The 120,947-nt window shown below is 39.8% G+C and overlaps 1 protein-coding gene across 4 annotated transcripts; it reads right to left on the bottom strand.

Moving 5' to 3' along the window:
- Positions 1-11,492: 11,492 nt before the first annotated feature.
- Positions 11,493-83,733, bottom strand: uxs1 (UDP-glucuronate decarboxylase 1). Of its 4 annotated transcripts, none has more exons than XM_060826660.1 (15): positions 83,609-83,733; positions 71,546-71,573; positions 62,256-62,304; positions 58,165-58,208; positions 57,374-57,434; positions 43,459-43,639; positions 40,470-40,574; positions 36,627-36,686; positions 32,747-32,868; positions 30,559-30,678; positions 25,701-25,744; positions 21,448-21,508; positions 19,753-19,810; positions 17,730-17,833; positions 11,495-12,341 (listed from the first exon to the last, which is right to left on the bottom strand). In XM_060826660.1, the coding sequence occupies exons 1-15, from the start codon at positions 83,700-83,702 to the stop codon at positions 12,210-12,212; spliced, it is 1,263 nt and encodes a 420-aa protein (XP_060682643.1). In that variant the 5' UTR covers positions 83,703-83,733; the 3' UTR covers positions 11,495-12,209. The 4 variants fall into 4 exon arrangements, with proteins under 4 accessions (XP_060682644.1, XP_060682643.1, XP_060682647.1 ...); XM_060826664.1 differs by lacking the exon at positions 83,609-83,733 and adding an exon at positions 72,977-72,995; XM_060826663.1 differs by lacking the exon at positions 83,609-83,733 and adding an exon at positions 72,445-72,470.
- Between the last annotated feature and the right edge of the window lie 37,214 nt (positions 83,734-120,947).

A 120,947-nucleotide genomic window follows, 5' to 3' on the forward strand; every position in this document is an offset into this window, starting at 1 on the left:
AAACAGACCCTTCAGTCTAACTCATCCATGTTGACCAGGTACCCTAAATTAATCTAGTCCCATTTGCCAGCATTTGGCCCAAAATCTCTCTAAACCCCTTACATTAGTACATCCATCCAGATGCCTTTTAAATGTTGTAAATGTACCAGCCTCCACCATTTCTTTTGGCGGTTCATTTGATAAATGCACCACCCTCTCAGTGAAAAAGTTTCCCCTTGCATCCCTTTTAAATGTTTCCCCTCCCACCTTAAACCTATGCCCTTTAGTTTTAGACTCCCCTATCCTGGGGAAAAGATCTTGACTATGCATCCTAAACGTGCATCTCATGATTTTGTACACCTCAGTAAGGTCACCTTTCAGTCTCTGACACTCCAGAGACATTAGCCCCAGCATATTCAGACTCTCCCCATGGCACAGACCCGCCAACCTGGCAATATACTTGTAAATCTTTCTGAACCTTTTCAAGTTTAACAACATCCTTCACTTAGCAAGGATTGAAAACAGTACTCTAAAAGTGGCCTAACCAATGTCCTGTACAGCTGCAACATGACCTTGCAACTCCTATACACAATGTACTGACCAATAAAGGTAAGTGTGCTAAATGTCTTCTTCACTAACATGTCTACCTGCGACTCAACTTTCAAGTATCTATGAACCTATACTCTAAGTTCCCTTTGTTTAGCAACATTCCCCAGGACCTTACCATTAAGTGTATAAGTCCTGCCCTAATTTGCACAATCAAAATGTAGCATCTCACATTTATTTAGATTCAACTCCACCTGCCACTCCTCAGCTCATCAGCCCATCTGAGGTAACATTCTTCACTGTCCATTACAACTCCAATTTTGGTGTCATCTGCAAACTTACTGGCCATACCTTCCATATTCACATCCAAATCATTTATATAAATAACAAAAAGCAGTAGATCCAGCACCAAACTGTGAGGCAACCACTGGTCACAGGCCTCCAGTCCAAAAAGCAACATTCTACCACCACCCTCTGTCTCCTACCTTCTAGCCAATTTTGTATTCAAATGGATAGTTCTCACTGTATTTCATATGATCTAACCTTGTTAACCAGTCTCCCAAGGGGAATCTTTCAAATACCTCACTGAAGTCCATATAGATAATGTCCAAGGCTCTGCCTTCATCAATCCCCTTTGTCACTTCTTCAAAAAACTCGATCAAGTTAGCGAGACATGATTTCCCACGCACAAAGCCATGTTGACTATCCCTCAACAGTCTTGCCTTTCCAAAAACTTGTAAATCCTGTCCCTCAGGATCTCCTCCAACAACTTGCCCATCACCGATGTCAGGCTCGCCAGTCCATAGTTCCCTGACTTTTCCTTACCACCTTTCTTAAATAGTGGCATCATGTTAGCCACCTCCAATCTTCCAGCAACTCACCTGTGGCTATCGATGATCCAAATATCTCAGCAAAGGGCCCAGCAATCACTTCCCTAGCTTCCCACAGAGTTTTAGGGTACACCTGATCCCGTCCCGGGTATTTATCCATTTTTATGTGCTTTAAGACATTCAGCATTTTACATCCTTTGTAAAATGGACACTTCTCAAGATGTCACTACTTATTTCCCCGTGTTCTCAAGATTCAATATCCTTCTCCACATTAAACACTGATGCAAAATATTCATTTAGTATCTCACCTTCTCCTGCATCTCACACATTGGCAATCTTGCTGATCTTTAAGGGGCCCTAATCTCTCCCTAGTTACTCTTATGTCCTTAATTTATTTGTAGAAACCCTTTGGATCTCCTTAACCCCATTTGCCAAAGCTACATCATGTCCTATCGCATAACCCCTACTACTCATATAGTCCTTTAGGGATTCACTCGATCCATAGCTGACATATACTTGCTTAATTTTCTTGACCAGAAGCTCATTTCTCTAGTCATCCAGCATTCCCAAATCTACCCATCTTGCCCTTCACCCTATCAGGGACACATTGTCCCTGGACTCTTGTTAACTCATTTTTGAAGGCTTCCCACTTTCCAGCTGTCCCATTAACCATGAGTATCTGCCCAATATCTTGAAGTGGAACTATACTGCTACTCCTTCACTCTCACTGGATCAAAATCTTGGAGCTCCCACCCTTACAGCTCTGTGGGTGTCTCTTCTGCCAACAGCATCATGACTCACAACCTTCAGCCCTCACAGCAGTTCAAGAAGACAACACACCACCACCTTCTCAATTAGGTATGGACAATATGTGTTGGGTTATCCACTGATGCCAAGATCCTGTGAACAAATAATTAACAACAAAACTGGTATAAAGTGGCTTAGCCAGTTGCTTATGACCAGACCAAAATTAAGTAAATTGCCTCTGTTTCAAACAGTATGCATAGAATTCAAATATGCTCTGAGATTGAGGGTTGGGAGAAATAAAAGTTTTTAGAGACGTTAGTACAGAAATTCACTACAGATAGTACAAATTATGCAATTGTAATTATACAATGGGGAAAAAATAATCATCAATCATTTGTTAAAAAAGCTTTGGCAATTGTCAGCCTATGAATATTTATCTATAAATAAAATTCTTGTGAATACCACACATCATTAAGTAGCATAATTTGTGTCTCAAAGTACATACCTCACCATGCAAAACTGTGAGTGGGCATCCTTTTGCAAGTTCACAAATGAAAGTTAATGTAAATTTACACTCTTCATCCACATTGTTGCTGTCCTTGTGGTTACACTAATTAAATTCGTCCAAGGTTCAAGTTTAGAGGTTAAATCCTCTAAGCAGCACACACATTTCCAAAGTGGAAGAGATTTCAACTGGATATAACCAATATAACTGCATGCCAGTAGAAATTAACAGTGTCATAGAAGAGCAGATCCACATTGGATCAAAGGAACAGATTACAGCCTGTGACAGAAAATCAATGATTTCCCACTTTCTTCTGTATTATGTTGCTCCTTAGCCTGAACTTCCCTACATCATCTCTATCTACCTTCAACTACTCAGAGAAAGGAAATAACTAAAGCACTTTGACGCACTTGCAGAGCAAGAAACAGTCTGCAAAGAAACCAATGCAGAATTAGAAAGAAGATAACTACAAATGAAGAGATGGGGTAAAGAAATTCATATTTATAAATGAACAATTAAAAAAGAGACAGACACTAAGGTTTGGCCACACAAAGATTGTATGCATTGTTTGGTTATTTACAACCATTGATTCACATACTACCTATGACTATACCCTTAAAACATATTATAACCAATGGATCCACTACTTCTTCTGGCAGTGCCTTTAAGACTCTTGGACATAAGCCATCAGGCCCTGGGGATCTCTTTGCTTTCAATCCAAATAGTTTCCTCCATAGTGATGATGATTGCTCTTAGTTTCTGCCTTCTAAGACCTCTGCATCACATGTTACTATTGGGATTACTGGTGCCTTCCACCATGAAAACTGAAGCAAAATATATGGATTCTACCATTTTGGTGCTTCCCACTATTTACTCTCAGTCTCATCCTCCAAGGGAACAACATTCACTTCAGCTATTCTGTTCCCTTTAATGTTCATGTAGAAGCTTTTGCTATCCATTTTACATTTTAGTGAGTTGCATGGAGTTTTAAAAAGTGTATGATAAAACAGCAAACCATAGACTTATTATTAAAATCTAAATCATGGGATTACAGAACTTGTATCTGCATGCACTCAGCATGGGGTAAGGGGCAGAAAGTGAGAATTATTTTTCAGACCGGAAATATTCAGTGCTGCTTTTCCAGGATCATTTTGGGACATTGCTGGTTTTGATATCCCTCAATGACCTGAACTTGGATATACAATTCAAAAGTCTTCAATATTAAGCAAACAGATGGAAGTGAGGGCTGACAAGCCTCCAGGTCCAAATGGACTTCATCCTACGAATGAAGATCTCTTAAAAGTGGTTGCTAATGAGGTTGTGGAGACACTAATAATTTTCTAAAATTTCTTAGATTCTAAAAAGGTTTCATCGTAACGGAAAGTGGCAAATATAACTATTCAAGAAGGGAAGTCGGTCGGAAAACAGGAACCAAAGACCAGTTAGCTTGAAGTCAGTTGTCAGGTATAGCTGAGGTTCCAACACTGATTTCTATGGCACTCACTACTATCTCCTCTTTTCCATGATCTCTGTTTCTTGTTCATGAACCAAGCCTCTTGCCATTCCAATAAATTATCTCCACCTTCATGAACCCCTATCCTACCTATTAACCTATTGTGTGATACCCTTTTGAACTTACATCCCACTTCAGACATTTATTTCCCCTTTGGGTATCATACTCATACCATTTTCCAACTCAAGAAATATTTACAATAGAAGTCCCCATTTTGTAAAATCTGGTGACTGATCAATCAGGTTTCAGCATTTTCCTCAATATCTGATGGGAGGTTAACTGGCCCACAGTTCGTCATTTTCACATGCCTTATTTGAATAGTGGTGTTAATTTGTTAAAGCTCAGTCTGCTGGAATCATCATGAAGTTTTGTGTGTTCTGGAAAATCATAACCCCCAGTCCATCCAGCCACCTTTTTGGAACCTGATGGTGTCAGTAATCATATTTTGGGGCACTGGCAGGTTTTGGTGTCCCACTGGAATTAATAACCTTAAAGTTTATTAGGTATTTGATGACCCTCCGACTCTGAAACATGTGTATCTTCTCCTATGAATTGATACAAAACATTGGTTCAACAGGCCATTTGCTCATTCCCAATTATAATTATTTTCCCACATCACTGAAGGGACCACTTACTTGAGCCAGTTTTAATTTTTTATATACTTAAAATGTCTGGTATTTTATTTTTGCATTAATTGCTAGCTTCTTTTCATATTTTTCCTTTCCTCTTTTTGGCAATTTTTTGGTGAACCTCAGGCTTGTTACTAGTTTTTGCAATATCATAAGCATTTTTTTTAGTTTAATATCCTCCTCAGCTTCCGTGGATGGGTGTTGTTACTATTTTTTTTTAAAATGGAATGCAAATTTTCATTTTAAAAATGTTTTCCAATATTTGCTTACCACCAGTGGATTTTACAAATTGAACATATACAGTTTATGAAGGAGAATTTTTTTTTTCAGTTTTAGTTTTGCATTTGGGACTGGAGAACACTGTTTTCAAACACCTCCGAAGGGTGCACTAAAACCCAAGAATAGCCATTACATCAATGGAAATAGAAAATCTCGAACTTCAACCTTATAAACAGCATGGTCTGGAACCTGGAGTGCAAGCAAAAAAGCATGGATGGCATTAGGTTAATCAAGAGTGTAAATTTAGATGTAGGGAAACTCCTTCAGCAATGGCTTGAGATGAAAACATCAATTCTAAGCAAGAAAAAGCAAGGAATCCCCATTTGAAATCTTAGTCTGTGGCAAGGTAGTGATGTTCAACAAGGATGCTGCTTCTGCCAATTAAAGTTTCAATTTCAAAAGGGACTTGGCGATGAATTCACAGTTCTTTCTCCTAACTGTTTTTAACTTCATTTTTGGTGCTGCGACTGAATCAAGAATCATTACACTACAGAAGGAGAGCATTTGTCTCATTGATGAAATTATTCAGTTAATTGATGAAAAGATCAGGCGCAGCAGTGATGCTCTCCATGGTTATGCAGTCTGCCTGCTTTCCACCATAAAACACAAAGTCTTTGATAAAATACTGCTGCATTTGCAACCATTAAACAAGGATTTTGGAGAGGAAAAACATCACTGCAGGACTTAATTCCTGTATCGCCTAAGCTCTGGGAGGGCATATATATTCCCCTCCTCCAGTTCATAACAAAAAGGACATTGTATCCTTCATTGTACTGGCTTCACTCAGATTATTTACGATTGCTGACACAAACACATCAAAACTTGCTCTTTGGCTTACATCAGTGCCAGCAAAGGCTAAACTCAAATGCTGTGAGATGAGGAGACACTACCGGTGTACATTTCTAGTTATAGAGATATACAGCATGGAAACAAACCCTTCGGTCCAACTCCAATTCCATGCCGACCAGATATCCCAGCCCAATCTAGTCTCACCTGCCAGCACCCGGCCCGTATTCCTCCAAACCCATTCTATTTGTATCCAGATGCCTTTTAAGTGTTGCAGTTGTACCAGCCTCCACCACTTCCTCTGGCAGCTCATTCCATACACATACCACCCTCTGCGTAAAAAAGTTGCCCCTTAGGTCTCTCTTATATCTTACCTCTCTCACCCTAAACCTATGCCCTCTAGTTCTGGACTCCATCACCCCAGAGACTTTGTCTATTTATCCTATCCATGCTCCTCATGATTTTATTAACCTCTATAAAAAGGTCACCCCTCAGCCGCCGATGCTTCAGGGAAAACAGCCCTAGCCTATTCAACCTTTCCCCATATCTCAAATCCAATAGGAAGGAGACCAGAATTGCATGCAATATTCCAAAAGTGTGCTAACCAATGTCCTGTAAAGCTGCAATATGACCTCCGAACTCCTCTACTCCATACTCTGACCAATAAAGGAAAGCATACCAAATGCTTTCTTCACTACCCAATCTACCTGAGACTCTACTTTCAAGGAGCTACGAACCTGAACTCCAAGGTCTTTGTTCAGCAACATCCCAAGGACCTTACCATTAAGTTTATAAGTCCTGCTAAGATTTGTTTTCCCAAAAAAATGCAGTACCTTACATTTATCTAAATTAAACTCCATCTGCCACTCTTCAGCCCATTGGCCCATCTGATCAAAATCCCATTGCAAACTCTGAGGTAACCTTCGCTGTCCACTACACCTCTAATTTTGGTGTCATCTGAAAACATGCTAACTATACCTCTTATATTCACATTGAAATCATTTACATAAAAATGACAAAAAGTAGTGGACCCAGCACTGATCCTTGTGGAACTCCACTAATCACAGGCCTCCAGTCTGAAAAAAAAACCCTCCTCCACCGCGTTCTGTCTTCTACCTTTCAGCCAGTTCTGTATTGAAATGGCTAGTTCTCCCTGTAGTCCATGAGATCTAACCTTGCTAACCAGTCTCCTATGGGGAACCATGTTGAACACCTTACTAAAATCCATACAAATCGCGCCTATTGCTCTGCTTTCATTAATCCTCTTTGTTACTTCTTCAAAAAAAAACTCATTCAGGTTTGAGAGATATGATTCCCCACACAAAACGGAGAAAGTGAGGTCTGCAGATGCTGGAGATCAGAGCTGAAAATGTGTTGCTGGAAAAGCACAGCAGGTCAGGCTTATGCCCGAAATGTCGAAACTCCTGTTCCTTGGATGCTGCCTGACCTGCTGTGCTTTTCCAGTAAAGCATTTTCAGCTCCCCACACAAAAAGCCATGTTGACTATCCCTAATCAGCCCTTTCCTTTCCAAATGCATGTACATCCTTTCCCTCAGGATTCCTTCCAATAATGTGCCCACCACTTATGCCAGGCTCACCGGTCTATAGTTCCCTAGCTTGTCCTTACTATTAGATTAGATTCCTTACAGTGTGGAAACAGGCTCTTCGGCCCAACAAGTCCACACCGACCCTCCGAAAAGCAACCCATCCAAACTTATTCCGTTACACCCAACGTTACAGGCAATTTAGCATGGCCGATTCACCTAACCTTCACATCTTTGGTCTGTGGAAGGAAACCGGAGCACCCAGAAGAAACCCATGTAGACATTGGGTAAACTCCACACAGACAGTTGCCTGAGACAGGAATTGAACACAGTACCCTGATGCTGTGAGGCAGCAATGCTAACCAATCTTTAAACAGTGGCACCACATTAGCCAACCTCCAGTCTTCTGACACCTCACCTGTGACTATCGATGATACGAATAGCTCAGCAAGGGGCCCAGCAACGCTTCCCTAGCTTCCCACAGAGTGCTGAGGTACACCTACTCAGGTCCTGGGGATTTATCCACTGTGTTTCAAGACATCCAACACTTCCTGCTCTATAACATGGACATGTTTAAAGATGTCATCATCTATTTTCCTACATTCTTGATCTTCCATGTCCTTTTCCACAGTTAACACATGCAAAATACTTATTTTGTATCTTCCCCATGTCCTGCGGCTCCACACAAAGGCTGCCTTGCTGATCTTTGAGGAGCCCTATTCTCTCCCTAGTTACCATTTTGTCTTTAATGTATTTGTATAAGTCCTTTGGATTCTTCTTAACCCTCTTTGCCAAAGTTAACTCAAGTTCACTTTTTGCCCTCCCTATTTCCTCTAAGTATACTCCTACTGCCTTTATACTCTTAAGGATTCACTCTGTCTATACCTGACATATGCTTCCTTCTTTTTCTTAACCAAACCCTAAATATCTCTTGTCATCCATCATTCCCTTTCTAGTTTTGTTAATTTAAAAAAAAGGTGGCATCAATGTAAACAGGGATCCCTAATGCTGCTTGGAGGAAATTCTGCCTCAGTATTGATGAATAAGTGAATAGAATTGGGTGGAACCCACAGAACAAGTTACATACAAACGTAAGAACCAGGTACAGAAATAGACCATTCAACCTTTCAAGATTATGGCTGATCTGCTCGTGTTCTAAACTATTTCCTTCTACCCACCCCCTACCCCATAATCTTCAATGCCTTTGTCTAACAAGAATCAACCTCTATATTAAAAATATTCAATAATCCCATTGTCCATGGCAGAGTTACACAGCCCTCAAAAATAAAACCCACTCCTCTCTGTTCTAACAGGGTGAGCACTCATTTTAAAACAGCAGCCCTTAGTTCTGGCCTTGCATACAAGAGAAAACATTTTCACATCCACTTTGTTAAGAGCATTCTGGATCTTACAAACCTCAATCAAATCATTCCTCACTCTTCTATACACCAGTGAAATACATCTAGTTTATATTTTATAGTTTCCTCATAAGCAAACCCATGTATTCTAGGCATCAATGTATTAAACCTCCTCTGAACCACTTCAACACAATGACATTGTTTCTTAAATAAAGCCAAAACTGCACAAAGTGAAATGTGGTCTCACCAATGCCGTGCATAACTGAAGTACGACATCCTTAATTTTATGTTGAATGCCACTCGTAATAAAGAGCAGCATTCCATTAATGTTGTTAATCATTTGCTTTACTTGCAAACTACACTTTTGTGTAGAATACCTAGACCTCCCTGCACCACCATTGCCTCTAAGTTGGATGGCAGCTAAGCTCCATGTACGTTAATCAAGAGGGAAAGTTGCTCTACTCTTTGGAATACCACATTCAGTTTAATAATACCCTGCTCTTGTTTTTATTCTTTTGGCAAGAGTCTAAGACCACATTTTCCTAAATTACACGACATCTGCCAGATTTTTGTCCTTGCACTTAACTGATCTATACCCTTATGTCACATTCACAACATAGTTCCCTATCAATGTCATTGGCAAGTTTTACCACCATGCTATGCCCTCATTGAAGTCCTGTATATACATTATTCAAGGACTCACAGATTCCTGCAGGATCCAAGGGATCAAAAGACAGCCATATGTGCATTCGCTTACCGCTTGCCAGCCAATCTTGATAGATTATTAACCCTACCGATGGGTCTGCTCATGGCTGAAGCGGTAAAAAATGGTTCTCAGTTGACATTAAATAGCTGAGGAAGATTTTTCGCTAAAACTACAGCTTCCATAATCTGATATTTGAAGTTAAACTAAACTGATGATAACACACAAAATGGTCTTACAAAGACCATACGAAGGGTTCTGCTGAATAGAAGCAAAAATTGAGCTGCTGCTTGTATAGACAATTTGGTAAGGAACATTCTTTAAAAATACTGATAGAAGCCTCCATTTTAGGATGGACCAAAACCTGGTATTGAACTTGAAAGGAAGATAGAAGGGAAAAGTCTGACCCACCTTAGTTAAGACCCTCAGGTAATCATACGCACAGGATTACATATATTAAAAATGGAGTTAAGTATGAATGCATTAAGGGATTTAATCACAATCCAGTCAATATTCAGTCTAAGACAGAATAGATTGACTATTACAAACCAAAGGCGAGCTAAAAGCAAATATATTAAAAATGCAGGCTTTCCTTTGTTCAGTTGAGGGGTTTCTGGACTGCCAAAGGTTTTCTTTCCACTGGTGTAAAATAATAAAGTGCTTTGAGAACAAAGTGGACTTGACTGTTGAGTGATTCATTCAATCAAATCATTCTGTCCCAACAATGCTACACTGAGCTGTGCCACAGAAACCACTGTTTTTGCAAGAAAATAGTCAATAAAGGTTAGCAGCTTGGATCAAATGCACTCATGTCCAACGAATTATGCACATTTAAGGCACTTAGCTGCATTTGACAGCACAAATGACGATATGGATGTTTGGTAAGGAGGACTTTAAGTAATATTAAATACACTTTTCTCAGCATATATTTTCTGGAACAATCCTGGAAGTTCTCTCTTTAAGACAATTCACAAAATGATCTGACAAATATTCTTCCAGGCAGAAGTAACATCTGTTAGGAATTCACCAAAATAGTCTAATGTTGCATAGTAGAAACAATTTTGTAAGTTAACATGAGAACTTAAGAATCAGGGACAGGAATGGGTCACATAGCCTGTGTAGCTTGTGCTAAAGGCTGGCACCAATATTTATTAATATCAACAAAAATGATAATGTATTTAATAAAATGTTAAAACTGCAAAATAACACTAACCAGAGACAGCTGAGAAGTAAAAGTGTGTAGAAGAGGCCAAACAAGGAGATACAGAGACAATGAAGAACGAGCTGAGAAAAAGATTAGTGGTAATGAAGTAAGAGCAACAAATTCAAACATTCTCTTAATCACTTTAAGAAAAGTTGCTGCAGGCTGGAGCATATGAACACCAGGTCAATTTAGAAACTAGACAAATGTCTCAAGCATATAGCACAACATAAATCCTTACATATGTCCTGGAAATCAGTGACTCATACTTGAGTAACATCTGTGTTTATTTGATACTTTTTCCAAGTCTAAGTGTAACCTGCTTTTTTAAGCATGAAAAGTGAATGCCAGCAGGCGATTTGACCTTTGGAGGACTGAACAGCAGAGGTAGATATTGTTCCCATCAGACATTCATACAGCTGCACTTCTACTGGGGATGCCGCTCAAATGATCAGGAGTGGGCAGCCTGGCTAATTAATGTTCTTCCCCAGCTTCATCATTGCCCCCTACCCAGTAAAAAGAGATGAACTAACTCAGCACAGACAAAATAATTAAATTGAAACATCTCTGGTCCGTGCACCATAGCAGTACATCACAATATATTAATTATGTTCTGAGGGTAACATGCAGTGGCTCTAAATTTCTTAACATAGTGAACACTTTTTTTACCCTGGGGTAACTACTCTCTACTTACTAGTTGAAGCAACGAGCTGAATAGCACCAATCACTTGGTTTTTAGTTTTCATTTAAAAATTGGAAATTAGTTAACAGAGTAAAGAATGTCTGATTTTTATAACTATTTTATGTAGCTATATACATGTAACTGTACAAGACACGCATTATGAAGTATCTTAAAGATAAACTCTTTCTGTAATTTTCAATGATATAAAAATAGTCTATGATATCCCCACCAATATTTTATTAAAGTCAGCACAATTAAAACACATACCTAGTTACACACATCCCCCCGCTTCCAAGTACATACATAATGTAGCAGTGATTCAAGCAATGATTACCCTTCTCTTTTAAAAAAACCTCTTATATAACAAATAGATTCTTAGAAAAAGAAATATACTCCCTAATTTCAAAACAGCAATTTTACAACACTCTTCAGAACAAATGAGCAAAACTCTATAGCTGAAGAACAATTGACATGGCAATAACTAGGTTTCTAGTTACTGTTACTCACCTGACAACACTGATAGCCTGGTTGAAGTGTATTGTACACCGTAATAACAAAATTGAAGTAGTACCATTTGTTATAAATAATCCCATTTTCAACACTTGTTTATGTAAAATGGTTTGAAGAAATCCTTCACAGCAAAGAGTAACAGTCTCATGACAAATACAATAAATCAAAGCAAAAATACAAAACAGCCAACAAAACTCAATATTGTTATACTACTTTAAATAAAACAGATTAAAAAGTGCAAGAAAAATCTGATTTTTGTTTAGGCACATCCATCTGTATAAGCAAGCTCAAAGATCAAATTCCAGTTCAATTTTAATATAATTTCTTCGGAGTTTCTTCAAAAACCAAGTTTTCATTCAGTTCCCTGTGGTTGGAAAACTGTTCTTGGTTGAAGCCATTACGCGTGTCTGAGTCTGCTTTTCTTTGTTTTTGCAGGTTTCGGTTTGGGGATGTATTGATTATTTGCCTGATATTCTAGCTCTTTACGGAAGTAGTCAATTGTCTTGTTTAGGCCTTCTTCCAGAGGAACCTATTTAAAAATAAGAGATAAATGTAAAACAGTGAAAATGTGATTCCATGTTTATGCTTGATTATGAAGCCCATGAGCATGTTTTAAGCATACGTCATCAAAACCATATACTTGCAGCATGTTTCGTCAATGAGGAGAAATCAGAATTACAGTTCCTTTATTGAAATTAAAGGATGCAAGCACAATGTTTTTTGGGGGCAGATTTTCTAAAGGTTCACTGTTGGCATAATAGAGTTTTGCTGTTAATACTTGAAGTACATTCTCCTTATTCCTGTCTAGGTGTCAGAAACTAACCCAGAATACTTCTATTCAACATCCCACATTTTTCTCAAGCGTCAGCTGTAAAAATAAATTTTGCATCTCAACAAATGCAGGCTATAGAGGCATTCAGTGTGGTTAGGTATGTGGGGAGTTCATTTCTTGCCTTAATCTATTTATTTAATGACAGTACTTTTACACAGGTTTAAAGCCCCAGTAGTACCAGGTTAATTATCTAGCTATAGATAACCTAACCTTCTAAAGCTAGAACCGATTAATGATTTTATGTTCATTTAATATCAGTTTTCTAATAAGTGACTACATAACACCTACTTATTTCAATGATAATTCTCCAGCCCCATATAAATTATTTGTAAACCTGTTACAGTGTCTGTAAATGAATTACACCTGGGGCAGCAGTTTCAATGCCAAGACTGTTACATCAACTGGCAGCACAGAAACAGACCAGAAAGCTCATGCTGTATTTAATTCTACACAAATACCCTCCCACCCTTCTTTCTGAATTTGTCCTCAAATTTATCTAGCCTCACCCTAAATATATGTATGTTATGCAGCTTTTCTGCCGCTTATGATAGTGAGTTCCACCCAAGCCACATAGTAGGGACATGGTATTTCCTGTTAGATTTCTTAGTCATTGCCTCACATTTGTGGCCTCCAGTTCCAGTTTCCCCCAGACGTAGAAACACCTTCAGATCTACCTCATCGAAGCATTTCATTATGTTCAGGGCCTTTATCAGGCCCCTCAGTCCATGCCTTTTACGTAAGCAAGAATGCAAGAACCCTTATTCCTGATGAAGAGCTAATGCTCGAAACGTTAATTCTCCTGCTCCTCGGTTGTTGCTTTACATACAACTCTGATCTCCAGCATCTGCAGTCCTGACTTTCTCCCAAGAATCTAAGCCTGTTCAATCTTCATTTAACATAATCTCTCAGTATGCTATCATGCCAGCAGTCTTCTTTCCACCCCAATCTTTCCCAGTGTCCTTATGCCTTTCAATTCTATTCCTCTCGAAATAATTTTGAATGCCTTGTTTTCTTTGTTATGGCCTTTTCAATCTTTTTCATAGATGACTGCATCTACACCCCAATTCCTCTGTTTTGCTAACTATTTTAGACACTAATTTTCTAAGGAGCATGTGGTCTTATTCTTCTTACTGAATACACTACATTATAGCTGCTGCTCCCACGCAGTCTGCTGTCATAGAGGCATAGAGATGGACAGCACAGAAACAGACCCTTCGGTCCAACTCGTCCGTGCTGACCAGATATCCTACCCTAATATGGTCCCATTCTCAGCACTTGGCCCATATTCTTCCAAACCCTTCCTATTCATATACCCATCCAGATGCGTTTTAAATGTTGTAATTGTACCAGCCTCCCCCAATTTCTCTGGCAACTCATTCCATACAGGTACCACCCTCTGTTGAAAAAGTTGCTCCTGAGGTCCCTTAAATTTTTCCCCTCTCACCCTAAACCTATGCCCTCTAGTTCTGGACTCACCCACCCCGGGGAAAAGATGTTATCTATTTATCCTATCTATGCTCCTCATGATTTTATAAACCGCAATAAGGTCACCCCTCAGCCTCCGATTCTCCAGGGGAAACAGCCAGAGTCTATTTAGCCCCTCCCTCCTTTCTGAACCCTTTCACATTTCACAACATCCTTTTGATAGGAGGGAGACCAGAACTGCATGCAATATTCCAAAAGTGTCCTAACCAATGTCCTGTACAGCCGCAACATGACCTCCCAACTCCTATACTCAATACTCTGGCCAATAAAGGAAAACATACTAAATGCCTTTTTCGTTATCCTATCTACCTGTAACTCCATTTTCAAGGAACTACCAACCTGCACTCCAAGATCGCTATATTCTGCAATACTCCCGAGGATCTTACCATTAAGTGTGTAAGTCCTGCTCTGATTTGCTTTCCCAAAATGCAGCACCTTATGTTTATCTAAATTAAACTCCACCTGTCACTTCTCAGCCCATTGGTCCATTTGAGCAAGATCCCATTGTACTTCATTGCTGTCCACTACACTTCCAATTTTGGTGTCATCTGCAAACTTACTAATTAACTCCTATGTGCACATCCAAATCATTTATATAAATGATGAAAAGTAGTGGACCCAGCACTAATTCTTGTGGCACACCACTGATCACAGGCCTCCAGTCTGAATAGCAATGCTCCACCACCACTCTGTCTTCTACCTTCAAGCCAGTTCAATATCCAAATGGCTAGCTCTCCTGGTATTCCATGAGATCTAACCTTGCTAACCAAATCTACCATAAGGACCCTTGTCAAACGCTGTCATGATATGTTACACATTTATCTTGTTCATCATCACACATCTACTGCAGCTCAACTCAGACCACACTTGACACCTATCCGCCAATTAAATCCAAGTCAAGATGCTATTCTGCTGCCCTCCATTTTACCTTTGAGAATAGGTCTCTTATTTCAGATATGATCAAATGGTTAATTCAGTCACATTTTCCTTCTTGGATGTCTCCTTCCAAGAGTTTTTTGTTCTTCCAATTTCAAGCATCTCTTCACCTGGTCTTTTGTCAAAAATTCCTTTTACAACCACATATCTTTGCAGCAACATTTTAAAAGGTCTCTTAATTTTTCTTCAAGTGAAGCAAAAGTTGCTGTAGTTCCAGAGGACCATAGGCTGCTGTTTTAGAGACAGTAGCCTGGTGGTTAGTTTTACTTGAAAGTCTTCATGCCTCCAACAGGGTTGAGAAAGCGGAACCTTCATGGTGAGCTCACCAACATGCTTTTGGTGTCATTTTGCATTGCGCACCCAGCCAACTAAACTGGTTGATCCTATTTTGTCTTAGATCTTTACTCATTGCTGAGGCTTCTGAAACATATGGAAAGGAGGATAGAACGTATGATTTTATGAGTTATTTCCTTGTTACAAGCTCAAGGTTTCTGGTTAACATATCGTTCACCTTCTCAAAATTACTTCTATCATTCTTCTAACTTTCACATCACATCTGCCATCTTGCATTGTTACTTATCCTAAGTAGATAGCCTATCCACTTGCTTCAATGTGATGGCATCCATTTCGATCTTCACCCTAGCTTCTTCTGATGTGCATCGCTAGTACTGTTTTTGTCATTTTAGTGTTCATTCTAAACTTCTGATTTTACCTACAGGTCAAAGTTCTTGGCTTCAGTTTGTACCCCTGGCAGTCTACACTGAATGGAATAACTTTAGGAGCTATACACAGCACACAGTCATGCTCCTCACCTCACCTGAAATATTAGTTCAGACCTACCATCAAAGCTAAATTGTCTATTCCATGCCTATGCCGCAAGCCTGTCTCTTAACTTCAACCCCAATTTTGTTACATGTTCGTATCTTGGAAGTGTCTTTCTGATTCTAGAGTCAAAGTTGTTTATGTGAATAAAAACAAAAAGAACTATGAAGCTGGAAATTAAAACCATTAACACATTGCTGGAAGAGGTCAGCAGATCTGACAGTATCCATGAAGAGAAATCAGTTATCCTTTCGGGTCCAGTGACCCTTATTCAAAACTATCTGATTAATCAGCAGTAACAATTCCTAATTCTCATTTTCTGTTTTGCAGCAAGTTTGCTATTCATTCTACTTCAGTCAATGCACCTCTCATATCTATATAAAAGTAAAATACTGCGGACACTGGAAATCTAAGATAAACACAGAAAATGCAGGAGAAACTCAGGAAGTCTGGCAACATCTGTTGAGTGAGTGGAGGGTTAATGTTTCAAGTCTGATATGCCTCTTCTTCAAAATCTATGTACCCACATTGTTTATTTAGATTTAAGGTCCTAGCTTCAGTTTTAACTAAATTACTCTCAAATGAATATTAATTTCTTCCATTTCATGCTCACCCTTCCCTAAAGGTCCCATTTTACAAGGTTATTAATCAACCTTTACTCATTAAGCAATACTAGACACAGCCTGGGGTTTAGTTAGCTCAGTTGACTGGACGACTGGCTTACAATATAATCCTGGTAGGACTGTGGTGACTTTACATTTTTACCTTTTACTAAATCAACAATAGCCCAGTTGGTTCCTAAACACACTAACATAGAAAACTCACATTTGTAAATTCCATGGACTACTTCTCTATACTGCTAGTACAAATTTAGTTTTCATTCTATATTTATAGAGATGGTCACAGAGTGATGCTGAAACACAGTTGGTACTTCAGAGGCCCAAGTTGATATTTTGGTGACATGGATTAAAATCGCACTGCAAGAGCTGGTGCAATTTAACTTTAATTCATCAGCAAATTAAAGCACTTTATTTTGCACTTCAATACATCAAACTGATCCAAATACAAACAAACAGTTAAGCATGACAGACATGCTATCAACTGTACTAACTGCTCAACCATCCCATGCTTGTAAGCTTCAGAAATAAAAACGATTAGAAATGTTTTTAATATCGGTAATAATTTGTTAACTAATCCAGACTGTGCTAAGAGTTCCACTGGAAGCCAGTTTAAGATCAGCCATGCTCACAGTTTGATGCATGTGTGCATGCTAAAAATGACAGAATAAGTATTCAGGACCCTTTTACATGGGCAATAGGAATTTGTATATACATTGCACCTTTTTAAAAAAAAGGTGCAGTATGGACACAACCAAACTTTGCTGCATTCTCATAGTATTACCCTGAATAATCAGAATCTAAATGTCTGGTCTGAGAACTAAGATTAATGGTAACTGCTCTTGCTCCATATTCACACAAATGATGGCCCTCAGTTAAAGGCAATTAGTGATGGGCAACAAATGCTGGCCTTGCCAATGACCCCCACATCCCCAAAAATAAAGAATTAAAGACCCTGATGAATGCTGTGATACTTTTAATATAAGAAAGGTTAAATTCCTGATTTATATTCTGTCTAACATTGTACTGGAAGAATGCTGGAAGCGCTTTGGTCAATCCAGTTTTAAAGCTATTCTAATTCAGTGAAATATGACTTGTAATGCTTTCCTCAACCAACATATTCAAAACATATGATAGGGATAACATTTATTTTGATAGCAACTGGACATTATCCAATTTACCATTCCTTCCCATTTTAGAGATTGAGAATTTAATGTGTCCTTACCACAGGCTCCCATCCCAACATCATCTTGGCTTTTCTGATATCTGGATTTCTTCGCTGGGGATCATCTTGTGCTTCTGGAAGAGACAGGATGTCACTTTTGCTCCCTTTTGGATAGAAGAAAATAACATTGGATATTTGACTTTTGTTTTCAACAAAGGTTTCAGAAAAAGCAGCAAATAGACAACATTTAAGTTGACCACACTGATCTTCTGGCCCTGCAACAAGTTGGAAGCTGAGCTCAAAGAAGAAATACTTGACCTTTCAAATTAAACTTGCTGAGCTATGTTAAGGCAGCAAGACTAAACAAAGGTTCTCTCAAGAGACGAAGAATGCAGGCAAGGAAAGGATATTAAAAGCTGAAAGATCACGCACACTGTCCAATTTCAATAGGCTAGAGTCTAAGAGTCCTTGTGTTCATTCATTCTAAAACATCAATCTGCAACTTAAATTACAAGGAGATCCACATGATGGAAAAATTACTGAAAATAAGGTAAAGAAAGATAGAAAACACCTGGGTTCGTTCAAGCCCTGCGATATAAAGGAGGTGGCGAGAATATAATTTTATATGTTGATTTTTCAAAAAGCTTCCAAGGAAGGTATAACCAGTCAATAAAGCTGTGAAAGCAGAACCCTGCTAGACAGGAAGAAGAAATGAATAACATGGCCAGAGCACCACTGCAGCCGTTGATCCCCCAAAGCTAGTAATCCCAAAATTTCAGCTCAAGACTTTGGGATCCTGTTCTCCACTTTGACAAGTCCTGAAATACTCCATGTAATGACCCTGACAAAACTATTAAAGTTTTTATTTTATAATTCATAGGTTGAGTGAATGACAAGACTGAGTGAATGCTTCAAAACAAAAAAAAAGGCTTTCACAGAAAACCAACAGAACCAATAGTCCAAAGTCTGTGAATCCAAAGTCTATTTAAATGACCAACTGGTTTGATGTTCTGAAACAAAAAGCAAACAGTTATGTCACAGCCTAAAGTGTCACTATAAGTGCCCTTAAGCAGCCAAGTCAAAGTTCATAGTTACTTCTGATATTTGCTTGGAAATTATAGTAAAGCTTTGTTTTTTAAATAAGACAACATTGGGCGGCATGGTGGTTGTGGTTAGCACTGCTGCTTCACAACGCCAGGGACTCAGGTTTGATTCCAGCCTTGGGCGACTGTGCAAATTCCACACATTCTCCCTGTATCTGTGTGGGTTTCCTCTGGCTGCTCTGGTTTCCTCCCAGTCAAAGATGTGCATTTAGATGTCCATTCTAAATTGCCCATAGTGTTAGTGTATTAGTCAGGGGGGTATTCTTTGGAGTTTCCGTGTGGACTTGTTGGACCAAAGGGCCTGTTTCCACACTATAGGGAATCTTAAAAAATCCACAGTCTGTGCAAAAGGTCTGGTGATGTTTTCTTTCATGTCACTTTGGAGTACAGGTATTGCTTTTGCCTTATACTCCATCATAGCCATCCTTACTTTTACTTGTTAGGCCTCACGGTCTGGAATTCTTTCTCAAAATAAATGCAAAACGAAGGTGTGGAAATATTAAGACATTTTTAAACTGATCTTGGTGAATAAACTTTTGATTCACTTCCAAACATTAATCTTTGGTTTGGTAGCTACTTTTTTTCTACTAAACCTGCAACGTTCCTTTTCTTTCAAGGCAAGTGTTTGTCATCAACTACTTGCATCATTCAGCACATTCAAAATAACTATCTCAAATTCCTTCACCTAAGCTGATAACTCTCCAACCAAGGGCATAATCTCAATAAATGGCAAACCAATTGAGATTACAATGACAAATATATGAGATTAAAGTTATGAAAATTTCCAAAATCAAGATCTTTAAAAGCTCACTATATTTGAATTATAGTATGAGAGAATTGGAAGGCAGGAAATGACTTTTCAGGATTCAAAAGATGAAGTAGGTTTAATGGGGTAAATGGCTTAATCTTATCAAAGTACTTGAATCCCAAGACTGAGATCCCTTTCTTTTCCAGTTTGCCAAAGTAAAACAAAACCTTACCAACAAGGCCCCGAATCAATTTGGCAAATTCTAGAATAGTGTGCTCCTCTGGGTTGCCCTGGGAAAAGTAAATGCAGTTGGTATTAAACAAAATGAATACATTTAAAAAGTTTAGACACAACTAGTAATTTTGGTTTGTTAACTTGTTAGAGTTTTAAAATTTGATATAATTGAATTAATTTTTAATTACTGCAGTATATGCCTGAAAATGTTTAATTACACAAATATTTAAAATCTAAGTGAATTAATCTTGAATGCTGCATTATGAAGCAATGATAACATTTAGACTTTTATATACAGCAGACAAAAGCTATTCAGTTAATTGAATCTAAACTGCCTTTCCGAAAAAGTACCTAATTAGTCCCAAGTCTATTTCCTTTCGAGTTCTCTTCTTTTCAAACTTATCCTTTTAGAAACTATTATGAACTCTGCTTCTACAATTAAATGGATTTGACATTAGAAGTATTACTAACCTATGTGCTAAAGAAAATTCCTCCAACCTTTCTTTCCATTGTTTTCTCATTTATTCCATCCATTACTGTTGACTGTATCAAAATTCTTCATAATTATAAATACTTGCATTACATTTATTCATATCTACCGCAAGCTTCTCTCAATGTTTTTTAAATGTGGCAATAACCTCAGTGTGGAAACCCTTCCAAAAGTAGTACATTTAAAAGTGACTTTATACTAACTGCAAATCAATTTTTTTTAAAAAAATGTGGGTTTTCTATTTAATATTCTTACTTACTAAGCCTGTATGCATTCACAAATTACTGTACAATGCATCGACTGATTTTTATCAAATAATTTGCCCTCACTTTAAAGATTTGTGCATCCAACTACTTAGTTTCTCTGCTCATTTACTGCTTTGAAGGTTTTACTGATCAGTGCAGATTTTGTTCAATTGTGCCTTCGAAAATATATAGCATTAATTTTCTCTGCTTTAAGTTTCACCTGACTGCTATCAGCCCATGTCCTCCTGTATTGCTCAAATAATTCAACTTTGCCAGCAACAGTTAGTTCTGAAATGATTAACTTCATCCTGTATTTTGACCTTCTGAAACTTATCCACCTTTAATGTAGGATTAACTGATCCATGTTCAAATATTTTACATTTTTAAAAAACAAAATGCTGCCGCACTGACAATCCTCCAGTATTTTATTCCTACTGCATATTCAAGAATTTATGGACGACTGATCAATACTTGTACTATTTGTTCCTGACATACCTCAAGTTTCTAAGATACATGCCAGTAGGGCAAAGTGTCTTTTCACTTTGGTATCTACAACTTACTTCCCTTTACTAAAGTTCTTCCCACTTGCCCCTTTAACATCATTTCATTCGCACTACTGCATACTTCTGTGAAAAATAAGACAAATATTCATTGGGTGTCTCTGCCTGTCTCACGCTCCAGAAAGTTTTTTCTGCTCTAATTGACTTAGTGAGATAGCCACCAAGTGGACACACAGGTAATGGCAGGTCATATCCCACTCAAATCAAAGAATTATGCAACGCTATCCTTACAGCACCACCTACAGCTGCAATACTATTAGAAGACTGTTTTTAAATTACAGATTCCAGAACTCCTACTTAAGCAACTGCCCAGTTCTATCTAGGAAATAACGCCAAACAAACATTTCATTTTAAGTGAACAGTCAGAATAAAAATTACTAGGACACAAAGTTACATACCACATTCACAGGACTGCTGACATTATTATTCATTAAAACCACTAATCCATTCACAAGGTCACTGCAAGGAAAATGAAAACATTAAAATGAACATGCACTGCATTGTTGCATATGGTCTATGTTAAATGAATTTAATACAAAAGCATCATTCTTTTGAATTGTGCATTCATATAGCATTTGTCACAAACACCAGACATCTCTCAGCATTTTATCAATGAAGCACTCGAGAAAGGTGGTCGCTATATAATGTAGGGAACAATGCAAACCATATAAGCAGCAATCACTTTAAACTAGAGGTCACCCAAGAAATTCAATACTTTCTGCAATTTCTCAATTCTATGTAAGCAACTTACAACTTCTTCACAGTAAACATTTGTAAACAAAGTAGTTAAGTACTTCAAAACATAGACATTAAAAATAATTTTCATAGTAAAACAAATTTTGCTTTCATAGTTTAGTATTTCAAAAAAATGAAAATTAAGGTGAAAATTTTCAATACTATGAAAGCACTTCCATATTCAGTCTCTTTTTATTGTCTATAACAGACTAGACCACTTTACTGTTTAAAAAACATCACTATTGCTCTCCAACAGTTCCCAGTCACAGCCAAAAATACACTTAGAAATCTAGAAAACAGCAAATCTTTGGGATCACAATGAACAATGCTTTGGGGATGTGCAAATTATACATCTGTTATATACTAAACAGGGTGGAAAGATGACATTATATTTCAAAATGCATTGCGCAGGTACAACAAGTTATTATGAAATCCACTAAAAGTCATCATTTACAAAGTGAATTAAACACAAAAATAAGGGAAGTTATGTTTCAATTTTATAGGGCACTGGTGAGATCACATTTGAAATCCTATGCCAAGTATTTGTTAACTTACTTAAAGATGATTACAAATATACTGAAGCAGTTCAGAGAACCAAATTAATACCTGAAACGAAGAATTGTTTTCTTATTAAGAAAGGTTGACTAGGTTAGGCTTGTACCATTCAGAGTTTAGAAGATTAAGAGCTGGTCTGACAATATAGATGTGATGATATTTCATGTTGTATTTTTATAGGAGAATCTATAAATACTGGTGCTTGCAGTTTCTCTATTGATACTTTTATGGTCTGGTTGATTGACACTTTTATTGGCCTATATCAAAAGGAATTTTTTCTAAAAAAAAGTGGTAAATTTATAACGAATGATTGGATGTTTCAAATTTTTTTTAAAAAACAGCCTATTGTCACTATAGGTTCATTGGTCCTGTGTGGTATATAATTGGTGAATAGGCATAGTTTGGCTTTGCTTCTTGAGGGGCATGGAGTGTGAGGGGCTGTAGGGGTAGAATGCCTTACTTCTTCCATAATAACAGAGATAAATCCCTAGAACAATAAGGAGAATGTTTTTAAACAGTCATCTTTGATACCCAGCACCCCTGTTGCAATTGTACCAGCCTCCACCACTTCCTCTGACAGCTCATTCCATACCCGTACCATCCTCTGTAAAAATGTTGCCTCCTGGGTCTCTTTTATAACTTTCCCCTCTCACCCTAAACCTATGCTCTCTAGTTCTGGACTCCCCGACCCCAGGAAAAAGACTGCCTATTTACCCTATCCATGCCCCTCATGACTTTGTAAACCTCTTTAAGGTTGCTCCTCAGCCTCCAGAGAAAACAGCCCTAGACTGTTCAGCCTCTCTCTATAGCTCAAATCCTCCAAACCTGGCAACATCCTTGTAAATCTTTCCTGAACCCTTTCAAGTTTCACAACACCTTTCCGATAGGAAGGAGACCAGAACTGCACACAATATTCCAACAGTGGCCTAACTGATGTCCTGTACAGCCGCAACATGACCTCCCAACTCCTATACTCCACACTGACCAATAAAAGAAAGCATACCAAACACCTTCTTCACTATCCTATCTACCTCTGACTCCACTTTCAAGGAGCTATGAACCTGCACTTCAAGGTCTCTTTGTTCAGCAACACTCCCCAGGACCTTACCATTAAGTGTATATGTCCTGCTAATTAGAAAATGCTTGGTTTTCTCCCCAAATCAGATATTTTTTGAATTGCAGAATAACTATTTTAACTGTTTAAAAGTTCTTGAAATTTATTCTTTAAGTTAAATCGAAGGAAAACTATTATCCATAAGATATGAGCAGCTAAAGAATAAATTCCATCAGTTGCTCAAGTGAGATGTATGCATCCTGGAAAATTACATAAGCAATATGTGATCCAGATGGATAATGCTATTAATTCTGACTTTCATTAGAATTCATTGAAAAATCATCAAAACATTGATACTTCTCTTTTCAAAGATGCAGATCTGAACAGTACCAGAATCTCCTACTTTCGTTTAAGATTTCCAACATCTTTTGCACTTTGCTTTTGCATTAGAGTTGAAAATGGAAGCACCAATTTTAAATACTAGCCTCACGTGAAGCCCAAGTAATATCAGCAGTCTTTAAAACAGTAGAGCCACAGTGATAAGTAGCTAAGTTCAAACCGCCCCCTGCATAAAATAAAACCAGCAAACCCTCGTCCCTAATGCTGTTGACACCAGAGATTACAACTGGTAATGTGCTAGATTGTTAATATCACTTGTTCCTCAACTTCAGCTGAGAACCTGTGATTGCAGGAGAATTAATTGTCTGCTGCTAGTGCTCCTGAAAAACAGTAGGCTGTTGTTGAGCTAGCATTAGTATCAGGACTGAAACTCTTCCTAGAGTAAAACTAAGCTCAGGGACAACTATTTGTTCTCACATTCCTTATATTCAGCATGCATAAATGAATGGCCAAAAATATGGAAATGCAGATAAATGTTTTCACTTAATGAACCGTACATACCCACTCCCAAATCCCACTTGATTGACAGAATATTGAGGAATTATCTTGCCTTCTCTTTTTTTCCAGTTTTTATATTTTGCAATGCAATGTGTGGGATTTGTATATATATTAATATCTTTTGTTTTAGAACGAGAATTAGTGGTGTGCAGATTTCAGTCTATGGAAGGCTTTGATGGTTAACTTGGGAGGCCTTGTGAAGCCATGGTTTGTAAGGATTGTGAAGGCTAATGGGAATTTGCTCACATTGTTTTCATAAGAAAAACTCCCAAAGTAAACAGTGTAACGTATTAGCCTTCAGTTAGAAGGATTGGAATGTTGTTTTAGGACTTAGGTAAACACTTATTGCTGAAAACCCCTTTTGGTTCGAGCTTTGCAGAATTCCTGGTTGAGACTAACTATGTAAAACAGTTACTCCCGAAGAAAAAAGATAGTTTAGAACTGTTAACAAATCGGTTACCTCAGTGAATGGAGCTTAGTTTGAAATCTCCAGACCAGAAATGTTTGGTTAAAATTCTGAAGAGGTTATTTGAAGCTGAGAAAGTCTATGTTCAGTTGTATGAATGCTCAAAGATATGAAACTGATCAGGAATCCAGACCAAATCTGATATTGGGTTAAGGTAGCCTTGAAGAACTGGGTAAATAATTAGATCCAGGCAGTGGGTAGAGGGGGGAAAATGTCATGAAATTGAAATGTTTCACATGAATTGTACATAGATTTGAGTTGGAAATTGTTTGGTGGGGACAGGGGCAGAATGGGAGGTGGAAGACAGGTGGTGTTGGTGGCAGTGCAGATAAATGATTGTGTGCTCAAATTTGCAGAATTTAGCCAGGGAATTGATATATGAGTTAAATTAGGCCATAAAGATATGATAGAGAAGGGAATTCTCTCAGGTAGGAGTACTGTAAGGGATTAATGAGATTGCATTTTACCATTGCATTTCAAAATCAATAAATTTGCAATATACATATAAACAGTTTGTTTTATTTATCTTCATTTCTTTTGCATAATAAACTTGCTTTACTACTGAACCAAAGTTACTGCATTGTGTGTTTGAGATTCAGTAAACACACCTAGTTTAAACCAAGAACATAGAAATTGTCATCAAGTCAGATTGCAATCTGAGATCTGATTTTTCCACCAAAAAAATCAACTGGGATCATAACACATTTCCTCTTCCCAAATTCTTACAAGTTAATCATTTTAATCTTTGCACATTCGCCCACTCTTCCCACTGCCTGGTTCTATTTACTTGGCTCCTCAAGGCCTTCTTAACTCAATTGATCTGGATTCCTTGCCAACATCTCCATTAGAGTTTTAAATACTCACAAATAGTTCACAAAATAAATTTCAACATGACAAAAGAACATACACATAATTGCATGTATAGAAATTGTCTAGCATCTCACCTTACATATTGGAAAGACCTAGTCTGTGATCCTGAACCATAAACCTGAGAAGACAGAAAAAAAGAAAATTTAAAAATGCAACCAAAAGTTGAGAAGTACTGTGACCTTAATGTATTTTACCAGTTAATAACACTTTAGAAATTATGCTACTACACTATTATACAAAAATAACCTTGGAACAATAATAGCTAAGTACTTTACATGAAAACTTAGAGACGCAGGAAACATGTATCCCTCCTTCTCTGGAAGGGAGGAGGATGAGAGGTACTTGATTAAGAGGTCTTTAAGATCACAGATTAGATCCAGGACTCCATACACCTGGTATAGGAGTTGAGAACTAGGGAAAGCACCTTGTGTCAAAAGAAAGTGGAAAATTTAAACAAATTCTTACAAAAGGGGTGTTGGAATTGTATTCTTTCATAACAATAGCCTCTCATTTCTGATTAATCTTAATGAATGCCAAAAAGGGGATGAATATAAAAAGGAGACTGCCTGAATTGTACACTGATATGAATTATAAATTGTTTGGTGGGGATGGAGGGTAGAATGGTGGTGATGCTGGTGATAGTGCAGATAAAAGACAATGTGCTCAAATTTGCAGAATTTAACAATTTAGCTCTTCAGGTACCTGTACTGAGACCTTAAATTATCACACTTATTAATATGTCTAATGAAGGAACAGAAAATTGTCTACCAACATTTGCAGATGGCACTAGATTAGCATGAATCGCATAATAGAAACTGCCTCTCTCCACAGATACTGCCAGACCTGATGAGTTTCTCTGGTACTTTCTGCTTTTATTTTAGCTTTCCAGCATCCAAAGTATTTTACATGTCTCAAACTCAAGGTATCTTAATTTGCATGGAGCATTCTTTTGCACCATTCAACGTTGAAAAGGATCAAAATGTCCTTTCCTTTTGTACTCACCAGATTATGTATTTTGACACAGTCAGCATATTTGATGATGGCTATCAACTTGCCTTATATTATTTTCAAGATGTGAACAGCAGAGACCTAATGAAATGCATGAGCAGCATCCAGAAGGCATAGCTCTTTCAATGGAATTTCACTGTGCATATCATTAAATTCTAAATTAATTTATTTTGCCCGAAAGGATGATTTAACACACCAGTCCCACAGAGCCCACGTGAAGTGAACAGGCCAGCAATTCTAACCAGTAACATTTGGCACTTTCTTAACCATCATTTTTGAACAGAAAGGATTTGAAACAATTACCAATAAACAACTAAATTTTAAAGCAAGTTAATAAATAAACACTGAAGATAGATGGTCAAAAAGTTGATAAGTGCCAAAAAGTGTGGTGCTGGTAAAGCACAGTAGGGAAGGCAGCGAGGAGTAGGAGTGTCAACGTTTTGGCAAAAGCCCTTCATTGGGAATGAAAGTTAATAAGCTAAGCTATTTGATGTTGTTTCCCTGTATCTACAAAAATGAGCATTTCATTCATCTGCCTCAGTAATCACAGAATCCCTACAGTGTGGAAGCAGGCTATTTGGCCCATCAAGTCCACATCGATCTTCTGAAGAGTATCCCACCCAGACTGACATCCCTTATTTTACCCCTGTAACCCTGCATTTCCTATGGATAATCCACCTACCTTGAATATCCCTGGTCACTAGGAGCAATTTAGCATGACCAATTCACCTTACCGGCACAACTTTGGACTTTGAGGGGAAAATTGAAGCACCTGGAGGAAACCTACACTTGCATGGACAGAATGTGCAAACTCTACACAGACATTCGCCTGATGCTGGACTCTAATCCAGGTTCCTGATGCTGAGAGGCAACAGTGTTAACCACTGATCCACCATACCACCCAATCAGTAAGCACCATACAGCCACTTGTTTTTTCAGGTTTTCCTGTTTAAAATCTCTGTTTACACTGATAGGAATTGCAAATATAGAGTGCAAGGTCAAGCTTTGCAGAGGTCCTAAAAGTTCTAATTTTATGTGAAAGGGCCTTAAGTGAAGCATAAAATCCCAGAGGAGTTAATGTGAAAACTGAAGTTACATTCCATAAGGCATTCCTTAACAGAGAAAAAAAATTATACCTGCACCTCCCAAGTTGAAATACACTATTTTAAATTACTTCATTCCTACATTGGTAAAAAAAACTTGAAACAAATCTTAAAAATACCTATATAAAAATAAACTATTTTATTTACAGTACTTCCTGTCAACACAAGCTGCAGAACTAGGGGAGTTGCTACCTGCGATCTGAGCCAAGGACCCCTTGCACCAGATCACTTGCTGGGTTCCTCACTTGCTCTTGGCTGTATTGTGACTGCTACCTTGGGGAGCTTTTTTGGTTGTCTGTAGCATTCTTCCTTGCTGGCTGCTGTAGAGTATGCTAGGGCAACTACTTGTTGGTATCTCTCCATTTTGCTCACTGCTGTGGGGCAGAGGGCATTGCTAAGCACAGTCCTGTCCGGAATCCAGGGATTGCGGAGGATGCCAAATTCAGTCCTGCCAGTGTCCTACAGGATGAGAGAGGCTTCAGAGCTTGGTCAGCACACCATTCTTCAGGCCTGAAGAGGGAGTAGCTGCCACCCTGCAAGCTAGGGCAAGGGGGAAAATGTTGCTGTGTCTTGTGCACGGACATGTCTGGTTCTCTCTGATCCAAGTAGGTTCTGTGGGGAGTGGGGGTAAGTACTGTCACATGGGTCATGGCTTTAGCAGATGGTCTTTGGCCTGGTAGCTACAGGGGTCCCTTCTGCAGATTTCCAGCAGTGAAATGGCATCAAGAGGGGAAAGGTGATGGCAATTGGATGAGATACAGTGACGTACTATTGTAAACAGGATCATAATGATACTTACAACACAACGAGATTTCTAGCCCGAATAACACATTTACCAAACCGCACAACTTTAATTGTAGAGAATCAGCAAATCGATTGAGTTGATAGAAAAGTAGCTGCTACAGTACAAATCAGGGAAATGTGAGGTTTTTAAAATGTTTTTTAAAATATTGTTTTTCTACTGGTTTAAAGTGTGACATATTTCGTTGGGATAGAGCCCCTTTAAGAGATGTGTCACATGACCACTAGTGAGTTGCTGGTTTGTGCGCTTGTTCAGACTTGTTTCCTGCTTTTACAGAGTGCACATCTGTAGAATGAAACCACCCTGCTGGGCTACAGCAAATTTCAAGTTTGTGTGTTCTTTAGCTCTGACTGGAGTCTAATAATTATTCAGTACCGAATAGTGACAACGTATTAAATGATGGTGTTCAGATTTATTTGGCTGTCGTTGTACTTAAGGATAGGAGGTTAACATGTAGATACAGCAAGCAATTGGGAATGTACATTGGCCTTTAGTGAAACAGTGAAGAAAACTTACTGCAGTTGTAGAGAGCTTTATTGAAACTACCCCTAGAATGCAGTTGAGGTTCTGTAACTGAGAAAGGATACATTTGCCTTGGAATGAAGATTTACTAGTCAATGTTCTGGCACTCCTCACCTAATGTTTCAGAAGTTTAAGTAGTTTGTGGAAAGTTCAGGAACACATGGATGGAATGAGTTGCTTCTATCCCAAAGAGTACTTAAAAATAAATGCCTACTTAAAGAGTTTTCCCAGTGACACATGTTCTGAGAATCTGATGATAATTTTGAAAGAAAATTACATCACAATGATTTGGTTAAAACATGTCAGAGCAATTTAACAGTAATTTTTCCCCCCACTATCTGTCTAATTGAATTGTCATATTAACAGAAGACTAGCAAACAGAAGCATTACTTTCTCCATTGGCATTCCCACAATAGCTACTGAAATGTTGAAGGCATATGTAATCTGAGCAATTATTAGCAGGTCTCTCACTATTGACTGTAGCCTATTATGCTCTTGCCTCAGCATTATTCCACAGCTGACTGAGACTTGGCCTCAGCTGTGGGGATGAGTTTGCTTTGCATAGAAAACAGAATTGGGTTTAAGCTAACCATGTGCACAGTTTTTGTCTTGATCTAGCCCAGTATCCTGGGCCATCAGTGCTGTGAAACTGACATCAGCACCATGTTGGGAAATCAGAGAAAAGAGAGGGAGTGGGGAAAGTTGCCAATGACACTTACCCGCCAGGTCTGATGGTGCCTCAGTCCTGCTCCCCCAGTGCTGCACGTGAGTTGGCACCTATGCCCACAGTATCAAATTTAACTTCCCTTGTCTGGAAGGTGCAGGTGACAGAGGGCTGAAAAAGAGGTGGCCACCTAAACAGCAAGTGGGAGAAAGGTGTGTTTATTTTTGAGTGGGCAGAACTTTCAGCAAACTGGATTATTCAACATGTTATTGTGGCAGTGCAGCAAAATGGCCTTTTGTTCTGAAGGGACTTTTTAAATTGGAAAATAAATTCTAGGATTCCTTTGTTCAAAGGATTGGCCAAATAGTACTCATTTAAGTAAAATGAAAGTTTTCAGTAGATCATTCTAAGTACTCTAAATCTTGCAAGAGACCTGTTAGAATTGTATCCTGAAAGGTTCTGATTTCCCCAAAAGGATTTATTACTAATGCTCAAACATTAATCATGCATGTCTATTCCTCTTAATTACACAGCATCAATAATCTGCTCATATTGTTAGGAGTGGTCAGTAATTTAGTTTTGACAGGAGTGTTAAACCAAGTTACTAACCATCAAGCAAAAAAAAAGTTCAGATCTAATCTGAACTCAAAAAAAATCAAGAGGAAACCTAATACCTTTTATACATCTCTATACTATGGAAAATAACAGATACCTGGAAAAGAACTATAATAAAGTCATTCAAATAACACTCTAAAGTGCAAGTGCAAAGTTCAATGCATTTTTAAAATACTTTTAAATGTGCAGGATAAAAAATATTGACAACTTGTACTCACTGTCAGGCTTTCTCCCTGGAGAGCCTGCAGAATAAAGTTACTCACTACTCTGCCATCATTCATATGCATTCGAGGACCAAATGTATTGAATATTCTTGCAACTCGAACTTCTACTCCTTCCTGTAATAAACAGACATAGAAGATTATGTTCTTTGCTCTTATGTTCTGAATAATACATTGATTTTAAAAGTACAATGTATGGATTGAGCAAAATTCATTAAATCCACGTCAGCTATCAACTAATTTAGCAATGACTTCATAAGTTGGACACCAACTAACACAGCTGCTAATTGCAGAAATAACATACAAAATAGCATGAACTGCCAGAGGACATATCTGTAAAAGTCATGAAGGATCTGAAGGACACTGTATAACAATAACTAGAAAGACTATAGTCAGTGTGAAATAATTACACAATTAATCTGAAGCATGCTGAAGATTAACACTCCAATCTTCAAAGACCAATGTTAATAGCAAGGACAAACTACCAATCAGAATATTAGTAAAATTATTCAAATTTACTGCACAATCAGTAATAATATTTATGATTTCTGAAGCAAGAGTTTGACAATTCTGTTTAACTAAAAGATGGCTTTTATACAGAAAAGGACAAGGAGTTATCTCTAGTAGACAAGGAAAAGACTTCAATGCTTAAAACTTCATAGCAGCTCATTCACATCAAACATAAAAAAACCTTTATATTACCGAATAAAGTTTTTTGTCTTGCAATCATCGAAAGATTTGCAAGAACAATATTAAAAGGAAATATTTTATATGTATGAGAAGTGAGAGATAATTGGTTGACAAGCGTACTCTGAGTATAGATACTGCCATAGAGAATACATTAGTTAAATGATGACTAATCATTAACAACCAAGTTTATTTTGATTAGTCAAGGCATTGCCATGACAAATGAACTGGTGACTGGTAGTTCCATTATAGCAAGTTGAATTAACTGTAATATGTATACATATTCTGCAAACAGGGTTCTGTGAATGCTTATATATAGCTTCCAATATGCACAAATACATTACACTGAATTTGACTGCACTGTTAACTGGCTGTCAGCAAAGTCAAGATTATTTAGCAAATTATGCCCAAAAGTAGAAACACATCTGGTGTTGGACACATGCTTTGAGTTTTGCATGCACAAATACTCCAAAGTGCCTTGCCTGATGCAAACAGTTGAACAGACATGCTTTTGAATACTCCAGTCTTTGGTACACGTCATACATTCCTAGCATCACATAGACACAAAAATTCATACACATTATACATTTGAGAGAAAGGCTGTACCTTTTTTGGCTTAGTGGCAGCATCCTGTTTATGGCAAGCACAGTTTGTGCTTCTACTGCACAACAGCAGTATCAAACAGTTTCCTTGATCTGTTGCTAATAGTGTTGAGATGCCTTACTTTTCCAGGGTAATCAGAGAGAGACAAAGACTGGAAGTGGCAGTTTTAAGCGCCTTCATGAGTTGCACAATATACTGCTAAAAAAGGATCTGATCAGGGTAGCCAACACTGCACGGGATGGATTAGAGTGTGCCCTCTCAAGTTTCCATGTTGAGAAAATGGCTCAAGCCCTATTTATAAAGCAGTCAATAAGGCTAATCTTGTATCATGAACTACTGTTGGAATCCAACAAGTATGTTGTTCATGAATACATGCCTGCAACAGATAGTAGTATTATAACCATCTGGGAGATTTCTCAATGAGCACAGCAAGAAAGGGAGCGATTTTGCCTACTTCTTTTTAACAGTGAAATTTTTATAAAGTTCTAAAGTGAAGGTGAACCTATTTTCAAGAATACTTTTCAAAAGCTGTATTGTACAGCATTACATAACAAATTACAAAAATGTTTGTAGATCCTTTCCATGATTAATGTTTAGTCATTTATACTTAAATTTATGCAAAAATGCAATTAAAAATATTACAGTTAAAATAACACAGCTTTCTACATAGTATAGAGAAGTCAAAGAATGAATACTGGCACAGGTTTATATTAAGTAAGGCTAAATTCTTGCATTATATGAAAGAATGATGCTCAAGTTCTCAAAACGATGCATGCTTATTTATTTAAAATGTTATTGCTGTTAAAACATATACTGTCCAGAGGTGAAAATTTTGAAGAATATGTTTTAACCCAGTTTGTTTGTTAGCTAAATGTACCATTGAAGTATGACTAACCTGCTTCATGTAGGCATAACACATAGTTTCAGCTACTCTTTTACCCTCGTCGTAGCAGGCTCTCGGACCAATAGGATTAACATGGCCCCAGTAATCTTCACGTTGCGGGTGAACTTCTGGATCTTTAGCAATATTTAAAAAGTAACAATTAAAAATAGTACAATAAATAACCATAAAACCCTATAACAACTTTTGAAACCTCTGTTTAGCAAGCAGCTGTCCACTCGGTCCAAGGTCTTGTGAATGATACTAACACTAACAATATCAAGAAAGTGCAAGATGCTATCGTCTTTGGCAATAGAGACAATGGTAACTTTACATCTGACTTATGGCACAGGCATGTACCCAAGTAATGAAGCTATTCACAACATTCAAATTAACTTGATATAATTCAACCAGAATGCAAAATCAGTCAGCATGGTCATGCACAAAGCATAGCAATTATTATATTTATCCTGCTCCTTTCACACACAGGCACTTTGTGGTTCATTAACTTAACATAGTCTATACGGTCGTGTCAAATCACATAGTGGAAAGACATTTGTTACAAGAATGCTAGCATTATTTTCTCTGGTAATCACTAAATTTCCCTTCATATTGTGTTCTAAATGAATCTGCAATATCCCCTACACGACCTCACAATTCAATTTCATTCAAACTACATGCAGGGGACATCAGCAGAAGTAGAATAACGAAGAAGAATTCGGTTTAAACTTTGAGAATGGAAGATTAGAAGAAGCAAGCAAAGAAATTAAAAGCAAAATACTGACCGGAATGACAAAAGCCAATCATTAGCCATAGTTAGAACAAAGATAATGCCAGCAGCTGCACAGCCATCTTTGATTCAGTAGAAATTAAGAAGTATCTCTGCCCAGAACAGTGATACCCATCAGTAATCTTGCCATTCCCTTATTTGGTTAGGATTAGCTCTACAAGGATGTTAGTATAGAAAGAAGGATACACCCCTCGACTTATAGCCATTAAAGTCAAGCATCAGGGAGGAAACTAATTTAGGGCAAATCTCTATCATTCCCACTATGCTGCCAGAATTCACTTTATTTTTGGGCAGACGTCTGACGAATGGATTGCAGAGGAGGCCAAATAATGAATAGCATTGAATACATTCCTTGCTGAATCACTTAATCTGGAATGAGTATGATTTATTTTTACTGCTCTGTTCAGAGACAACCTTTCTCCTGCCATTTGCATGGTGACTCTACTGATTCATCGAGGTGTACAGCATTGAAACAGATCCTTCGGTCCAACCCATCCATGCTGACCAGATATCCCCAACCCAATCTAGTCCCACCTGCTAGCACCTGGCCCATAACTCCAAACCCTTTCTATTCATATACCCATTGAAATGCTGTTTAAATGTTGCAATTGCACCAGCCTCCACCACTTCCTCTGGCAGCTCATTCCACACAGTACCATCCTCTGAAAAAAAATTGCCCTTTACGTCTCTTTTATATCTTTCCCCTCTCACCCTAAACCTATGCCGTCTAGTTCTGGACCCCCTGACCCCAGGGAAAAAACTTGGTATACTAATCCAATCCATGCCCCTCAATTTTGTAAACCTCTAAGGTCACCCCTCAACACGCCACCCTGTTCAGCCTCTCCCTATAGCTCAATTCCTCCAACCCTGGCAACATCCTTGAAAGGGTTCAGAAAAGATTTACAAGTTTCACAACACCTTTCCGTTAGGAAGTAGACCAGAATTGCATGCAATATTCCAACAGTGGCCTAACCAATGTCCTGTACAGCCTTGGAGGAAGGTATAAGTGTCCTAATTAGCACGTTTGCGAATGACACTAAGATTGGTGGAGCAGCAGATAGTGAAGGGGACTGTTAGAGAATGAAGCAGAATATAGATAGATTGGAGAGTTGGGCAGAGAAATGGCAGATGGACTTCATTCCAGGCAAATGTGAGGTGATGCGTTTGGAAGATCCAATTAAGAGTGAACTACATATTAAATGGAAAAGTCCCTGGGGAAATTGAGTAGAGAGAGATCTGGATGTTCAGGTACATTGTTCCCTGAAGGTGGCAACACATGTCAATGGAGTGGTCAAGAATGCACCTGGCATGCTTTCCTTCATCGGATGGGATATTGGTAAAGCTGTGTCATATTAAGCATTTGGAAAAATTTTGGGAGGGGTTGTACAACAGGTCAAGCTCAGTTTTGCTCAAGTACCAGAATCTTTATTTCAATTAGCCATTAATTAGACCCATTGTAATCCTTGAGGCATATAGCTCAGTTTGACGCAAATTGTAGCCAATTCGATTTTTTTTTGGCAGCCAAGTTATTTCACAGGTAGACATCATAGGTCTAAAAGATACCTTGACTTTCTGTTACACAATGCTGGCAACATGGAGTGACAAAAAATAAATACTTGAAAAATTCTCAGACAGCTGGCATCCACCATCACATATGAATTATAAGTTGATTGCTCCGTGAATGAAAGATGACTGCAAGACTTCACAAATCCAACAATGATTTCCTGCTCACTTGAAAATTTAAACATCCTGACAAATGCCTAATGTATTGACAGAAAGCATTTGAAAAAAATGAAAATCATTTAACCTAGCAAACAAAGCTTCAGATTTTTGCAACAATGCATAGCTTGGCTACTCAGACAAATTGGTTACATAGAAGTTCAAGGTAACATTTACTTTCACAGCCATTGAAAAAGTAGTGCCAGATCAACTAAAGTTTGTTGGACTGCAGAAGATAAAAAACATCCTTGACAGAGGAGAGGGACAACCTCAGTTACGCCATGACAACTCCATCTGCATAATGTTTTACAACACCACCTTCTCATTTAGTCCCCATATGAGAACAGGAATTCTGAAAGGAATGCCCATCATGACTGCAAGAACTATACTCCACATAACAGCAAGGATGGTGACAAAACAAAGGGTTAAGTAAACGCTAGAAAATTTAAATAGAGAAAAAAAGAACCAAATGAAAGGCAACAAAAGATTAAAAACAAGGAAATCAACAACTTGCCTAAAAAGATGAAATTACATGAATGAGATTGAATCAGAATTAAGAGATGTCAGTGACAGCAGCAGTGTCTACTGGGGAAACAATATCCTCAATTCTGATTATTAGTAGGTGCAAGACCCATCAAAGAGATAGTCTACCTGTGACGTTTACTCATCCTGAACATTAATATGCAATAATGGGAAATGATCTTGTATGTAAAATAGTTCTTTTGACAATTTTCTTTTCAGTTTCCTTTGCCTTTCTAATCTAATTTTTTGACGTAATCTCAAATGACTACAGGAGTCCTAGAGGTTTCTACAGGTTCTGCAGGGTATATTTGAGCATTCATAATATATTTGACAAAAATAATAAACCTAAGATCAGAAGACCAAAATCACAACACTGTTTTAGACAAAAGTATGTCTAATTAGTAAGGAAGCTGATGTCAACAGCATTTAAGGTGAATAGAGAGGAGATGGACATGTTAATTTCAACATATCCTAAATTGGAACGCTCCAATCAATTATCTATCTTAATTCAGGTTAGGAAAAGGTAGAAGTTACAATGGAAATCTCCATTAAACAGATTTCCACTGATCAATAATTATAATGCACAAAGCAAGGTAAAATGAAGGAACTGAGAGACACTGACAAGGATACAGGTATCTTGATTTCTTTAGGATTAGTGGACAAACTCAAAATAATTTGGACTTTTCTCTTGTGGTATTCCAATAATACTGAACATCACCCATGATTCATTCAGTGAGGACAACGTTACTTGGTGAAGAAAAGCTTGGTATTGCAGAATTTAATACACATTTTACATAACCATAGCAATCTATACCTTTTAATGAAGGCAGGTAGTAAAAGAGCAAATATAAGCTTGCACCTTACCTCCATAAACCTCAGAAGTTGAGGCTAATAGGAGACGTGCACCAACACGTTTTGCTAATCCTGAAATAAAAAGAAAATAATTCTTGATTTTACATATATACGGTGAGACATTATGATCTTTCATACAAGTTTAATTTTAAACATAAATTTGTAAGTCCATTCAGAAGGAGTGACATAGTGGGCGGCACGGTGGCACAGTGGTTAGCACTGCTGCCTCACAGCGCCTGTAGACCCGGGTTCAATTCCCGACTCAGGCGACTGACTGTGTGGAGTTTGCACGTTCTCCCCGTGTCTGCGTGGGTTTCCTCCGGGTGCTCCGGTTTCCTCCCACAGTCCAAAGATGTGCGGGTCAGGTGAATTGGCCAAGCTAAATTGCCCGTAGTGTTAGGTAAGGGGTAAATGTAGGGGTATGGGTGGGTTGCGCTTCGGCGGGTCGGTGTGGACTTGTTGGGCCGAAGGGCCTGTTTCCACACTGTAAGTCTAATCTAAACATTGTCAATTGGATAGGTATATCAAGGAGTTGGCACACGCATTATGTGTTAAATGATCCATTTCTAAAGAGTCACGCGGTAGTACAGAGGTTAAGTTGTTGGAAATAAACCCATGCTGTCAAAGATTTTTGTCTTGCAGTCTTCAGGCAGCCCTGAGTTGCTCAAATATTCTTCCTGCCAGAGTGTAAAATGCTCAGATTTGGACAAGTTTAGAGAGTGTGGACAAATGCCTGACAGGTGAAGTATAATGTAAATAAAGGAGGTTATCTACTTTGGAAGCAGATGATCTGAACGGAGTTGGATTTGGAAAGGGGGAGGTGCAATGAGACCTAGGTCTCCTTGTATACTGGTCACTGAAAGTAAGCATGCGGGTGCAACAGGCACTGGAGGCAGTAAGTGGTATGCTGGCCTTCATAGCAAGAGGATTAGAGTATGGGATTAGATTAGATTAGATTCCCTACACAGTGTGGAAACAGGATCTTTGGCCCAACAAGTCTTCACCTACCCTCCAAAAAGTAACAGACCCATTTCCCTCTGATTAATGCACCTAACACTATGGACAATTTAGCATGGCCAATTCACATCTTTGGACGGTGGGAGGAAACCGGAGCCATGGGGAGAATGTGCAAACTCCACACAGACAGTCGCCCAAGGCTGGAATTGTACCCAGGTCCCTGGCGCTGTAAGGCACCAGTGCTAACCACTATGCCACCCCTGTTCATTGCAATTGCTCGCAGTCTTGGTGAGACTGCATCTGGAGTACTGTGTGCAGTTTTGGTCTCCTTATCTGAGGGAGGATGTTCTGGCTATGGTGGGAGTGATACAACAGTTTACCAGACTGATTCCTGGAATGGCAGGATTGATATATGAAGAGAAACTAGATGGTTAGGACTCTACACACTAGTATTGTCTAATAGGATTAGACAGGGATGGCGGGGGGGGGGGGGGGGGGGGGGGTAGCGAGAGAGAGAGAGAGACAGAGAGAGAGGGACAGAGAGAGAGAGACAGAGAGAGAGAGACAGAGAGAGAGAAATGTTACTGATGACCAGAGAGTTCAGGACAAGGTATCACAGTATAAGATGGCAAGTGGTACAGTGGTACTGTCCCTGCCCCGAGCCAGAAACTAGGGTTCAAGACACACCTGCTCCAGAGGTGTGTCATTAAATCAACCTGTTCAGAGATGTTAAGTAAAAACTACAGAGTAAATCATTTAGGGCTGTGATAAAGTGAATTTTTTTTTCACTCAGTGGTGAGCTTTGCCCCAGAAAGTGGTTAAGGCCAAAACACTGGATGTTTTCAAGGTGTTCAATATCATTCTTAGACTAAAGGAATCAAATAGTACAGGTAGAAAGCAGTAATGGAGTACAGAGTTGGATGATCAGCCAAGATCGAGTGGCAAAAACAAGCTCAAATGGCTGAATTGCCTACTCCTGAATCTAATTTCTATGACTCAGTAGCAAAAGACAAATGGATATGGAAGTATGTAGCCAACTACATGCTTCAGCACCCAACTGGGGACAATTTAGATGGGCCACTGGTGAGATTACACCACCCAGCTCCTTGTAGAGGCCAGATAAGTGGAGGCAGCCTCACGCTGGTAAGCTTGGGAGTTACTGCCATGACCAGGGCGTCCAAGCCCTCCGTTGTTTCCTCTCCAGACATCCCCAACAGTGCCCTTCCACCAACACACTCATTCGCTTGGCCGAACTGGTCGTCACCCTTAACAATTTCTCCTTTGAATCCTCCCACTTCTTCCAGACCAAAGGGGTAACCATGGGCACACGTATGGGCCCCAGCTATGCCTATCTCTTTGTTGGCTATGTAGAACAGTTGATCTTCCGAAATTACACCGGCACCACTCCCCACCTCTTCCTCCGCTACATTGATGACTGCATTGGCGCCACCTCGTGCTCCTGCGAGGAGGTTGAGCAATTCATCAACTTCACCAACACATTCCATCCCGACCTTAAATTAGCCTGGACCATCTCTGACACCTCCCTCCACTTCCTGGACCTTTCCATCTCCATTAATGACGACCGACTTGACACTGACATTTTTTACAAACCCACTGTCTCTCACAGCTACCTGGATTACACCTCTTCCCACCCTACCTCTTGCAAAAATGCCATCCCGTATTGCCAATTCCTCTGCCTCCGCTGTATCTGCTCCCAGCAGGACCAGTTCCACCACAGAACACACCAGATGGCTTCCTTCTTTAGAGACCGCAATTTCCCTTCCCACGTGGTTAAAGATGCCCTCCAACGCATCTCGTCCACATCCCGCCCCTCCGCCCTGAGACCCCACCCCTCCAACTGTAACAATGACAGAACGCCCCTGGTGCTCACTTTCCACCCTACAAACCTTCGCATAAACCAAATCATCCGCCGACATTTCCACCACCTCCAAAAAGGCCCCACCACCAGGGATATATTTCCCTCCCCACCCATTTCAGCCTTCCGCAAAGACCTTTCCTCCGTGACTACCTGGTCAAATCCACGCCCCCCCTACAACCCACCCTCCCATCCTGGCACCTTCCCCTGCCACTGCAGGAACTGTAAAACCTGCGGCCACACCTCCTCCCTCACCTCTATCCAAGGCCCTAAAGGAGCCTTCCACATCCAAAGTTTTACCTGCACATCCACTAATATCATTTATTGTATCCTTTGCTCCCGATGCAGTCTCCTCTACATTGGGGAGACTGGGTGCCGCCTAGCAAAGCGCTTTAGGGAACATCTCCGGGACACCCGCATCAATCAACTACACCACCCAGTGGCCCTACATTTCAACTCGTCCTCCCACTCTGCTGAGGACATGGAGGTCCTAGGCCTCCTTCACCACCAGTCGCCTGGAGGAAGAATGCTTCATCTTCTGCCTCGGAACACTTCAACCCCAGGGCATCAATGTGGACTTCAACAGTTTCCTCATTTCCCCTTCCCCCACCTCACCCTAGTTCCAAACTTCCAGCTCAGCACTGTCCCCATGACTTGTCCGGACTTGTCCTACCTGCCTATCTCCTTTTCCACCTTCCACTCCACCCTCTCCTCCCTGACCTATCACCTTCATCCCCTCCCCTACTCACCTATTGTACTCTATGCTACTTTCTCCCCATCCCCACCCTTCTCTAGCTTATCTCTCCACGCTTCAGGCTCACTGCCTATATTCCTGATGAAGGGCTTTTGCCCGAAATGTCGATTTCACTGCTCGTTGGATGCTGCCTGAACTGCTGTGCTCTCCCAGCACCACTAATCCAGAATTTGGGTGTTATTGCAGCCAACAGTTCTGTGGCCTAAAGATAGGGAATGAGCAGGAATACTTGAATAATAAAAATAATGGAAAAAACCAAATGCCATACCTAACATGTTTAATGTCCCAATAGTATTTGTCTTCAACGTCTTGATTGGGTTATACATATAATTTGGAGGAGATGCTGGTGACGCCAGGTGATAAATCTGATCCACTGTTTTCAAACAAAACAAAATGATTTATTACATTACAAACTCTTAAGTGATCGCTAATGCTACAGATAATTATAAGTAATCTACTCTCTTGTTGCATTTGATTGTGATGTTTCTGTAATCATAACCCCAATCTCTGAACTACTTGGCTAATTTACCAACTGAAAATCAAGGGCAAACACGATAGCACAAAAGCTGAAAAAATCTCAAGTACCACCTGATTGGAAATAATATCAAATAATGCTTTATAAATGAAATTAACCATTTCTTAAATATACAGGAAGCTTATTGTAACATTCTCATTTAACCAAATACATTCAATGTGGTGTAAAAATCTAAAGCTTTCAAGACTCAACACCACATTTTAGAGTTCTCTTGATTTATTTGATAAATTTAGGGTCACAAATATTTGGTAATACCATAAAGATTATTCTACCATACTGCCTTGTAGATGGTTTTACAGAAATAAATAATTTATGTACTTAGCTCCTCCATCACAAAGCACTTCACCCCAATTATTTTGGGTCTACAACAACCACTATACCATCAGAAAAACTAATACTGTACTAGCAAATATCCTAGCAAACGGACAATAAGAAAACTTTCCTTTCATGGAACCTTGAGTGAGGAATGATAACTTGGGCACGTGGAGATTTCCTTCTCTTCATATAATTTGAACCAGTGGAGCAGGGAGATGAGTGTATCAAGTTAAAGTTTTATCAGAAGAATGACCAGCTCTGCTGGTGGGAATGGGTGGAGGAGGCTAGGAACAAAATCATTCATTTACCAGAAATAACAATCACTAACATGGAAAGAGAAAATGCTGAAGAAATCTAGTAGATCTGGAAGCATCAGTGGAAAGAGAAACAATATTAACATTTTGAATGGGACATGACTATTCTTTCAAGTCTTATTGGACCAGATTGGCCAAAGGACCTTAATTCAGATAAATGCGAGATGCTGCATTTTGGGAAAGCAAATCCTAGCAGGACTTATACACTTAATTGTAAGGTCCTAGGGAGTGTTGCTGAACAAAGAGACCTTGGATTGCAGCTTCATAGCTCCTTGATAGTGGATAGCAGGTAGATTGGATAGAGAAGGCGGCGTTTGGTATGTTGTCTTTTATTGGTCAGAGTATTGAGTACAGGAGTTGGGATGTCATATTGCGGCTGTACAGGACATTGGTTAGGCCACTGTTGGAATATTGTGTACAGTTCTGATCTCCTTCCCATCGGAAAGATATTGTGAAACTTGAAAGGGTTCAGGAAAGATTTACAAGGATGTTGCCAGGGTTGGAGGATTTGAGCTATAGGCTGGGGTTGTTTTCCCTGGAGCGTCACAGGCTGAGAGGTGACCGTATAGAGGTTTATAAAATTATGAGGGGCATGGATAGGATAAATAGGCAAAGTATTTTCCCAGGGGTGGTGGAGTCCAGAACTAGAGGGCATAGGTTTAGGGTGAGAGGGGAAAGATATAAATGAGACCTAAGAGGCAACTTTTTCCACAGAGGATGATACATGTATGGAATGAGCTGCCAAAGGAAGTGGTGGAGGCTGGTACAATTGCAATATTTAAGAGGCATTTGGATGGGTATATGAATAGGAAGGGTTTGGAGGGATATGGGCTGGGTGCTGACAGGTGGGACTAGATTGGGTTGGGGATATCTGGTCGGCATGGACGGGTTGGACCGAAGTGTCTGTTTCCATGCTGTACATCTCTATATGTAGGATATACCAAATTTCAATGGAGACAAGATATGTTGTGAAAGCAACAAAAGGCAATTAATAATCCTCCAGTTTATAATATGGAAGAGGAAAAAAAAGCAAGGAAATTATGCTGTATAGACCACAAAGTTCAGCTAAAATTATGGCTATTTCTGGGCACTACACTTTGGGAAGGATGTCAAGGCTCTTGAGAGGACTTCAGTCACAAATAAACTAGAAAGCTTTGGTTGGTGGTGAAACAGATAGAGGCACTCAAAATCATGAAGTTAAAAATCACACAACACCAGGGTATAATCCATCAGGTTTAATTGGAAGCAAACTAGCTTTCGGAGCGACGCTCCTTCATCAGGTGATTGTGGAGGGATCGATCGTAACACAGAATTTATGGCAAAAATTTGCAGTGTGATGTAACTGAAATTATACATTGAAAAATTGATTGTCTGTAAATAGATCAAAATCATGAAGTGTTTGATTAGATTAGGTTAATTACTTAGTGTGGAAACAGGCCCTTCGGCCCAACAAGTCCACACCGACCCTCTGAAGAGCAACCCACCCAGACCCAATCCCCTACATTTACCCCTTCACCTAACACTACGGGCAATTTAGCATGGCCAATTCACCCAACCTGCACATTTTTTTTTGTGACTGTGGGAGGAAACCGGAGCACCCGGAGGAAACCCATGCAGACACGGGGAGAATGTGCAAACTCCACACAGACAGTTGCCCGAGGCGGGAACTGAACCCAGATCCATGGCACTGTGAGGCAGCAATGCTAACCACTGTGCCGCCATGCCACCCACAAAGTAAACAAAAAAGTCTCCTGTAGGTAAGCCAGAGTTCTGTTAGTATTAATTTTAGTGTCACAAATTTGCGATTCAAATCCTAGTCCTCAAGCACAAACACGTGGCCCCTACAAATAAAACACATTAAAGGAATACTATAGTGTCAGATGTACTGATTTTCAGTTAAGATACCAAACCGAGACCTCTTTATCCTCTTAAATTAGCAGAAAATAACCCGTGTCAGTACTTTAAGGACATGTAAGGGAGTTACCCCCTCTAATGTCCTGACCAATACCTGCCTTGAAATCTAATCATCTCGGCAGCCATTTTGTGTACAAATCCCATAAATATGGAAAGATAACGAGTTAACTATTACTTACCTTCAATATATAATGGCTCGACAACATCATGATTGATTAATTCAAAGTTTTCATGTCCAATCCAATGTTCCACATTCCTTTTCCGGCCTGTGAAAAAGTTGTCAACGACCGTTACTTCATGACCATCCATCATAAGCTTATCAGCAAGGTGAGAACCTACAAATCCAGCTCCTCCAGTTATCTGAAAACAGGAAACAGAACTAATGTGCAAATCACATTAATTCAATTTAGCCCCTCAATACCCTGCCTCCATTACATAAAAAGAAACAAGGTAGATTTATATAAATATATGCAGTATGTTCAAAGAGGAAGAGACAGCGAAAGGAAACCAATAAAAATACAGGCTCATTTCTAGGTGGGTTCATGAGCAACTGTTGGCCCTAGTGAGAAGACCATTAGACATAGGAGCAGAATTAGGCAATTCAGCTGGTCAAGTCTGTTCCACCATTCGGTCATGGCTAATAAATTTTTTAATCCCATTCTCCTGCTTTCTCCCTGTAACCCCTGATCCCCTTACTCATCAAAAACTAACTAACTGCAACTGATCTCCATCCGGTCGTATCCTTTGACAACCGTTCACATTATTCACAACTCCACCGATTTTTCTATCATCTGCGAAGTTCCTAACCCACCCATCTGGGTTTTCATCCAGGATTTCCCTGTGGAACACCACTAGCCATTGACCTCCAGCCTGAAAAACACCCTTCCACAACTACCTTCTGCCTTCTACGGGTAAGCTAATTCTGAATTCATGCACACAGGTCACTGTGGATTCCTTGCATCTTAAATCTTCTGCATGAGCCTACCAGGAGAGACCTTGTCGAAAGCCCTACTAAAATCCATGTAGACAGCTCCACTGTTCTGCCCTCATCAATTACCTTTGTCACCTCCTTGAAAAATTCAATCAAGTTAGTAAGATATGACCTGCCCTGCACAAAGCCATGCTGATTGCCCCAAATTAGGCCATGTTTTTCTAAATCCTATCCCTAAGGATTTATCCAATAGCTTCTCAACCACCGATGTGAGACTCACTGGTCTGTAGTTTCCTGGATTGTCCCCATTTTCAAGTCATTTGCAACCCTCTGACTCCAGTAATTCCTGAAAGATCACCAGCAATGCCTCCATAATCACCTCAGCTACCTCCTTCAGAACCTTAGGGTATAGTCCAATCGCTCCAAGTGATTTAGCCACCTACAGGTCTTTCAGCTTCCCAAGCATCACCTCTTCGCCAACACATTCATCTCTGCCACCTGATGCTCTTGAAATTTGGGAATGCTACTGGTACTTTGCATTATGAAGGCAGATGCAGTTCCCCCATCATTCCTTTGTTCCCCACTACTACTTTGCCAGCCTCATTTGCCAGTGGTCCAACGTTAGACTCTTGCTTCTTTCACCTTTTATATATCTAAAATAATTCTTGTAATTCCTTATATTAATAGCTAGCTTAACCTCATTTCATCAGCTTATTGATTTTTCTGGAAAGTTATCCTCTGCTGGTTTTTAAAGCATTCCGAATCCACTGGCTTCCCACTAATCTTTACCACAATGTATGTTTTTTCTTTTGTTTTTATGCTGCTCCTGATTTCTTGTTAGGTATGGTTGCCTCGTCCTTCCCTCAGTATATTTCTTCTTCCTTGGTATAAATTTATGCTGTCCACCAATAATTTACCCCCAGAAACTCCTGTCATTGCTGCTCCATCTTCCCTGCTAGGCTTCTGTTCCAATTAACTCTGGCCAAGTCCTCCCTCAAATTTGCAGCAGCCTTTACTCAATTGTGATGCTGTTACATCTGATTCAAGTTTCTCCCTCTCAAATTGCAGAGTGAATTCTATCATGTGTTGATCCCTGCACCTAGGGATTCCTTCACTTGAGCTCCCTAATCAAATCTGCCTCATTATGCAAATCCAGAATTGTCTGCTCCAGAGAGGATCTACCACAAGTTACTCCAAAGACATTCCATGAATTCCTTTACTTGGGATCTGCTACCAATCTGATTTTCCCTGTCCATCATTGCGTCAATGTTCCTCACGATTATTGTAATAGTGCCATTAGCTTAGAAGTAAAGAGTTAGGAAGAAGTACAAAGTAAAAATCGATTTACTCATAGCACTCAACCTATGTTGTGGATATGGGAGTGGCTTGTCAATCTGTACCAAGGATTTGAAAGATTCTAAGCAGAATGCTTAAAACAGTAACAAAATTCTAACATGTAAACATCTTGGAAAACAGTGACTATGTTATTATCTATTTTCAATTTGAGTGGAAAGAAACAGATTAGCATCAAACTTGATATTAGCTAACCTCTGTGGCATAATTATCAATGGCTTAGAATAATAAACATGGGGGATTAGGGATAAAGAGAGTTAAAATAATAAGCAGTAGGTAATACTTAAGAGGCGGATAGAATGCAGGCTAATTCAACTGATTAGATCTAGAAAGTAAGAAAACATCAAAATCAAAATATTCTTATTAATGACAGAAGGCTCTAAGTTGTAAAATGGTAACTCCAGTGTACCTCAAGACATTTACAATACCAAACAATAAAAAGCAGGAGCAAATAAATAGCCTCTAGTTTGAAGCAAACATTGCTGAGATGGAACTGACATTGAACCAAAGCAATCCACCCATATTAGAAGGAAACTCCATGCAAAAAGATTCTGACTGCACTTAGAGATACTCAAAATAAAGTCTGGTATAAATGTTGTATTTACATTTTTGTAAATAATATTATAAATGCTAGATCCCGTAACAATCAGTACAGTTACAATTTTGCCAGAATATCTAGACATCTTTCCCACCAGAATCCTACAGTCACGTTTGATATGCTAAAAGAAAGCAATAGATTCATCAGTAAAGACAACATTTAAACAAAAAAAATGGAAAATTTTTCACTGACTGACAAAGACAGTTGGAAAAACAGGTAGACCACTATATTTTGTGCACTCTTGGGAGAATATAACTTCCATGAAGTGTAGCTACTATGGAGCCCACTTGTGAAGGTATAGCCGAAATTAAACCCACCACGGAGGAAATTAGTGAAGTTATTAAAGATTACTTACAGTGTGGAAACAGGCCCTTCGGCCCAACAAGTCCACACCGACCCGCCGAAGCGCAACCCACCCATACCCCTACATTTACCCCTTACCTAACACTACGGGCAATTTAGCACGGCCTATTCACCTGACCCGCACATCTTTGGACTGTGGGAGGAAACCCACGCAGACACGGGGAGAACGTGCAAACTCCACACAGTCAGTCGCCTGAGTCGGGAATTGAACCTGAGTCTCAGGCGCTGTGAGGCAGCAGTGCTAACCACTGTGCCACCGTGCCGCCCACTCTTGCTTTCCCTTGGCGAAACTCAAACTGCTGCTCCGACACCACATGAACTGGTCAAGCAAAGAAAACCAGTACTTCTGCACCATCTATGTGAACTTCTCCTCGGCTGGAAGGAGGGTTCAGAGCCTCAACGTGTGAGATGCAAAGACTATGACCCTATACAGCAAAGTGTCTGAAGCATTTGTAACAATTATCAAAGTGAAGTGGGAGATGGCACAGGACAGGGTGACACTAGGCATACAGACACACAAAATGGCCGCTGAGCCATTAGTTGGCCACTTGACACATCAGGTGGCTGCCGGACCACAATGTGGAGACAGACAGCAGAGCAAATATAGACACTGCCAGGGGCCCCAGAATATCAGCACAATGCACTCACAACCTCGTTAATTAGTTTAAGGCGGGTGGGGGATAGAATACACAGGAGTAGTGTACACGGCCCGAAGCATCTGGGTCCAGTCAACACCTTTGATAGAAATGCTAACAGCTTGATACAGACTCAATACAGAGTGATAATAGCCAGGGCTGTAGTAATTGTCCTTCTCAGGACGAGCAATTAGCACTTATTACTGCAGCAATGGACTTTCACGCAGACACTGAAATGGACAATGACAGTGCTGAAATTAACAAAGGGGCTGTGCTGGAACTGACAACAACTGCACCAAAACTATTAGTGATTCGGCAGTGTATACCATAAACAAACCATGTTACAAAGACAATAACCTCATCACTGATCTATTACTAAAAAATGTATAAAAGTATCTTGACATGTACTCCTGATCGAGAGAAGACTCGCAGCTGACCACTGTGCTGTTGGTGTCTCTCTCTTTCTCTCTCTCTCTCAAGAGCTATGGTATTTCCTTGTACAATAAACTCTGTCCTTGAACCCTGACTCTGACTCAGAGGCTGGTGATTTTCCCCATAACAAAGGCATCACTCTGCTGGTCATCATGGGATAAACTGTGTACGGCTACAGATTGTTGTTTAATGTAATCCCAGTGCTAGGCTCCATGAGGAATAAGTGCTAACTTGGGAATTTCATATAAGTGGGACTGCAGCGTGGAGGGGGACCTTCAAACTTTTTCAGTCTCTACCAGCTGGTGAGTGCTCAAAGTTATCATAGTTGTAGATAGGTAATTGTTGGAGAGTTTTAAGATTTTATTCCTTTAGTCCAGGTCAGTAATCTACTACTGATGAGTTGCAAGTATTATGTTAAACATCTTAACATATTTCATATATCTTACAGACGGCAGTTATGATATTTCTAATCTAACATCTAATTAGTGAAATAAAACAGTGTGCAAATGCTTCAACAGCACACAATTGCCAGATAATGACCACCTAAAACAGAAGAGAATCTAATCAATGTTCCTCAACATTCATTGGAATTACCATTGCTGAATTTGCCACTAACAACATCCTGGGAACTACCACTGACCAGAAACTGAACTAATCATATAAATACTGTGACTAAAACAGCAGATCAGAATCCTGCAGCATATGACAGGATTCTCCCCTGTCTGTCCGACATCTTCCAAACCACTCACCACTACCATCTAAAATGGAGTTTGAACATCAGATTCAAAGAGGGCAGAGACTTCTAGGAGACAGTCACAGCCATGAGCCTATGCATTTCTGATCTGTTCTTTGGTAAGGTGTAAGAGACTGAGTGAGGCATGGACAGGGCCACTGAACGTAGCAAAGAAGGAGCCTCAGCAAATGCCCAACAGTTCTCCCAAATTTTGTGATGAGGAGGAGGGTCTGTGCAAAGTGACCAATGGCAGAGGGCCATTCAGGTGGGAGTGGGGTGGGAAGAGGAGAGACTGAGTATAAAGCAATGCACCTATAATTGGGGACACAGTAGGTTTTAGGGGTAAAAGGGCTGTGAAAACACCCAAGTTGAAGATAGCACAAGTCAGGTTGCTAGACCCAGTTGCAACCAGTAACTGTTTCGGTAAAGTTAGTAGTTAGAGGTTCAAGTGATACCAGAAATATGCTATTTGTATAACTAAACTAACTGGAAAGGTGGATGACCATAAACTATGTAATTGGATTAATGTAAGTGACTTAAACTTGCTGAAAAAGTATAACTGTAATCAAGTTTAACTAACCATGGGAATTTGTATGCCATCTTCGGATATGTGCAATTCCTCTTTCACATGATCAAAGAAATCAGTGAATAAAGAAACTAGAGTCTTGTCTGATTACTGGTGATTGAACTCCCACTTCAGGGGAAGAGGTACACTGTTCTTTAGAGCGAAGCGTATGAAGCCTGAGGGTCAGGGATTTTTCTTAACTCATTCATTCACAGAATGTGGGGTTATGATAATTTCTCTGGGCTGGGGAGGACCAGTCCAGTTGTGGATGGGCATGGATATCAGTAACAACTAAGAAAGAGATTCTGCCATGGAATATGACAGCTAAAGACTAAATACAAAATCAGAACCACAACGTTAATAACCTCTGCATTACTACCTGACTGAATTGTGAAGTGACATAGAGTAGATAGGATCAGAGATACAGACATAGCTCAGGGGTAGGCTTGAGTGATATGAGCTGAAATTAAGGGGCCCTAGCATCATTACCAGGGGATAAAAGGGACTATTGGCATGATTTCCATTTGAACCACACCTGATACCAGCATTATAAGTCATAACTATGGCTTTAGAGAGAAGTTTATGCTAAATGCTAAGGGGATAGTTTATGAGGGGAGATCAAAAAAGTTAAAAAGAGAAAGGACAAAGCGAAAGCATATGGTAGTGATATAGGTAATGATAAGTAAGCATGCAAATGCAAGAGTGTAGGAGGGAAAAACAGAATGGAAGGAGGGTCTGGGTAAAACGAGGTTTAGAAATTGAAAGACAAAAAAATGAGAAGCAACATAAAAATGTTGCATGTGGTCGCAGGCAAGCTGAATAGGGCAAAGCAGGACATGGAGTTTAACAGGAGTAACAGTGCATCAGAGAATAAGGTTCGCTTGGAAAATGAAACCATTTGAAAATTAAACTGCAGTTACTTTATCTGAATGCACATCAGATCTGCAAAATGGATTGAGCTATGTTGGATTCATTATTGCGCAATAAAGCAGGGTTAATCCGTCATTTAAACATAAAAGGTACATGGGAAATAGTGATCATGATACAATGGACATCATATTAAGTTTGAAAACAACACAGGAGTAGGAGTAGGTCATTTGGCCCTTTTGAGGTTACTCCACCGTTCAAATAAGATCATGGCTAATTCAGTTGTGTTTCAGCTCCACTTCCCTACTGGTACCCTCAACTTCATTGTCTGTCAAAAAAAGCTATCTAACTCAGCCTGACTAACTTCCACTGGGTATAAGAATTTCATGCTTTAACAAAACTTAGAAAATTGACAAAAATTGAGAAAAAATAAACTTTTATTTTCAAAAGGATCTTTCTCAGTATTAAGTTCTGACCTGTAGTTTTACTTTCCCCTACAAGAGGAAGCATCCTCTGGCATCTATCCTATCCAATCCCTTCAAGATCCTGTATGTTTCCATAAGGTTACCTCTCAATCTTCTAAGCTCTGATGTATACAGGTCTAACCTGTTCAAAACTTCTCCATAACACAAATCCTTCACCTTAAGAAAAGTCTCTGGGGGGGGATCCAAGATGGCGGCGACCCAGCAAGACTGAGTCCACAGTGCTCTACCCAAAACTTGGGGAAAGTGGGCTATCCACCCCCACCACACTCACTAAACCATTTATAATAGTTGTTAACCTTAAATAGTTACCTATTAGTACATTTAAATAGTCTAATACTAGCTGGAAAATGAGTAAAGGGAAGGGAACAGGCGGCTCTAAGAAAGCAGGGACCCCTCCCCCACCCTCTCCCTCTTCAGCTGCAACAAAGGTGTCTTCAGCTACTTCAGGAGATTTACCAATGAAGATGAGCTTTGAGGAGATGTTTGCCAGGTGGGAGGCGAAGATTGATGCTTTTATCGATGAGTCTCGGCAGAGCAGAGAAGCACTATCAGCCGAGCTGCAGAAGCAGGGCAGAGACATTCAGGAATTGGAGTGCCGAGTCAGAGAGGTGGAGTCGAAGGCCGCAGCCTCAGAGACTGGGATAAAATCAACAGCTGACCACATCCGTTTTCTCGAGAATCGAGTCCAGAACCTAGAAAACCACATTGATGACCTCGAAAATCGATGTCGTAGAAAAAATATTCGATTGTTGGGCCTGCCCGAGCACGAAGAGGGAGGTCAGCTGACAGCATTCTTAGAGCATTGGCTGCCACAACTTTTAAATCTGCATAATGGATCAGGCCAGGTAAGGGTGGAATGGGCCTACCGGGTCACAGTACGTGGGCCCGGCTCAACCCAGCGCCCACGCCCGGTCCTGTTCCAGCTGCAGAGCTATAGGGAGAGGCAGATGCTCCTGGAAGCCTCAAGAAATCTGGGAAAAGATCCCCAAGCTATGACCCACAAAGGATCCAGGATCATGCTGTTCCAGGACTTCTCCCCAGCTTTGGTCCGAAAAAGGAAGGCATTCGATGAGGCGAAGAAGCGTTTAAGGGACTTAAATATCCAGTACTCCTTACGATATCCAGCGACGCTACGCCTTAGCCACGAAGGATCCATATATAACTTCGGATCACCGGAGAAGGCTAAGGAATTCTTGGACTCTCTTAAATAAACTGTAAGAGATTGTGGACGCTGGTCTGCCTTTCCCATTATTTTGGTTTACATCCCTTCATCTTTACTTATCTTTCCCCCTATGTGTGTATGTATATATATATGTTGGGGCGTTTGGTTAATGTTGATGGGGAGAGGTGGTTACCTTATTCTATTTTACTTCTGTTTTTAGGAGCGGGGTTGTTTTTCTTTCCCCTGTTATTTTGTGGTATTATGTTTAAGTATTACATGTTGAGATTGTAATCTTATAGTTATATATGGTATTAATATTCCCAAATATATTTAGATGTGGGTGTGGGTGGGGATGGGGTGTTCACTGTTAACTCTAGCTTTATATTATATTTGAATTCTCCTCATTTTATTGGGGAACACCTGGGTCAAGGGTGGGGCACTGATTGGAAGAGGGTAAGATGGACTGTGGGAGAGGAAGTGACGCTCCCTGGGAACAAGGGAGAAAATCTCCAATTCGGAATGTTTTATATTTTTTATACTTAGAAAGAGTTTTTTGTTATATTGTTTTGAGTGTATCAGAGAGTCTTTACTTTTGTAAATCTTGTATGCTCCATGCTCGGGATGTTCTAGATAGGGTTTCCCCTCCCGAGGGGTCTCGGATCTGTCCAGATGATTATGGCTGAACAGTCGGTTAAGTGGTGCACCTGGAATGTCAGGGGGAGTAATTCGCCAGTTAAAAGGAAGAAAATATTATCAAATCTTAAGAAGGAGAGAGTTGATATAGCTCTCCTACAGGAGACACACCTGTCGGATAAAGAACACTTAAAATTACGACAGGGCGGATTTGATCAGGCCTTTTTTTCCTCTTTTAATTCAAAAAGCAGGGGAGTCGTTATCCTTGTCCGGAAGAACTTCCCTTTGAAAATTCTAAATCAGATAAAAGACGAATCTGGACGATATATTTTGATTAAAGCCCTCATAAATGGAGAGGAATATGGGATCTTAAATGTGTACTGCCCCCCGGCACACCCCTTTAAATTCATAACGGAAGCTTTTTCAAAACTGATGGCCTTTGGTGCCCGTCATACAATTATAGGGGGAGACTTTAATTGTATTATGGATCCGGAAATAGACAGGATTCCCAAGAGTGCCGCTGGAGTATCTCCCAGATCTAGACAACTGGCGGACCTGAATAAAGAATTAGGATTGGTAGATGTATGGAGATGTCTCCATCCACAGGGTAGAGATTTTTCTTTCTACTCTAATCCACATAAATGTCACACAAGAATTGATATGTTTTTTGCCCCATCGATTTTTCTAAACTCTATAGCAACCTGTAAAATAGGTACTATAGCAATCTCTGACCATGCCGCTGTATACATGGAAACTAAGGTAAAGAACAATGGGACATCTGCTCGGCATTGGCGTATGGACCCCTTCCTGATAAAAGATAGCAAATTTTTAAAGTACTTCTCCCAAGAACTTAAAACTTTTTTAGAAATTAATACTGGTACGGCTAGCAATCCGTCAATGATGTGGGAGACCATCAAAGCTTATGCACGAGGTTTGATCATCTCCTATTCAGCGACCCAGAGGAAAATGAAGGGAGAGCAACAGCGTCTGCTCGAAGCTCGCCTAAAAGCAGCCGAAACAGCATACGCTGATAGACCTTCTATCACAAAATTGCAGAGGATTACAGCACTTAGGACAGCTTTAAACACCGCGCTTACTCAAACGGCTAAAAGGGAAATATTATTTGCGAAACAAAAATTATATGAATATGGCGACAAACCGGGTAGATACTTAGCATTTCTTGCAAAGAAAAAGAAAGCCCCTCAAACTATTCCAACCATCAAGGAAAGTACAGGTACCCTGACTCATGATCATAAAAAGATCAATGCGACCTTTAAAGAATTTTATTCTGAACTATATAGATCGCAGGATTGTGAAGATAGGATTAGGAGGATGCAGTCATTTTTTAAAAATTTGACCTTCCTGGGCCTGACTCCGGAACAGGTGTCGGTCCTAAATACCCCTTTAACAGTCCAAGAAATACTTGAGGCAATTAGGCAACTTCAGAGCGGAAAAGCACCGGGCCCGGATGGTTTTCAAGCTGAATTCTATAAAGAATTTACAGGAATATTGGCTGACCCACTTATGGATATGTATAATTTTGCGCATAGTCAGGTCTGTCTCCCGCCCACGCTGAAAGAAGCAAATATTTCTCTTATCCTCAAAAAAGGAAAAGACCCAGAAGATTGTACATCTTACAGACCAATATCCTTACTAAATGTAGACTTTAAAATTCTCTCAAAAATGTTAGCACTAAGACTAGAAAGGGTACTGCCATATATTATAAAGGAGGACCAGACGGGATTTATTAAGGGCCGCAGATCATCCAATAATATCAGAAGGGTCTTGAATATGATCCAAGCCTGTCATCAGGCAAAGATACCAGGAGTAGTAATTTCATTGGATGCGGAAAAGGCATTTGATAGGGTTGAATGGTCATATTTATTTTACACATTGGAAAGGTTTGGCGTTGGACAGGTGTTTACCAAATGGGTTTCAACATTGTATAATGACCCCAAAGCAGCTGTTATTACTAATGGGTTAAGATCGGATGGCTTCAGTGTGGGTAGGGGCTGCCGTCAAGGATGTCCTCTCTCACCATTGTTGTTTACACTGATAATCGAACCATTAGCAGAAGCCATCCGGACTGATCCTAATATAACGGCCCCGAGGATTGGTACAGGTAAACACAAAATTACCCTCTATGCAGATGACGTTCTCTTATTCCTCAGTAATCCTTTAATGTCAGTGCCTCGTCTAATTCAAGTTATTAATACATTTAGTGCATTCTCAGGCTATAAAATTAATTTTTCAAAATCGGAAGCCATGCCAATGGGTGGTCTGGCTATGATACCCCACTTAATGGACGGATCCCCTTTTCCCTTCCGTTGGTCCCTGGAGGGCTTCTTATATTTAGGTATTTTTATCACGCCAGTATTTGATCAGCTGTATAGGGCTAATTTTGTACAATTAATGGAAAGGATAAGGCAGGACCTCCAGCGATGGAGAGACCTTCCGATTTCCTGGCTAGGGAGAATAGCATTAATTAAAATGAATGTTCTGCCCCGTCTCTTATATCCTATGAGAATGCTCCCGCTGATGCTGCCAAGGCTAGCCCTACGTAAATTATATGGCTGGTTGGGCTCCTTTATTTGGAACCATAGACGGCCCCTTATTAAGCTGAAGAAGCTACAGCTTCCACAGGCAAGGGGAGGACTGGACTTCCCAGACTTTAGGAAATATCAGTTAAGCTCCCTACTAAGTTACATAGCTGATTGGGTTTCATCTGATCCACAATCAATTTGGCTGGATATCGAAGCCTCCCAAGTAAAATACCCACTTATTAACCTTTTATTTTCAGATAAGAGGAAAATCATTACAGACCACTGTAAAAATCCCATAATATTAAACACAATTAAGGCCTGGAATATAATGCGGCAAAATGAGGGTAACTCACATAAAACATCCCCCCATGCACCAATAGTAGGCGCATGGGGATTCCAACCGGGGATTACAGATGCCACCTTTAAACTCTGGAGATCCAGGGGCATCTCATGCTTAGGGGACCTATTTAAAGATGGGATCCTGATGTCCTTTGAGCAGCTGCGTCTGAAATTTGGAATACCTAATGGGGATCTCTTTCGATACTTCCAAGTTCGAGATTATATACAGAGGAAGACTACATTAATAGATAGTCTTTATAAATCAGACAGAGAACGTAATGTCTCACGACCAGCGGGGGCATCCTCCGTTAGTACTATATACCATTTGCTACATGATGGAGTCTCAGGAGACATGGATGACCTGCTTAAAACATGGGAGCAGGACTTGGGGCTAGAAATCTCTGAGGATATGTGGAATGACATTTGGGAAAATGCTAGAAGAATTGCTATCTGTAACAGAACTCAGGCTATCCAACTAAAGATACTTCATAGGGCCCATATAGCTCCGGCTCGACTGGCAAAATTTAAGGCAGGAGCATCTCCAATGTGTCCTAAATGCAAAATAGAGGTAGGTACTCTTGTACATTGTCTGTGGACTTGTCAGAAAATCCGCAGATACTGGACTAAAGTGGCAAATACCCTGACAGAAATTTTAGGAACGGAAATTAGGGTGGACCCTGTATCTCTCCTTTTGGGCTTTTCGAACCTCTCATCTCTGGATATGCATGGGAAGAGACTATTTTCTATTCTCTCTTTCTGTGCAAGGAAAAATATTTTGGTGAACTGGGTGGCTGAGGGCCCCCCTGGACTTTCAAATTGGCACAGATTAATTATGGAATATATCCCCCTTGACTTCCTCACAAATATGGTGCACCGAAAAACTGAATTATTTTATAAAATATGGCAGCCCTTTTTGAATTATATAAATGCAGATATTTCGGCTATCCTAACAAGGGCTTTTATTTAGTGAAGATTTCAGACCGGGCTGCTCCGGGGCCCCTTGGGAGAGGAATCCTGCGCGAATACGGGTTTTATTATATTTGATGTTTATACGTTCCGAGCATTTAAGAGACTTAGGTATACACTCTGGTTAGTTATAGGTTAGATTAGTAGAAAGTTGAGGTTTTTTTTTCTTTCTTTTTTCGTTTGTTTTTTTTTCTTTTTTTTGTTTTCTTTCTTTCTCTTTTCTTTGTTAAATTATGACTATTGTATATATGATTTAATTGTACATCAATGTTTGTATTTGAGAGTTTTGTTTATTTTTGTAAATTTGCGAAAATGTTAAATTTCAATAAAAATATCTACAAAAAAAAAGAAAAGTCTCTGAACTGCTACTAAAGCAAAGGTGAGTTTTTGGTTTGCATTTTTGTGCTCTGAACATTCAGGGACCAAACAGTTACAAGTCGATGTTACATTTGAGTACATTGCTACAGCTGACTGTTCCAAGTTATTGATTATAGCAGTATGATTGAATCCAGCTTGTTTTCCATAGGTTACTCAAAACAATTCAATAGTCACTGAAGAGCAGATCCCCAGGTCACAGTTAGTTGGATAAGATGACAGATGATGACAGAAGTAAGCTCCATGCAGAAAAGAATTGTTGAGCTGTGATCTGAAATGCACCAATATTGGTTGCAGGAGGGATGAGGGAAAACTTGTTCAAAACCAAATGAGACCTGCTGCAGTCACAATTTCTGTTTGATATATTTTGTGTGGTTTTTGAGCATAGTTTGGCTGTTACTAACATTTGCCTCATGCTAATTTTGGGACGCTGGAACACAAGTCATGTATTTTTGCATATTATAATCTCATTCTGTCAATAATCTTTGCATATTTATTTGAATAAGTTTTATTTGTTCATAAAACTAGTAATCTTTGTTAACTGAAGAAGTCTGCCTAAGATGTCCCTATTATTATTATTAAACCTAATGCAGCCTGATATTTAATCTGCAGCCTAATACCACTGCATTAATGTATGCCTCTTGTTTGATCTCTCACAACTAGTCCAGCCTGACAAACTCATTCTTAGGTCTTGGCCAACTCAACAGAATTCTGAATTTAGCATATCCCCATAATTCAATGTTCAAACTGAGTTACTAGAATAGTGAACTGCTCTTTCTAAAGATTTTCACTGCCTCTCCTGCTCCCAGTTAATGGACTAACAAAAAACTGAAACGAAACACCTGAAATACTGTTACATAAGAAACAGTTAAATATACAGCTGCTTGGATGGACCAACAGGAAGCCAAGAAAGGAGCGAAAGTGAGGAATGCAGATGCTGGAGATCAGAGTCAAGATTAGAGTGGTGTTGGAAAAGCACAGCAGGTCAGGCAGTCTCCTTCATTAGGGCTTTAGCCTGAAACGTCAATTTTCCTGCTCTTTAGACACTGCCTGACCTGCTGTGCTTTTCCAGTACCACTCTAATCTTGACTGAGGAAACCAAGAAAGAACATACCAGAATTCTCTTGCGATCCTTTTCAGACAGGAATTTAACTGGAGGATACTTTTGAGATATGCTGTTGAAAACAAAAAAAATTAAATGCTCCATAAAGTAAAATATAGAATGACTAATTCCTCTACATTATCATTGCATTTACATCAGACTCTTCCTTCATGTGGTGTACGTTACCTCTCCAAAACAGCAGCTACAGAGATCACTAATAACAAAAAGATAAATCCACTGAGGGTGGATAAACAAATAGAATTTTATGACTTATGGACTTCTTTATTATTAAACTTCTAGTAAGACAAGTAACTGCTCATACCAAACAATGGTATTTCTGTACTGAAGTTCAGTATAAGTACATTTGTTCAACAAATTACCAATCTAAATACAGATCTCCAACTTAAATGTCTCAAAGTTCTGAATTCAATCAAGGCAATTTAGTAAATGGAGGAAGGATATTGGTGTCAAGGAAAGCGTACACAGAAGATTCTCTACTGGCATGAAGATATAAACTGAGCGTTAACACTAGAAGAGCAAAGTGAAACAAAAAACTTGCATCAAAACAATACTCAGTCACAACAGCAAAGCTAAAATAATGACATCAGTTGTGTCACTCAACCTATTTCCAGTCAACATCATCTTTGAGATAAGGTTGATCTGCTTCACTACAACAATTCATAACAATGTTAGGCAATCTTATTCTACACCTAAGCTTGTGCTCCACAGAAACTTCCAACCATTTTACTTCTTGTCATGTACATGATCTAAAGTTAATACAAACAAATAAAAGCAATATGTACCTTGTTTCTATTTCTTTAATTTTCTCTTTCAAGGGCGCTAAAGCCTGGAAAATGGAAGCGTGCCAAAAATCAGCTTTCAAATTATGCATTCTCTCCCACATTGTTAACAATGGCAATTTTGGAAAGAAAAATTACAATATTAAATTTTCTACACAATTGGCAAAGCAAAAATCATCAAATGAAAAAGCCACACAAGGGTTCTTGGTTGCAATGTTTCAAAACATGATGAGGATTTTTCGACGTATCTATATGTACCTGAAAACTCATTTATTGAAAACAACATTACTGTTTATTACATACAACACAGAAAGCCTTTCCCCACTGCTTAGACAAGTAATTGAGAAAATAAGAAAGATATTCAGCATAGAGCTCTGTCCATCTGTTTATATTTTCAAAATCATTTAGATATATCTGCCAGGAGTTACATTTTAGGTTTTCTCTTTGTAATGATTGTAAAGAGGTCAGCCAGGTGGATCTCAGAATAAGAGTTCCCTGTTTGGGCTGTTAATCTAGTCCAGTGAAGGAGCCCTGGCTGATACCAAACAGGAATATCAGGATCTGTTTACTCAGAGCTGGCTCAGTGTCAAGGACTCTATGCGTAAATAAAAGGTGACTCTTTTCAGGATACCGGTCTCTGTGGAATTATTTCAGTGGTGATGAGAGAAAAACATGCTCCTGAAGAAATTCATTCGCAACAGTCATCTTTAACTTGTGGTAAAGATTTCTGGTATCATGCCATTATTTGGGAAACATGACTCATTTGATCTTGCAGTTTAAGACTGGGCTCAGTAGGTGGAAAGAAAATGGCTGCAAATGTGTTGCTGGTCAAAGCACAACAGGCCAGGCAGCATCTCAGAAATAGAGAATTCGACGTTTCGAGCATAAGCCCTTCATCAGGAATAAGAGAGAGAGAGCCAAGCAGGCTAAGATAAAAGGTAGGGAGGAGGGACTAGGGGGAGGGGCGATGGAGGTGGGATAGGTGGAAGGAGGTCAGAGGAGATGACCTGGGGGGGTGCAGTGAGAGAGGGATTCACTGAAATCCTTGTAGAGGGAGGAAGAGAGCTTCTTCAAGGAAGGCATCCTTGTAACAGGATTCGCAGTAGGTTAAAACCTTCGAGTAAAAAATGAGGTCTGCAGATGCTGGAGATCACAGCTGCAAATGTGACTTTTTCCCCCTCGGGCAATGACTAATTCTCCTGAAAGCTTGTGGACCCACAGCTTTTTTGGTTATTAGGAACCTAATTTTCCCTGAGGTACTAAAACCTTTCAAGAATTGACAGATTTAGTTCAGGAATATTATGACTCCAAGTCACCTCTAATTTATTTAGCAATTCGAGAGCCAGAGGAATCCATATCGAGATTTTTGACAAGGTTAAGATGACTGGAAGAGGCACATGACTTTAGTTTAACCCTAAAGGAGATGCTGGGAGACCATTTGGTATGTGGGTCTAATGATATAACCATATAAAAAAGGGCCTAATAGCTGAAGCTCAATGGACTTCAAACAGGCACTACAACTGACTTTATCACTGGAAAAAGCAGCAAGTGGAGTATATGAACTGTAGGGTACTCTGATGGAAGTGGATATTCTCACCAGTCCAACTGAAATTGGGGAATACTACTTGAGTGAAGGGAATTACATAGCCTCAGTCAAGACATACCGTGAACAGACGGACTCTAGGTCAGCCCACAGCAAAACCGCAAAATAAAGCCAAGCCTCAGCCAAACAGTTAACATTTTCTTCAGGATTCAGGCCAGCAAGCCATTGTAGTTGCTACTGGTACATGGACTAGAGCAGCAAGAATCCCACTAGATCTAAATTGAGTAAGAGAACTCATTGACTGGTATCCAGAAGACTGCACACCCTGAAAAGTCCACCTACATTTAGTTTAGAATAGTTAAATTGCTTGGTAACACCCAAATCAGAACCAAAGTAAACGTCTGGTTAAATGATCATTTGGTTGACACCGGTATGGTTATATCAGCAATTGCAGAACTAGTCTTAAACAAAAATTCAACGTGGACTTCAACCCTTAAATTTGCATAAGATCTCAGCTAAGTTGAAAACCTAACCTTTACAGATTAAGGATACAACCTCAGTTCCGGTCTCTTATGAGAAGCAGCTGGTTCAGTTAGGAAAAAGCTTGGGTGCAAGTTTGATGGGGTGAAATTGGTTCAGAAAGATTCATCTCGACTGATTCAACTTTTTTCAATTAAAAAATGGCTGCCTGAGTAAAATCCTAATTAAATACCCAGAGGCTTTTCAGGAAGGTCTAAGAATTATCAAAGGAGGCAAGACCATCTTGCATGTTAACCAGGAAGCAATTCCATGATTCTGAAAGGCTCATGCAGTGTCACTTGCCTTATGGGCAAAATTAGAGGCTGGAAAGCAAAGAAATCATTAAACCAGTACAGTTTGTGGAACAGGCAGTATCAGTAATACTGATTGTGAAGCGCGATGGATTGGTTTGCCTTTGTGGGGATTTTAAACAAACAATAAACTGCTTTTAGCAGCTGGATAAATACTCAATCTTTCACGTACAGCATTTATATGCGAAGCTGGCAGAGGGGCTATCCATCACGAAGCTGGACATGAGCCATGTGTACTTGTAATTGGTGTTAGATAATGATTCCTAGAAGAAGGCTACAATTAATATACAAAAGGGTTTGTACCAATACACAAGACTGTCAATTGGGGCATCATCAGTCTGTACAATCTTTCAGCAGAAGATAGAGAAATTTTTACAAGGTCTACCCCAGGCTGCCATTTATCTAGATGCTAATAACAGGGAAGACCAATTAGGAACATTTAGAGAACATGGCCATAGTCCTTAGACATTTCTCCCATGTGGGTGTATGTACTCTCCACATGTTTAAAAAAGGCAGACTTGGTGACAGGATATGGGCTTCTTGAGTTATTTCACTCTTGTACCTGGTCAATCCTATGTCAAACCTGGTCCATTCTAGCATTTGTTCTGAAGCTGTTCTTTAGACTTACCTATGGGTTCTGAAGGAATCAGGATGGAAAACATTAGTAACTTGCAACTAAAACTGCATGATTTTGAAATTCAAACAATAAAAGCTACCAATAAAAAAAAGTTATAGGACAGGCACATAGATAGCACTCCCCTAAACCAATGGGTTAAAGTTGAAACTTCAGATTCAAACTATAATGTCAAGTCATGACATGGGAAAGGGGCAGCAATAAGGACGGTCAGGGGAGTAAGCTACAGGTTGAATGGACAGGCAAAGAGTCTCCTAGATAGCACCATACAGCAACAAATTGGGACAAGAATGAAAGTAAGTAAAATAAGAAAGACCACCTCAAAGATTCTGCATGTGAGAAGTTAAGGTCATGCCAAGGTACAGAATCAATTATTTAAACCTGCACAGAAACTGATTCTGAGTGCATTCAATTAAATGAGTGGTGCAAATACTAACAGAATTCACCAATTCATATGGGGAGAAATAATTAATTAAATCATATTTACATAAATATGCTTTATATTCATAAAGGATCTAGAGGCACAGTGGTGATGTCCCTAACTTTGAGCCAAAAGGGCTGGTTTGCATCCCATCTGCTCCAGAGATTTGTCATAACACATCTGAACAATTAAAAATATCTACTTTATGATTATTAAACCTAAAATGATATTTTCTTGAAGAAATATACTTGCAACCCAAAAGCAGATCTGTAGTGCAACTTGCAGCTTAATTTACAAAAAAGCAAATTTAAGAAAATGAATTCAAATAGCACTCGGATAAATAAATGTCCCAAGTTCAAATTCTACTACAGCAAATTCTGTGTTTCAAAACAAAATGTCTTTAAAGCTTCCAGATTGCCAGAGAAGCAAACTGGTTATTATAATATTCCCAGAATGGAAACCTGTCGACCCTAACTAATCTACATGTATTTGGACCAGTTTCACACCAGGTGAGTTCTGCTTAAGCCTTCAAGGCAACTGGGTGGGATAATATCTTGCTACATTAGTCACATTGCAAAAAAATGGAATCCTTCAGAAAGCTCAACATCCAGTAAACTAATTACCACTCTCTTTACTTTGGTATTGAACAAAAAGCAATTGACAAACCTCCTCTATTTTCCTTTCAACTTTTTGTTCACCTTCTTCTTGCAATGACCTATACAAAAGCAAACAGAAAAAAAAACATGAATACCTCTTTCAACTCAACCTGCACAGTAAATATTCAACTGAATGTTATTGCATTTCCCCCCAGAATTAAAAGATACTACTAAAATAACAACTCTCTTTCAACATTTTAGCAATTAATAACTAGCCACAATTTCAAAGTACATTTATACTGTAATCTTCACATAGAAGAAAAACAGTTGAAGCTAAAAGTTGGGGGCTCCGAACAGGAATTACATCAGCAATTAACACTCAAGCACATTGAACTTGGTAGCATAGTATTACAGAATTGTTGGGCGTCCTCTCATGTTAGTACCCCTACCTCTGAACTAGGAGGCCCAGGTTCAAGTCCCACCTGTTCCACAGATATATAATATATCTAACCAGGTTAATTAGAAAAATAGATTATAGAATTATCATAGTGCAGAAAGCGGCTGCTTGCTCATTGTGCCTGCACAACAGTAGTTACAAGACCTCTTCAAAACCATAGCCGCACGAACTTTGCATCAAGTTCAACAAGTCTTATTTGTCTGAGGTTGTATTTTGTTCTGCTTAACTGAACAGGTGAGTTGGAGTTGGGTAAAAAAGGAGTTACAAGGGGTAAGTAGTAATTAAACCATTTCAAGGCTAATTTCAAGCTAAATTGGTTATTTAATCTGTTAACTAAAAGCTGTTATGTTTGACTGAGTGTAGTTTTAGTTGCATTTCTAAAACCAGAGACAGCTGGTTCACCCTCAGATGAAGCTGGTTAACTGAGCAACTGGTCTGATCCAGTTCAGAAGCATTGTTGTTGAGCCCGATAAAAAGGAGGCAATGGTAGTGCTGCTTGGCTAAATGAGACTGCTTTGGAGTTGGGTGAACACAAAGTACTGGGGAAGCAATAGTTAAAAGTTTTGCTGAATCAACAATGTACCAGAAGTTTTAAAATGTGGGTCTGTGTCTGCACAAGCTGAAGGTTGCAGCTGGGGCTTGAGCTACTTCCTCTACTTGCAGCATTGTTAGCTGCACTGTTTATGGCCCATGTGACAAGTATGGGTTGAGAGATGAGAGCTATAAACTGTACTGCTTTTATGCTATACACAAAGGTCTGACAAGAGCCCATCAAGTGAGAACTTGACTATTACTCTGGCGTTAACTCTGGACCTCTTGCTGGCCAAGCTAAAATAGGAGATTAATTAAAGTTTTGTGGGGTCTGGAACTTGAGTCAACATTTTGGTATTATGTCACGGATGCCAACAGTAGAACTGTTACTCTGGGCTGAGTAAGTGACAGAGTTTGAATTGGGCATTAGTGATGGGGTTCCCAGAGGTATTTTACCTCCGACCACTCCATGTGTTCTGCCCATTGCCCAATGAGACTGGTACCTTTTGAAGGGACTGAGCAAACCACCTGGACCAGGATTGTAAAAAATACTTTCTTACGTTATAAGTTTGCTCTAGGTTGCTGTGGGGTATCATTGGCTATTCTACATTGCTATTGAGATAAAGAGTTGGGACTGGGGACCACAGTCAGTGAAGTAGTTGCCACTACCTGGCTGATTTGGTTTGGAAAGCTGCTTCCTTTAAATATGGCTGGCTGAAATTATGATGCAATATGAGGACGAGGGAAGGCTTGGTAAATTTCTCAACCACCTCTGCAATATTCATATGGCCAGTTGAAACTTGTTTATAGTAGAGCAAGGGAGTATAATGGGACAATCCCTCTAGGTAACTAGAAAGAGAACTCTCCTTCAGCACATGAAAGAATACCTGATCAGGAAAATGACTTCCTGAAGTTAAATGCTGCACGTAAACTATCCAGGGGACAAATGGGCAGTACCTGGGATGTGAACAGGCAGTTAACCTCTTTAATTACTACTTGGAAAAGAAATTGTGGGGAAAAGTGGAAATCTTCCATTAAAGAATGGAAAGATAAAGCTGATAGTAAATGGAAAGATACCTCGGTCATTTGGAGGAATAATGCATGGGATAGAGGTAGGTACAGCAGATGGAACTCCCAAAAGCTGGGAGATGTTAAAAGCTGGCTGTGAATGGGTAGACTGAAGGTGAAAAAGCAAACAGGAGAAAGTGTAAAGACACAAAGGCTGAGAAAACTAGGCAAGAAGGGTTAAAGCATAGTGTTGTAAGAAGAATGTAAGTTCTAATCAGGATCCCAAGCCTATATCTGGCATACCAACCCTTTTTGAGGGGAATGATACCAATAGAGATGAGGAATAGGACATTACCCTAGATTGTCAGAACCTCCTGTAGACCCACCGTATCAGGCTCCCGAAGGAGCCCGTGCGGCTGAATGGGTAAAAATAAAAACCAGAAAACCAGTACCATCTGAGCTTTGTACTGGGGTAAGTGGACTCCAAATTGGTCCCCAATTGTGGTTTCCAATATCGCAGTTACCAAATCCCAGAGCCGCTGATGACTATGAGGAACCAACAATTGGAGTTTGTCTCTTGGAAGCCCCAAGTAATGAGAATGACAATGAATCAAGCCCCAGATCATAAGGAAAAAACAGTCCAATTTGTTCAGTGTCCCCGAAGGACAGTTCAAATACAAAATGCCACCCAAGATCTGTTTGCATTGTGCTGTGCAATTTTATCACCTGAAGTGACTAAATGGCAGGAATAAATCTGTCGTGGTGACAGAAGGATATCTGTTTGAAAGATTTCCCCTCACTGATGCCCAGACAAACCATCTGGTTCAGTTGTTAGAACGAGCCTTACAACAACCTGTAACATTAAAGTACTGGAGTGCAGATCCAAACCTGGAGAGTCAGGAGGCGATTACTGGGAGTGGTTTGTTGCGTATTATAGAATATTTGTGGCTTACCAAGCCTTCAATCGAGGATCACTGCTCTGACTTTGCGGTGCATTCCTTCTGGTGTGACTGACTTCATTTAGACTAACAATATGAGGTGAGCAGTGGTCTACTACTGGGATGGATAGAACTAATGTAAAACATGAGCCAAGTTAGATGTAAAAACTGAATGTGTCCTGCAGCCTGATGGGCGGCACGGTGGCACAGTGGTTAGCACTGCTGCCTCACAGTGCCAGAGACCCGGGTTCAATTCCTGCCTCAGACGACTCTGGAGTTTGCACGTTCTCCCCGCGTCTGCGTGGGTTTTTTCCGGGTGCTCCGGTTTCCTCCCACAATCCAAAAGTGTGCAGGTTAGGTGAATTGGCCATTCTAAATTGCCCAGTGTTAGGTGAAGGGGTAAATGTAAGGAAATGGATCTGATTGGGTTACACTTAGGTGGGTCGGTATGGACTATTTCCATGTTGTAAGTAATCTAATCTAATCTAGTGATCGCTTTATGGTGGTCACATTGCAGGTGAAGATTACATTGGCAGATAGGGAATGGGTGACTATCAGAGGAAGTAAAAGACTCTGGAAGAAAGTGCAGGGATCCCCTGTGGTCATTCCCCTCATTCCGCTTTGGAGACTTTTGGGTATGGGGGTTGCTACTAACATAGGGAATTCAACATTAAGGGATACAGACATTCACTTGTTGCTGCAGTTGTGAATCCCAGATGGTATGTTACCTCACTGATGCCAGGCTCTGGGATATATCTGATAGGCTGCAGGACATTGTGGAGTGGGAGAGTGAACAGCTGGTAGTTATGGTACACCTAGGTAAAAATTCTCTAGGTAAACAAAGGTGAATATGTGAATGCTATTAGAAGCCTGGAGATAAATCAGTGCAGGATGTCGAACACAGTAATCTCAGGATTCCTCCCAGCACCACATACTAGTGACAGCAAAAGTAAGACAATACATCAGATGAATGCGTGGCTGGAGAAATGGTGTATAAGACAGGGGTTTAGAATCTTGAGGCATTAGGACCATTTCTAGGGAAGGTGGGGCACGTACAGCTTGACAGATTGAGCCTGGGCAGAGCTAGGGCAGATAACCTTGTGGTGGTTTTCGCTGTTCCGCTGGGAAAGTGTTAAACTAGTACGGAAGGAATGGGAAGCAACACAGAGTCCTGGCCCATCTAAGTCTACATCAGGATAATGGGAGGTAGAGCATTGGTGATGTAGTCAGTGACACGAAAGATGAAAGGAGAAATAAAAATCATCCAGTAAAGGAAATTGATGGGTTGAGCAGTTTACACTTCAATGCAAGGGCACTATAAACAAGGCAGATGAATTAAGGGCACGGATACATGGCAGTACTGACATTGCTAACAAACTTGGCTAAAGGAGCAAAATTCAGGCAGATAGGTGACAAAAAGAGATGGTAGCAGTATTGGTTGAAGAATGATTCAGAGTGAAGAGATGCATACTAAGCAAATGACATTTTGGGTTGCTTGGAAGTAAGGTCAATCACACCATTAGGAATATACTATAGATTCTCTCAGTAAGGGAGGTAGAAGAACATACTTGTACACAAATTTCTCTGTAGAAAAGTGGGCAATAATAGTAGGAGACTTTAACTATCCCAGTATCAACTAGCTTTCTGACAATATACAAACGAATTGTGTGGAAAAAAATCACATACTCTATCCAAAACCTTTTGAACAAAGCAACAAGGCCAATGAGAGAAGACAAAACTATTTCATTCTGGGGAGGTGAAAATGAGCAAGTGAATGAAGTGACAGTGGGCAGCCATATCAGGGATAGTGACAATTCAATTAGATTTAATATGAAAAGGGACAAATCAGGAGTGACTGTTCTAAACTGGGGAAAGACAAATTTTTAACTGAAGTGATTGGCTGAAGTGGACTGATTAAGACGGCTAAAGGATATGTGGTATATCAGTGGGAGACTGTGTTCAAAAACCAGGGATCATCGATTCAAATTAAGTGGCAGAAGGATTTGAGGGGATACAAGGATTGTTTACTAAGATGGTGGGTGTTTAGAATTAACTGCCTGAGTTGTTGGGGCTCAGAAACCCCTACTTTCTTCAAGACATAACTGGATCTTAAGTACTGTCAGCTGCAGGGATGTGTGCAAGAAGACAGGATTAAAAAGGGCATCTACTGTCTTTGGGTCAATATGGATAAGATGAGCTAAATGGTCTCCTGTGCTGTTTCATTTCTACAGGTTTAGAGATGACATGTTATGACTAACCCATCTGGCAAATGTCCAAACTGCTCTGCTGTTCAAGTCAGCAAGTACAGTGAAAACCTGTAGTACATCAATCTGCCTGAAGGCATCAACAGTTTAACTTGTAACCCTTTCATAACAGTAGTTTTCTATTGATTGGTGGAGTAGCAGATAGAGAAGGGGACTGTCCGAATACAGAATAGAGATATATTGGAGAGTTGGGCAGAGAAATGGCAGACGGAGTTCAATCTGGGCAAATGAAAGGTGATGCATTTTGGAAGATCTAATTCAAGAATGAACTATACAGTAAATGGAAAAGTCCTTGGGAAAATTGATGAACAGCGATCTGGGTGTTCCGGTCCATTGTACCATCAAGGTGGTAATGGAGTGGTCAAGAAGGCACTCTGCATGCTTTCCTTCATCAGACAGGATATTGAGTACAAGAGTTGGTAGATCATATCACAGTTGTATAAGACTTTGGTTCAGCCACATTTGGAATACTGCATACATTACCAAAGTATGAGGAGAAAGTGAGGACTGCAGATGCTGGAGATCAGAGCTTAAAAATGTGTTGCTGGAAAAGCGCAGCAGGTCAGGCAGCATCAAAGGGACAGGAGAATTGACATTTTGGGCATAGGCCCTTCAAAGTTTGAGAAGATTTGTAGCTTGGGTGCTTATTGTTGTGGTTCCGTTTGCTGAGCAGGGAATTTGTGTTGCAGACGTTTCGTCCCCTGTCTAGGTGACATCCTCAGTGCTTGGGAGCCTCCTGTGAAGCGCTTCTGTGATCTTTCCTTCAGCATTTGTAGTAGTTTGAATCTGCCGCTTCCAGTTATCAGTTCCAGCTGTCCGTTGCAGTGGTTGGTATATTGGGTCTAGGTCGATGTGCTCATTGATTGAATCTGTGGATGGGTGCCATGCCTCTAGGAATTCTCTGGCTGTTCTCTTTGGCTTGTCCTATAATAGTCGTGTTGTCCCAGTCGAATTAATGTTGCTTGTCATCTGCGTGTGTGGTTACTAAGGATAGCCGGTCGTGTCATTTCATGGCTAGTTGGTGTTCATGGATGCGGATTGTTAGCGGTCTTCCTGTTTGTCCTATGGTGTTTTGTGCAGTCCTTGCATGGGATTTTGTACACTACATTGGTTTTGCTCATGCTGGGTATCGGATCCTTTGTTCTGGTGAGTTGTCTGAGAGTGGCTGTTGATTTGTGTGCTGTTGTTATGAGTCCTAGTGGTCGCAGTAGTCTGGCTGTCAGTTCAGAAATGCTCTTGATGTGTGGTAGTGTGGCTAGTCCTTTGGGTTGCGGCATGTCCTTATTCCGTTGTCTTTCCCTTAGGCATCTGTTGATGAAATTGCGTGGGTATCCATTTTTGCTGAATACACCAAAACACCATAGGACAAACAGGAAGACAGCTAACAATCCGCATACATGAACACCAACTAGCCATGAAATGACACGACCAGCTATCCTTAGTAGCTACACACGCAGATGACAAGCAACATGAATTCGACTGGGACAACACTACTATTATAGGACAAGCCAAAGAGAACAGCCAGGGAATTCCTAGAGGCATGGCACTCATCCACAGGTTCAACCAATAAGCACATCGTCCTGGACCCAATATACCGACCACTGCAACGGATAGCTGGAACTGACAACCGGAAGCGGCAGATTCAAACCACTATAAATGCCGGAGGAAAGATCACAGAAGTGCTTCACAGGAGGTTCCCAAGCACTGAGGATGTCACCTGGACAGGGGAAGAAACATCTGCAACACAAATTCCTAGCTCGGCGAACAGAACCACAGCATATTCTCTCCTTCAGGAATGAGGATATGCCTGAAGAAACAACATGCTTCTGCCCAAAACATCAATTCTTTTGTTCCTTTGATCCTGCCTGACCTGCTGTGCTTTTCCAGCAACACATTTTTTAGTAATGTGGGCTTAAGTATGTGGATCTTTGGACAGGGTGCAGAGGATGTTCACTAGGATGTTACCTGACATGGAGGGCACTCTCTCTATAAAGAATTTGAGTAGATTATGATTTTTACATTAGAATGGTGGAAGTTGAGGGGGGACCTAATTGAGGTCTACAATATCATGAGAGAGATATAGACACAGGGTGGATAGCAAGAAGCTTTTTCCCCAGAGCGGGGAACTCAATTACTAGGGGATCACAAGTTCAAAGTGAGGGGAAAAGTTTTTAAAGGAGATATACATGGAAATTTATTTTCGCAGAGGGTGGTGGGTGCCACTGGAATGCATTCAATGGAAGTGGTAAAGGGGGCCACAATAGTGTCACTTTGACAGATAAATAAAAGAAGGGATGTAGGTTTGCTCACTGAGTTGGAAGGTTCATTTTTAGACATTTTATCACCATACTAGGTCACATCAGTGAGCTAAAAAGGTAAAAACAATGACTGCAGATGCTGGAAACCAGATTCTGGATTAGTGGTGCTGGAAGAGCACAGCAGTTCAGGCAGCATCTAAAGTGCAGCGAAATCGACATTTTGGGCAAAAGCCCTTCATCAGGACTAAAGGCAGTGAGCCTGAAATGTAGAGAGAAAAGAGAGAAAGTAGCATAGAGTATAATGGGGGAGGGGATGAAGGTGATAGGTCAGGGAGGAGTGGGTAGGTGGAAAAGGAGCTAGGCAGGTCACGACATAGTTGAAGAACTTCAGGGCAGAGGAAATGACGTGGGAGATGGATTCCCTGACTCCACCCCCACCCTCCTCCAGCTTATCTCTCCGCTTCAGGCTCACTGCCTTTATTCCTGATGAAGGGCTTTTGCCCGAAACGTCGATTTTGCTGCACTTCAGATGCTGCCTGAACTGTTGTGCTCTTCCAGCACCACTAATCCAGAACATCAGTGAGCCTCTGGTGAAGCACTGGTGATAGTGACCTGCTTTCTATTTGTGTTCAGGTTTTCTTGATGATGTCACTTCCTGTTCTTTACAATTATCATTCTTTTCGTAAATGATTACAAAAGAACAAGCAAAACTAATGTCATTTACAAAATACAGTGCAAGAACTGTAACAAACACTGCATTAGATAAACAGGCAGAAAATAGCCACTAGGATACATGAAGAGCAACTAGTCACAACATGACATGACCCACTCTCACTAGTATCCTTTATGTACAGATGAGGAAGGACACCACTTTGACTGGGACAACACATCCATCCTAGGACAAGTCAAAAAGCAGGAGAATTTTGAGAAGCATAGCATTCCAACCAGAACTATCAACAAACACATCAACATGGATCCCATTTACCACCCTGAGGAAAAAAAACAGGAACTGACACCATAACAGGAAATGATATCACCAACACAAGGAAACCTAATCACATAAATAGAAAGTGGGTCACTAACACCAGTACATCACTGGTGGCTCACTGATGTTAGCTAGTATGGTGACAAAATATCCTTCCAGCTCAGCAAGCAAACTTGCCTCCAGAACTTCAACCTGAACTACAAATCTCCTCAAAACTCACTAGACACGTGAATGGGCAGGGAGCAGAGGGATACAGCTCCTTTAGAAAACAGGCAATAGGTTTAGGTAGAGGATCTGGATCGATACTGGCTTGGAGGGCCAAAGGGCCAGTTCTTGTGTCGTAATTTTCTTTGTTCTTTAATGAAAACATACTGCATTCACCTAATACATTATCAGACTGCATTGCAGGGCCAACCTCTGCTGCAACACCTGCACAGTAAAGCGAACTAAGTTCTGGAGATGCTTCCAGTGAAACTGACTGAAGGAACAATGCATTTACAAACTTTAAAGATTATAAAGGATGGGGACATGGATACCTCACTTTGAACAGTCTCAATTGCTGAGACATTAGTTACACATGTTACAAATAAACTATTAATTGATAACGGGTTAAGTATTAATTCTATAATTGGATTCACTTACCATTTAACATGTGTATCCTGAAATGCATAATTTGGACTTGTGCAAAGAACAAAGTTACTTGGGTTGAGCAAAACTACCTATTAAGTTGTCAGATATGTATTTGCCTTATTAGGAAACACTGCTGTGGAAAGCACAATAAGTTCCACCATTTCACTTCAACCTTAGCAAATATGTCATGTAAAGCATAAGTTTGAGTATCTAGTGGCTGCTAGATTTCTTATACGAGACACGAGTGTTCACAAAGTTGTAGAAAAAAAACATGCAAGTTATACATTACCTCATACTGACAAAATTTCCCCAAACAGCTGTAAAAAGAAACAAAATACATATTTTAGTAATAGTAATGCATATAAATCATATTGTAAATCTTGCTTTTGATAGTTTACATTGCACTGATCCAGCAATTTAAATGTGTAACTGATTTTTTTTTGTTTGTGACAATCAGGCCTTTGATGGTGGAGCTGATAATTCAAGGCCCGTGCTAAATGAAGGGAATTGCATTAGATAAAATCACCTACTGGACTATAGAGCATGTCTCATCTTTCTACTGAATCCACATTGTCAGCTCGTGAAAGAATCAATTGTACTCTACAGCAAATGGTACAACTAAAACAAAAAAACCTTAAATATTTGTAAGAAAGACTATATTTAGATTTTTTAAAAGTTAGGTTTATAACCCAATTGCACAAGAATTTCTTGAATAAAGGATGAAACAAAACTCAAGACTTTTGGGTGGATATGATCCGTAATTTATTGGTTTTATACAAACCACTTTGAGGTTGATGTACAGAAAGAAAATATAATTCTTCATATACAAGATAATAGCTTACTGTGGCTAATCCACCAAGCCTGTGCAAGGTTTGGACTGTGGGAGTCAACTCGACAAAAACCACACAAAAACAGGGATAATATGCTAACTCCACACAGTCACCCAAGGCTGGAAATGAACCAGAGTTTTGTCATCATGCTGCCCATAGAACTAAGAACAGAAGCTGGGACGTGAAGTTTTGGTAATAGCTTATAGAAGCCATATTGTTGTTGTTCAAATAGAAAATGCATATATTGAACATACATTTATTTCCAAAAATATCAACTGTAGCCTGAACGCTTCCACACTATTGTACTCAAGATACAGAAGAAAAAAGTTTAAAGGATTTGTGAGATGAGGTTTATTACCTTTAATCGCTGGAAGTCCTGTCTTTGCAAGAGCCAAAAGCTAATTGATGACTGCCTTGCAACTTTTTCTGGACCGGGTTTCTATTTCAGAAACCCAGTGAGTCATAAAGTCTCAAGTTGCAGTAAAGCCTCCGTCCCTCCCTCCGAACAATGATGTTCAAGTACCAACTGGAAAACCGCATTCTCAGCAAAAGGAAGGGAAACAAACACAAACCTGGTGGCTGGTTCACTGCTAACAGCAGTGATGGAACCTGTCTGTGTGATCAAGCAGTCCATTCATTAAGTATGAAAGCGATCCATAAGATACAGAATGCATTAACAGTTACTCACTGCCAACTCCTACAGACTGCTTGGCGGTATGCCAATGACCACTGGTTACAACTCCACCAGTATATACTGATGCCCATGGCATAGTAAGAAGAGATAAAAAAAAGGACAACTTGAACAACAAAATAAAATGGCATAATTGAAAACGAAGGCAGGGAAGATCATTGACAGTAATAAACAGTTGGAGAAATTAATGCAACACTACCTTGAGTTTTGTTTCCTAGTGTTCCAGTCACTAAAGAAGATCTAAACACTACAACAAGCTTGTTCGTACTGGTCCAAACGGCTGTTAAAAAAAATGATATGCTATAAAGTGCCAGAACACAACTGTTTAACCTGCCTACTGATCTCAAAGGGTTCCAATGCTTTATATTGCTGACCATATTCATTACATTGTCATGAGAAAAGGCATCACACTGAGCTATGATGATAGGCAGCCAATTTTCTACAGACGTTTAAATATGCTCACATGAAATGTATTGGTGAGAATCATAGGTTACAGCATAGAAAGATCCTCTTTGTACCAGTTGAATAAATTGCCCACCATTTAATCCCTCTTACCAACCTGCAGGTTACAGCACTTTAGGTGCAGATCCAAGTCCTTTTTACATGAGTTGGGCGTTTCAACATCAAACAGGGCAGTGAGTTCCCGGCACACTCTACCCTTTGAGTGAAAAACGCTTTCTATCATGTCTGCTCTAATCCATCTCTCTCAAGTCCTCATTATTTTGTACACCTCGATTAAGTTATTTCTCAACATTCTCTGTTCTAAGGCAAATAACCCTAGCCTATTCAATCCTGCAACATACCGCACCTTCCTGGAAAAACTGAATAAGAGCAGGTGCAGATGAGCTGGAGTTAAGTGTGTACACAAATGGAGATTCTGCTGACAACAAGTAACTGAATAAAAATTGGACACTAGTCCACAGAGCAATAACGAAGGCCGTTCTGCCTCCCAAAATCTCTGATCGGTTTTCTGGTAGTCTAACAGCTTGGGGCTGTGAACAGAATTAGGAGAAGCCATCAAATTTCCCAAACTTGGGAGCTTTTTGTTTCCTTCAGTAAAAGCTACACTTTGCCTATTTTTAAAAAAAAAGTTTCTTCAGTAGTTGCTGTAAGCCATAACTTTTAATAAGGCATAGACATTTTATAATTTTGAACCAGTCATCCTGTACCTCCTGGAACCAAATGAAAGAAAGACCGAGAAGCAACAATGTGATCGGCACAAAATGAACTCAGCAAATCCTGTGAATAGAGATCACTGAACTGCTTTCCCAGTTTTCTCTCTCTTCATAATACACATTTTTCCCTAGCTGTGTCTGTCTGTGTGTAAGGGAACATTTATAAGGGAGTTAGAATTTTAATTAGGTACATGTTGACTGTTCATAATTATTTTAGCTGTAGCTAGAATCTATTTACCTGTAATAAATCATAATCTTGTTAGATAAAGAAACCCGGTCCATGTGTTCTATCAACCTGCATTTGAAAATCAGGTGCTTGGAGAATTTTGCAGACTTTGATGAAGTTTTTAATTTTTGTGATGACCCTGAGAAAAGCGGGGCTTGATTTCCAATAAACCATTTCAGTGAGGCATAACAATGAGAACAATCTGGTAGCCATTACAGACATGATACAGGATGACATGGATTGGGACTTGAACTTTGAAGGCGATGGGACATTTTGGATAGACAGGAAACTAGGAATAGGTTGAGGGGTGGCTTTGTTGGTTAATTATGATATTAGCACAAGTGAGGATGACTTAAGTTCAAGAAACCAAGGCAGGGAAACAGTTTAGGTTGAAATAAGCAATTACAAAAGGTAAGAAGCCCCTACAGGAGTGGTGTATAGGCCACGAACAGAAACTATACGGTCAGCTGGTGTATGAGAGCTCATCAGAAAGGCAATGTGATAATCATGGGTCATTTTCATCTAAACATAGACATTAAAAATCAGATGGGCAAATGTAGCCTAGATGAACAATTCCTACAATGTTTTCAGGATAGTTTCTCAGAACAGCATGCTCTGGAGCCAACCACACAAGATTTGCTCATGTGCGGTTACACAGGATTAGTGAATGACATCGGAGTCAGTAGCAATGACCATATAATTGAATTATACATTCAGTTGGAGAGATAGAGGTGGTTAGAGACTATTGCTTTAAATGTAAATAAAACCAATTATAAGGACATGAAAGCAGGGATGGCTAAAGTGAATTGGCAAATGAGGTAAAGTATTGGTTAATAAAGATGTAGTGGCAGATATTTAATGGGGTTTTTCAGAATATATCAAATAGCAGGGGTCATAGATCCAAGCTAAGCAGTAGAAGGACTAGAAAGGACGTGAGGAAAACTTTTTTTTTTAAAATATAGAGGGTAGGGGCTGGAATTTGATATCTGAATTAGTGGTAAAGGCGGAGACCTAAAAAGTACTTGTATTAGTGTCTTAAATGCTGTAAGCTGCAGGGCATTAGGCCAAGTGCAAGATGATGGAATTAAAAAGGGTACCTGGGTGTCTTTGGGTTGGTGTGGACAGAATGGGTCAAATAACCCCCTTCTCTGCTGTAACATTTCTACCGTTCTATATATACATTACAAAGAGCAAGAAACATCCCAAGGGATAGATCACCATCTGTGGTTAATTGGGAATATTAAGAGTTAGATCAAACTTAAAAGACAAAGCATATAATTGTGCAAACATAGGTGGCAGGACAAAATATAAAAAATAATGGCCAAAAACAAATAAACAAAGTAAAACTGGGTGTGTAAAAGAGAGATATTCAGAAATATAAAGACAGATAGAAAGAGCTTCCATAAATAAAGGCAAAAAGAGTGAAGAGTGAGCATTGCTCCTAAAGAAATTGAGGCTAGAAAATTAATAATTGAAAATAAGAAAATGGCAGATGAATTGAACAGGTATTTTTCATCGACCTTCACTTTGATATCCAGAAGCAATAATAAATCAGAAAACGGAAAAAATGGAGGAATTCAGGAAAATCGCAATAACCTGAGTAGTAGCACTGAGCAAACTTTGGGAGATGTGGGATGACAAGTTTCCAGGTAATACGAGGATCTTTAAAAAGAGGGGCTGGTGAGACGGTTCATACATTTATTTTAATTTTCCAAAACTCCCTTCATTCAGGATGGCCCAATTAGATTGGCAGATGATCACAATTTTACAGTACAGAAGCAAGCCATTCGACCCAGAGAGCTACCGAGCTAGTCCCATTCTCCTACTCAATAATGATTGTAACTTGGGACACAAAAGGCATAAAAGAATAGGCCAATCAGCTTATCATTTGTCACAGAGTAACTTTAGAAGGCATTATTAACATTATAACAGAGCATTTGGTTCACGATACCAATCACAGAGTTCTCTGAGGTAACATGTAGATGAATGGGAAACTAGTGGATATACTGAACTTATCAAATGTCTTCTGGAAACTTAAATAATCACATCAAAGGTTATTGAGGAAATAAGTTCACAGTGTGAGGGGCAGCATATGCGCATTGAGGGATGATTGGCTGACTAACAGGAAGCAACAGTAGGCATAAATAGGTTTGTTTCAAGTTAACAGTCTATGATGAGTGGTGTGCCACAGAGATCAGTGCAGGTAACAATTAATATAAATAAGGGAACAGAAGCTAACTGCTCCTCGGATGCTGCCTGAACTGCTGTGCTTTTCCAGCACCACTCTAATCTAAACTCTGGTTTCCAGCATCTGCAGTCATTGTTTTTACCTAAGGGAACAGAAGGTTTGGTTACCTAATTGGCAATGACCAAGATAAGTAGGAATCTAAGTTGTGAAGATCCAATGTCAGAAAATGATATAGACAGGTTCAAAGGATGGGCAAAGCAGCAGCAAAGGGAGTATAACATGGGAAAATGCTGAAACATCCATTTTGCCAGAAAGAATACACTATTATCTAAATGGTGAAAGATTGCAGATTTCAAATGCAGAGAGATGCAAGTGCCCTGATGTGTGAATCACAAAAGGTTAATTTGCAGGTTGTTATGGACTGGACCAGATCCCCTCAAAATATGTTAAGAAGGTAGCCCTGACCCTAATATTTTCTTATATTACAGGTAAATGTCAGGTGTTGTGTTCCAAATACAATTTGATTGATCAAACTATTCAATGTTAAGCAAAACAATTTATTCAAACATTATTGTTAAAATACAAAAGAAGAAAGAACTTCGAATATCTTAACTATATTGAAAAACTTAAAGGATAATAGATACAATAACCATTACTAATTAACTGTTCTAATATAGCAATATCTCAAATGCACAGGTAAGTTGGTGGTGGAGTAAGACACTGCAGCCAGAGCACATCCGTTCTGCCTGTTCCTTTCTTTTCCCCTCTTTTCCTCCATTCTTTTAGCCTCGGACACCCTACCTTCTGATTCCTCATCTCCAAAGCAGGATCGGCAGCAGCCAGCAATCAGACCATGTGGAGGTCCCCCGTGCTGGCCTCCTGCAGACAGCCGTTGGAGAGAAACTGTGATGTTTGTCTTTTTAACTTCATGTTTTTCTGACCTATGGTTATAGTGTGTATAGCTGTAACTTCTTTTCTTCATTTTTCTATTCAGTAACTAAGGATTGTACCCACATACTCTGTCCCTAAGATGACACCATGTGTTGGTGACATTGATGCACTGTAATTAATATTGTAACTTAAGAAGCTGTTCCTAGGTACCTTGTGCATAAGATGGTGCTTTAAGTGGCATCTTATAAACTTTTCACTGTACTCATTTGAGTACATGTGATAATAAAGCTAATTCAATTCAACACCCTTGGCAAAAGGCAAATTCAGTAAACAGGTTTTGCCTCACATGCAATCCAGCAGTGTAAGAAGAGAATCCCCAGCTTTTGACTCTAATTAAGAGAGGGATAAATAGCTTTCGCTTCAAGATCCCAACAGCAACTGCCGAACACTAAACCTAAAATTTCAGGTTCTGTGGGTGGGAGCTTGATCATACCCACTGAGGTTGCATCCGTTGTTCCATCTTTTACAAACAAAAACCTATAGTTTAACAAGCTGTTTATGTTTGCAGACTGCCCTTCACCTTTTCCCAAATCCCTCTCTGAAAGAAACTACGACAAAATACCCCTCTTAAAGCCACAGCATTATCATAAGGTACAACAAGTAATTAGGAAAGCTATTACAATATTTTAGTTATAATTTAAAAAGTGATTTGTGAAAGAAGTAAACATGAGGCGAGTAAAAATATGTTGCCATGCAATGAACAGTTTGGGTATAGACTGCCTTGGCTGGAAGTGTACTGGAAGCAGGTTCAATTGAGGCATTCAAGAGAGGGTCGCTTCTATGTAAGTAATTACCCACTGTGCAAGGATATTGGTAAAATGAAGGAGAATGGTACTAAGTTATAATGCTTGTCTGAAGATCTGGTACAGACACAATGGGTAAAATGGCATCTTTCTGTGCCAGTACACTTCTGTGACGTTTGACTTGATAGACACAGAGGTTGACTCCTCTTGTGGGTGAGTCAAGAACTAGAGGGCATAATCTCAAAGGGGTCACCCAGTTAAAACAGAGATGAGAAGAAATTTCTTCTTACAGCAAATAATGAATATGTGGACTTCTGTACCACAGAACACTGTCGAGGTTGCACCCTTAAGGATATTCAAAATTGAGACATAGTTTTAATCTGTGAGAGAATCAAAGGCCATGGGCAAAGGCAGGAAACTGAAGCTCAGGATCATCTGATCAACCACGATCTCCCTGAATGGTGGAGCATGCTCAATAGGAGAAGTAGGCCATTCGGCTCATGTCTTATGATCTGATGGAAATGCTATTGCCTCTTTCATAAAAGAAAGGAATATTTTTAAAAACTGCTCAGCTTACAGACAGAAAAGATGAAAAATAAAATTAGTAAAACAACCAGAGGAAGTATGGAAAGGTTTTAAATTTAACAATTTGTGATGATCTGGAATCCACTGGAAACATACAGAAGTGGTAAAGCAGATTCAACAGTATCTCATGGAAGTGGAAAAGTGCTAGAAACAAACCAACATAAGAAAAGGAGTACAACTTCATTGGATAGTTCTTTCAAACAGCTGTTGAATAGCTGCAACATTCTCAAACGGATATAAGACTAGAATTAGGAATCACTTTCAATCTAAATGAATATCCATTAAGCTCCCAAATATATGCAAATATATGCATAATTTTAATACCAAACTACACCTTGAGTTTTTCATATGTATGGCCTTACTTTGCTCCACCCTTACTTTATAATCTCCTTAAATTCAACAACACTCCAAGAAATTTGCACTCCTCTAATTCTGCCTTCCTTTGCATCCTAATTATAATTGCTCCATAAGTGGCTGCCATTCACTCATCCCCAGGACTCAAGTCTGAAGTTTTCTCCTCGTACTGCCCTGCCTTTCTAACTTCCCTCCCTCTTTTAAGGCATTCCTGAAAACCCACACTTTGACCAAACTTTGGATTATCGGATTTAATATTTCCATTTGTAGTTCACATTGTATAACACTGTGAAATGCCCTGGCACATTTCTTAACATTAAAGACACTACACAAAAATAAAAAGTTGGAGATTGGTGGTGAAACTCTGCAGGTCTGGCAGCACCTGTGGAGAAAAAGTAGAGGAAAGTTTTTGAATCCAGTGACCTCTAAGCGTTAACTCAGCTTTCTCTCCACAGACGCTTACACATCTGCCAAGTTTCTCCAACAATCTATTTTTGTTTCAGATCTTCAGCCCGCACAGTTCTTTGTTTATGTGGATTGTGACAGCAAATGCCAATATACATATTACATGTACTTGTCTCAGAAATAAATCACAAATTAAAATAGCTGGATTGGAACAGTTACATCTATATGGGTTCAGTACTGTTTTTGTTTATATATTATATAGAACAGATAACAAAAGGAAACTTCGAAAATTCTTAGTGTACATTACTTTGATTGCATAAATACAACCAACCATTAATCATCTATCTCAACTCCAACATCACAAACATACACAATTCAATCTACAGAAAGTCTAGACTATCTTCATTACTATGAAACTGTAGGAAAGATGCACCTATTCAATTCTATAATATTGCTACAACGAAGAGGCCAAAGTGAACAAAGGCCCTTTAGAGAAAGAAGCTGAGGAAATAATAAAGAGCAACTAGGAAATGCCAGTGGAGTTGAAAAAATACTTTGCACTAATCTGCCTGACAAAGAACACTAATGGCATCTCAAAAATACTAAATGACCAATTAGCTGGGGGCGGGGGGTGGCAGAAGTAAACATATCACTAAAGGAAGAAGTACGAGGGGAACTAATGGGGCTAAAGGTCGACAATTCTTTGATAATGGGGTGGGGTGGGGTGGAGGGGGGAGTGGAGGGGGATGGTGGTGGTGGTGGTGGTGGAATGAGTCTGTGTGGGATGCTCCTCAGCAGGTTGGTGCAGTCTCAATATGCTGAATGGTCTCTTTCAGCACTATAGGGATTCTATGAATACCCTGGTTCAAAAGTAAGTCAAAACCACAGGAAAAGCATAAAACAGCTTAACACCTATTACTGGGAAAATGTTAGAGTCTATTATAAAGGATGCAATAGAAGAACATGAAATTAGATTACTTACAGTGTGGAAACAGGCCCTTCCGCCCAACAAGTCCACACCGACCCGCCGAAGCGCAACCCACCCATACCCCTACATATACCCCTTACCTAACACTATGGGCAATTTAGCATGGCCAATTCACCTGACCCGCACATCTTTGGACTGTGGGAGGAAACCAGAGCATCCGGAGGAAACCCACGCAGACACAGGGAGAACGTGCAAACTCCACACAGTCAGTCGCCTGAGGCGGGAAGTGAACCCAGGTCCCTGGCGCTGTGAGGCAGCAGTGCTAACCACTGTGCATTTCAGCAGCCCGATTTGGCTATAATGTTGCTGAAGAATTAAGGGACAGTATTTTTGAGAATGTTTGCCTCCATTGACAATAGCGCGATTCCAAAGAGGATAGGTTTGCACATTTCATTCTGCGCATGTGAGATATCAATGCTGGTCTTCTTGCCATTCTGTACACGCAGTGAAGTCTCTGAACCGGTCTGTGAATATGCTACATCAGCGCTCGTCTTCGTGCCTCTCTGCACGTGCACGATGAGAGTGCCAGGCTTCGTGCTGTTCTGCGCATGCACAATGAGTGTGCCAGGCTTTGTGCCATTCTGCACATGCATAATGTGTGTGCCGGGCTTCGTGCCGTTTTGCGCATGAGCCAATGTCAGCTGCAGACAGAGCAGCTTTCTGTGAGAGTTATTGTATTAAATTTACAGTTGTTTTGTTAATAACTATGATTTCAACCTTCACTCAGGCTGTGCTATACTGTGTGTTAGACTTTTGGGTGATTTTTCAGCAATTCAGAGTGATTTTTTGCTGGTCTGCCTTCTAATCCCCCTTTTCCCATAGGTCTCATTATTTCTATTAAGCGTCACAAAGGTGGTCCTTTTTTTCTAAGAATTTTCCTTTCTCAAGAATACTAGGTCCTTGGTATTTTTTCCAGAGGGGTCATAAACCAGCTCCTAGTACAGATTAGACTGGTTTGGTAGAGAGATCAAAAGATATTGAGAGGCCTTTTTGTGTCTATGTAAACAGATGAGACTTCAAGCCAAAGTGGTCATGTTTTAGAAGTGACTCTAACTGAGCTGTTCAATCCAGAATTAGTTAAGAGTTCAACTGAGATATGTGACAACTCTCTCACTCTTTCTGCCATTCTAACTTCAACCTGTAATCTTCTATTCCATTTTTAACTGTGTTTTAAGGGGGTTTGCTTATTGGGACCGTTGTATATATGCGGAAGAGCATAATTAAGTCTAGTTTAGATAGACTGAATTCTGTAGGAGTTTTTTTATTCTGTTCTTTGTTCTGTCAACAAATTGACCATGTAGTAGTCAATCTAGCTGAGTAATTCTCACTGTACTCTTACCAAAACAAATTGCAAAGTTATGGTCTAGGTTGCCTGCTCAAGAATGTTGAGTGGTCTAGCCTAGTCCATAACATAAGCAAGATTTCGCTGGAACACAACAACAGCGTTACAGGAGAAGTACCCTTTGTGCAGTACAAGTAGTTAATAAAAGAACCCATGGTGTTAGCAGAGGTAGAGGATTTGATATTAGAAGGCACAGAAATGGGGGTCAAGAGGTATTTTCAGGATGGGAACCTGTACAGGATTCAGTAATGGAGCCACAATTATTAATGACTTGAATGACAGAGATGAATGTACTTCTGGCAAAGTTTGTAGATGTCACAAAAATAGGTGGGAAAGCAGGTGATGAGGATGACACGATGAGTCTACAGAGGGATATGGACAGGTTATATACTTGGGCAAAAATCTGGTAGCTGGAATAGTGTGTTAGAAAATGTGAGGATATGCACTTTGGCAGGAAGAATAGAGGAGATGAATATTATTCAAACTGGAGAAAGATTTCAAAAAGCTGAAGCAGACAGAAATTTAGGAGCACTTGTGCACAAATTCAGGAAAGCTATCATTCAAGTTCAGCAGATAATAGGGAAGACAAATGGACCATTTGTCTTCATTTAATAGGGAAGAGTATAAGAACAGGAATGTCTTGCTAAAACATGCAAAGTACTTGTTAGAATACATCTGGATACGATGAATGGTTTTGGGCTCCCTATCTAAGAAAACATGAGAAGCAGTCCAGAGAAGGTTCACTAAGTTGATTTTGGAGATGGTGGAACGTTCTTAGAGGAGGTTAAGTAGCTTGGGCTTGAAAAATGAGAGATGACTTTATTTAAAAGCATTTAGATCCTTAGGGAATTCATTGGGTGTGAAACATATCACAGGATGTAACAGAGTTAGGGATCACCTACCTGAGAGAAAGCGGAGGAATGACCCCTGTAAGGAAAGTGTCTGTGGATTTTTTTTTTAATTGAAGACCACTGTTGGAACTAGATCTTTAAATATTTTCAATGCTGAGAGACTGATTTTTAAGTTAGCAAGAGAATCAAAGATTATAGAGATAATTCAGGAAAGCAGAGTTGAGGATTATCAGACCATCCATTATCTCACAAATGGCAGAGCTTTCTCAATATGCTGGTTGGCTTGCACCTCCTCTCTCTTATGGTCTTAAAGTACTTTCTCCCTGATCAATCTGTGCTCTGCAATGCTTGGCTCTCTATTCTCTGTCCACTATGATCTATCCCATTCCATTTTCTATCCCACGAAAATGCAGACTCCACCTGTACTCAGGCCTTAATCCTATTCTCTACCATCTGTCTCTTCTCTAACTCACCAGATATCCATCCTCTAGTCTTCCAATACTGCCATCCTTTGATTTTCCATGTCCCTCCACTTTCCCATGGCCCATACCACAATTTTCCAATGACCCCCTCTCCAGTCACAACTCACTGCCAGTCTCCAAAACTCTCATCTTCTGCAGTACTCCAGCCTCCCTCCCACTCTCCATGCCCCATTCTCCCAAACCATCATCCTTTCGATTCTCCACCAACCCTCGCTCATCGCACACATTCTCATGTGCCCTCACTCTGTCGTCTCCAACACACCCTCGTCCCAAATCTCTTGTTCGCCGGCATCTGTCCCCCTCTACATACTGCACGACATCCTCCAGCACCCCTTGTCCCTCTATTCTCCAACTCCCAGTTCTCTAGCCCCCTTCAATTCTACACCCCTCCCCCCTCAATCCTCCACATACGACCGCCCAGATTCCACTCTCTCCACTCCATTCTCCCCATTATTTTTCAGCCTTATTTCCTCATTCTTTCGGAATCAGCCCTTGATTTATTTTCTGAGGATTCTGCACAATAAACCAATCACGTACTCACATGCTACGTATGCAAGCAGTGCAAGTGCAATCAAAAACTTTATCATTCTTCGGTTGATGTGACTGAACAGAGCCGCCAGACGCTTCTTTACCATCCTCCGCTACGCAAACGACTTCGGTTCAGGCGTCTACTGCGCATGTGTGAACCAACCGGTATTGCTGCGCAAGCGCACGACGTTGTCATGGCATTGTGGGATAGCTTTGATCCTCCCAGCGCAAGATTTGGTCCTCCTACTTCAGTCAGGATAGTCTGAAGGGGACATGACAGAATTATAAGGTGAATAAGAGGCATTAAGTTTTGTTTCTTATTGCCATGGTATGTCATTATAATACGGTGTAAAACAATCATTTTGGTTTTTTTTGCATGGTGTTTTTGGGAAGATAATATTAATAAAGCAAACCTTTCCACTTCCCTGAATTTCATTTGAAACTCTTCACTTGAAATCATGCATACGATTCTTTTTTGACAAGCATCCATCAACTTTATTTTTTTAAAACTCCAATGGCACTTTATTCCACCACTTCTGTTGGCAATCTGTACCACAAATTCTCTTATATAGTTGTCTTAACTCTTTTATATTTTTACAATGGTGAGGTTTATAATACTGTTATTTTTCATGGTTATCTATAGTTTTGCGATGACTATATTTGAGGACAGTTGCTTTGTATATAGGGCACATAAAAAGGTGATACAACTTATACTGGAGTTATATGCATGGGTGGTGTAATTGTTAGAGATCTTATGAAGACGGAAGTGCATGTTTTTACCTTTGAAGATAGTCAGCAGGGACTGGATATGTCTTGAATAAACTCAAAGTTGGAGAAAGTTCTATAATGGCTACATTCCTGAAATAAAACTAAATAATAGCCCAGATCATCAGAGACCAGGCATAAATGAGCCAAGATGCACATCAGAGTCCTGTGGAACTCCCAATGTGGGAATTGCCCAGCAGATTTGAATGTCTGATGGATAACTCCCTTATTTCCAAATGTTTTGTATGAAACTCCAGGAGAAACTTGTAATGATGACACAGAACTATAATTATAGAGCACAGTTGGCAGCGTATAGACAAAGTTAGAACATGTGAGGAGGTACGTGCTGGAAGACACATCAGAGTGGACACACTGGAGGAAGCACAGAAAACACAAGGACTTGAACACACAAAGGATATGGATTAGTTTCTATGCTGTATGATCTCTATGATTCTGAGTACTGAGACCTTGTCATCACAGTTCCACATCACAAAATACATCACTACATACAAGAATAAATTTGTAAACACTTAACAATTCAAGATTGATGGAATTGGTTTTGTGCTTCATGTAGCCTTTGAGATCTTGGATTGTCTCTGTGAATTGGGGCCTGCAGATGCCTCTTTCAAGGTTGCCACGTCACTTTTGTTTCACAGAGAAGACAGTTTTCAAGCTGTAATGACCAATGACATAGTCAAGATTGCTTGTGACCAGGATTTGCACACCAAACAGTTGTACATTGCATGCATTTCTCATATGTGATGCTATGAGTACAGATGACCTCGACCTGTGCTGTTTAGGGATTCTTTTACTCACAAGTAAAGCCCATTTGCTCAGGCAGCAAAACAAATGTTTGATTCCATCCACTCCAGTTGTGGTCATAGCCATTTTCCACTTGCAGTGTGCATTTTCAAGTTGATTGAACATGACAGGTAATACAGGTTGCAGTTGACACAGTGAGTTGCAGGTATAGCCAGTAAGCAAGGAAATTCCCTGAACATCAATATTTATTTGTTCCTTGTGCTGCCTGGGTAGCCTATCAGTACTGATCTTCCATGTTTTCCTACTCCACCTGCAATTATGTTTTCCCACTATTGTGCTGTATAGTAATCATTCAAGGCCACAACCACCCTTAAAGCAATATCCTCCCATTTACTATCACCTATACCCATTATATGTCAAATATCTGGCTTCACCATTCTTGTCTCCTCGGCATCTGTGGTAGCAGTCTCCAGTTTCCAGCATTGAGTTTCCCAACTTTCCTTTCACAAAGTATCCCATGGTAATGTCCCTTGACTTTCATCCAGGTACCCTGCTGGACTGACCATTGCCCACTCCCCTTACTGATGTAGAAGGAAACTCGGAAAGGATGAGTGCCCAGATCCATGACTGATCTGTTACAGCTCTCCAAGTGATATGCCACAAATCCCCTGATAGTTTGCATTTAAAATAGATCTGACTGTGGTCCATTCTTCAAGTGGCAGTGCTACATTGTGAGCATCAAAGTGGGCACCAAATGAGTGAATGCTAATAGAGTGATGAAGCCTTGAGATGCTCCATGGTCCAATCCATAAGAGGGTGCTTGTCCCTTACAGCAGTATTCGGATGAAACGTGCTGGTGCTCTCCAAATTGCATGCTTGAAATGCTGTGCTATATTGTACATATATCAGAGACGTGCCACGATAGTGCAGTCAGGCTAGTAAATGTTAGATGCTAAGATCTGTGGAGGGGGTGAATGTGGTTGCTCTCCATGGAACGTGCCCTGAGATATTGGTCCTTGGCATTCATGATGGAGGCCCAGAGGAGCAACTGGCAAGCTTAAGTCACAGGTAACTGCTGTGACTTTCATGTTGAAAATATCACTAATTGGTTTCTGTCTGGTGGGTGGGAGAATGGGAAACTCCATATACATGTGACAAGATTAACTGACAATGTGATATTAGTGAATTCTAATGCATGCAAATGTGACTGCTCAGAAACTGAAGGAGTACACATCCAAATGCAACATGACCTGGACAATATCCAGGTATAAATTGAAAAGTGGCATGTAACATTCATTCCACACAAATGGCAGACAATGGCCATAAGAGACAATCTAACCACTGCCCCTTGACATTCAATGGTGTTACCATGAATTAATCCCCAACTACCAGCATCTTGAGGGTTCAAATCACCAGAAATTGAACTGGATTCACAATAAAAATACAATGGCTACAAGAGCAGTTCAGAGTCGAGGAATACTATAGCGAGTAACTCACTTCCTGACTTCCGAAACCCTATCTACGATCTATAATGCAGAAGTCAGGAGTGTGATGGAATATTCCCCACTTACCTGGATGATTGCAGCTCCAGCAACACTCAAGAATCTTGACACCATCTAGAATAAAGCAGCCCATTTGACTGACATAACATCCACATCCTTAGCCGGTAACTCAGTAACAACAGTGCATACCATCTACAAGATGCACAGCAGCAATTCATCAACGATCCTTTGTCAGAACCATGCAAACCCTCAACCGCTACCTCATAGAAGGACAAGGGCACCAGATACATGGGAAGACCACCATCTGCAAGTTCCTCCCAAGCCACTCCCCATCCTGTTGTTGAAATATACGATCATTCTTCCACTGTTGCACTGTCAATATCCTGGAACTCCATGCCCCCACCTCACCAATGGCATTGTGGGTCTGTCTACAGCACATGACCTGCAGTAGTTCAAAAGGGCAGCTTATCATGTTGTTCACAAGGGCAATTAGGGGGAAACAATAAATGTTAGCCAGCCTATGACACAAGATCCCAAGATTAAATAAAAGCAAAGTCCTCTTGATGCTCACTATTGAGACTCTTTCTCACTGTCCAGGACATGATTTGAAAGTGAGACTTCTTGCTCTCAATATCGAGAAGCTCTATACTATCACATCTCATGCAATTTTCCCAACTTTTATGCTATGGTCCACTTTGTTCAGTGGTGGGAAAATTCTGTCCAATATTTATTCTGTTGAGTTTATTGAGGTTTAAAATTTGATCTTGTTCATTTGATTTATCACTGGATTAATCCAGATTGATTTCACTGGTATACCCCTTTGGGTCTCCACATCCACCTTTTGTTTTGGCGTATATTCCCTTCCCTTTCTCTTTGTCCTCGGAATGGTTTTCCCCTAACCTGTCCCCCACAGAACATTACTGTTTTGGGGTGGGTGTTCAGCATCTGCTGTTTTCTCTTTTGGTTCTTTCAATAAGTGAGGCATCCCCATCAATGTCTCTTTGCTTCCTACCTGTCTCCACTTAACTCTGAAAAGGAGTCGACTAAATTCCTCAGTCACTCACTTCATTTGTTTTAAACTCCATGTGTGACTCCGTGGTCTCTTATTTCTAATGGCCTGGCTTTGACCTTTTTAACTTCTTTGGATTCTATCCTAATTCTTCCTGACACTGTTGATCTGGCTTTGGCCTTTGCCATATTCACTCACATTTCTTTCAGATGTGGCCAATCTGATCCTGGCCTCTTTAAACTAAGATGGCATCTCCTTAGCCATTTTAACCCTCAGATATTCCTCAGCTCCTTACACTGCCCCTGATCCTTACTTGGCTTTCAGCAGTCCTTTCTCCAGCCTTCCAACTATTTTGACAACTGTTCCTGACCTTTTGTGGGTACAACTTTCCAATCTGTCAGGTTTTCCACAACAAATGTCCACCTCTTGCATAGGCAATCTTGGGATCATGCCCACTGTTACTAACTCTATAGCATGATTTCTCTGGTACCAGTATTCTATGAGTCACTTGATGAACACACTGGAATTTACCTGGGATGGTTGGGGGTTGGGAGGAGGTGGGGACGTGGTTGGTGGTGTTTTTTAATCATCTCTATTTGCAAATCAGAGTCTCAAAAATTGCTGATATTCTTTTCTGGCTCCTGTAGTTAATTAAATTGTTGGATTTCTGATGGTTAGCTATAAGAGTGAGCTCAGGAGTGCTGGCAATTTTCTTTTGATTAACTCTCAATCTGCTGATTTGTAAATCTTAGAAATTCATCCAACATCCTTAGAGAGCACTTACCAAACCCACAACCACTTCCACCTAGAAGGACAAGGAAAGCAGAAACATGGAAACACCGCCACCATCAAGTTCCTCTCCAAGTCACTCTCCACCCTGTCTTGGAAATATATAGCCATTTCTTCACTATCGCTGAGTCAAAATCCTGGAATTCCCTCCCTAACGGAATTGTGTGTCTACCTACAAAGGGCAGACTGCAGCAGATCAAGGAGGCAGCTCACCACCACCTTCTCAAGGTCAACTAAGGATGGACAATAAATGGTGACCAGCCAGTGAAATCCACATCCCATAGAATAAATTTTTTAAAATGCTAGTCAGCCTAACATAATTTTCAAGGACTTGCTTGTTAACCTGCTTTGCATTAGCATTGTTCAGCTCTCTGCTAGCCATATCATTTGATTTTCAACCTTCTCAAATGAAATACAAATACCTACACATCTCCACCCCCAGGTTTTGAGAACATGTGGGTGAATTTCAAAACTTGGGCCTTGACCCTGAGTTAGGGGAAGCTTCTCATGAGAAGTGTCTTCACTGGATACAGCAGGGTTCTCCCTCTCAGCACAACCTGTTTTTATTGAAATTCTCTTTCTAGCTTTCTCTCTTTTTGTTGTTTGCTCTCTTGTCTCTTGCTTTCCTTTTCTTTTTATTATCTCTCTCTTTTTCTGACTCCTGGAATTCTTGCTGTAGATTAAACTGCTCTAGCAGAATCTTTACCAGGGCTAGTTGTTTCCTGTTCCATGCTTCCTCTGTTTCCTGTAATTCAATTTCCAAATTGCTGTAGTCACTAGTTTCTGAATTTCTTGTAGCTTCTAATTGGATTTATATCGCTAAATGTCTATTCACAGTTATGAATTATTCAGTGGGCAATGTCTTTAAATTATTCCAAGTTATTTAATTCTGTCATAAAAACACTCTAAGCTTTGAACATGGACATTTGCATTAGCTCTGCATCACTACAGCACACAAAAAAAGACCTGTACTGACATTTTAAATTATATCTAGGCATTAGTTTGGTCTCCACTTCCAATTTTTTCATTAGTCTGTGAGTTCAAATCTTGTACAAAAGCCCCTGAATATCACTCATTAAGAAGGGAGAGATTGATTATCCACTTTCCCAGTTTTCTTTTGAGCACTACAGAGTTCTATATTTTTAAAAGAATGCTGGATTGCTAATTCACAATGTACTTAACTGTATTCAGTTTGTAAGAATTACACCAGACAAATATTTTTGTGTTAAATATATAAGGGGTTGGTTTTATTGCTGAAACCCATCCAGGTAAAATTATTTAAGTATTAAAAATGTACCAATATGGGGGATCCAAGATGGCGGCGACCCAGCAAGACTGAGTCTACAGTGCTCTACCCAAAACTTGGGAAAAGTGGGCTATCCACCCCCACCACACTCACTAAACCATTTATAATAGTTGTTAACCTTAAATAGTTACCTATTAGTACATTTAAATAGTCTAATACTAGCTGGAAAATGAGTAAAGGGAAGGGAACAGGCGGCTCTAAGAAAGCAGGGACCCCTCCCCCACCCTCTCCCTCTTCAGCTGCAACAAAGGTGTCTTCAGCTACTTCAGGAGATTTACCAATGAAGATAAGCTTTGAGGAGATGTTTGCCAGGTGGGAGGCGAAGATTGATGCTTTTATCGATGAGTCTCGGCAGAGCAGAGAAGCACTATCAGCCGAGCTGCAGAAGCAGGGCAGAGACATTCAGGAATTGGAGTGCCGAGTCAGAGAGGTGGAGTCGAAGGCCGCAGCCTCAGAGACTGGGATAAAATCAACAGCCGACCACATCCGTTTTCTCGAGAATCGAGTCCAGAACCTAGAAAACCACATTGATGACCTCGAAAATCGATGTCGTAGAAAAAATATTCGGTTGTTGGGCCTTCCTGAGCAGGAAGAGGGAGGCCAGCTGACAGCATTCTTAGAGCATTGGCTGCCACAACTTTTAAATCTGCAGGCTGGATCAGGCCGGGTAAGGGTAGAATGGGCCTACCGGGTCACAGTACGTGGGCCCGGCTCAACCCAGCGCCCACGCCCGGTCCTGTTCCAGCTGCAGAGCTATAGGGAGAGGCAGATGCTCCTGGAAGCCTCAAGAAATCTGGGAAAAGATCCCCAAGCTATGACCCACAAAGGATCCAGGATCATGCTGTTCCAGGACTTCTCCCCAGCTTTGGTCCGAAAGAGGAAGGCATTCGATGAGGCGAAGAAGCGTTTAAGGGACTTAAATATGCAGTACTCCTTACGATATCCAGCGACGCTACGCCTTAGCCACGAAGGATCCATATATAACTTCGGATCACCGGAGAAGGCTAAGGAATTCTTGGACTCTCTTAAATAAGCTGTAAGAGATTGTGGACGCTGGTCTGCCTTTCCCATTATTTTGGTTTACGTCCCTTCATCTTTTCTTATCTTTCCCCCTATGTGTGTATGTATATATATATGTTGGGGCGTTTGGTTAATGTTGATAGGGGGAGGTGGTTACCTTATTCTATTTTACTTCTGTTTTTAGGAGCGGGGTTGTTTTTCTTTCCCCTGTTATTTTGTGGTATTATATTTAAGTATTACGTGTTGAGATTGTAATCTTATAGTTATATATGATATTAATATTCCCAAATATATTTAGATGTGGGTGTGGGTGGGGGTGGGGTGTTCACTGTTAACTCTAGCTTTATATTATATTTGAATTCTCCTCATTTTATTGAGGAACACCTGGGTCAAGGGTGGGGCACTGGTTGGAAGAGGGTAAGATGGACTGTGGGAGAGGAAGTGACGCTCCCTGGGAACAAGGGAGAAAATCTCCAATTCGGAATGTTTTATATTTTTTATACTTAGAAAGGGTTTTTTGTTATATTGTTTTGAGTGTATCAGAGAATCTTTACTTTTGTAAATCTTGTATGCTCCATGCTCGGGATGTTCTAGATAGGGTTTCCCCTCCCGAGGGGTCTCGGATCTGTCCAGATGATTATGGCTGAACAGTCGGTTAAGTGGTGCACCTGGAATGTCAGGGGGAGTAATTCGCCAGTTAAAAGGAAGAAAATATTATCAAATCTTAAGAAGGAGAGAGTTGATATAGCTCTCCTACAGGAGACACACCTGTCGGATAAAGAACACTTAAAATTACGACAGGGCGGATTTGATCAGGCCTTTTTTTCGTCTTTTAATTCAAAAAGCAGGGGAGTCGTTATCCTTGTCCGGAAGAACTTCCCTTTGAAAATTCTAAATCAGATAAAAGACGAATCTGGACGATATATTTTGATTAAAGCCCTCATAAATGGAGAGGAATATGGGATCTTAAATGTATACTGCCCCCCGGCACACCCCTTTAAATTCATAACGGAAGCTTTTTCAAAACTGATGGCCTTTGGTGCCCGTCATACAATTATAGGGGGAGACTTTAATTGTATTATGGATCCGGAAATAGAAAGGATTCCCAAGAGTGCCGCTGGAGTATCTCCCAGATCTAGACAACTGGCGGACCTGAATAAAGAATTAGGATTGGTAGATGTATGGAGATGTCTCCATCCACAGGGTAGAGATTTTTCTTTCTACTCTAATCCACATAAATGTCACACAAGAATTGATATGTTTTTTGCCCCATCGATTTTTCTAAACTCTATAGCAACCTGTAAAATAGGTACTATAGCAATCTCTGACCATGCCGCTGTATACATGGAAACTAAGGTAAAGAACAATGGGACATCTGCTCGGCATTGGCGTATGGACCCCTTCCTGATAAAAGATAGCAAATTTTTAAAGTACTTCTCCCAAGAACTTAAAACTTTTTTAGAAATTAATACTGGTACGGCTAGCAATCCGTCAATGATGTGGGAGACCATCAAAGCTTATGCACGAGGTTTGATCATCTCCTATTCAGCGACCCAGAGGAAAATGAAGGGAGAGCAACAGCGTCTGCTCGAAGCTCGCCTAAAAGCAGCCGAAACAGCATACGCTGATAGACCTTCTATCACAAAATTGCAGAGGATTACAGCTCTTAGGACAGCTTTAAACACCGCGCTTACTCAAACGGCTAAAAGGGAAATATTATTTGCGAAACAAAGATTATATGAATATGGCGACAAACTGGGTAGATACTTAGCATTTCTTGCAAAGAAAAAGAAAGCCCCTCAAACTATTCCGACCATCAAGGAAAGTACAGGTACCCTGACTCATGATCATAAAAAGATCAATGCGACCTTTAAAGAATTTTATTCTGAACTATATAGATCGCAGGATTGTGAAGATAGGATTAGGAGGATGCAGTCATTTTTTAAAAATTTGACCTTCCCGGGCCTGACTCCGGAACAGGTGTCGGCCCTAAATACCCCTTTAACAGTCCAAGAAATACTTGAGGCAATTAGGCAACTTCAGAGCGGAAAAGCACCGGGCCCGGATGGTTTTCAAGCTGAATTCTATAAAGAATTTACAGGAATATTGGTTGACCCACTTATGGATATGTATAATTTTGCGCATAGTCAGGTCTGTCTCCCGCCCACGCTGAAAGAAGCAAATATTTCTCTTATCCTCAAAAAAGGAAAAGACCCAGAAGATTGTGCATCTTACAGACCAATATCCTTACTAAATGTAGACTTTAAAATTCTCTCAAAAATGTTAGCACTAAGACTAGAAAGGGTACTGCCATATATTATAAAGGAGGACCAGACGGGATTTATTAAGGGCCGCAGATCATCCAATAATATCAGAAGGGTCTTGAATATGATCCAAGCCTGTCATCAGGGAAAGATACCAGGAGTAGTAATTTCATTGGATGCGGAAAAGGCATTTGATAGGGTTGAATGGTCATATTTATTTTACACATTGGAAAGGTTTGGCGTTGGACAGGTGTTTACCAAATGGGTTTCAACATTGTATAATGACCCCAAAGCAGCTGTTATTACTAATGGGTTAAGATCGGATGGCTTCAGTGTGGGTAGGGGCTGCCGTCAAGGATGTCCTCTCTCACCATTGTTGTTTACACTGATAATCGAACCATTAGCAGAAGCCATCCGGACTGATCCTAATATAACGGCCCCGAGGATTGGTACAGGTAAACACAAAATTACCCTCTATGCAGATGACGTTCTCTTATTCCTCAGTAATCCTTTAATGTCAGTGCCTCGTCTAATTCAAGTTATTAATACATTTAGTGCATTCTCAGGCTATAAAATTAATTTTTCAAAATCGGAAGCCATGCCAATGGGTGGTCTGGCTATGATACCCCACTTAATGGACGGATCCCCTTTTCCCTTCCGTTGGTCCCTGGAGGGCTTCTTATATTTAGGTATTTTTATCACGCCAGTATTTGATCAGCTGTATAGGGCTAATTTTGTACAATTAATGGAAAGGATAAGGCAGGACCTCCAGCGATAGAGAGACCTTCCGATTTCCTGGCTAGGGAGAATAGCATTAATTAAAATGAATGTTCTGCCCCGTCTCTTATATCCTATGAGAATGCTCCCGCTGATGCTGCCAAGGCTAGCCCTACGTAAATTATATGGCTGGTTGGGCTCCTTTATTTGGAACCATAGACGGCCCCTTATTAAGCTGAAGAAGCTACAGCTTCCACAGGCAAGGGGAGGACTGGACTTCCCAGACTTTAGGAAATATCAGTTAAGCTCCCTACTAAGTTACATAGCTGATTGGGTTTCATCTGATCCACAATCAATTTGGCTGGATATCGAAGCCTCCCAAGTAAAATACCCACTTATTAACCTTTTATTTTCAGATAAGAGGAAAATCATTACAGACCACTGTAAAAATCCCATAATATTAAACACAATTAAGGCCTGGAATATAATGCGGCAAAATGAGGGTAACTCACATAAAACATCCCCCCATGCACCAATAGTAGGCGCATGGGGATTCCAACCGGGGATTACAGATGCCACCTTTAAACTCTGGAGATCCAGGGGCATCTCATGCTTAGGGGACCTATTTAAAGATGGGATCCTGATGTCCTTTGAGCAGCTGCGTCTGAAATTCGGAATACCTAATGGGGATCTCTTTTGATACTTCCAAGTTCGAGATTATATACAGAGGAAGACTACATTAATAGATAGTCTTTATAAATCAGACAGAGAACGTAATGTCTTACGACCAGCGGGGGCATCCTCCGTTAGTACTATATACCATTTGCTACATGATGGAGTCTCAGGAGACATGGATGACCTGCTTAAAACATGGGAGCAGGACTTGGGGCTAGAAATCTCTGAGGATATGTGGAATGACATTTGGGAAAATGCTAGAAGAATTGCTATCTGTAACAGAACTCAGGCTATCCAACTAAAGATACTTCATAGGGCCCATATAGCTCCGGCTCGACTGGCAAAATTTAAGGCAGGAGCATCTCCAATGTGTCCCAAATGCAAAATAGAGGTGGGTACTCTTGTACATTGTCTGTGGACTTGTCAGAAAATCCGCAGATACTGGACTAAAGTGGCAAATACCCTGACAGAAATTTTAGGAACGGAAATTAGGGTGGACCCTGTATCTCTCCTTTTGGGCTTTTCGAACCTCTCATCTCTGGATATGCATGGGAAGAGACTATTTTCTATTCTCTCTTTCTGTGCAAGGAAAAATATTTTGGTGAACTGGGTGGCTGAGGGCCCCCCTGGACTTTCAAATTGGCACAGATTAATTATGGAATATATCCCCCTTGACTTCCTCACAAATATGGTGCACCGAAAGACTGAACTATTTTATAAAATATGGCAGCCCTTTTTGAATTATATAAATGCAGATATTTCGGCTATCCTAACAAGGGCTTTTATTTAGTGAAGATTTCAGACCGGGCTGCTCCGGGGCCCCTTGGGAGAGGAATCCTGCGCGAATACGGGTTTTATTATATTTGATGTTTATACATTCCGAGCATGTAAGAGACTTAGGTATACACTCTGGTTAGTTATAGGTTAGATTAGTAGAAAGTTGAGTTTTTTTTTCTTTTTTCGTTTCTTTTTTTTCTTTTTTTTGTTTTCTTTCTTTCTCTTTTCTTTGTTAAATTATGACTATTGTATATATGATTTAATTGTACATCAATGTTTGTATTTGAGAGTTTTGTTTATTTTTGTAAATTTGCAAAAATGTTAAATTTCAATAAAAATATCTACAAAAAAAAAATGTACCAATATATCCAATTCCATGAATGCACAAAAAGCAGTACAACTTTCCACAGATATTAAACTTGGCAAAGTATGCAAATGAAAAAGGTAGAAGTCAATAAAGATTCATTGATTGTGTTAGGGTTGTCATTCGGCAGTTGTTTTTTTTCGGTTTGGGCTCGTAAGTTCCCCTTTCTCTTGGAATCACTGTTGGAGAAATTCTAGATTCCTTTGGTAGAAAATCTCTGACTGCTGTGGAGAGTAAAACAGCAAGAGAGGGAGTAAGGGAATAACCACAGCTGTCTTGTACCAATCTCTGGGATGAATCATCTAGACCGATTTGCAGTGAGAAGAGTAAAGGAGAACATGCCAGGAACAATACTGGGCATATCTAAAACTGAGGTGTCAAGCTGGTGAAGCTACAATCAATTCTTACTTCAATTCCAAGCAGCATGCAATAGATAGGCTTCTGCAATCCCAGGGCCAACAGATCTGACCTAAACTGCTGTCCTATAACATTCAGTTGTAAATGGTAGTGGACAATTAAACATTTCACTGGACCTTGAGGCTCTACAAACATACCCAATTCTCAATGATGGGGAAACCCAGTACACCAGTGTAAAAGACATGGTTGATGCATTCACTTTTATCACCAGCAAGGAGCATTGAGTGGATGATCCATTTAGACCTCTTCCTAAAACCCCCAGCATCATATCCCCATGTGTGCCTGTGCATAAAAAGAACTAAAAAAAAATTCAACTCGTCCAATCATTACCCCATCAGTCTAGTCTCAATCATCAGTAAAGAGGTGGAAGGTATCTTTGACAGTGCTATCGAGCAATACTTACTCACCAAAACCTGCTCGCTGATGCTCTGTCAGGCCCACTTACCTCCTGATCTCATTACAGCCTTTGTCCAAACATAGTCAAAAGACCCGGCTGAGAGGAACAGTGAGCGCGATTGCCCAATGCTCTGTACCAATCTCAGCTCCTCATGTACTGAAACAATCCATGTCCAAATTCAGAAAGATGTGGACAGAACTTCTCATTTTGTTTTAGGCATGGGAGAATCTGAGGTAAATCTTTGCATCTCCAGGTGCTACTTGGCCTTGTTCCTCAGTATAGTTCAAATATGTTGTTTTTGGTTGGGCAAGTTCTCATAGACAAATTCACAAATAAATTTGCACTTTATAACTGATTGAGTAATTAATTCAAGTGTTGTAAATGTTCCTCCCAGGTTCAACTAAGTCAGCAATATATACAATACTGTTGCAAAATCCTTCAATACACCTATTGGTTAATTGTTTAAAAGTTCCTGGTGCATTTATCATTCCAATGTAACTTTAGATTAATAAAAGTTTATCCAAGGTTAGAAAAGCTGATGTTTATACACTTGTATCCATCATTGGAACTTGTTAATCTCTTTATTAGCTAACTTTTCAAACAAACTGTACCTGTCCAAATTTCCCAATACAGTCCTCCAGTTGAGGAATCAGATATGATTTCTCACTATGTTAAGTATGTTGACTTTATGATCATTTGTACATAACAATTATAAGCAGAGCGGCACACTCGGAAGGATTTGAAATACATGGATCGAAAATATTGAAGGATAAGATATAAAATGTTGAAAACGGCTTTCAGTTGCCATCCTGGCACATAGAGATTAGGTAACATCAAACACAGGCCGTTGTCATTGGGATATTTGTAATCGCAGTTCATTCAGGAATCAGTCAGAATTCAGGGACTTTTCAGGAGAATAGTTGCCTTAATTTTCTAGGTTTCACACTGGACAGAAGATGAGTTGAATAATTTCTTTCTCTGTCTCAGCAGAGTGTACCCTGGCCATAAACGCAGGTATATGATTTCTAGTAAACAACGAGTTAGCATAAGCCAGCAACTCCCAAATAGTGACTTTAATAAAAAGAAAGTCCCAATGTCCTTTCAGGTATCCTTTAAAGCAAACATCCAGGTATCCCTTCAGCATTTCTAGTGAACCATAGTTGACTATCCTTCAAACATAAATCACTAAAAAAAAGCTTCTTCATGACACTGTAACAAAGGACTAAAAGCATGATTGACTATTCAGTCTGTAGCCATATTTAATTTTTAACTACAAATCAGAACATTTCCATCAGCAATTGTGGTGGCCTCTGCTGAGATTGCAAGAAGAATGGGAGGGTGTCTCCACGTGCAGGTTCCTTTGAAAGCAAGGTTAGTATTATTTTACTGTGACAGAGCTAGACAGGCAGGCACTGGAAATCAGCAGTGTGAACCCTCTGGCAGCGGTATCAGTTTCGAGGGGAATTTTGGACTTGAAGGCAAGAGAACTGATATAAAGGAAGGCCCTTTCTCCTTGAACCTGGGACTTGCCATGGTTTGCTTGACGGACTCCCTAAAAGGTGAGGGCCCATATTAACTCTGATAAAATACTGCAGTGAGGGTTCAGTACGTGACTGTTAATTGGCCTGTGAATGGGTCATCTGACACTGATTAGTGGGTTCTGCATCACTTCCCTTCCTGGGGCTCTTATAGTACAGTGGTTGCATTCCTGTCTTGGGGCTAGGAGATCTGGATTCAAGTCTCACCTTTTCAGAGGTATGTAATATTTTCTTTGAACACACTGGTTGCAAAGTACCTTGCTTTCCTTCCTTCTGCTGAGAATATTTGGTGGCACTGGAAGATATCAGATGAATTCCTGATACCTTCTGCTGCTATTTTACAAGGTCTTCCAGTCCATTTCCAGGGAGCTGGTAAAACCCATCTGAGCATTTTATATTGATGACCTTCTATCAGCATATTGAACTCCAGCTCTGATCTCATCTGTAACAATTTAGTGAATAGAAACTTACAAGATGTCATTATAGCTATCAGACAACAGCATTTGTTGCCTGTCCCTACTTGCCCTTAAGAAAGTGGTAGTGAGCTGCCTTCTTGCACTACTGCAGTCCCTGCTGTGGGTTGACCCACAATGCCATTATGGAGGAAATTCCAGGTTTTTGACACAGGAACAATAAAGGAATGATGATACATTTCCAAGACAGGATGATGAGTGGCTTGGAGGGGTCTTTGAAGGTAGTGGTGTTCCCATATATCTGCTGCCCTTGTCCTTCCAGATGGAAGTGATTGTGGTGCTGTCTGAGGATCTTTGCAGTTCATCTTATAGATAGTATACACTGCTGCTACTGAGTAGAGGGAGTGGATGCATTGCCAATCTAGCAGGCTGCTTTGTCCTGGATGGTGTCAAGCTTCTTCAGTGTTGTTGGATCTACACTGATCCAGGTGAGTGGGGAGTGTTCAAACACACTCCCCTAGTAGATGGTGAACAGGCCTTTGGGAGTCAGGAGATGAGTTACTCGCCACAGTATTCTTAGCCTCTGACCTACAATTACGGGGAAGGTTTAAATTTGACAACAAAACAAAAACAAAATCCATTTCTAAAACTACTTATTTCAATATCAATCAGTTCTGCTCCAATGCAGTAGTTCCATTCTCATGCAATCCTGTATTATAAAAAAATCTTGTCATAGCGGTGCCATTTAATCTAACGGAGCCAGAATCACGTTATTACCAATACATTCTTTAAAAGCTTGCACTATAGAAACAGTGTCCCCAATTTGTCAATTACATTAAAGTGAATTTTTGTTAATGAAACGCATGCTGTAACAGAATGACCCATATCATTGGGGTGGCACAGTGGCTCAGTGGTTAGCACTGCTGCCTCACAGCACCGGGGACCTGGATTTGATTCCAGCCTCAGGCGACTGTGTCTGTATGGAGTTTGCACATTCACCCCATGTCTGTGTGGGTTTCCTGAGTGCTCTGGTTTCCTCCCACAGTCCAAAGATGTGCAAGTTAGGTGAATTGGTTATGCTAAATTGTCCATAGAATTAGGTGCATTAGTTGGGGGTAAATATGGGGAATGGGTTTGGGCGGTTTACTCTTCAAAGGGTTGGTGTGGACTAGTTGGGTGGAAGCATCAGAAGGCGATCTCATAAATTTCCTTCAAGCTTTCAGAACTGAATAGTCTTCAGCTCTTCCCTTATTGTACATCTCACATGGCTGAAAATTTATTAAATTGCAATACTGACCACAGCTGCATAGTACATATTTCTTAGCCCTCCGATAACATTTTGCACAGAAGCAGCCAACTGTCAATTAATTGGTACTGTCTTCACAATGAAGAATGATTTTTCTACCAAACCAGGATTACTGTCTATCTGTCTCTTGTAGGAGTCTTGGGCTAATGCTCTCTAGTTTCCTTACAAATGTTTCACTTATTAAATTTGGGTAAAGACGATTGCATCATCCTCTTCTTGACTTTCATCCTTGGTTTTACACTGGCTTATTAGCTAACCATACTACCACAGTCTTTATTTGAAGAGTACAAGATTATAAAGCAGACAATCAATGTGATGCAGACATAATCTAACTGGGCCAGAATCACGTTATAACCAATACATTCTTTAAAATTTCGCACTATAGAAATAGTGTCCCCAATTTGTCAATCGCATTAAAGTGAATTTTTGTTAATGAAACACACGCTGTAACAGAATGACCCATATCATTGGGGTGGCACGATGACACAGTGGTCAGCACTGCTGCCTCACAGTGCCAGAGACCTGGGTTCAATTCCCGCCTCAGGCGACTGACTGTGTGGAGTTTGCACGTTCTCGCCGTGTCTGTGTGGGTTTCCTCCAGGTGCTCTGGTTTCCTCCCACAATCACAAAGATGTGCAGGTCAGGTGAATTGGCCACGCTAAATTGCCCGTAAGTATTAGGTAAGGGGTAAATGTATGGGTGGGTTGCACTTTGGTGGGTCAGTGTGGACTTGTTGGGCCGAAGGGCCTGTTTCCACACTGTAAGTAATCTAATCATAAATCTGCTTCGAAGATTATATTGCTCTAGAACAGTTCATTGCACTGATACTATTTTATACACTGCTATTCAATTGAGAATTATCAAAAGTTTATGTACAGTGTTTAGTTTTCAATCTAAATTATTATTTCCTGTGTTAACAGCACATGGAAAATCTGTATACATAAACGTTTTATAACTGGAAAATGCTATGTAGCTAGTTACCTGTCATAATTTTTTGAACAAACTGGACCATTCAGAGTGCTTCTTGAAAAGAAAAGAACATTTGTATCTGAATAGAATTATATAAATTTGAGATTTCCAAGACACAAGACACATATTAAACACTCTTTCTGAAAAAAAATTAACAGGCTGACCTTCAAATTTATCTGCAAGTTCTATCCCACAAGAACTGAAGAGAGCATTCAACTATTTGTGTGCATTCAGATCAGGGCAAAGCTCCAAGAATTTGCAGAAATATGATCTGTTCATCAATAGGAATAGAAGAATAAAGCGATCTGTCACTTCATCCTATGGGGATCCTGGTTCTTTGCTTTTATTTTCAAACTAATATGAAAGAACTGGGGTCTAAATCCCTAAAGCTTTACTTCAGGCAAGTCACTTATCAAATGCAGATTTCTGTTTAGAACTGCTCAGATTGAAAGAGCCTAATCTTTAGCATCTGCAGTTAGTATCTTCTGTCAGTCTAGTTATCAAGAGGGTTTTAGTAGCTGACTAATTGATTTAATTATTTTTTTCTGGTAAAACCTTGGTAATTGCAAAGTTATGACTTTTTTTAAGCATCTTATCACATGTAAATTTCCGTTTAAAAAAAAAATTCTATTTAATTTTTTATGGGACACCAGTAGAGTTGGCCAATTGGAACCTGTCAACATGAGGTATGTAAAATTTTGAGATGAGTGCCTTATTTTCCATAGTGCAACTTATGTTAGAGATTGGCACCTTGTGGTGGGGAATTTTTCCACATGCTGGCTTTAATATCTGCTACATTCATGCCTCAGTACAGAAAGCAATTCCCACAGAGGTTACAGGATTATGGCAAATCACTATGTAGATGCCACAGTGCACAAATTGCACAATGCACATTTGTAATTTGAACATACACGTTACTCAATATACTTAGCTGAAGAAGTAGAATATCAATTATGAACAAAGCTCCTTTCTTATTCCATTGTCTCTTTCTGTTCCTGCACTTGCATTATAGAGGTAATCTTTAAACAATACAGTATTTCTAATCGCACAAGTATAATTTGTGGTTGTCTGTTCATCTGCTATCCTTTCTCCAGGAAACTTTTCAGTTTGCATCAAAGCCATGGGTATCCTTACTGCATGATAGATGTTCTAAACTCAGTCTCTTTTGTATCACACTGCAGTAAAATTTTATAATTGGCGCCATAGTACTGAAGCAGTGACTTTTATCATCACTAGCTGCTTGGTGTAAGTGAAAGTTGATTTTTTTATATATTCCTTATGATATGGATATTGCTAAAAAGACTGGAATTTATCGCCTATACCCAATTGCCCTTGAACTGAATGGCTTATTGGGCCATTTTGTAGCAAACGTCAACCACATTGAGGTGCTTGTGGAGTCACATATAGGCCAGACTAGGCAATGATGACAAATTTCCTTCCCTAAAGGACATTAGTGAGCCAGTTTTTTTTTATAACAACTGAGAATGGTTACTAATTGACGAGTTTTTAATTCCAGGTTTTATTCACAAATTTTATTTCTAAATTTCACCATTTACCTTGGTGGGATTTGAGTCCATGTGCCCAGAACATTACACTGAGTATTTGGATTACTAGTCAAAAAGTGTGGTGCTGGAAAAGCACAGCCAGTCGAGGCAGGATCCAAGGAGCAGGAGAGTGACCGTTTCAAATACTCGTTCAGTGACTACAATATTCCCTCATTGTTCTATGCTGTAATTCCAATCAACTTTGCATTTTTTTTCTTGTTCAGAATCATGTATACCTATTGAGCTCTGGTTTCTCCTATCATATCTCTACATTCGTAGATTGGTAGAGAATTCACAATCAGCTCTAATTAAGGACGATCATTGAATGTCCCACACGGTCACTGCTAGAGTAGTGTAAATGACACATAGTGTGTGTTACTATCTGTACCTCCCAAATGTTGTCTGAAGGCACAGAAAACTAATGCTTTCTTACATCAAGAATTCATCCTTTCCATTGGTGATTTTAAAGATATCAAGTTACACTGACATTTCTTCAATGCTTGGCATGAGGTAGTGAGATTTGTTCAAAGTTTTAGAGATTTTCTGGATTGAAGCACGCACTCAGTTTTCCAGGTTTTTTTCTGAGTTGCCATGTATTAATCCAGTCTATACGAGTTGTCACTTTCTTGATTACTCTCCTCCTTTCCAGCTCTTCAATCTTGTCCTTTAGGCTGGACTTGAGGACAGCTGGAACTCTCCTTGGCAAATGCTGAATTGCCATCATCTAGCTGGAGATGATATTCACCAGCAAGATACACAAGACCTGTAAAAACATTACAATTTGTTTTGCATCTGTTCAACAGTTAATGGCTTGGTGAATTTCAAAATTCTAAGATCTCTTTTAGAATATATAAGGCCAGTCTTTAAACTTCTTTCAGCTAAAGTGAGTATAATATGCTTAATGGAGAAAGTGAGGTCTGCAGATGCTGGAGATCAGAGCTGAAAATGTGTGGCTAAAAAAGCGCAGCAGGTCAGGCAGCATCCAGGGAACAGGAGATTCGACATTTCCGGCATAAGTCCTTCTTCAGGAAGAAGGGCTTATGCCCGAAACGTCGAATCTCCTGTTCCCTGGATGCTGCCTGACCTGCTGCGCTTTTTCAGCAACACATTTTCAGCTATAATATGCTTAATGTCTATTGTGGAACTGCAGATCTTCTTTCTTCCCATTGCACTGGGAACTTAGTTTACCCTCTTCAGCATTATTCTGTTGTAAAACATCAACTTTACTTCAGTAATTTTATTGTGAGCCAATTGCACAGACTTTTAACACTCATGTAGTTGCACGTTCACTTGATGCCCTATTTTGCCAGTCTTCTTCCCAACAGTCACAGACCAGTCATCACCTTGAGATTGAACTATGCCAATCTGTTTTATGGTGTGGAGTGATTTGTCAGAAACCCATCTTGCATCTCTCCAGTAGCTGTCTTCATGGGCTTGCTTTGCTTCTTTCCAGACAAACAATGGTGCAAAATAATTCAGCTTCTTGAATTTTGAGTACTGCTTCCCTCAAGTTGGACATGTTTCCTTCTCTGCTGCATTCTGTCCTTCACTTACATTCTGTTCTTTCGTCTTCATATTTCTACTGGTTCTTTTGAAAATATCTATCATCTTTTTCTCTGTGTAGTTTTTGTTAGAACTGAACATCCTCTGAGCATAAGATAAAGTCTTATCAGTCCTTTCATTAGTATTTTTAGCTGATAACCTCCAGACCTTTTGATCATACTGACAACTTTCTTGAGAGAAAGATTTTCATCTTTCAGCAGATGCATTATCAGCATAGGATCACTTATTCCTCAGGCAATATCATCTCTGATAGTATTCCAGTTGCCTAAATTTGCAAGATTCAGCTGAATGTCTCAGTGCACAGGCAGTCAATATTCTCATTCTTTTCCTGAAATCTGATGTTAAACATAGAAGCATGGAAAATAGGCATTGGAGTATGCCATTTGATCCTTCTAGCCTGCTCCACCATTCAATATGATCATGATTGATCATCCACTCATCAGGAACATCCATCTTGCATTTACTTTGTCTAGACATGTTCAAATTTTTTAGGCTTCTATGAGACACTCCCCTCCACATTCATTTTTCTAATAGTCCTAATCAATCAAGTCTCTTTTCACAACAGTCCTGCCATCCCAGGAATCAGGCTAGTAAACCTTTGTAACACTCCTCATAGTTAGAACATCCTTCCTCAGATGAGAAGACCAAAGCTGTATGCAATATTACATGTGTGGATTGATTGCAGCAAGACATTCCTGCTCCTGTATTTGAATCCTCTTGCTGTGAAGGCCAAATTATCGTTTGCCTTCCTGACCACCTACATGGCTACTTTCAGCAACTGGGACAGATGACACCTAGGTCTTTTTGCATCTCCTGCTTTCCCAACCTATCATCATTCAGGTAATAATCTATCCACCTGTTTTTGCTGGCAAAGTGGAAAACTCCACATTTATCCATATTATACTTCATGTGCCATGCACTTTCCCACTCACTCAACTTATCCAAATGACATTGAAGCATCTCTGTGTCTTCCTCACAATTCACCTTCCCACCAAGCTTTGTGTCATCTACAAACTTGGAAATATTACCTTTAGCTCCCTCACCAAAATCATTAATATACATTGTGAAAACCTGTGGTCCAAGCAGTGATTCCTGCAGTACCCTACTCATCACTGCTTGCCACCAGGAAAAAAGACCCATTCATTTCTACTTTGTTTCCTGTCTGCCAACCAGTTCTCTATCCATGTTCTTACACTACCCCCAATCCCGTAAGCTTTAATTTTGCTATTAATCTCTTAAGTGGGACCATATCAAAAGCCTTCTGAAAGTTGAAGTAAGCCACATCCATTGATTTCCCCCTTTATCAACTCTATTAGGTACTGTTGGGGCAGCCCATGGTCAGAGGTGGCACAATATGGCTGCTTGCTGACATAAATATAGTGGAGCTTTTTATTTGCAATAACAAAATTAACTTGCCTGGTCCAGCATTAAAGTGAGATCGTAAGTTGACACAATGGGGGTTCTGAAGCAATCCAAGGCAACAGGTTCTATTTTGAACAAAAAAAACCCTTATAAATTACCATATGGGAAGTTCTGTACAAACAACAGCTGCAGATGTTTCTTAGAGACTGTCTGGGAACAGACAGCAAAAAGTTTGTAGTTTAGCAAAAATTAAAGATTAAGAAGTTCTTAAAAATTGGAAGAATGGAGATCCAAGATGGCGGCGACTCAGCAAGTCTGAGTTTACAGTGCTCTTCCCAAAACCTGGGTAAAGTGAGTTACTCACCCCCACCACACTTACCAAACCACCCAAAAAAATTTTCTAACCTTAATTAGCTGTTTACTATTATATTTAAGCAGTTTAATATTAAGTGGATAATGAGTAAACCAAAGGGATCCCGCAGCTCTCAGAAAACAAAGACCCCTCCCCCACCCTCCTCTCCTCCTGCTGCAGCTGATGTAAAAACAGGCCTTGAAGAGATGATTGCCAGGCTGGAAACGACACTCGTCAATTTCATCGCAGAATCCAGACAGAGATGGAATGCATTCGAAGAAAAGCTGCAGAAACACAGCCAGGCTCTCGAGGAATTACAGGGCCGAGTGAAGGGGGCGGAGCTAAAGGCCACGACCTCCGAGGCTGCAGCACAAACAGCTGCAGAACAGGTGCGAGCTCTGGAGCAGAGAGTCCGGGCCTTTGAAATCTACATGGATGACCTGGATAATAGAAATCGGAGAAAGAATATCCGTCTTCTGGGCCTCCCTGAACAAGAAGAGAAGGGACAGTTTCTGGAGCGATGGTTGCCCCAGCTTTTAAACCTGGGGGCTGAAACTGACCGGGTAAGGGTGGAGTGGGCCTACCGGGTCGCAGTACGCGGATCTGGCCCAAACCAGCGCCCACGCCCGGTCCTGTTCCGGCTGCAGAGTTATAGGGAGAGGCAGATACTCCTGGATGCCTCCAGAAATCTTGGAAAGGATCCTAAAGCTATGATTCATGAAGGATCCAAGATTATGTTATTTCAGGACTTCTCCCCGGCTTTGGCACGAAGGAGGAAGGCGTTTGATGAGGTGAAGAAATGTCTAAGGAACTTAAATATTCAATACACCTTACGCTACCCAGCGACGTTATGCTTTACCCACGAAGGATCCGAGTATAATTTTAGATCACCAGAAGAGGCTAAGGAACTTTTAGACTCGTTTAAATAAATCGTAAGAGACAATTTATGTTGGCTTGCCTCTTCCACACTCCGTGGGGAGAAATGGATACTTTACTCTACTTTACTTTTGCTTCTGGGAGCAGGGTTGTCTTCTCTTGCTATTTTATGTTATTATACTTAACTGTAATTTGTTGGAGTTGTAATTTTATAGTTATGTGTGTTTGTACGTGGCATTGATGCTATCAGATATACTCAGGTATGGGTGGGGAGGGGTGGGGGTGGGGCGCTCACTGTCAACTCTAGCTCGGTATTATATCTAAATCCTATTAAGGAGCGCCCGGGTCAAGGGTGGGACACTGTTTGGGAGAGGATATGGTGGACCTTTAGAAAGGAAGTAAGGCCCCCTGAGAACAAGGGGGAGGATCTCCATTCAAACATTTTTTTTTTGTTCTTATTGTTTGGAAATAGTTTCCTTTTTATTATACTGTTATGAGTGTATTAGAGAACATTTTCTCTTGTTTGAAGGATGTAAGTGACTCAACTATACACTCTGGATAATTGTGGATTAGATTAGTAGTTAACTGAGTTTCATTGTTTTTCTTTCTTCTTTAGTATCATTCCTTTGAATTTTGATGATTATATATTTAAGATCTATTTTTATATTAATGTTTGTGCTTGAAAGTTCTGTTTATTTTTGTAAATCTGTCAAAATATTAAATTTCTAATAAAAATATCTTTAAAAAAAAAATTGGAAGAATAACAGGGACAAATTATTAGTTTAAAAAAAGGACGAGATAATGTCTTGTAAAACCCTAGGAGTTGAGACAAGTTCATTGAAAGTGATTTGAGTTTCAGTCTTATTAATGGAATAAATGTCTTACTAGGTTAGAAAGTGAATGAGAAATATTAAGGGTCAGTAAAGTTAATCTTGAACAACAATATGCATTAGAATGAGCTATACTGCAGCTGCAAGATAGAGGACCAGTGTTTACCCAACCATGCAAGTTCAGGTGGGATAGAAGCTGCGCTCAACCTGACGGTTGAAGAATTCTAACATGAGGTGCAACCATATGACTTTATATTAGAGCTGATGCTATGAATTTTATAGCCATTGGTAGGAATTAGCATATTTTTGCATTAGAGTAGTAGAAAATATAAGATGAGTAACAGAATTTGATGAAGATAGCAATGAGTCCTTGAAGATAAGCAAGTTTGAGAAGTGTCTGAAAAAGAGTGTAACCTTTAACATTGGAACGTAAATTAATGTGGGATCCCAAGGCCTAATAATAATGTCTGGTAAACATCATGAGACCATGGGGAACTTAAATCTGTCCATAGGGGCATCCATCATTGATCAGGAGTTTCACACGATTGGATGCAAAGTTGTGGGGGGGGGGAAGGAACAATAACATCAATGTTGCATCCAGTCTTTGCAATGCAGGTATATAAAAATGTTGTGTTCAGCTGAGGAAATAAGGGTTAAATTGGCTGCTCCAATCTGAGCCATAATTAAGAGGGCAACTGGATCCCATGTGAAAGCCAGATTTGAAGTAGTTTCTGGTCTCTCCTGCATGTGTGATAAAAGAGGTCTGAACAAAGATTGTGTTGCTAAACATAGAACTCAAAACTGCTCTTTATCTCTCCCAAACATAAACATCCTCAAAAATGTCTAGTAGATTTGTCAAGCATGATTTTTGTTTCATAAGTTCACACTGACTCTATCCAATCCTGTCACTGGTTTTCAATTGCTCTGCAATTTAATCTTTTGTAATGGATTCTAGCACTTTCCACACTCCTCCTGTCAGGCCAACTAGTCAATAATTTTTGTTTTCTCTCTGCCTTTTTTTTTTAAGTTGTAGGGTTATATTAACTAATTTCTAATTCACAGGAACAGTTGCAGGCTCTATGGAATCTTGAAACATGGCAACCAAATTATCCATTATTTCTAGGGCCACTCCTTTATGTACTTTGGGATGTTGCTTATCAGGCCTTGGGGATTTCTGAGACTTTAATATCATCAAGTTCCCCAACACCATTTCTCTTGCAATGCTGTTTTTTTTTCAGAATCTCCCTCTCACTGTACTCTGTATTTCCCAACTCTTTTGTGATGTTGTTGGTGTCCTCTTCTGTTCAGAAAGAACCAAGTTATGAACTTAATTGGTCTGCCCTTTCTCTCTTCCCCATCATAAGTTCCCCTGTTTCTGACTGTAAGGATCTATATTTGGCTTAATTAATTGTTTTCCTTCCAAATACTTACAGAAGCTTTTACAGTTTGTTCTTTACTCTCTCATTTTATGCCCCCAACTTAGTCAATCCCTTTAAATTTTTTGCTGAAATCTATACCTGCTCCCAATCCTCAAGACTGCTACTGTTTTAGCCAATTTGCAAGCCCTTCATTGAATCTAATATTGTGCCTAACTTCCCTTGTTGATCACGTCAGAAACCCTCCGTATTTTGTTTTGTGGCTGACAGGAATGAACAATTGCTGCAGTTCCTCCATGGGAATGTCTAACTTTTCAAATGTTTTCCACTGCTATTGACCATCATCTCTTTCTGTAATAGAGGAACCTCGATTATCCAAAGGATACGGGCGGGGAGTATTTCGTTCTGTTAATTGAATTCCAGATAATCGAATGCTGAATAACATAATTTAGCTAAACATCAGGACCTTGTGAACTCTCCAGATAATCCGATATTTGGAAAGTCAAATGCTGGATCATCAAGGTTCCTCTGTATTTCCTGTTATAATTTCTTTATTTAGATATTTAAAATTGTTGTCAGTGGGATTGTGTTGCTGACAGACTGAGTACAGTTCTTCAAATGGCTTAGTTATTTCTTTCATAAAGAAATCATAGAATCTCTGCGGTGTGGATGCAGGCCATTTGGCCTTTTGGGTCCACATTGACCCTATGAAGAGTATCCCACCCATATAACTTATAACCTTATAACTTTACATGACCCATGGCTAATCCACCTAAGTTACACATCCTGAACACTATGGGCAATTATGCACTGCCAACCCACCTAACCCCTTTAGACTGTGGGAGGAAACTGAACACAAACAATCACCCATGGATGGAATTGAATCTGAGTCACAGGTGCTGTGAGGCAGCAGTGCTAGCCACTGAGCCAGTATGCCACCCCTGATACTCCAATGAGGTGAGTTCAGTATGAAATGTTGATAAGATATTACAACTTCCAGCAGGCACACAGCTGAGCAGCTTGAGAGCACACAATGCTTCTGAACTTGGGAGTGATATGTGCACAGGGTAATTCCTGACATCAGTAATGCCAAGACTTGGAGCAATAACACATGTAGCTTTTTATTTAAATGAGCCACTGATACAGCAGAGAAGTCAGCAGAGTCTAAGTCTTGTAATTTTACTCTTGCAGGAGAAGAAGGCTCATTTCCAGGGAGCTCACTTGCATGAAAGGAATAGTGCCTGAGCTTGCTAACATGATTAGCAGGGAGTGATGGAAATTGCCAGGCTGTTCCTTCAGGAACAAGTAATGATGAAGTGATTGACACAAGTAGAGGAGAGGATTAAAAAGTTTTATGATCTGGAGATGAAGGTCTTTGACAAATTTCTCTCCATTCTATGCTTGTCAAAATCTGTCACATTAGGAAGCATCATTACTGGAGAGGTTGATATAGACTAGTTCTTGTGATTTTCTTCTTTTGTCTTGGACACTATCTATCAAAGCGGAGAGCACCAGAATCTTTTTGTCATCAGAAGCATCTTCAGAATCTGTGATCGCGGTTCGAACATCATCACTTTAATCCTCTTCAATTGCAGATATACTCCCATCAATGGCTCCTCACTTATGCTTAGACAGGGTGGCCACTCTGTGAAAAACAACATTAAGGTGAGTGAGGTTGAGATAGAAATGGAAAGACCGCCCCCTCCCCCACTTTGAGGTTGGAGGATTAACATAGACCTGCAGATCTGGTTGCAGATGCAGAACCTTGAGACCCTTAAAGGAAGCTATATTAAGGGTCTCAACAGCAGCGACAACATTCTAAATGGCATAACTTTTGCATTGATGAAGTCCAGTGTTACCAAAGCTGAAGTTTCTATCACTGTATAGGTCAATATTGTCTTAACGGAACAATTTTGGTGTTGAATTGTGCACCTCAATTCTTTCAATGAGGCCCCACAATCTTTGAATAGACTCAGAGTTTGATTTTGCTTCTGCATTGACTTAACAATAATCAATAGAGGATCTTTGTGATGCATCCAATGGAGGAATTCAAAATGTTTCTTTTTTAATGAATCCCACTCTAGTGACACAATCACAAAATTTGACACTTTTTTTTATTTGCTCCTATTATCATTGTTTGTTATGTACACTTCCAATACTTTTTGCTACTCATGCTGTGATCAGTTTCTCTCTAAAATTTGAAACATAGGCTGGAAGCATAGTTTCTAATTTGTGGTTTATAAATTTCTCTTTCATCAACTACATAGTCCTCTCACCTCATATTTATATATTAATTCAAAAAGACTGAATCCTATCGATCTCATAATTAAAATAGTAATAAGAATGTCCCAGTATTAGGACATTCCTGACAATAGGCTCTAAATATAATCTTTAATCTCTGATGCTATCTTTATATGGGCCCATCCATTCCATTGCACCCCGCCCCAAACTCCCCACAGCCTTGTCCGTGTTCTTCCTCCAGCCCTATCAATTCCCATTTCAATGTCACGTTGGTTCTGGGTGCCTGCATGGTGCCGTCTTTTGCATATGATACAACAAAGTTCAGGGCCAAGAATTGTGTGCATGCATGCTGCTAAGTCAGTGTATATACAGTTATCCCACCGTTCCTGTGTCATTAACCACTGTTTAAAAATACGTGGAAATCAGAGGTATGCAGAAAATGAACAAAATATCTTGGACTGACAATTAAAATTACAATTTGAACATTCCTGTATCTTTTATCTTTTTAACTATAAAAAAAATCACCACAGAATAATTAGAAACGTGTAATTCTATATACCAAATTTATATTGTGTAGCATACAGTTAATTCTAATTATTTACCAGCCTGTTAAAACCTTTTGATATTAACTTGTAATTCCAGTATCATGGTGAAAAATGTTTTAGTAATTTAATTTAGAAAAACAGAAACCGTGGAATCTAACTACAGGATTCATGTTATCAGAGTTTAAAATGTAAAAATGACGGCAGATGGTAATAATGGCTGAGAGTTTCATACATTTGTACCATGTTTCCTTAGTTTGCCATTTTTGTGCAGCATTGCCCGAATTATTTTAAATAGGTCAATGCCTCTTCTAAAATGAGTGACCTCCGCCTCCATCTGTAGACACCAAGAGCAGTCTTATATACTGAGTACTACTGTGATTATTTTTGGAGTAAACATACAAAGATTGAATTGCAATATGTGCAGTTTTTATGTAAACACAGAACATAAGTTTTTGCCTTGGTATAACTTGTTTCCTGTGCTAGCAGTTGAGGCAAAGTTGACTGCTGAATACAAGGCCTTTCGGCTAAGTCCAAAAGTGAAAACAAAGCTTTCAGCCTCATTCACCAGATATTTGGGGGATTTAAGGTGCCATATATGTTTTTATTCTTCCCTGACAATGCTGTCCACCTCTTTCATGTTCTCTCTCTCTGTGTTAATGACTTCCAACAGCTAAAACTTCGGCTTTTAGGCACCCATCCAATAAATATGAAAGAAACTGGGATAACTGGAACTCCATCCATCTTGGAGAAATTTCCTGAGCATGAAAGAAGCATCTGCCTCTTTCTCCTGTTTGCTTTTCTTTGTAATCTGAATATTGCACAGACCAATGGGAGAAAAAAGTTACCTTCCTATCTCCTGCCCTTTTCTCCTCACTGATAGCTTCCTGTTAATGGAATTTTTGTAGTGTCCTTTGACTATATCTAAAAGAACAACAGAACTTACATCCCCTGGTAAAAAGTTTGTATGACTCCTGTTTCCCCTACCTCAGCCAAAACATGTGCAGGAGAGCTTCCTGAGCAGAATGTTCTCCAACTCCAAAGGATCTAGGACTGGGAAATGAAGTGTGCCTACTGTGTCTGTGTGAGAACATTTGTCTGAAGGATCATCATATTATAAAGTATTGATCAGTTCTGGAGAAGGGCAAGGAACATTCCATGGTAGAACTTTGAATTGAATCTCTTTCAATTTAAGTGTGATTGAAGGGCACTAGCTAACGTAAACACAAACTAAAGTTTGACAGGCAAAACTGTAACTGACAATCTGTGACCTTTAATCCAGAGATTCCAGGTGCAGGCTAAGTATATGTGAGCAAGAGAAACAACTAGGCCACATAAATTGAGAGGGGAAAGTGGGTGGCACAATGGCTCAGCGGTTAGCCTCATGGCGCCAGGGACCCAGGTTCAATTCCAGCCTCTGGCGGCAGTGGAGCTTGTACATTCTTCCTGTGCCTGTGTGGGTTTCCTCTAGCTACTCCGTTACCTCCCATAATCCATAGATATGCAAGTTGGGTATGCAGTGTCTAAGGATGTGTAGGTTAGGTGGGTTAACCCTGGGAAATGTAGGGATAGGATATTGGGGTGGGTCTAGGTTGGCTGCTCTTCAAGAGTGTCAGTATGGATGCAATTGGCTGAATGGCCTGCTTCCACACTGTAGGGATTCTATGGATTAAAAAAAATGAGAGTATATGAGAATAAGGCAATGAGAGTACTGAATCCCGTTCTGGTCACCACACTAGGAAGGTTCTGAAGGTCCTGGAGATGGTGCAGAGTAGATTTCTCATCTTGGCAAATGAGAATTTTACCTACGAAGTTACACTGGAGAACTTTGTTCTCCTTGGAGCAAAGTAGATTGATGGGAGACATGATGATGGTGTATTAGATTATGCCAGGTTCAGACAAGGTATTAACTAATGGTATAAAGACCAGTGGACATGGATTTAAGATCTTGGACAGGAGTAACATGAAGAATGTGAGAATCAATGTTTTTAAATGGTAAGTAGCAATTTGTTACCTATAAGGTTAATAGAAAATGAGGGAAATAGCATGCAGAACTACGGAGCTGGCAAAATAAGACTGTCTAGATTGCTATTCTGAAAACCAGCATGGACTTGATGAGTCATCCTTCTGTTCAATTTTGACTCAGGATTGTTATTCTTACTTCCTTTAGACGTATTTATTGATTGTTTTCGTTCGGATTTTGTTGTTTTAAATCTTCCTGTACACGTAGCTCTGTTGCATCAAAAGCTGTGGTATGATTCTTGTAAATATAACCTTTACTACCTGCTGCATTTTCTGAATCAAATATCACACTTCTGATTTTGTAGCGAACACCCTGTGCCATGAAACAGTATGCCTTCTGAATCCGTATGGATAGTGCTATTGCTATTTAACAATAAATCCTTTTTTCTTTTGAGGTGTAGTCTCTGTAATGTCACTATGCTTCCCCAACTATGACCAGAGTTGTACAATAAATAAGTGTATGAAACATGCCACTATTTATTGGAAAGCATGGTTGGCAGTCGTTGTTACCCTATTTCTCTGAACTGTGCCCCTGCTGCTTGACTGTAATGCCAATGGCCCTGAAGAGACAGGAATTGCTTGTTCTGTTTACTGGAAAACCTATACCAGGAACAGAATGTCCTCTTCATCTTCTGTCTCATTCTACCCATCCTTGCCATGCTGTACTGCTATTGATGGATCTTTTGATACTCAGGATAAAGTAACTAACCTGCTTATCTTTATGGTCAAGCTTTGAGGGTATCTTATTTTGGAACAAGAACAGAAGGCCTCCAAAGAAAAAGGAGAGAAATCCTGAACTTTGTTTATTGATTATTGACTAGCTGTTAATTGTTTCCTAATGTGTGATTTGTTTATATAATCCCAGATCTTCTGGAAGGATCTGATTTTGATCCGATGAAAATTCTCTTTAGATCTTCAGCCAGCAGCGAACACAACTTATTGCAGGGAAGGAATAAATTAAATCCAAGTGTGCAGATAACACCTAAAAATAGGTGGGAAGGCATGTGGTGAGGATGACATAAAAACTGGGCAAACACTTGGTAGCTGAAATATAATGTGGGAAAACGTGAGGTTTTGCACTTTACAAGAAGAATAGAGGAGTTAAATATTGTTTAAATGGAGAAAGACTGCAGAAGGCTACAGCACAGAAGAAACGGAGTCCTAGTGCAAATACCACAAAAGCTAGCTTATAATTTCAGGAGGTAAGAGAAAATACAAATGGAATTACAGCCTTTATCTCAAAGGGAATGGAATATAAAGACAAGAAGATCTAGTTAAAACTCTATAAGACGCTAGTCAGATCACAATTGGAAAACTGAACAGTTTCTGTCCCCTTATCTAAAAGATTGGCATTTGAGGCAGTCTGGGGCAGTTTCACTTTGTTGTTCCTGGGTATGAAGGGATTTTCTCGTGAGTAGAAGTTGAATATGTTGGGCTTGGGAACTCACTGGAGTTTAGAAGAATGGTGACTTTTTGAATCTTGTACTATTCTTAGGAGACTTAACAGGATAGATGCTGAGATGTTGATTCACTTGTGGGAAATACAAGGACCAGAGAACATAATCTCAGGGTAACAGTCACGCATTTAAGGCAGAGAGGAGAAGGAGTTTCCTCTCTAAGGATAGTGAATCTGTGGAATCTTTACTCCAGGAGGCTGTAGAAGCTGGGTTGTTAAGTGTATTCAAGTCTGAGATTTTTAATCTGTAAGGAATCAAGAGCTATGGGAGAAGCCAGGAAAGTGGAGCTTAGTATTTTCAGATAAGCCATGACCTCAATGTACAGCAGAGCAGACTCAATGGACTTTAATCAATCTCCCACCTTTTCTGTCGTCAAAATTGTCTCCTAATTTACTTTTCCAGTAAACATTGTCCGAATGGCTTTTAGATTGCCTCTTTCTCATTTAATTCTGGATTCACCACATCCCTGAGTATGTGAAGTCTTTTTTAAATTTGTTTTGTGGCCCTTCAATTTCCTTTACTGTAGCCACACCTCATGGTATTCACTATGACCACAATGCTCAATATGAGCTGCAAGTATTTTTCTAACTTTTTTTTTAGCTGTTGTAGCCTGTAAGTGTACTGTTTTTGTAATGTTATTTGCTTGCATACTAGGAATTCTAACTTTAATCACAATGTCCATTTGCTCACCAACTGAACCTCGACATGGGACTGTTGCCACAGATCACTGCCACCCAATGCAACCTGCACCTGGCCATGTGTGGCTCACATTCCAGCTCTATGGAGTTTTCAGCTTACTTACCGCTGTATGTCCCTCAAGGTCTAAAATACATTTTATCGTCCAGTTTTGATTCTGCTTTGTAAAATCTTCCTATGGGTTTCTCATTTTTATCTGCTGTCAGTTTGTGCAAGCAGTCTTCTTAAAGCTACATCTGCACACTTTCTTTTGCATGTGCATCATGTGGTGTTTAGCTGTAAGATGGAGTAATGACAAAGCAAATTTTGGGTGACCATTGGCACCATGTTGTATAATGACTTCTCTCCCCAGCTCAGCTTAGTGTAAGATCCATCATGCAGATATATTGCCACCATTCTCTAGAGGTCACATAGGCCCTTTGTGGTTGAGGAAATCCTTTTGATGGCCTAATAAGAAAAACCACTTCTTCAAACCAGATATAGTTTATTGCATGATAACAGCTAATTGCAAGTTACATAAGTAATTATTACCAAGGCAACGAGGGAATCTTCAATGCTCTGTCTTAGTCCTTTAAGATTTAAAGCTGTTCTCTCACTTGAGCCCAAATGACATCATCAGATTTGGTAATGCTTTGCATTCCTCAGAATTAAGCTTTTTCAGATCATTACACCCTTCTGCAACAGCACTGGGGAGAAAGAATACAAATTATTCTTAAAATACTTTTGGCTGGGATGAATAATGTAGATGACCACTCATTGAAAACCTCAGAATAATGATGCCAGTGTTGGACTGGGTGTACACAGTTAAAAATACACAACACCTACTTATAGTCCAACAGACTTAATTGGAAGCACTAGCTTTCGGAGTGCTGTTTCTTCATCAACCACCTGATGAAGGAGCAGTGCTCCGAAAGTTAGTGCTTCCAATTAAGTCTGTTGGACTATAACCTGGTGTTGTGATACACAATGAAATGATTAAAAGTTAGCTTTCAATGATTTAAGTACTCATCTGTTAACTTAACTGCTATTGAAATGCCTCAGTCAAGAAAATCTTGATTTTACTGAATTCATTTGTTATTGAGTGTTATAATTCATTATTTATTCCTTCTCATTTATCTTGCACAGATTAATGAACAGCCTGATTCCATTCTACACAATTGCTATCTACATGAGTGAAGAAGAAGAGTATGTTCAAGGTAAAATACAATTCACACTTATTGTTTTTTTAAAAACAATCACTTTCAAAACGACCACGTTGTGACTGCCTCAATTTTTGCTCCTGAGGGACTCCTGCATTTGCTGTCTAATCATGGACAATGATGAAGCAGTAAACCAAATTTCTATAACTTACCATTGATAAATCAATCCAAACTGATCCTGGGAAATAAACCTTATTAAGACAATGCTATTCACTGCTGTCGACATCAACACGTAAATTCATTTGGTTTAGGTCTCTGCAATTTCCCACAGTTGTAGCTCCAACTTTGAGAACACTCCCAATATAAATGTTAATATGATAATTAGTATGAAGATTTTGAAAATTGTGGACATTATTGCAAGTGTAATATAATCAGGGTTTAATATAAAGTTAATAATGTTTCCCTGCATGTGTTGTATTCTTGAGTCTTCATGGACTTATGAACTCTTGTTGCTTTATTAAGTAACTAACCTATCCCTTTTGTCCTCCAATATGGTTAGTTGCCTACTTTCCAAGGAATAAGTAGCCTCTCTATTCATCCACCCCAAATGAATCATCTCACATTTTATTAGCTTAATCACAAGATGTAGCAGCAATAGGCAATTCAGCCAATTGAGTCTGCTCCATCACTTCAGTAAGATCTTGTCTGATTTGATATAGGCAAAATACTGCAGTTGCTGGAAATCTGAAACAAACACAGAGCAGTAGAGAAACTCTACATATCTGGTGGCAGCTCTGGAGAAAGAAAGAGTTAACATTTCACGTCTGGTATGATTCAGTTGAGAAAGACCTCCCCCACAGTACTCCCTACACCACAGTAGCTGTTGCCATGATTGCACATTGTAGACTGGACTTCTTGTTTGTATGGAGACCCGACATTTGCAGGATTTCTAAAATAGCTGTCAGTCACCTTCAGCAGGAATAACAATCACAAATGGATGCCCGGGAGCAGCACTTTGGGATGTGAGGTCTGGACCACAGGATATTTGTTCCGAATAGTGACACAGAAGTAATACTGTTAAATGTAAAACAAAATTGTTTGTTCATTTGAAATATGAAGTATTTGCACATAAAATGAGGAGTAAATGGTTATGAAGAGCAGACAGGTAAGTGAATTTTATTGAATACTTAAAGTGCCCAATGACCTACTCCTAAATCCACATGAGATAATATAAGATATGCGGATGAGGGAAACTCAGCTGATGTAGTTTATATGGGTTTTTGCAAAGCTCTTGACAAGTTACCGCATGGGAAATGACAGGGAAGCACAAGGAATTCAGGGAAAGTTGGAGAGATGGATCAGAAGCAGGCTTAGTAAAAGAACACAAAATGTGGTAGCAGAAGGCTGTTCAAATGATTGGAGGATGGTGTTCAGCAGTTTGCCACAAGGATCAGTACTGAGACCTTGCTGTTTGTTACATACATAACCAATGTACTGAAAATGTGGGGGGAGTATGGAGCACATTTTTCAAATATGTAAGACAAATGCAGGAAATTGGGATTAGCGTGTCTTTAGTGGTGGTTATTGTTGGTGCAGACTCAATAGGTCAAAGGCCCTTTTCTGCATTCTATGACTGACAGGATTTATAAAGTCCTACTATGTTCTAAAGAGTCACATATCTGAACTAATACAATAACTAGATAATAATACTCTATTGAATCAACTCTAGCTGCTGACATTTTACACACTGCATAAAAGAAAAACAAGACTGTGTGTCCAGGAATTTATTTAAGTATAGATTGTCATTAAGTCCTTTCCTGACTCCTTTGATAGGAGAAAGTGAGACTGCAGATGCTGGAGATCATTCCTGAAGGGCTCCTGCCTGAAATGTCGATTCTCCTGCTCCTTGGATGCTGCCTGACCTGCTGTGCTTTTCCAGCAACACATTTTCAGCTCTGACTCCTTTGATAGCCAGTCTAACCTTTTATTTAAGGCATACTGCCTTTTATTCCAAATAGAAAGCTCACTCATCCTGAAGATGATATCGCTCCAAAGCAATCACTTAACAATTTTCTTGAACAAAGAATCAATTGTGACTATAATTGCTCCCAGTATTTCCAGCTTTGTTCAGGTTATCTGCTGCAGTTTTTAAATTGCCCTTTCTTCTAGGATGTTATTACCTTTTGTATTGTTGGACAGAGTGCCTCATTCTTTTGCAAACCTAATCTATTCTGAACCTCTTTCCTTTGTTTTAGTACAGCTTTTGTCTCTGACTTTATAACATTATTCCTGTTTGTACCATCTCAGCTTGAATCCTTATGAGGCATGGTTTAGCATAGTTTTATCACCTATCCATTATGATTCGTTTACTGAATCTAATACTATCTGATACTCTTCATCAACATTAATTTCTGTATTTCTTTCTAAATCAAAGACACTTAAGAGATAGAAATTTGGCTCAGTAACTCTTGTGCTGATTTGTTTCCAAAATAAAATCTGTACCCAATGGCCTCCATTCTGCTGTCTGCAGTTTCTGCTATTTTAATAAGGCAAAGCAGGAGGTTTTAATCCATAAACATATGCAGACAAGGATGTCTCAAACCTGCTATTGTTTCCTCTTGCAACTTTGGTCACCTCCACACCAAGGTAGATTGCCTTCAAGATTACCAACACTAAACAGCACAGTATTTTGAAAAGTTAATTACTGCCCCTAATGACTTACCCCTCATTCCAAGAACTCAGATGTTACTCATGACTTTAACCACCAGCGCTCTTTGAATGAATCCCATTGTTAGTTCCAATCTCTTAGCTCTTTCCAAATACTCCCAAAAGTCCTTCAGATCATCATGAAATTGATCCTTCACCCTGACTGGCATACAATTGCGTAAAGTAAAAAATGAGGTCTGCAGATGCTGGAGATCACAGCTGCAAATGTGTTGCTGGTCAAAGCACAGCAGGCCAGGCAGCATCTCAGGAATAGAGAATTCGACGTTTCGAGCATAAGCCTTCCTGATGAAGGGCTTATGCTCGAAACGTCGAATTCTCTATTCCTGAGATGCTGCCTGGCCTGCTGTGCTTTGACCAGCAACACATTTGCAGCTGGCATACAATTGCACTCAGTGACCTTGCCCTTCCTCCTCCCCAAGATCATCTCCCAAACTTTCCAACCAGAGTCTGAGGCCTAAACATTCCTCTAGACAGCCCTGATCTTACCCAATCATTACACTGAAAATTACCATGTGAACCTATGCAACAACCTGCTGCTTTGCTACTTACATGATGGTGAGATCCAAGGCTGAAACTGAGACCTTCACATTTGAGCATATGCTGCTGGCACTTTGTGGGAAAGATGGCCAAAAATGGACGTTACAAGATATCTAGGCCTAGCTCTCAAGGGCCATCTGCTTTAAGATAATAAATAAAGACATTTCTCAGCTATTGTTATCTCTCTTTCGCATCTGTCCCTAATTTGTTGGAAGGGTTTTAGTTGCTGGGTTGATTAACTCAGGCATTTTGCAGCAAAATTTCAATTGCACAAATTGTACTGGAATTATGTAATATATATTTACATACAAAGCTTTAAATCACAGAACAGTATTAAGTCAGTCCTGAAGACCCTTTGGAGCAAAACTGGATTCATAAATCCTTGTAATAATGTTTTGTTGCACTTAAATAAGCTGGTGGTGAAAGAATTAAAATGTCTTACATTATGTATAAACACTGTAACAGCATGTGTATGTGGATGGATTGTAGAGATTCTATAACAAGTATGCATTTTCAATTTTTATCTGAATAGGTTAGCAAGATCAAAAAGACCGCTACCCGTCAAGGGGAATTCTGTGTGCTTATTATGGTGGTTGCTACAGTGATCTGCTTTTTGCTTTGCTAAATGCTGTTTAGGGTTTTGTCACTAATTGCAGTTAGTGACATCTAATCTTGATAGCTCCAGAAGCCAGTATACTGCCAGCCATTCTAGCAAAATGCAGCACTGTCTACAATCATAATGTACATCTTCATGAATAAGCAGGTAAGCCTGGAATAAAGTTTGTTCAGTGTTACAGTTCTTGACAAAGCATGATGTTCTTAAATAAGCATACAATTAAATTTAGCACAATTTTATCATCTTGTAGCTTCATGAGTTATATTCTTACTCGATTTGTCATTTGGAAATTTGTAAACTGTTGTGGCCTTAGCACTGATCCTTGTGGTACGTTACTGGTAACAGCCTGTCATCCTGAGAATGACCTATTCATTCCTACTGTCTGCTTTCTGTCTGTAAACGAGTTCTCATTTCATACAATGATATTACGCACAATCCCTGGTGCCTTGATTTTGCTTGCAAATCTCGTGTTTTGCCTGATC

The sequence above is a fragment of the Hemiscyllium ocellatum genome, chromosome 6 (genome assembly GCF_020745735.1).
Source record: "Hemiscyllium ocellatum isolate sHemOce1 chromosome 6, sHemOce1.pat.X.cur, whole genome shotgun sequence".
NCBI classification, from domain to species: domain Eukaryota; kingdom Metazoa; phylum Chordata; class Chondrichthyes; order Orectolobiformes; family Hemiscylliidae; genus Hemiscyllium; species Hemiscyllium ocellatum.

What these genes read in the sequence shown, in the direction of transcription:
- uxs1 (XM_060826660.1), bottom strand. Translation starts at nt 83,702, where the DNA reads ATGGTAAAGAAGCGTCTGGCGGCTCTGTTCAGTCACATCAACCGAAGA. An exon ending in GTTATGCCTACATGAAGCAG is followed by an intron (nt 30,679 to 32,746) that starts GTTAGTCATACT and finishes TGTTTATTACAG; the next exon opens with GAAGGAGTAGAAGTTCGAGT. An exon ending in ATTGATTCGGGGCCTTGTTG is followed by an intron (nt 17,834 to 19,752) that starts GTAAGGTTTTGT and finishes TCTATCCAAAAG; the next exon opens with GGAGCAAAAGTGACATCCTG.